The following is a 144,179-nucleotide window of genomic DNA, read 5'->3' on the forward strand; positions in this document are numbered from 1 at the left end:
ACACACTTCGGGGCCCTTTCTGACGTGTCACTACTCATGTTTAGAGTGTGACACATTACTGGGCCCTTTCTGACGAGTCAGTGCTCATGTTCAGTGTCGGACACATTGTAGGCTCTTTCTGACGTGGCTGCATTAGAAATAGAATACATGGTATCTTAAACTTGAGCCTACTGACGGAATCAAGTTATTGAGCCTTATTGAATAGCGTGGATAGCGGTTCAGTATAAATCATGAATTGTGTAAACATCGATTTTACCTACTGAAAAAATCGGTAAATGGGCGGCAGGCTTAATAAATATTCGTAACCGCTATGAAGACTTAACGCGAAGATAAAAACAGAAAAAAATGATCCAAGAAATACGCTTTGCCTTTCAATGAACTCAATATGATATATTTTCGGTAGGGCCCCAAACCTGTTTCTTATTTTATCGATGAAACAAGATTTACACATTTGGATTAAATACTTTAGAACGAAAATATGTCATTCTGAATGTTTAATACAATCTAGCCAGTTTTTGGGGAGAGTTCAACAATGGCGGAGTTGAAATTCTAAAAAGGGCAATTACGAGTGTCCACGTTAACTTCGATCAAGGATTATAATTCTAAACCGAGGCTAGCCAATCACAATTTTGGTGTCAACTCCAAGTCGACCTCGTATTGCCCGTTTATTCTTCGTTTGCTGTAAAGTTCCAGAAGGTCTTAAATCTAACTAGTTAAATCTAGCATTTTACAGTCTTTACCGATAGCAAACATTATTTTAACGACAAGTTATCCCCTTCTACACGCCCCGACTGAGTAGCGCACGTCGTGTGGTGCTTTTGTTTACCTTGACAACGGAATACACGACTGTGTTCTCAACTCGCCTGATCTAAACAGTAACAATGAACAAACAAGTTACATACCTTTTTTTTATATAGAATCTGTAGAAATACAGTCATCTGTTGACAACAAAATCCTGATGGAAATTCACGTACGGATTTTAGGCTGAAGTCTAGTGTCACCGGTCATACTCGAGTCATTTAGGTCACGGGAATTCCCAGGCTATTTATAAAAAATGCTTACATGTGTAAATATGACATACATGACACAAGAAAGCGATAAGAGAGCCCATTCCCACACTACTCGACAATACGCAGCTCGAAGGTTCTGCCTACCGACCAGGACCAAGACAGAAAATAAAATCTCAGATAGTCAGAACCCTTCAGACTTAGACCGTAAGGCTTTCAATAACAAAGAAGGATGTATATGGAGAAAATGACAAGTTATGTGGTAAAACTGACGCATTTCCAACCAATTATTGAAAATTTTGAAATGTCCGGGAAGTAAATCTTATTTTGAAAAGAGCCTTTTGATGAAAAGTTGGCCAACGATAAACTTTGTTCAAAACGGGTCATGGAGTAAATATGCTTCTCATCTTATTTTTTAAGAACGAATTAGATTTCCAAGATGAATATTTAGACCTACACTGAACGAGCCTACCGAGTATTGCTAAGGCAATGCATGTCCTCCACTGGTCCCCAAAGCTATTACACTGTTAGGAATTATAATGATAATGCTGATTGGTGTCGATTTGGAAAAAAAATATACAATTAGTTAATAATATAATGCAATAGCGAAGTATAGTCATGAAATGAATGAAGTAAATGGTGCAAAGGGTGACCTTGACCCAAGAGGCCCTATACACTTGTTCATAACATTTCAGTGCTTTAAAAGTGTGTGAATCTTTATAAAAAAATCTTTAAGGAGTGAAGCCACTAGAGCTCTGACATTTTTTTTCTAAAAAATCTTGACCCAACAAAACCCTGAAACTTCGACTTGATCAAGATTTCACGGTCTCTGGTTTGATGAAAATCTCTTTTAGTAATGAAGCTACAAAAGTGCCGACATCTTTCTGAAACTAATAATGGTGACTTTGTTCCGGCTGCCCAGTACTTCTTGACAAAACATTAGGGTTAAATTTAGGGCTAGAATTACAAAATATTAGGGCAAATTTAGGGCTAAAATTAGGAATTTTGTAACTAGAATAAGAAGTATGAAAAGATTAAACTGACTTACCTTTGCAAATTTGACAAAATAGAAACTAACATGCAATGCCTTAATTGCAGGAAAGGTGTCTTCCAGGGTTTCACTGTCCCGGCTGCTGTTGGCTGTGACCTTAAGAATCACACCTACGTCACTTAGTCACAACGAATAACAATCAGGGTACAAAGATCCACTGGTCAACTGCCTTTCATTGTCTACCCTGAATTAGAACTACAGACTACAATAAAATACACTTTAAGTATGAATTTAATGAAAACATTTTCAGTAAATTGTAAGAAATATAAAAAAAGAGTAGGAACTGAAGTGAAAAATTTTAGCAAAACTGAAAAAAATTAGGATTTTTTAGGAATTTTAGGGACGCTGGACAGCCTGTTTGTTTAAACAACACTGAAACTCAAACTTTTCAAAGATATTTTGGTGCTTCAAAGTTAATGAGTGTGAAATGTTTGATGAGAAGACCTCAAGGAATGCTGGTTTTTGAGCACTGAAAAATCACAGATACAGGGACAAACTAACAGACATAAGACTACAGTTGACATCAGTTATAACCAAATGTAAAATTATCATTCTGCTAAATTTGACCACACTGCTAAAAAGTTCCTTACAATGTGAGGATTAAAGTCTTCACTTGATGGATGGCTTTGATCTACTTCTCTGAAGATATATGTAACTTGGGTGAAATGATTTTTAAGTTGATAACGCCCTTGGGTGCTCGAAAATTGGCATCATTTATGTGTATATAGTAACAAGGCAAAAGAGAGTAGTCTTGTCGGCATCAGATGTGCAATATAGAGATTCAGACAGGAACTGAGCAGACACCTGGGAATCTCGTTACTCTCGAGTTGCGATACCATTCATTGCAGCAAAAGGATTCACATACTGCCAACTATACAAGAGGCCTACTGGGCCTGTATCTCTCACTTTTCTTTGTTTGGCTAAGATTGCTTCATCTAAATAAACAGAAAAGAGGGTTATGAAATTTTATATCTATTGTGCCCCACCACTAGCGGTCAGCCGTCATTTATACTACAGTCGCCAACCATGCTTCAGACCAATTCGGAACAGTAAACCAAGTCCAAAGGGGGTGGGGCCAGATTCTAAGGCCAATTCTTATATGTTGAGTTTGTTTATCTCAGGTGCCCAGCAATGCTACATATGGGTATGGGGTGGGGATCTCAACTGTTTAAAAGATATAATGAATTACATTATATACAATACTGACCCACTTACCACTTGACCCCACTGGCCATAAATTTCATCAATTCAAAAGAGGATTAGTTGATGATTATAATGTGTAAGTGTTAATAAGATTGTTAAAGATAACATTAGTTTTTAACTATTTGGCCCTTGGAAGCACTGCCCCATAAATTTTATAAATTCAGATCCCTGCTTGTATAAGTCTTAGTGATATTCAATCTCCAATTTGATAAAATTGGTGGGGCAGTTTTGAAAAAAATTATTAGGATTTTAGGATTTATTAGGATATTTAATGGACGCAGGCACACAGTGCCTCTATATCCATATCAATAATAATCATACAATTAAATTATATAGTCACTTCCGATTAGTGAATTGCAACGAGCCAGATGGTTAAATTTCAGTTCGAGATTTTTCCAATGATTGTCCAATTTAATTTCAAAGTCTCTGATTGTTGATGATTGGATTACTTTTCTGGTAGACTGTTCCATAGGTCTATAGTTCTTAGTCCAAATGAGTATTTCCGAATGTCAAGATTACATGATTTGTTTTTCAGTTTCTTTGATTGGCCTCTTGTTTTAGAATTTTCGTCTCGATCAAACATGCCTTTGGTGACTTTTTCATCGTGAAATTTATCCATAATTTTGAAAACGTTTATCATATCTCCCCTCAATCTACGGTATGCCAATGTCGGGAGTCCGAGTTTCTTGAGACGGTCGCTATAGGATAGTTCTTTCAGCCCCGGTATAAGCTTAGTTGCCCGTCTCTGCACGTGCTCTATTGATTCAATATCCTTTATTTTGTATGGGTTCCAGACGCTTGCGGCATATTGTAAGTGTGGGCGGACTAATGCCTTGAACAGTTGTTTAAAAGACACTTCATCTAAGTATACAAAGGACCTTCTAATAAGACCAACAGTATTTGTTTACAGCTTGTTGCATATGCATAGAGAAATTTAGATCTTTATCCACCGTTACGCCAATATCTTTTTCTGAAGTTATGTTTTCCAACGCCACGTTGTCCTCTGCTCCTGCCATATGGTATGTCCATGTTTCTTTCCTTTTTTGTTTTATTGTTAATACTTTACATTTTAGTGGATGGAATTTTAGAAGCCATTTGTTAGACCATTCTTGCAGTTTATCCAAGTCTTGTTGCATTGCCTTCCTGTCCTCATCACTTTTTTATTTCTTTATAAATCTTAGTGTCATCAGCAAATAGGTAGGTGTTCGAAGAAGTATAATCTGGCAGATCATTTATATAGATTACAAATAGAATTGGGCCAAGTACGCTGCCCTGGGGGATCCCACTTAATACCGGGTGGTCTTTGGATGCTTTTCCATTAACTAGTACTCTCTGCTTCCTTTCGTGTAGAAAGTTTTCTACCCAGTTGACGACTTGGTCTGCTATTCCGTAGCTTCTTAATTTTTCAATTAACCTGCGATGTGGTACCTTGTCAAAGGCCTTCATAAAGTCCATATATATAACATCAATTTCCCCACCGTGATTAATATCTACAAATACATTTTTACATAACATTTGTGCAATAATGACTCCATCCTAAAAATTTTAACCTTGGGCCATACATTGAATTTAATTAGAGAGCTAGTTGACAATTAACACTATTTACATAAATTTGCCATTATTCTCTGCTACTTGAAGGTTTATAAATATCACCCCATTTTTTACCTCCCCTGCCCCTTGTAGCAGAGCTGCATATATTTCATAAATAGAGACATTGCAGTATATGCCATAATGCTCACTTGGTTCTTTGGCGTGTGAGCTAAAAAACAGAATATTGTAGAGTTTTGAGTTATTCAGTTTGAATTATTTTTTCCTTATAAAATCATTTGCCCTTTTGTGAGCCACATTTTTAAAAGCATATATGAGGGACCAAGGTGAACCAGTATATGACATTTGAAATTTATCAGTCCTTTCCTTCTCAAGATTGCAGTAACCACCTATCAAAATTCAATATGGCAACCTCTTGGACATTTTATTATCCAGATAAGTCCGAAAAATAAACCCAAATAACTAGGGACCACAGGGAATTCTATGAATGACCCATAGAGTACATTATACTTTAAGAGACATAGCAATGGTAGAATTTCACTGTCCAAATCCAAGATGGCCACCTATCTGCCATTTTGTTACTTTTAAAAGGATGTCCTCATCAGTGCACAAATAAAGGGCAATGTGAACTGGGATGGGCTAGAAAGCTTAACTAAGGACCAAGTACAGTCTTCGTAGGAAATTTGAAAGAATAATTGTTAAAGGACAGACAAATGAACCACATGCACTTAAACAAAAGGTGGTTTGAATAGTTCATGACCATCTGATGATAGTGAGCAAAAAAATAGGAAACAAAAGGTAATCTATTTGTTGAATTTAATGTTTTTCTTTCTGTTTTTTCAAGTATAGTGTCAATAAGTACTGAAAATACAGCAGGCTGCCTGCCTGTGGCTGTACACATGTGGCATGCTGGCACATAATACTGTACCAATCATATATATTGCAGTTTATGAATTACAGTAACATATCACAGAAAATAATTAAACTTGAATCTCAACTGTGAGATTTCATTCATTTTCTGTACTGATTTGATTACCAGCATTAAAATATTGTGTCAAAATCACAGCTGGAGAGATGACTATCCATAGCCTGCCTTGCACACAAATTGAATTCACATGTACATGTATGTTCCTCAGTCACACATCAAGCAGTCAATGTTAATCCATATCACAAGCTACACCAACATAGAATGATATCCATCTGTGAAATACTTTGTTTTTTAGTATCACCAGATACACACCAACACATGCTGAACAAACTTTAGCTTCACATCACCAGCTACACAATGACACAATCCATATCCATCCAGTGAAATACTTTGGTTCCACATCACCAGCTACACACTAACAAGTTCCATATCCATTCTGTGAAACAGTGTGGTTCCACATCACCAGCTCCACACTGACAAGTTCCATATCCATCCAGTGAAATACTTTGGTTCCACATCACCAGCTCCAAACTAACAAGATTCATATCCGTCCTGTGAAATAGTGTGGTTCCACATCACCAGCTACACACTAACAAGATTCATATCCATCCTGTGAAATAGTGTGGTTCCACATCACCAGCTTCACATTGGTTGTGGTCTTGTTTATGTTTGTACTGTCAATTCTAAGTTATATAAGAAGAAATCTGATATCTAAAGTACATGTAGGGCAGTAAATTCCAGCAACATTATCAGTATCTCCAGCCCTCTCTCCGCCTCAGTCTTTAGCATCACCAATACCATCTGCATTAATAGCGAACATGGCCTCTGCCTCTGGTAGACAGGGAGAATCATATATCTTACATATTCTGGTTTCCCCTCTTCCTTTCCTTAGATATAACCTACAAGAAGATATTTCAGATTTATATCATATAGTGTATTAACAAAACTGGTGCTGATCCAATACAAACCCCCATCAACAGGTTCTGTGCTGAAATTTACTTACATTTATAATTCAACAACAGATATGTGGTAGAATGGCATCCCAGAGGCCTAATTAGTTTTAGAAAACACCATGAGAAATGTACATATCTTGCTGATTGCTATGTCAATTATCATTTGCTTTCTGCAACATTTTCATTTTAAGAAAGACAGCTATGTTTACTTTCTTTGTAAAATGATAAACAATTGTCATTTTCAGTTTCTGAGTTAATGACATTTCACCTGACAGCGAGAAATTTATCTAGTAGTGGAAATGGTGGCTATTATGTACCCTCCTGGGTGTTTAAAAGTCAGTTGACATCTATGTAAATGGGATTACCTTGTAGTGGATGCATGGGCTATTATATTCCCTCCTATGGGTTTCTTGGGGTCAGCTGAGAACATGGCTGCACCATCCACCTGGGCTACCACTTGATTTGTTATCACAACTGCCACACCAAACTGAAATAAAAGATTTTGTTTAACTCTTTACACTTGAAAAGAATGATTCACTTCCACCAGAATTCAAACTATCTTTTCATATTCGGCAAAATCTTATTTCATATCATGCATATACCAAAATTTTACATGAAAGAATTATCATTTGTGAAAGGATTGAAGAATTTGTACAACTGCTTTACTGAAAAAGAACTTCACAAGAGATCCTAGTGGGGTCTTGGTGCCCATCATTGATGGATCTTTATTTGTTTTTTAAATGCTAAATCTTTTCTCTTCATTTGCTCTTGATTAAGTTAAATTTGAAAATTCCTCAGAAGAAATGATGATAATAAACTGTCTATCCAAATCAGTCAGACATTTTGTTCCAAATTCAAGAGGCACAACTAGGGACCAAGGGGAACCTACATATGAACTTTGAGAAATATCCACTATGGACATCTCAATAAATTGTGATCGTAAATTTTCAAAGACAAATTCCAAGATGGTCAGCTGTCAGCCCTTTCGCTTTTTTATCAATCCTAAATTCAAAAGGCCACCTCTAGTGACCAAGGGGAACATTCATAGGAAATTTGAAAAAAATCCATCTTATACTTCTTCAGAAATAGAGATAAGAAGAATTGTTTAAAGAATTGACCGCAGAAAGACCACAGATGCAAGACAATTTGAACAGCCTTTTTAACGATGGTGGGTTAATAAATATTAGCATGTCCTCCCCTGCTTACTAAGATTGAAATTTTTATCTTTGCCACATTACCTCATCTGCCAGCCGAAGTAACATCCTCAAGAAACGTGCAAGGTGCATCTGTCTCGCAGACAGCTCTCCTCTCCCTGAATAATCAGTTCTGTACAGTGCTGTAGCACTGTCTACTATCAGTAAAGCATATCTGTATGAAAACAAAACTGTGTTTTAGCAATGTATATGCACTGGTCTGGTTTCAATAGCTTTCTGAGTGTGTTTATAGCTTCACAGATTCACACAGTACAGACAAGATAAACAAAATCTGTTTAAAAAGACTTGAGAATTGGTTTCACATAATATCTTTCAGTCTATACTGATAACTTCCGATTAACAGCTATGGTTATTACAGAACATCCTCCCTATGTAAGCATGTTGACTGCACGTGTTTTAAGCCTGTGTTTCTAGGATGCTTCAAAATGTTCATTTGAGTTTCCTAGTCCTTGTGAGAGTGTAGAACTTCAACCAATATCAAAGTGCTGCCACACTGAAGTATATTGCCAATGGTCTGCAAATGAATGTAACTCATTGACCACTCTGGAGATCAAACAGCTCAAGCATAACACATTTGGTTATAAAAAGATTTAGATTGATGAATTCATCACAAAAATGGTCTAATGGTCAAGATGATTCTCAGTCATGAAGTGAACAGTCGGTGCCAAGCCATGTTGGGAGGCCGATAGCCAAGGAAGAAAGTTCCAACAAAACTGGCTTCCTTAATTCACATGGGTTTGCTGTGACGAAGCATCAGAATTCATAATTCATAATAATATTTGTATATCATCACGTCAATCAGACACTTTTGTTTCCTTATCACCTTTTATAATTATCAAAGGTTTGCTTTAATAAAACATCAAGGAACCAAAGAAGGCCAATACTATAGTCACCCTTACCCCCAGTTACCAGTGTGGGACTAACAAACCACACATTCATTTTGACTACAATGTATGTGTGGCCCAAACAAAATTTCCTACAATAAAGTTAAAATGCTTTCTAGTGTGACCTACCTGGACTCTGACATCATAGCTGCAGCCTGTACAAGAAGTTGTGACTGATGATCGCTGTTATAGGCTCGGGCACAGGCCACATTATCCAACACGTCACTACCAGATAGACCATACCTGTAAACATGTTCCTTATATCTATATACTTTTCTCCTAGAATCTGTTGCACCATGCAAAACTATACCACTTTTGATTTCTAAAGCTATCAACTCACATTTGATTCAATAAATGTTTTCTTTGATGTTAAAATATATATTAAACTTGATATAACAGTGTTTATATACCTTTCTGCGACAGCCAGTAAACGCTCGGGTCTAAATGTTCCCTCTGTATCTACATACAGTGCCTTTCCTTCTCCTCCTCCCATGTCAATGGGTAACTGTGGGCAGAAGCAGATACAGTGTAATATAGATACAAATTACCACATTTAATATCAAATATAACCATAGACATCAAAACTGATCTTCACAGATGCGAAACTTTCAATTGCTGCTGTTAAATCACAAACACATAAAACCAAATTAGTATATAACAAGTGAAAGGGTCAGCTGACCAGAAATTACAATTAAAACTGAACTGGTATTAACATTCTAATATTTTCTACATTTTTTAACAACCTGATCTCTCTGCTTGTTAATAATATAATTTGTTAAAAAAGGGCATGCTGGCAAAACCAATAACTGATCCCTATACCTTAACATACATAATATATTTGACAAATGAAATTTCATATGATCTGGTCAGTGTTATTTACCTGACAGGTAACAGCTAAGGTATGACAAATCTGTGTTTTTCCTGTTCTGAACTCTCCAAATATTTCTGTAATAGAGCCAGTCTCGATCCCACCTGCATTGTAAAATTGTGAAAAATTCATCATATATATACCTCTTCCAAACTAAAACTTTATAAAACTGTAGCTTCAGTCACTACGAAAATGCCTATAAATGCCTTTAACATATTGTGTGAAAAAAAAAACACCAAAAAACAAAACAAATAAATTAAATAAAAAAAAAAAAAAGGAAACTGTTCAAACAAAGGCACGTTTTTTTCAATACAGATAAGGTTTAGAGACCTAAAATAGGGTGTTTTTGTTTGATTAAACTGAAAATTGTTGTAACTAGTTTATCTATTTGTTTTCTTACCCTGTAAGAGTTTATCGAGCTCCTTGGATCCTGTGGTAACTTGAATTATTTCAGATCTTTTCTGGTGGAATTCTGTTGCTGTAGTAAATCCCATGGGAACTAGTTTAGCAGCTTCTGCCTGAAAGTATAGAATAAATAACAAACATAATTGTTTCACTGTTTAATCAAGCAATCGATCCAGATTTTCAAATTCTTACAGAAAAGCACTTTGTTTAAACAAATAGGGTGATGAACATGATCCTTTGCTATGGATGTTAAACCTGTTTTTTGAGTCTTGAACCATAAAGAATTTCTTTGACACATTTCTTTTCTCACCAAGATTTTGTCAGCCTTAGCTTCGCTAATTCCTTTGATAGACAGAAGATTTTTCTTTGGGGTATAAGCCACAGATTCTACAGTAAAAAAGCCAGCATCTTCCATTTTCTTTACATCTGTTGCACTGATGCCATTTGCCTGTGAAAAAATAAAATTAGAACAACATATAGGGAAAGCAACACAACATTATCAGATACTGTAGGTCTGTCTGTTTGGTTCTTTCAACGAGAACAAAAAACCTTTACATTAGAGTCAGAAAGTAGATATAACTTTATAATATATGCCCAATTAAAAAAAATTTCTTCTTTTTTAACTTTAGATCATTGAAGTGTGAAGCACTTTTTGAAAATGTTTGCAAGGCATTTAACCTATCCTACATTTTTACAAATAAAAAAACAGAATTATAGATAATATTTTGTTTGGCAAAATGTATTTAACCTCCAGCCTGCTGAGAGGAAGTGGTCCAAAAGTTTCATCCTCTGCTTCCAACACCTCTGCTGCTTGTCTCCGTTCCTGCATTGCCATCTTGTAAATTACTCTATAATACACTTTCTGAAGTTCCTCACTATCAAGGAATATTCAAGAAAAAAAGACATTTTATTCATCATTTATACAACCAAATCATTATATTACAAACCATGTTGGAGAAAACAAAATTGCCAATTTGAAAAACAAAAACTTCATATACATGTACATTTTAAAATTCTCTTCTTGAACCTCTAAATTTGATGTAACTGCTTTATTGTTACATTAATAAATACAATTGTCAAATGAACATTCCTTGTTGATTTTCTCTAATAACAAATAATACACCATCATACTATCAGAATAGAATTTATACTTTCTTTTTTTCAATTTCTTATTTTCAAGCCTTTTATAAGTTCAGAAAATTATTCAGAATAACTACAGAAATGATATCTTGCCCACCAGTCCCATGGCGGTAACCCTGCCATAACCTTCCCAGCCTCCCATACAGAACAAATTCAACCATATATATCTATACTATAGAGTTATGATCACCTTTACAAATGATGTAACTTTTTAATATGTATTGATCACTCAGTGTTGATTTTGATTTAATTTGCTTACATGAATGATTCGCTTCATCAGCACTTTTCTAAGTGTTTAATGTGAACCAAACTTTTCTGAGGACTGCAAAACCGAAAAGGAAATTTCCTGATGTTTTTTCTATGATAATGTTATCAGATTTTACCAGCCACACACAGTTTGGAACAAACATTCACTTATAAATACATTAGTCTGTATAACATTCCTTCTTATATAAAGTCAATGCAAGAATTAGGAATTGACAAAAGCTTCCTTTGGAATGACCTAGTTTTCTTCAGGAAAGATTCTGGAGTTGGGATCACTGTCTTCAGGTTCATAGAACTTCTGAAGGAAGGATTCCAAAATTTGGAGTAAGCTCAAATATGAAATTTTAAAAAGCTGTCTTTTCAGCTTGCAAAGGTAGCGGGAATTTAGATTTCATTTCTGCTTCTATATCAAACTGTAAGGCTCCAACTGTCTACATTTCATTTAATTTTACAAACCTGCTGAAATCTTAACTCTCAGGAGATTGGCGAACATTTCCAAAATGCGCTCGAAACTGTGGTTTTCAGCAAAAATGAGTTGTAGCTTTGACATTTCATCAAGTTAGAAAAATATTTGATCTATCCAATAATATATAAAAAGATATCCATAAGCATTACATGAATGCTAACTCGTGCACATGTCCATAAAATGTTTTATATATAGGGAGCTCATGGATTTCCGATTATCGATTCCAAGTGATGAAAACATACAATCACAGGGAGTCAGAACCTTTCACATTACCATTACAGTGGCACTCTTTTCTTTGATTGCGATAGATACATTACTTATTACTCTTTCATGTCGAAGTATGAATATATGTGTAGATAATTTTTTCATTATTCCTTCCATTAAGCTAAGGCCCGTCATATGCAGATATGAACAGATGTATAAAATCAGTATATCAACTGTGTAGTCATGGGTACAAGTCCTATATTGGAGAGATAGTTACTGCTCTGTATAATAAATTAGTTAAACTCAAACGCATGGTCATTTCGAAACAGACACACGTGAAAAGGTGTCATATTTATAATACCCTCTACTGCGGTATTGTGCCAAACCTGTTAAAAACAGCAAGGTAAAATTCCTTTGGTTGCCGCATCCCAACAGGTTCAGTAGTCAAACAATTTGGGACATGTTTAGGGCAAGAAGTCTCAAGAAAGCAGGCGTGCGATGTGAAGCGATTTGGGTGATATTGAAGTATTAGTAAATTCAGATCACAGCCAATATTTCAGAACTTACGCAATCAGAGATGACAAGACCTAGGGCCTTCCTTTATCGAGGACGCTGTTAATGCATACAGATAATTAACTAATGATGCCAATTTGATGAATTTCGCAAGGTTTTTTTCGAACAGTACACTTTGAGAACTACATTTCGTAGTATGGTTTGTCGAGTTGTTGTTTTTCCGCAGTCAGAAATCCCGCCAACGTCATCTGAGGGAAAAATACTTATCTCCGTTTTGATTGGTCAATAATATAAAATTAATATCTCCTTTATTTATGCTAGGGGTTCGACGTGCAGTAGACCCAGAAATCATTATTTTTCATTTCTTAAATATTTTTTGAACTACAAAAACACGTGTCTGAAATAATTTATTGCTTTAAGAAGTCATTTTCATTCATCAAAATAAAATGTATTACCTTGCGCTGCATTTATAGAAATAACATGAATGTATTGACATATATTAAAAGGATAAAGAAACGCAGGGTGAACTTTAAACCAGAAATTAAGTATGATATCGGGCTTCATTTAAAACGAAATTTTGTATACTTACAGATAAATTAAAGCTTAAAATTTCCAAAGTCTGTATTTTGCATCTGACAATTGGTTTAGAGGTACTAACGATTAGAATGAATGGACCCATAGGATTTTGAAATTGAAATTGAACTGAGTCAGCAATATCTTGTGTGTCCGCCATTTGCTGTGGTCACGGCCCTTATTCTTCTGGTCATAGAGTTCATGAGAGCGTTAATCCGTCTTATGGGGATGTTGTCCCACTCTTCAATCAGAGCTCTGGTCACCTGCTCTCGAGTAGCAGGGGGTGGCTGGCGCTTTCGAACCTGTCTATCCAACTGGTCCCAAAGATGCTCGATCGGGGACAAATCAGGGCTATATGGCGGCCAATCTAGTGGTTGAATGTTGTTGTTGGCCAGAAAGACTTGGCAAATCCTTGCTACGTGTGGCCTAGCATTATCCTGCTGGAGGGTTAGATTAGGCTGCTGTAAGAAAGGGATAACATGGGATCGGAGGATCTCATCTCTATACTTAGCTGCTGTTAAATTGCCATCAATAACAACCAATTGTGATTTTAACCCGTGTGAGATTCCTCCCCACACCATTATTGAACCGCCACCAAACCTATCCCTCTCTACAACTCAAGCGTCCGTAAAATGTCGGTAGACATGTTGACGGGCCGTCAGATTGATAAAGACAGAATCGAGACTCATCCGTGAAGAAAACTTGTCTCCACTGCCTCAGTGGAAACCGTCGTGGAGCATGTGCAGCGACCCAGGCCATACGACGCTGATGTCGAGCAGGGATAAGGTGTGGACCTACGTAGGGGCGACGTGCTCTTACACCAACTTCTCGTAATCGATTCCTTACAGTTTTTGAACTTATAGGACGCCCATGATTTCCACGAACATTAAGTGCACTCTCAACGGCAGCAAGGCGCCGATTACGCACATGAGAGACGACGATATAGCGATCCTGACATCGTGACGTTACGCGCGGACGTCCTGACCTAGGTCGATCGGCCAATCGCCCAGTTTCCCGAAGACGTCTTACAAGACGTTCTATGGTGGAAACATTAACACCAAAGTGCCTAGCAACCTGATTTTGCAGCTGTCCTTGCATCAGCATCCGAATGGCCTGACCCCTCTGAACTTCTGTGAGTCGTGCCATTCTTAAAACGAATCAAATTCTCAATTAGTTTTAGGGAAGGAGTTGGTCTGTATAAAGACTAACGAAGAGTGACTTGACCAACGCTGCATGAGACCAGAACAACACGGTGCACGAGATTCTTGTTTTTTTTCTTCCTCCATTTACCAGAGCTGCGCACTGTACCATGACTAAATTTTTGATACGTGACAAGGTGTAATATGACCTAATTGCTCAATCCACAAAGTTTCACTTTATTTGGAGAACGCGTTTTCAAAATATCGGTATAAATATTACCCTGCGTTTCTTTATCCTTTCAGTATATTTGGAACATTTTCTTCATGTTGGTACTGTCAATGTTACACTTTGTATAACACTTGGTCATAGATACAAGACAGTCAATGACCCCCCCTTCATCCCTGTTTGGTACTGGCCCACTGCAACGTATACAGCAGACCTGGGATTCCGCACCTTTCTGATGTTCATAAGTTGTACCACAAATCTCCTGCCTGTTTCTCCAATATATGCTGCCTTGCAGTTCTTGAATCCGATATTGTATATGCATTATGCAACATTCTCTCTGGCTGCTTTCTCCTTATGATGGACTAGGATATTTAATAGTCTTGTGAGGTTTCATTGCAGTTGCAATGCCATGAACATTGTATATTCTCTGAATGGTTTCTGTCAGGCTTTTAATGTATGGAATGGCTACTTGTTTTTTTGTTTTCTATACCTTGTTATTTAGTCTCTTAGTCTTTTTGCTTTATCAAATTCATTATTGACTTGCAGGATAGCCCAGTCAGGGTATCTACATGTTTCATTGTTTTATGAATGTGATTATCTCCTGCAAAATGCATTTGCATGGGAGATTGATTTGGGCACTGTTCATCCGTCCATCCGAGGGTTTTTCTGAGCTGTAACTTCAAATCTATTCAACTCAACTTCACAGAACTTGCTGTATATATTATGTTAGTGCCCTAGTTGTGCCTTTTGCTATTGACAACGCTTCATTTTATATATTTTTACCATAGAAACATAGCCCAAAAACGCAAAATTAGTACTTTCCTTTCCAGACTACAACTTTAAAATCATTCAACTCCACAAAACTTTCTCTATATATATTATGTTAGTGCCTTCGTTGTGTGCTTTCTTATTGAGGACATTTTATTATTTATCTTTTTCCCTGTTACCATCAGATTTTTCTATTTCTTGTGACTTCTTGTATTACTCCAAATCTTACAGAGTGTTGCATAAATTTGTTCATGGACAATACCAAGCTCTATTCAAATATCCACACTACTGCAACTGGCTGTTTCAAAACATGCAACAGTAAGAGGTACAAGCCTAACATCCACAGTAACAAAGAAACAGACAAATTGATCAGCACAAGAGGGAGTATTTCACTTTGATTTATGGAATTCACAAACTGCCAGGCCGTGGTAGCTCAAAGGTTTGAGAGTTAGCGTCCAGTGGTTAGTGGAAAATTGATACTGTTGCCATGGAAAATACAAGAGTGTTAGAGTAAACAAAAGGTTTCAAATATATCAATTGGATCTGTCTATAGCAGTGTAATAATAAAGAAAACATTTCAAGTCTTGTTTGATTCATGTTTGAAAATTTTAACGAACAACTTGTCATCTCTAACCAGCCTTTGAACAAATTAGGCCAAATGTCAAATTCATGTTGAACAAGAGTTCTGCAAGGTGGTACATGATACACTAGTTACAGGTTGAATAAGCATTTTTCAAGAGGAAAGGGAAGAAAAGTGATGTTTGATGTCTGATCAACACAAGGCCATTTACAGTGCCAGTTGTGTGATGTTGGATGAAACTGGAGCAAGCCACCGAGTGTCTGTGGTGATAACACTCCAAGATGATCCATGAAAAACACTTAAGTTATTGTTCCATCAACTTCACAAAGATCTTTACTCAATAAATTGCAGGTGAATAACTTTGGTCATCCATGATGTTGGAAGTTCATGTGATGACAGGTGCATATTAAAGATGTTGCACACCACTTTGTTTTGACAAAATTATCAAGAGTAAGTGAAAAAAGACAAAAACAAAAAAGTCATCTTGTTTTACATATCATTTTTTAATACATATAAATATTAATTTCATCAAATTCTTTTGTAATCATTGATTAGTAATATCTGAGTAAGTGGTCAGCACTCTATTTAACAATATCACAAAACATTGGCCATAGTCAATCATGTATACACAGCTCGGCAAATTGATTCATTTCACCATACATGCCAGCTTTCAATGGTTTTAATATGACAAACTACACAGAATAGGTGATTTGAGACCTGAGTGATTCAACAACTGCACACACTTATATGAATAATATTTTTTTAAACACTGTTTCTCAAGATTAAAAAGAGAAGTTATTCACAGACTAGACTCCAAATTTGATTCTACAAGTAGAGAGGATTTACACATGAACTTGTTTATGAAAAGATGTGCTTATGATTAATCACAGTTTACTTAAAGGAACAACACTGACGAGAACATGTACCAGGTATCTGAACAGTCCATTGTTTTATAACAAGAAAAGAGTAAAGGTGATACTGTCATCCATCTTTTTCCTCTTCATTGTGTAAACAGTGATCCGTCACTTCCCCTTTATTGTGTAAACAATGACCCATCACTTCCCCTTTATTGTTTAAACAATGATCCATCACTTCCCCTTTATTGTGTAAACAATGATCCATCACACCCCTTTATTGTGTAAACAATGATCCATCACCTCCCCTTTATTGTGTAAACAATGATCCATCACCTCCCCTTTATTGTGTAAACAATGATCCATCACCTCCTCTTTATTGTGTAAACAATGATCCATCACACCCCTTTTGTTGTGTATTTATTAGTTCACCTCATTGCAATTCATCAGTAAAATATAGTATAGTCTAAATTTTGTATATACCAACATAATTTTCCTATATGGTTTATATATAAATTTAATCATCTGAAATTTTCTAGTTTCCACAGACCAATATTTCCACACCTATGATTACAATGATGAAGTTAAAAGCAAATTACATTGCCTAATGATTTAGTGATTTTTTTCCAATTCTGCTTTTAAATCTTTCGGTTTAGTACAGTGTAGAAACTATCGTGGATAACAGAGACAAATTTAATGCAACGATATACTAGATTTATTCAGCACTAAAATGCGAAGTATACCAGGTAGTTATTAAATTTGTCTTTAAATTAAATGAATAAAACACAGTTAAAACAGAATACACATATTTACAATCTTCCTAACAAAACATTATCAGTTAAAAAAAATTGTACCTTTTCTATCTTAAACGGTTTTCCAATTTTTAGAGGTTTCTATCTTAACATATCATCAAATTTTTAAAATAATCCAGAAGTATCGGATATTATTGGGAGTTTTCCAATTTAGTAAGAGTATGAACAGGTGTTTAAGGACAGCACTAGACAGGTTTTCAACAGTTTTGTGACATTCTGTTTTAAGTGACGTGCTAGCAGTAAGAGACCACTACTACTACCAGGTACATATGCATGGCTAACCCTCCACTATAATCAACTCATTCTTTAGGTGAGATGGAGTCTCATGTTTTTGTGCCCTGTTTCACAAGAGATGATTGAGTCCCCTCTCCTTTTTTTCCTTGGTCCTCTAAAGTAGTCTGTGTCCCCCTTTTTATGCCCTGGTCCTAGGGAGTAGATTGAGTCCCCCTTTTTCTATTCTGGTCCTCCACTGTGGATTGAGTCTCCTTTTATTGCCTTGGTCCACCAGCAAAGACTGATCCTCCAGGAACATGACAGTCAAAATTTAGTGACAACGACTCACTCTCACAAAGTTGTCATGCACAGATTCACACACAGTATTAAGTCACTAAGTGATTGGTCCATCATCCAAACATACTGAATAAAGAACTTGCATAGGCCATGGGCTTGACATTTGGATGTGGCTGGAAAACAAACAGAATTATATAACATACTGGTAAATTAGAAAAACTTTATAAAAATTGTTTAAAAAATTCTGATTGTGATTGTTTTGATGGTTTCCAAACTTACCACTGCGTTGAAGGATGTAAATTTGGGCGTCAAGTCATCACCTCTGATGTTAATGAATGCACCTTTATTGCCCATAGTATCACTGAAAATGAAAGGAAGAACTACTGGTGTGTCTCGGACAACATAATGAACACAACAGACAACTGATTGTACACTTGTTTACCAGATGTCAATATTTAAGCCTAGCTCTGGTATATGATATAATTTCCTCATCAGAATAAAATACATGTAAAAACAAATCTTGCAGATTTTACACAAAATAGGAAGGGAGATAAGCCCAAGAAACTCATAAAAGTTGAAAGTTGAGATATAGGTCAGTAACCTCGCTAATATAGGAAACGCATGATTTCCTCAGGAATAGATACAAAAGTCTTCAAGCCACCCCCTTTAGACCTTAACCATCATCCCCAAACACGGATTCCAAAGGAGGATGTAAAAAAAATATAAATATGATAAATAAATTACAATTTCCTCTAGTCATCCAATACAGTTTATTTCTGTGTTACTGTGGACTACTTACCAGTAATTTGGGGCGGAGAACACAGTTATACACTTGCCATCGTGAGCCACCTCATATCCCTCCTGTTTAACTTCATGACTTCTCACAATGTAATCAAGTTTATTGCGTTGTAGGAAGGCCTTAGTAATGTCAGGACCAAACATTGTGCCAACACCTCGTTTACTTTCACTGCGACCGCAGACTGATTGTGGATCTGACCACAAAAGTTCACACATCGCACCTACAACATCACAGTGACATGTAAAACATTTTCTTTAGTTTATGTCAATAGCACAGAAGTTCTTATAAAACAACCAGCAGAAGAAGTGTGATATTTCATTGTCTGCACTGTGACCTTCCACAGATAAATTATCAGTGTGAAGCATACTAGCACTGATGTATATAGCATACAAGATGGTAAAGAATCAAACAACATTTTCAGTTGTACTATAATGCTATGTACACTAAAGAAGAAAATTGTGTGATGCATTGGGACAACAGACCCCTACACATCTATGACCAACATCACACAACTCTTCTACTGGTTGTATCATAAAATTTTCCATTCTAATGCCACCATTTCCATGTATTACACTTACCATAACTATATACCAAGGGATATAAATAATGGTCCGTAACCACTTACATCAGCATTATACAATAACAAAGGGCCATAACTATATACAGAGGCATATAAATGATGGTCCCTAACCATTTATGTCAGTATTATACAAAAAATAAAGGGCCATAACTCTATACAGAGGCATATAAATGATGGTCCATAGCCATTAACATCAGTATTATACAATATAATAAAGGGCTATAACTCTATACAGAGGGATATAAATGATGGTTCCTAACTATTAACATCAGTATTTTACAATAACAAAGGGCCATAACTCTCTACTGAGGGATATAGATGATAGTCTCCAACGATTTAATTTTGTATTCAGCAACGCTGTATTAGACAGTAACATAAGGCCATAACTCTACACAGAAAAATATATTTACAATATATATATATGAGAGTCCCCAACCTCTTAGTTTAGTGCACATTAATAACAAACTTCATACAGTGAGATATTTATAATGATAATACATAGATCCATATGTAAAGATTCTACATCATTATATACAACAATAACATACCGCTTTCTGGTGGTTGTCGATTTCTCTGCAGCTGCCTGATTTCATCTAACGTTATGCTGTCATCTTTGAACAATCCCCCATGCATTACCTATCACAAAGAATGTGTATCTCACAGTATAGTCACGTATACCACATGTATGATAAGAACAAATATTTAAAATTCTAGCTCCCATATTCAGGAGCATTATTATTGTGTGTAAAAACACTGTAAAGAGGAAAAAGTCATTTGTAACACACATGATGATACTCTATCATAATAAAATAATTAAAGTGGTGGAATTAAACTAATATTCAGTAGTTATTACAAGAATTTACTATAATTTGTTGTTGATAGTGACACAGGGACATGTAAACTTACCAGAATTTTGTTGTTGATACAGTGACACAGCGGTAGCCAGTTAAAGACTTCAGTGAACAAGTCTGCCATTTGGGCAGTGTATGTTGAAAGTGTTAAGGAAATGTTCTTACACTAACAGATTTACAATATAATCAGGTCTTGATGACTTTAAAAACAACTTCAACATCCAGTAAATGTCTTCTTTTGATTTTCTTAAGGAATATTTTACTTTTCAACTATTTAAAAAGGTATATCTATTGCTGAACTTGACCCCTGGGCAAGGTGGAAAAATATTTTAACTCAACTGCCATATCAGAGACACATACTTTACAAATGAAGATAAAGTTATGGCATTGCAAAAGTCAAATTTGAAACTAGACAATATGAAAAACTACAGTCCTCCATCAACACACCACCTCACCAATGTGAACTCATATACCTAGTATGAAGTTCAAAAGACTTGTGGTGAAAGGAGATACAGTCTGGACAAATATTTTCTTTGATGTAGGTCAAAGGTCAAAATATAGGTCAGAGTGACCAGAGGTGACCTGCTTTTGACACACAACACACAGCCTTATCAAGGTGAACCAATACACTGAATATCACCATATTAGCCCATTCTGGCATTGTTCTTCATCATCAGTGGTCAGTCTCTCCATTTGTACAATTCTGTATAAAATTGTGAGATTCTGCCACAAAGACAGGAATCACTTACTGACTGACTTAGAGACCTGCTATATACAAAGGATATTTTGATTTTACCTCTCCTTCAAAGCCATACATTTGGTTCATAGTGTAGCTCTCATGGTTGCCTAGGAAACGAGAAACAATTTATATATAATATATAAACACTGTAGAGAAATCCTATGTATGAACGGTAATTTTGATCTTAAATTTCTCAAAATTTCATTGTTAAATCAAATGAATCCATCCAAAATGACAAGATTGAGTCATGAAAACAATACATAGCAATTGGTATTGGAAAGTTACAAAACATTACACAACAGACACTCATGAGGATAGAGCTTTTCAATATAAATTTAAGATTTACATTTAAAACTCGAGAATGGTTTAGACAGGCTCCAGAGTTATATAATCTTGAATTGACCACCGACAAAAGCTGAAGCCATATTTACACTCATCGATAGTCTCCCTCTGTTGGAAGTACACTGATTCATTGCTTACATACAAACAAGATAAAACAAGGTTTTTTTACTATGTTTGTTCCATTCTTATCATTCCTACTTACCTCTGGCCATGAAGAAGTGGTTTGGGTAAAGCAGTTTAAAACTAAACAACAGAAGAATACATTCTACTGAAAAGGAACCTCGATCCACAAAATCGCCATTGAAAAGCTGGAAACAATATTAAGGAATATTTATGAAGAATCAAGGATTTGTAAATAATGACTTCCTTACTTGGGTAGATAATCTATCAACAAAATCTGATAAACAGCTATAAGATCTACGATCTATATCAATGTCTATATATATCCACTACGTCATCCTACTGTATTGTAGTTTTTGCATTTTTTTTTTAATTGAATCGGGGATTCTAGTATCAAAGCAGGACCATAAACTAACCCTTTCAAACAACACTTATCTAAAAGACAAAAGAAATTGCTTTGTAGAATTTCAATCTGACTTGACACAAACATCTGATGTCTATCATGGCTTCAGCCAAAGGATACATATGGATTTTTCTCAGAAGGAAGTCCATTCAATTCAAATATGTTAAGTAGATCATAATACTGTCCATGTATATCACCACATATTGTGAACTTCTCCCCCTGAAAAACAGAGAAACTATTTTATTCTCATAATCATCAAAGTTAAGAGTGGACTTACATTTTAATATCAATTGCTCTCACTACATTTTTTAACACTTTAATATGTGTAATGATATATTAAAATACATGCATGAATCCAGGACATACTGTGATACAAAAAAGGCTGAAAATCAATTAAAACTTTCAGGGAAGAATTTGATAATCAAGACAGTTTTTACCTGAAACCATCACTTCAGTCTATCTATTATAATAAAAACGTGTTTTATTCCACAGCTGAGGCTCTGCCTTGTATGTTCTGGACATTGGTTTACTTAATACATGTACTTACTGCTGGTACTGTGATGTCAACTAATGCAGGCTGGTTCATAAACAATTTCTTACACTCCAGGATAATCTGAAAATATGACAAAGTGATGACTGATGTAAAGTAAAACTAAAAGTCTTGTTGCTTCCTAGACTTATTTATGTACACACAGGTATATAATGTGTCATGGTAATCAGGACAAAACGATTTTTTAATGGTAACAAGAACCCAAAACCCTTACATCAGGGACATTACAGGCAGTGAAGAGGTACACCAGAAAAAGATCCATGCCAACAATTTTGAACTACACAGTACATGTCTCTTCTTACAACTTACCCCCTATACTTTAATACTGTTATTGAGATTTTTTTTTTCAATTTTCACAATCATTTAACATTATCAAAGTGAAAACAAAATGTTGTTTCATTCTTTAATGGGCATGGCTTATCAAATGATCTATTATCAGCAAATCAGCCATACAATCAAACTGTGGTATACCTGGTATGCATGTTTTCTATGTAAACTTTTCTGATCTTTGAATGTTGCCATGAGTTCTTTGACAAATTGCTCTGTAACTGTTCCATTCTGAAAGTTTGGTCCAGTATAGTCATCATCAATACCTGATAGAAAACAAATCAGATTGGTAAGTCTTTGTTTAAACAGTGCAATAAATATATAGGTATACCCGTGAACAATGGTCACTGTTGTATCACTTTAATGTATTTTCTGGATTATCAGCTGCACCTTTTTTCCTTGAGGGTCGGGCATGCGGTTTATGATATGAATGGTTTTGTGTGACTTACAAGAAATAATATGGGACTACAGGAATTTGGTCAGTATGCAATAGCCTCCGTTAATATTTAACAATACAGATACAGATGGAGAGATTGTTAAGTAAACTGTGGGTAACATAAGGCCTTATATTTATGCATAAACAATCTATGAAGGCGCCCATGCCAAATGAGTTTGATATTTGCTATTTCACTTTTTTGAAATAAATCAATAAAATAAAGGATTATCTGTGTATAATTCATTTGCAAACTTAATTAAAAATTTCACTGGCCATCTTGATAAATTGCTCTCCATGGTCATCAAACATATCAACAAACTTTGGTTAATGTAATGTTACCACTTCTTAAGAAAGAGTGTGGCTTATATTCCAGTGCGACTGATATGTGGACCAAATACCCAAAAATGGTAAAAATTGACTCTGTGGCTTATATACATGTGCAGCTTAAAACCCAGAAAATATGATACTATGATTAGTTTGTATGGTGAATACAAACCGTACATATTATATCTTTTTTACAATTACCTCTTGTAAATTCCAACACTAGAATCACAAATGTGATTCACACAGTGTGCAGACGTATTAAAGATGGTTAAGTCTAAGCAAGGACATTTAAGATGTGATAATGGCCTGAGAAAAATACTATTTTTAATGAACAGACATCTTCCAAGTACCTTTAATAAATACACTGAAATCTTTCCTTCAATTTTACTAAGGTTAATAAACCAATTCGTCCTTTTGTTTGATTAGAGTCTGTTTGAAATAACACCAGGCTTGTTTAAAATTTTCACATAAAAAACAAAACTCAGATGCAATGCTTTGTTACTTATCCTCTTGTCTGTGAATGGTTTTCAAGGGTGCATTTTAGCAAAGAGAATGAACAAGTTAAAAATTGTGTATCTTTTCCTTATTGCATCATCAACACACACACAACAAACAAAACAGTAATAAAAGAAATGGTTATCTAGTATTTATCCATCTTACTCATTGCAGCCAGGTCAATCTGCTCTGCCACAGATTTGCTATCCTCAACTGATATGGCCTTCTGAAAAGCCATCATGCGTACTATCTTCTGACATTCGTTGAACTTTGCCCTTGCATCTTTGTTGTTTGGACGAACCTTTACTACCTATCAAAACAAGGAAATCCTCTTTCATACAGATCTATTCAGGATTGTCATATTATTATAAATCACTGTCCATATAGTGTTGACAACTACCGGTAATCAAAATTATCAAATAATATAGACAGGTTCAGGCAGTTCAGAAAAAGTAAACTACACATATACCTGTGTAAAGCAATTAAAAAAAAAATGGGGACAACAGATCATGGTTTTCTGTAGCTGGTAGCGAAAAGCAAGAACACCCACAGATCAACAAAGGCTTTGTTGGGTTTCTAACTATTTACTCTGTGCTGAACAAGCCCATGTCCTGAGGATACAAATGTAAGAATATCGCTGTGTGATTTTTACATTTCTGGATTTTGATATTTTCTGGAAAATATAAAAGTGTCATCAGACTGACAGACAGACATCATGATACTATAAGGCAAAGGTACATGCACCACAAAGCTCTGACAAAAACTTACGGTCTCTAGATCTCTGAGTGCTAGCTTGTATTTTCCCAGGGACATGTTGGCAGATGCTCGTCGGTAATAGGCCTACAACATGAACAATACAATAAGTGACTGAGAAATGATATAAACAAAATAAGAAACTTCGTTTATTCTCTATATTTACAAAGTTTACATGTAAAAGACAATGACAAAATGTAATGTCACTATATCAATTGCATACCTTAATATAGGACCTGTCAAGCTGCAGGGCACGGCCAGCATCATTTAAAGCATAACCAAAGCACTCTGTTCGTAGGTAGGCAAAGCTCCTATTGCAGAAGTATGTAGCTACCTCTGGGTTCAGTTCTATTGCTTGTGTGTAGAATGTAATTGCTTGATTATAATCTTCATCTGAATAACAAAAAAAAAAAACAACATCAAATTAGACATCAGTAAGACAGAACAGAAAAATACTCATTAATTAGAGCAACATGCCCTCCATCTTTATCGGGAAGGATCACTTTACAGATTAACTTTAACATTTATGTGAATCTAAAATGTTGGACTTAATGTTACACTGGGCACTGAATGATAAAAGGTTAAAGTTCTGCAAAATAAATTCACCAGTCATTAATCACTATGATTCTTCTGTAATACCCAGAAATCACTCCAAACAGAGTGAACAAAGAAAGAATGAGAGCTAAATCCTTAATGGGTAAATTATCTGTCAAAATACATGGGAAAAGTGTACTATAAACTTTTGATAACAACTCTTTATATTAAAACCATTTCAGGGAGGCTTCAGTCCAGGTTTTAGATTTATTTACTTTGGAACATTTTTATAGACATCTGATAGTATGTTAGTGATGAACCTAAATTAGAGAACTTTTAGACAGTATCATTTTTATTGCTTATTTGATAATCAGTAATGATGCTCAATTTAGCTACAGTGTAATATTTTATAGATATTTAGTACCCATAGTAAATGATGAGAATCAATTTAGCTACAGTGTAATATCTTTATAGATATATAATACCCTAGCTAGTGATAAGCCTCAATTTACTACAGTGATATTTTTAGATATTCAATACCCTAGTAAGTGATAAGCCTAAATTTAGCTACATTGCTTCGTTTTTATAGATATCTAATGTTAGTTGGTGATAAGCTCAGATTAAGCTACTTTATAAGTAATGTTAGGGATGATCTGTCTATTATTACAAGTCAATTTATTATTGAAAAACCATATAAAATTAAACATGGGATCCAAGCATGACCTTGGTGCCTGCATTGTTTTGTCTTTATTTGTTCTTAAAAAGTTGGATCTTTCTCCTTTTTCTCTCTTCTCTTTCCTCTTTTAAAGCTCTAAATCATTTAAATTCTAAATTGCTGACAATAATAGTGATGATAATCTATAACTGTCCCATCAAATATGATCTCCTGTTAGCCATTTTTTTTTATCAATCACACAAATTAAAAGAGCATAATTGCATATCAAGTTTTCGTTCTTTTCTTTTTAGCAGAACATAAGTGCAACACATAATGCCTGCATGTATATGACATTAATACCACTGTTTAATTTTTTTCAATACAGGTGATCTGGCTTGATTCTTACATATTATTGACAACTTGTAAACCATAGGTTTGCAATAATAGGCAAATTTTGCAGTTATTTGTTTTGGTGAATTCCAAGCTATCACAGTTCTAGTTGTTTCCAAATGTACATGGTTTTTGTAAACCAGACACAGGCAATTTTATCCGAGTATGAACAAATGTGACAAATAGCATTGTCACCTTTATATTTAGGGCACGCATAGTAGAACTCGGTTCACTTCAACTTCAAATACAACTAAGACACCTGGATACATCGTATTCTGTATGTTTAGAATTATCATAAGTACATGTAGATAAAGTACAAACAGATAAATAAGTTCATGGGAAAGGACAAAGCCAATAAAAACAGAGTGTCATAAACACATCTGCACTCTTGAGAGTCAAAGCTCTGTCTGCTTACACAAAGGAACACTACTCACGAAGTCAACTTTCATACTAGTGGCCTCTTGACTTACACACTCTAAAACCCATTACAAAACACAATACAAGTCCACTCGTCAGACATTCGACCCACAAACTACGACTCGTCACACAGGTATACGGACCAGTTGTACAGGTTACATGGTTAAAAAATGGATCACCAACCTGGACAACTGCACAATACGAACACTACAATAAATATCAGCATTTACTCACGCATGCATTCATCATTCAGACAACATAATCATAAGTTCGTGACAGTATTATTAATTAAAGCTAGCGTTTTGACTGTTTCGCATAATTACTATATCTTGTTATTCACTATCAATGAGTGGTCAGAAGTCTTCGTTTATTTTCCTCACTTGACCGGAGTTTTGACTTCCATTGTTTCGATCGACGTGTGAGTCGATATAACACCAAGATAATTCGTCAATCGGACAGGCGAGTTATTAGTGTATTATCGTATACGTATACAGATTTTGGGTTCGATATTAATTGCAAAAAGTAATAACTATGACAGAAATAATTAGAGTATTTCCGGTCAAGTGGTTATGAAATGAAAGTATCGTTATCGTTACTTGATCCGGATGTTACTCAACGATATTTCGATAAGCACATGACCAGAGTCAGAAATTAAAATGAAGATTATGTCATCAAGTGTACTTTTAAAAAACTCGTTAGCCTTTTCCTTAAGTTTTTCTGCCTCTTTCACTTTATCTTCTGCATCTTCAGTAACTGTAACAATAAGCTCAGGTGAAGACTCCTCTTTGATGATCTTCCCGTCACCATCTGCGTTCGGCATGTCTGAGTCCGCCATTGCTACATAGTTACCCAAGAGAGTTGCAATCAAGGGAGATAATCAATGAATGCGCTAATTCATGAATTGGCGGGAATGTATATTACATTTGATTATATTACTTAATTAAATCTTATATTTACCTAAAGTTTCATTGATATACTGGGCGATGAATAATATAACAGCTCAAAAGTTCACGTTGATTGATTAATTAAACGGCCTGTAAAAGGTTTCAGCAAGAATACAAAGCAACCAGTCTTGATAGACGCTTTATGTCCACTCGGTACGTATATGTTGTCATAAACGTCTCGTGGGTCTTCATTGGTGCGATGTTGTTCGTCTTCCCTTGAACCCTCCAAGTGCTCAGTTTACAAGTATTACAGCTAATTAAAGGAGATCCCAATGTGTTGTTGTCCTTGGTGAAATAGTAATATGTGTCCTTTGCCGCAATTACTAATTACTAATGATGAGTGCAAGTGATGTGCTAGGAAATATCCTTCATGTAAAAATGGGACAGCTTATTTTATCTCGTTAAAAAATACATGTTTGTTCATCTGTTGATGTGACTTAAACACAAAAAAGTGACGAGAATAACTGCAATATTTAATGTGTTAGCTTAGAAAGCTTTTTATTGCGTGGAGTCATCTAATAGCATGGTGTTTAGTTGGTTGTATGTTTGTGTGCTGTTTTGATTCAACGGTGTGAGATTCTAAATTTCAGGTATTGGTGTTGTGTTTGCTTTTTTAAATCCTATATCCAGTGTTGAATAAATAGTTCTGTATAAAAATGACCAAGAACTGTTTATCTCCATTGCCCAACCTAATAGGGTTCCGTATGCTACAAGCCAGGGTAGAACCAAACTGCAAACCAGTCCTTGACCGTTGTACCCCGAGGTTCCCTTTATGTCTTATCTATACTGGACGTTGAGCCTTAAATGTGGATTTTGTTTGTGTAATTTTCTTCCTTTTTAGTCGTTTGTTGAACAAATAATAAAAACTGTGTGTTGTTTTATTTATGTGTACAGTTTTGACAGCGAACATTCTGCTCGGAAAACCCCGGGGGACACAACTGCCTTCGCTGTACGTGTAGACAATTTTACAAATGTGAGTGCGGTGGTGGGGCACAGAGGAGGACACAACATACCTCATGTTGTGTCAGTATGCACCAATGAATGAGAGGATCAGTAGTAATCCTCTCTGATGCATTCTCCATGGGTATCCTGGTAATCGTACCTATTGAGCGTAGTAATGTGTAGGTTTCGGTTGTTTGGGAATTGTCTCCCTTCGATCTTTCTCAGAAATTCGACGGACAGTCTATGTACTGGTCTTTCGTTTTAATATGATGTTAAAACCTGGCTGATGAATGTATATTGGATCTTAATTCTTTTGACTTCGAAACTGAGATCTTTTCTTTCCCAGTCGAATCTTTTGCAATATAGGAAAATGTGATCTATTGTCTCTTCTGTTTTACAATGAGTACAATCCGGTGAGATATCGTTAATAAATACACCGATGTTACTTTTTGATTTCGTGTTTCCTAATCTTAGACTTGTAATGACAATGTATCTTATTTATTTTGTCCTTATGGTTTTGATTTAGTAATAGGTTGATCTATAATTTGCCCCAAATTTTTCCATGTTTCTGACCATTTATTACTGATTTGTTGACTGATAATAGAACATACTTTTGTCTTAGATAATTTCACCTTGCATGCTATTGTGTTTTTCTCAAGAGCTTTTTTCGTCTAGGTCATCAGCTTTTTCATTTTCAGGCGTATTGACTTATGATATTAAAAACTTAAATTTACCTCAATTCCCTGTAGTTTTAATTTTTTAACTAAATTTAATATACAACTGATTACGTTTGGCCTTGCACTATTTCTCGTTTGCATTGATTGTAATGACGAAATGCCATCTGTAAGAATTACCACTCTATGGACGTTTTGATGTTAATAAGTCTAAGTGCTAATTCTATAGCAATGATTTCACGAATCTGAGTGATAAAGCGATGTTGTTTTTTCCGGAGTAAATACATAACCCTGCTTTGTTCATTTGTCAATTTATTGGTCCGTCAGTATAATATTTGGTATGATAATTATATTTCTCGTCAATTGTGGATAATGAAATTGTCTTGCTTCAATCGGATTTTCCTGTTTGTCAAGTTTGTCTAAAATTTCTGTGCTAATTCCCGGAGTGTGTAATTTCCAGGGCGGGGTTGGATTTGGAATATAATTTCTTCAATTTTAACTTGGTCTAAATTGTGTCCGACGAGAAGTTGGTTTGTTACATGGTGGTTTAGTGTGTTGTTTTAATTTGTCTCTATATTAAATGTTCTTAGCTTGTTCTAATATAACATTAGGTGGAAATTCAGGTCCTAGAGTTTGAGTTCTACCCCAGCATTTTCATATCAATTTAAGTTCTCTCCTAAGTTTTAATGGTAACTCACCAGTTCCCGCATGCAGACATAAGGTGTTTCTTTTTCGTTGCGCCTGTTGCTATTCTGAGTGCTTTATGATGTATTATATCTAGAGTTTTTAGGTGTTATCTGAGACCGGGTTATAAATTTGACATCCATTATCTATTTTTGACCTAATTGATGCACCGTATATCTTTAAAAGGTTTATTTTTTGTGTCTAGTCTGTTTCATGAAACGTAAATCATTGTGCTTAAAGCTCGTTTACAATTTTCTTTGATGCTATCTATACGGGATTTCCAGGTTAATGTTTGGTCAAATACCATTTCCAAATGCTGTTTTTGAAACAAATTTGATTATTTGGTCGCCCAAGTAGAGCTCTGGTGTTTTAGTTTTTCTTGTAAACGACATAGCTACTGTTTTGTCTTTTGAAACTTTAAAATCTAGTTATCAGCCCATTCCTTTACGGTATCATACATTCTCTATATGATTGTATCATTGTGTGACATAACTTCACGTGCGCCGAATGCTGGTGTCATAGTCAAACTGTCCTATCTTCCATAGATTGTGTTGTTTATCTAATTTGTTTATATATATCTATATTAGAATAACTTAATACGACACCTCGAATTAAGCATTATCGCGAATTGTCAAATGTTCGAGGAAATATTTGTTTTTTGCCTCGAAAATTTGACAATATTCTTTGAATAAGGTGGGAGATATCACACTACCCTGTGGGCTCCATTCTCTAAGATTATTTCATCAGGATCTTCACTGTTTGTTCTAACCTGTATTTTCCTATATTTTTGAAAGTTGGTTATGAATTTAAACATATCCCCTGGCAAAAGACCCTCATGCCAAACCAGGTCATAAACTTTTTCTAAATCTAAGAATTCTGCCAAAGTATTATGATTTGAACTTATGGTGCTTTTAATATCAGAAGGTAGCCTAACTGATGAATGAAGGGTGGGTCTATGATTCCGGAAACCGCTTTTACTTGTCATGTTATTGGTAATTAGGTAGTGCTCTGTTATTTATCATTGTTTCTGCGGTTTTACACAAGTGGGATGTTAAGGATATTTGTCTATATGATACCGGATCTTCTTTATCCTAACCTGGTTTTCGTATCAGAATAACAGTAGCACCATTCCATGAGTCTGGGTCATTTCCTTTTTCCTAAATAGTGTTAATTAAATCCCAAATAATGTGATATATGTTGTTGGGGTGTTCTTTTAGTATGGTATATGATGGTTTGTCTATACCGGGTGATGTACTTGTTTGCTTTTTAGTGTTCTAAAATATTCCTCAAGGCTAAATGGGATGTTTAGATCTGTATCATTTGGTCCTGTGTTTATTATTATTTTATTTCTGTGACGTTTTTTATTTTTGTTTTTCAAAATTTTTTCTGTGCAGTTGTTTTTGCAACTGGCGTTTTGGAATTGTTTTGACCAAAATGTTTGCTTTTTATGTTTGTTTTTCCTTCCGTGTTTTGACTAGAATGGGAATATCTGTTGGAGGAATGCCTTGTATGACTTTGATTTTATTCCAAACTGTACTAGTACTGGTTTTATCATTAAGGAAACCACATAATTCTAACCAGGGACGGCCCTGTTCTAACCATTGCTTCTCTTCGTGCTTATCACAAGTTTTGTTATATTTACTTTTAGGAATTTTCTAGGTTTTTTTTTTTAACATTTTGTTCCGAATTGTCATTTTTGAACATGTCTTCCCATCTATGTTTTATTATTTTTAACGAATCTACCAATTACAGTACCTTATATAGTTCGGTTAATGGGCGTGGCAGAAGCGGAATTTTGCTGTGTTCTTTTCGCGAATTAGATATTACCCAAGATGGCTGGCGTTGCGGTAAGTACATTAAGTGTGCCAAATGTAAACTTTTTATTTCACATATAATTAGTGTGGTTCAGAAGTATTTATGTTGATCTATGTTTTAAGATGTTCTGAGAATCTTTCAGTGTGGTTGTAAATTAAACAAAACATTACAATTAACACGAGAGAGTAACTTATAGCAGTGTACTTTCACTTTCAAAAGTTCTAAAAGTTTTCACACAGTAACCATGTTGAGTTGTCGGACACCAAGTGTCAGACCAGATCGTGTTAATTTATCTATCTTGGAAGTAGTGCATCATAAATTTAGGGGAACGTATGATATCTGTGTACTCTTTATTGCCACAACACTGTACAAAATCAGAATAACATTATTTAAGTCTTGTCAGCTCAAACTTAGAATATGGAGCAGTTATCCGGTACCCCGACACAACCAAAGAGATAACAAAATATAGAAGCATACAAAGATGAGATGCAAAATTCATAACAATAAACTTCAACCCTAGAGAGGAAGGAAGCATGACCAAAATGTTACAAGACATTCCTAAGAAGACCACACCATGGTCACATATTCCTCTATAAAGGAAAACTGTGAAACATCCAACATTGTTACATCATCAGTAGGAAACGACAGTAAATCAGTGGTCATTCAGCATGGCAAAACTTAACAGTACAGAAATTCTCATGTGCACTCTGTTATTGACTGGAACCATCCAGAAGACAGTCTTGAGCACTGAGGTAGAGTCTTTCAAGCTTGCCCTTGTGAGGCACTGCTATTAGAGCACAGCTCTAGAGAGATCTCACTTCATCATGTCATAGCCCAGCTGGGAGTCTATGAGGTACCAATAAAGATACATGCAGGTCAAAATTCATACAAGAATTTCAGTAATGATATGTATCAATACCTGATGTATGAAATATCTATGGATTGATAGAAAATTCCCTACACCCAAAACTGGCAGAGTGACCTGAACTCTCGTCTTTCAGACAACTGTAAGCCTTCAAAGAGGAATCTTAGAACCACTTTCTCCCATAGAAATGAAAGTTCACTTCCATGCTTTCTGGTAAGGGGGCGTCAGAAAAACTAGGATAGCCTGCTGTCCTCAGGACATCACAGTCTTTTTCACTGTTATTTAGCTGTTAAGATGTGTGCTGTCCTATTTTGGGGCTGGCTGAGAAAACAAAGTTGCCATCTTTGATTTTGTTAGTTATACTTTGTTATCACTATTTCTTAAAGAGATGGATGATTTTCAAATTTCATTCAATATGTAGGTTCTGCTTGGTGGTCAACAGACCTCCATTTGGATTTTGGCAATAATTCTGGTTTTCTCTATTTCTTGAAAAGTAGAAGATAGATCATATTCAGACTTATTTTTTGGGTTCCTCATAGTCCCTAGTTATGCTTTGAATGATTTTGGAAGTGATCTGGAAAATGATACGGCAAACAGGCAGCCATCTAAACTATTGACAGTAATAGTTTGTTATCAGTATTTCTGGAAAAGTTTTTGATGGATCATTCTCAAATGTCATAAGTAGGTCCACCTTGATCTCTTTTGTCCATAGTGTAAAATTTTGAGATTGACTGGAAAGTCAAGATGGCAGACATCAGAAAACCAGAATTTCTGACAGGTGGCCTTCTTGGATTTTGATTAGGAAAAATTGTCAGTACTAGTATTGAAAGGTACTGGATGGATCTTTTTTTAAATTTCATTTGAAGGTTCCCCTTTGTCCTTAGTTATGTACTGTTGATTTTGGGACTGATCAGGAAAACAAAATGGCCAACAGGTAGCAGATTGGGATTTGACAGCAAAAGATTATTATCACTATTTTGTATGAGGACTTTTTCAAATTTCATACAATAAAGAACCAAGAGAAGAGAAAAGAAGGGAAAAGATCCAACATCTTAAGACCAAATAAAGACACAAAAAAAGTTGGACACCAATATTCTTTCTAGATGTCTTACTTCCGTTGTAACTACTTTTTTTCTCAATATATAACACAAAAATCATCGTGATACACAGGAATAACATATGTTTTACTTTGTGTGTGGTGTGCATTATTGTTCTACTAGATGATTATAATTATAAAACACAAAGCCTGAAAGTAAAATGTGAACATCTGTTTTAGTACAATACAGAAATAGAGGAGAGTGAGAAAGAACCTATTTACCCAAGAGACCATGATCATGGTGACCTGGAGGGGGAGGACAGTAAGTGTTGAATAATAAACCACACATTACACAAACAAGGTGACCTGGAGGGAACAGACTGGAAGTATCACCCAACAAATGGCATAATACACAAATAAGGTGACCTGGAGGGGGCTGACAGGAAGTATCACATAATAAACCACACATTACACAAATAAGGAGACCTGGAAGGGGAGGACAGTAAGTTTCGCATAATAAACCACACAATACATAAACATGGTGACCTGGAGGGGGAGGACAGTAAGTGTCACATAACAAACCACACAATACACAAACATGGTGACCTGGAGGGGGAGGACAGTAAGTGTCACAAGGGGACAGACAGGAAGTATCACCCAACAAACCGCACAATACACAAATAAGGTGACCTGGAGGGGACAGACAGGAAGTATCACATAATAAACCACACATTACACAAATAAGGTGACCTGGAGGGGACAGACAGGAAGTATCACCCAGCAAACCACACAATACACAAATAAGGTGACCTGGAGGGGACAGACAGGAAGTATCACATAATAAACCACACATTACACAAATAAGGTGACCTGGAGGGGACAGACAGGAAGTATCACCCAACAAACCACACAATACACAAACATGGTGACCTAGAGGGGGCGGACAGTAAGTGTCACATTAATAAACCACATAATACACAAACATTGTGACCTGGAGGGGGAGGACAGGAAGTATCGCATAACAAACCACGCAATAAATAATCATGGCGACCTTGAAGGGGCTGACAGTAAGTGTCACATAACAAACCCACATACTACACAAAAATGATGACCTGGAGGGGGCAGACAGGAGATTGTAGACAGTAAGTATCACCCAACAAACCACACAATACACAAACAACCTGCAGCACATAGCATAACACATAGTAACAAATCTGCAAATTAGCAACCAGAATGTGAAATAATATGCACACAAAATACACAAATAACATCACATTACAACAGAGAGAACAATTGAAAAGTGAAATAAAAGATTGACAAGAAATGTTAACAATTGAAAAGTCAAATAAAAGATTGACAAGAAATGTTAAAGTAATAATGAAGAAAATCTAGACAACATTACGTAGACAGTATATAGCTGATAGGGAGAGGTTAAAACAAGTTATTCCTTTATTATAAAAAGTTTACTATTGTACCGTATATATCTGGCAAGCCATGCCTACTGTTGTTCAGTCAAGCTCCTGATGAATATTTGTTTTTGTTGAGCATTTGGAAGCCTCTGGGCTGTATGTAATCCTCTTGAAAGAAACAAAGAATTCAATAATTGTTGTAAAATCAGGTGATTCTCTGTTGGCAGTAAAATCTATGTATGGTTTTCTGGGTTTAATACACAGTAATGTAAAAGGTAATTTAAAACATAAACATATTGTTGCTGTGAATCCATGAACGCTGTTCATCTGTTACAGCTGTGGAGATGGTGATATGGTTGCGGGACAGGACAGGCCTTCACTTGGAACTACAAGGCAATGGTCACCAGGCAAAAGTCTCAGAACTTTTTCAGAAGATACAGGAGTCGCGCAACCTGCCAGAAAACGCTCATACAATTTTTTCATTGTGGATGGTGTCACCCTTATTAGGTACAAGTGATTATGTATGATATTCTCCAACTTTGTATGATCAAAATGTAGTATTGTATCTTTCTTGAGAATGAACTAAGACATAGGATATTGTTTTAGTACCCATTCTTCATGTCATTGTTCTTTTGTAATAGAAAGGAGTAAAGAAAAACATACCTTGCCCCCATTTGGGTTCGAACCAGCAATATTTTGATTTTTAGCTAGACACTCTTCTGCCTGAGGGAAATGAAATTTCTACTAGCCAAGGTTAGGAAAGTGACTTGAACTCATTGGTTCTACTTTATTCTCTCAATTCATCTTTAAGATGCCCACAACCTATGTTTGATAAAGAAGCATCTCAGTCTCCTGTGGCTTCTACCCTTTGAGAGGTCAATGGAACCAAAGATGTAATTATGAGGATTAACAAATATCAGGCCACTATAGCCTTCACTTCAAAGTTAAAGGTCAGAAAAGTGAAATTTCATCCATCATTGAAATTGTGACTTTCTCTTCAAGGTGAAATGGTTAAAAAATGCATAACAATCAATATATTCTTTTCTATGTCATAACTTTCACACTATCAGCAACATCTTGAAACTTAAAGCTTAACTGTATATATATAACCCACAGGTTGTGTGCAGTGCACTAGAAATAGTCACTGTGACCTTCACCACAAAGTGTGCATTATATTCTGGTCTGGAACTGAACTCTGAAACATTCAAAGACGGTATGATACATCAGAGATGACTGGAATTAAGTGAACAGTCACATCATATTACTGTAATTCAAGATAATGACATCAGAGTCTAGTTGTTCTGCACATCAAATATATTTGTGGTAAAGAAGGGAAAAATATAGAAATTTCTTTTTAAAGGTCTTTGAAATACATTTTTTAAGTATTTTTAACTTCCTTGCCTGAAGGACAAGTTAGTTATACCAAGGAACCTCATTCATTTTTGAGAGTCCAAGGTTACCTTTTCCCTTTAAATGACTTTTTCACTACTACCTAAATGTGCAGGGTCATTATAATGGCCTGAAAGTATGCTTAGATGAAGGGCAATGGATTTTGTTTAAGTTTGTTCAGATGAATGACATTGACCCTTTTTCAAGATCAGAGAGGTCAAATGTGTCGGGTTATTACACAATTTCTCCATTTCCATGAGACCCTGTGTTTTGCTACTCATTACGAAGGAGTATGTTTGGGATGTAATTAACCAGAATAGCTGTCTTAGCTACATAGCAAAGCAGGCACTGTAGGTCTCTAAAATCATAAATAGCACTGGTACTGGTAAACATAATTATTTTAACAGTAGTTTGATTTTAGCACTTTTTGCACTGCACGAATTCATGTACAGCATTAATTTTAAAATCAAAATAGGCCATGTATGTATCCTGTTATACCACCCTACCATTGTACAACAGCCCAACAAACATTAGTAACTTAGAACAAAGTCTTTGGGAATTATTTCACATTTATTACCCAACACCATCAACTGCATTAATTCATGTCCAAGATAACAAATTAAACTGAATGGTTTTCTGTGTGCTAAATTTTAACTGCACTGAAATAAGTTCTTTTACACTAGTCATAAATTGGACCCATTTAACAACAAATGCACTCTATCCAAAGTCATCGCTGAGCGATAATTTTTTTTCATCTCTATTGTTTTATTTCTAGAATTTCGACTGAAAGATGACCATCAGCCATTTGAAATTGCTCAACTCTGGGACAGGTTTTGTTTGGAGTATGCAGATAGCTCAATGGATGATATTGCCAGAGGTAAGTTTTGTATGGAGTTTGTGGGTAATCTGAGGGATGAGGCTGTCAGAGGTAAGTTTTGTATGGAGTTTGTGGGTAATCTGAGGGATGAGGCTGTCAGAGGTAAGTTTTGTATGGAGTTTGTGGGTAATCTGAGGGATGAGGCTGTCAGAGGTAAATTTTGTATGGAGTTTGTGGGTAATCTGAGGGATGAGGCTGTCAGAGGTAAGTTTTGTATGGAGTTTGTGGGTAATCTGAGGGATGAGGCTGTCAGAGGTAAGTTTTGTATGGAGTTTGTGGGTAATCTGAGGGATGAGGCTGTCAGAGGTAAGTTTTGTATGGAGTTTGTGGGTAATCTGAGGGATGAGGCTGTCAGAGGTAAGTTTTGTATGGAGTTTGTGGGTAATCTGAGGGATGAGATTGTCAGAGGTAAGTTTTGTATGGAGTTTGTGGGTAATCTGAGGGATGAGGCTGTCAGAGGTAAATTTTGTATGGAGTTTGTGGGTAATCTGAGGGATGAGGCTGTCAGAGGTAAGTTTTGTATGGAGTTTGTGGGTAATCTGAGGGATGAGGCTGTCAGAGGTAAGTTTTGTATGGAGTTTGTGGGTAATCTGAGGGATGAGGCTGTCAGAGGTAAGTTTTGTATGGAGTTTGTGGGTAATCTGAGGGATGAGGCTGTCAGAGGTAAGTTTTGTATGGAGTTTGTGGGTAATCTGAGGGATGAGGCTGTCAGAGGTAAGTTTTGTATGGAGTTTGTAGGTAATCTGAGGGATGAGGCTGTCAGAGGTAAGTTTTGTATGGTGTTTAGAGGTTATCTGAGGGATGAGGTTGTCAGAGGTAAGTTTTGTATGGAGTTTGTGGGTAATCTGAGGGATGAGGCTGTCAGAGGTAAGTTTTGTATGGAGTTTGTAGGTAATCTGAGGGATGAGGTTGTCAGAGGTAAGTTTTGTATGGAGTTTGTAGGTAATCTGAGGGATGAGAGTATCAGAGGTAAGTTTTGTATGGAGTTTGTGGGTAATCTGAGGGATGAGGCTGTCAGAGGTAAGTTTTGTATGGAGTTTGTAGGTAATCTGAGGGATGAGGCTGTCAGAGGTAAGTTTTGTATGGAGTTTGTAGGTAATCTGAGGGATGAGGCTGTCAGAGGTAAGTTTTGTATGGAGTTTGTAGGTAATCTGAGGGATGAGGCTGTCAGAGGTAAGTTTTGTATGGAGTTTGTGGGTAATCTGAGGGATGAGGCTGTCAGAGGTAAGTTTTGTATGGAGTTTGTAGGTAATCTGAGGGATGAGGTTGTCAGAGGTAAGTTTTGTATGGAGTTTGTGGGTAATCTGAGGGATGAGGCTGTCAGAGGTAAGTTTTGTATGGAGTTTGTGGGTAATCTGAGGGATGAGGCTGTCTGAGAGATGAGTCTGTCAGAGGTAAGTTTTGTATGGAGTTTGTTGGTAATCTGAGGGATGAGGTTGTCAGTTTTGGTAAGTTTTGTATGTATGGAGTTTGTGGGTAATCTGAGGGATGAGGCTGAGTATTTGTGTCAGAGGTAATCTGAGGGATGAGGCTGTCAGAGGTAAGTTTTGTATGGAGTTTGTAGGTAATCTGAGGGATGAGGTTGTCAGAGGTAAGTTTTGTATGGAGTTTGTGGGTAATCTGAGGGATGAGGCTGTCAGAGGTAAGTTTTGTATGGAGTTTGTGGGTAATCTGAGGGATGAGGCTGTCAGAGGTAAGTTTTGTATGGAGTTTGTGGGTAATCTGAGGGATGAGGCTGTCAGAGGTAAGTTTTGTATGGAGTTTGTGGGTAATCTGAGGGATGAGGTTGTCAGAGGTAAGTTTTGTATGGAGTTTGTGGGTAATCTGAGGGATGAGGCTGTCAGAGGTAAGTTTTGTATGGAGTTTGTGGGTAATCTGAGGGATGAGGTTGTCAGAGGTAAGTTTTGTATGGAGTTTGTGGGTAATCTGAGGGATGAGGCTGTCAGAGGTAAGTTTTGTATGGAGTTTGTGGGTAATCTGAGGGATGAGGCTGTCAGAGGTAAGTTTTGTATGGAGTTTGTGGGTAATCTGAGGGATGAGGTTGTCAGAGGTAAGTTTTGTATGGAGTTTGTGGGTAATCTGAGGGATGAGGCTGTCAGAGGTAAGTTTTGTATGGAGTTTGTGGGTAATCTGAGGGATGAGGCTGTCAGAGGTAAGTTTTGTATGGAGTTTGTGGGTAATCTGAGGGATGAGGCTGTCAGAGGTAAGTTTTGTATGGAGTTTGTGGGTAATCTGAGGGATGAGGCTGTCAGAGGTAAGTTTTGTATGGAGTTTGTGGGTAATCTGAGGGATGAGGCTGTCAGAGGTAAGTTTTGTATGGAGTTTGTGGGTAATCTGAGGGATGAGGCTGTCAGAGGTAAGTTTTGTATAGAGTTTGTGGGTAATCTGAGAGATGAGGCTGTCAGAGGTAAGTTTTGTATGGAGTTTGTCAGAGGTAAGTTTTGTATGGAGTTTGTGGGTAATCTGAGGGATGAGGCTGTCAGAGGTAAGTTTTGTATGGAGTTTGTAGGTAATCTGAGGGATGAGGCTGTCAGAGGTAAGTTTTGTATGGAGTTTGTGGGTAATCTGAGGGATGAGGCTGTCAGAGGTAAGTTTTGTATGGAGTTTGTAGGTAATCTGAGGGATGAGGCTGTCAGAGGTAAGTTTTGTATGGAGTTTGTGGGTAATCTGAGGGATGAGGCTGTCAGAGGTAAGTTTTGTATGGAGTTTGTGGGTAATCTGAGGGATGAGGCTGTCAGAGGTAAGTTTTGTATGGAGTTTGTGGGTAATCTGAGGGATGAGGCTGTCAGAGGTAAGTTTTGTATGGAGTTTGTGGGTAATCTGAGGGATGAGGTTGTCAGAGGTAAGTTTTGTATGGAGTTTGTGGGTAATCTGAGGGATGAGGCTGTCAGAGGTAAGTTTTGTATGGAGTTTGTGGGTAATCTGAGGGATGAGGTTGTCAGAGGTGTATGGAGTTTTGTGGGTAATCAGAGGTAAGTTTTGTATGGGGTAATGAGGGATGAGGCTGTCAGAGGTAAGTTTTGTATGGAGTTTGTGGGTAATCTGAGGGATGAGGCTGTCAGAGGTAAGTTTTGTATGGAGTTTGTGGGTAATCTGAGGGATGAGGCTGTCAGAGGTAAGTTTTGTATGGAGTTTGTGGGTAATCTGAGGGATGAGGCTGTCAGAGGTAAGTTTTGTATGGAGTTTGTGGAGTTTGTGGGTAATCTGAGGGATGAGGTTGTCAGAGGTAAGTTTTGTATGGAGTTTGTGGGTAATCTGAGGGATGAGGTTTGTGTCAGAGGTAAGTTTTGTATGGAGTTTGTGGGTAATCTGAGGGATGAGGCTGTCAGAGGTAAGTTTTGTATGGAGTTTGTGGGTAATCTGAGGGATGAGGCTGTCAGAGGTAAGTTTTGGATGGAGTTTGTAGGTAATCTGAGGGATGAGGCTGTCAGAGGTAAGTTTTGTATGGAGTTTGTAGGTAATCTGAGGGATGAGGCTGTCAGTGGTAAGTTTTGTATGGAGTTTGTAGGTAATCTGAGGGATGAGGTTGTCAGAGGTAAGTTTTGTATGGAGTTTGTAGGTAATCTGAGGGATGAGGCTGTCAGAGGTAAGTTTTGTATGGAGTTTGTGAGGGGTAATCTGGAGTTTGGGATGAGGGCTGTCAGAGGTAAGTTTTGTATGGAGTTTGTAGGTAATCTGAGGGATGAGGTTGTGGAGTTTGTAGGTAAAGTTTTGTATGGAGTTTGTAGGTAATCTGAGGGATGAGGCTGTCAGAGGTAAGTTTTGTATGGAGTTTGTGGGTAATCTGAGGGATGAGGCTGTCAGAGGTAAGTTTTGTATGGAGTTTGTAGGTAATCTGAGGGATGAGGTTGTATGGAGTTTGTTGGTAATCTGAGGGATGAGGCTGTCAGAGGTAAGTTTTGTATGGAGTTTGTAGGTAATCTGAGGGATGAGGTTGTCAGAGGTAAGTTTTGTATGGAGTTTGTAGGTAATCTGAGTTTTGTATGGATGTAAGAGGGATGAGGCTGTCAGAGGTAAGTTTTGTATGGAGTTTGTAGGTAATCTGAGGGATGAGGCTGTCAGAGGTAAGTTTTGTATGGAGTTTGTAGGTAATCTGAGGGATGAGGCTGTCAGAGGTAAGTTTTGTATGGAGTTTGTAGGTAATCTGAGGGATGAGGCTGTCAGAGGTAAGTTTTGTATGGAGTTTGTAGGTAATCTGAGGGATGAGGTTGTCAGAGGTAAGTTTTGTATGGAGTTTGTAGGTAATCTGAGGGATGAGGTTGTATGGAGTTTGTGGGTAATCTGAGGGATGAGGTTGTCAGTGGTAAGTTTTGTATGGAGTTTGTAGGTAATCTGAGGGATGAGGCTGTCAGAGGTAAGTTTTGTATGGAGTTTGTAGGTAATCTGAGGGATGAGGTTGTCATGGTAAGTTTGTATGGTAGTTTGTAGGTAATCTGAGGGATGAGGTAATGTCAGAGGTAAGTTTTGTATGGAGTTTGTAGGTAATCTGAGGGATGAGGCTGTCAGAGGTAAGTTTTGTATGGAGTTTGTAGGTAATCTGAGGGATGAGGCTGTCAGAGGTAAGTTTTGTATGGAGTTTGTAGGTAATCTGAGGGATGAGGTTGTATGGAGTTTGTAGGTAATCTGAGGGATGAGGTTGTATGGAGTTTGTTGGTAATCTGAGGGATGAGGTTGTATGGAGTTTGTGGGTAATCTGAGGGATGAGGTTGTCAGAGGTAAGTTTTGTATGGAGTTTGTAGGTAATCTGAGGGATGAGGTTGTATGGAGTTTGTGGGTAATCTGAGGGATGAGGCTGTCAGAGGTAAGTTTTGTATGGAGTTTGTAGGTAATCTGAGGGATGAGGTTGTATGGAGTTTGTTGGTAATCTGAGGGATGAGGTTGTATGGAGTTTGTAGGTAATCTGAGGGATGAGGTTGTATGGAGTTTGTAGGTAATCTGAGGGATGAGGTTGTCAGTGGTAAGTTTTGTATGGAGTTTGTAGGTAATCTGAGGGATGAGGCTGTCAGAGGTAAGTTTTGTATGGAGTTTGTAGGTAATCTGAGGGATGAGGTTGTATGGATTTTGTGGGTAATCTGAGGGATGAGGCTGTCAGTGGTAAGTTTTGTATGGAGTTTGTGGGTAATCTGAGGGATGAGGCTGTCAGAGGTATGTTTTGTATGGAGGTTTTAGGTAATCTGACAGATAAGGTTGTCAATAGTAAGTTTTGTATGGAGTTTGTAGATAATCTGATCATGGTAAGATTTTTTGGAGAAGGATCATTGATGACACCTGAAGTAAAAAGATTTGATGATTTAGCTTTTTTGATTTAAGATGAACCTGTTGTGATGGTCCAGAGGAATGTTTTTCTGTCACGGAAGGATGAGAAACTTGTAAGTTATCATGAATAATATGTAGAACATAAGCTTTAATGATGTCAGTTTTTCAATGTAAATCAGTCTTACATTCCGTAGTTACCCTGTAGTTTCGCAGTCTTACAGTCACCATGTGAACAAAGCTGTGAAATGAATGTAACTTAGGGAAATGTTAGTCGTAATATACGAGCAAGGGAGATCTTCTCTTTAATTCAATCAATTGAGCATAACGATAAATCAGATGTCCCAGGTTTAAATTCTGTCAGTGGTATTGAGATAGATAATAACCTCTGGTACATTTATGTTCGTGAGAGAACTAGGGAATATTACTTGTCATAAGCATTGATAAAGACTCAGCTGGAGATGATAAACACTCAGCTAGAGAGAATCCATCTTAATCTTGATCGGTAGAGTGTAAGACTAAAGCCAGAGGTTCCAAGTCCAAATCCTAATGAAAGCATTGAAATAAATGATAATTTCTGTTACATGAAAATTTTTGACCTTATTTCAGCTCTGGGACACAGCACCAGAGGAAGTGATGTCACTCCTGTACCATGAGGCTAAATACAATATCATCAGAGGACGTTATCTCTTATCGGACAGTGATTATGACAATTTGGCAGGGATCCAGGCTCTTTTGGAAAAAGGACCTTTCACTAGAGATTTAGAATCTTACAAGTAAGTTGCAATTTCTACAGCATTTCAATAACACACCATGACATATCACTTGTACTGTTATTTAGAGGTCTGATTTTCTCCTTACACAACAGAAATAAATATATGTATCTTATATTAGTGCAGGTCTTTCTTTACCCAAGTCGAAATAATCACAGATTAAATTTAGTCTGATGATTCTGTTTTACAAGATTGATTGATAATATCAAAATCAGTCTGACTTAAAACAACATTATCATTGTCAATGAAATAACAGTGAAGGAATATATGATTAAGTGTTGTCAGTATAATTTTGTGACTGATGTTGTGACAGGGATGACCTCAAGAACTACTACCCTCATCATCTGTGTAAGAACAAGAAGTTACGAGGACGGAAAGCAGTCACAGCTGAGCGCCTTAAAGAAGCTCATCAGTTGGCATTTAGCAATACTGGGGACATGACGAAACAACAGCTTTGCGGCCAGTATCTAACCATCTGTGCAAAATATCCTTTCTATGGGTAGGTATTAGCATACACCTAGTGGTATTATCAACTTACATACACCTAGTGGTAGGTATCTACAAAGATACACCTAGTGGTATTGTCAACTTAGATACACCTAGTGGTAGGTATTTACAAAGATACACCTAGTGGTATTATCAACTTAAATACACCTAGTGGTAGGTATCAACATAGATACACCTAGTGGTAGGTATCAACATAGATACACCTAGTGGTAGGTATCAACATAGATACACCTAGTGGTAGGTATCAACATAGCTACACCTAGTGGTAGGTATCAACATAGATACACCTAGTGGTAGGTATCAACTTAGATACACCTAGTGATAGGTATCACCATAGATACACCTAGAGTTAGGTATCAATTTAGATACACCTAGTGGTAGGTATCAACATAGATACACCTAGTGGTAGGTATCCACAAAGATACACCTAGTGGTAGGTATCCACACAGATACACCTAGTAGTAAAGGTATGTGAGAGTTAAGTAGAATCTAGATATATGTTCTGTGAAAGTGGTACCCTTCAGCAAAGGTGAATTTTTTTATACAGAGGTGCATTCTTTGATGCTGTCCTTCAGAAGCCAACAGGAAACATCAGTAGCATGGTCAATCGATCTCTTGCACGAGGGTTCCCTGAAAGGGACGTCACTGTGACGATCAATACAGAGGGCATCTGTGTGATTGATGATCAGGAAAAGGTACTGTAGACACCCAAAATACAGGAGATGTATTAACCAAGACCAATATCTCTACAGGAGATGTATTAACCAAGACCAATATCTCTACAGGAGATGTATTAACCAAGACCAATATCTCTACAGGAGATGTATTAACCAAGACCAATATCTCTACAGGAGATGTATTAACCAAGGCCAATATCTCTACAGGAGATGTATTATCCAAGACCACTATCTCTACAGGAGATGTATTAACCAAGACCAATATCTCTACAGGAGATGTATTAACCATGACCACTATCTCTACAGGAGATGTATTAACCATGACCACTATCTCTACAGGAGATGTATTTACCATGACCAATATCTCTACAGGAGATGTATTTACCATAACCAATATCTCTACAGGAGATGTATTAACTATGACCAATATCTCTACAGGAGATATATTAACCATGACCAATATCTCTACAGCTGAAGTATTAACCATGACCGCTATCTCTACAGGAGATGTATTAACCGTGACCAATATCTCTACAGGAGATGTATTAACCGTGACCAATATCTCTACAGGAGATGTATTAACCGTGACCAATATCTCTACAGGAGATGTATTAACCATGACCACTATCTTTACAGGAGATTTCTGATCATAAACAGTGTCTTTTCAGGAGGTTTTGCTGACTGTGCCTTATGAACAATTGTCCTGGGATTATGTGAATAGACGGGAAGGTAGCAAAATGCCAACTCTGTATATTCAGTTTCTTACGAAGGCAGACGAATCCACTCGTGTCCTGCAGATTTATTCTAAACAGGTTTGTGTTGATCAAATTATCTTCTATGTAGTTAATTATCATATTTGTGGTTATGTTGAACAGTGTATCATTCAATGTATAATATTGTTACACTATTTACACAGTACAGAATGTAGATACTTTGTAATAACTATTGTGATAAACAAAGGGACAAAATTGACCTTTTCTATGTGGAATGTTGGTTACAATGTATATAAAAATATAAAAGAGATCGAGACATCATAATATAAAAGAAATTGAGACATCATCAAAATGCTCGTAATATTTTTTTTAGATGCTTATCTTTCTGCTCCTTGTAATGCGATTCTCTGATAAAATTTTTATTGAATGAAAAAAAAAAAGTAAAAGTTCTTTCTTTTTGTATCCAAATGGTCACTCAAGTTAATTTGACAATACTGTTGCATATTTAGCTCACCTGGTCCCATGGACCATTGAACTTATGCCATGGGGTGACATCTGTCAGTTCTTTATTGAAAATTGCCACCAGACATGAACCACAGCACAGACCAAATTTCATCAGAAGCATTGTTTAGGAAGGGGAACCAAGTTTATATAAAGTGTGGTTCCCAGGAGCCTGAGGGCAAGGTCCAAAAAGTGGAATTCAACAGGTTCTTTAAAAATCCTTATATAGGAATGATTGGAATTTGTCCAAATTTGACCAGAAGCATCCCTTGGTGAAGGAGAATCATTTTTGTATAAAGGGAGGGTCACAGCCACAAGGGCAGGACTGTTGTAGAAATAGGGCAAATTCTTTAAATCCTTCTATAAGAATTCTTGGAATTGAGTGGGAGAGGGGGAGAATAAGGTGAAAGTAGAGCAAATTCTTTAAAAGACTCTTTTTTTCTGCTGGAATGTCAAGATTCTTTAGCAATTTGGTTTGAAACATCCTTGATTATATATATATACTGGACAAAATAAGTTAAGGATCATAAATTGTGACCATAATATCTTTAAAAATTCAAATCATGTATTGCCGGTAATTGCACTCGTAGTTTCTCCAATATGTACCTAAAGTCATGTCAAAGGTGAAAGCACGTGCATCTGAAGGTCTTGCCGTTCCGCTCTAGTTAACTATGGTGGTGTGAAAAACTGACTGGTCTATTACTACAGAGGAATCTTGCAGGTTTTATTCTGTTATATAAAAAAAGTTGAATTTGGAAACATTTAATCAATTTGTAACGAAAACTTGAAAAACTAATCATGCGAAGACATTTATGATATGGAAGTCGCGCGAGCTATAGGGCTCCTTCAAGCTGGTCAAACTCAACGAAATATGTTTCTCAGAGCGTGATTAGTAGGCTATGGAATCGCTATCAACAGACAAATAACGTCCGTCAACGCCCCAGATACGACCACGCTGTACGACAGCCCGACAGGACAGATTCATTTGCATCACGGCACGACGTCAGCGGTTTTTGAGTGCTCCTGTCTTGAATCTTCAGTTTCAGCGTGCTACAAATCTAAGGATTTCATCCCAGACAATCAGAAACAGACTCCATGCCTCTAATTTACGAGCTAGAAGACCAGCAGTCCGACCAATTTTATCCAGAGGTCATCGACAATCCAGACATCAATGGGCCACTCATCATTTGAATTGGCAATTACGTCATTGGAGAAATGTTATGTTCACAGATGAGTCTAGGTTTTGTGTTGACTTCCATGACAGTAGGAGGAGGGTATGGAGAACCCAAGGAGAGCGCTATGCAGACTGCTATGTTGTCCAGCATGATCGCTTTGGTGGTGGGTCAGTGATGGTTTGGGCAGGGATCAGTGTTGACTTCCATACAGACCTCTACATCATAGACAATGGATCTTTAACAGCTGTTCGATACAGGGACGAATATATATAAGGCCCATTGCAGGAGTTGTTGGCCATGATTTTATTCTGATGGATGATAATGCTCGTCCTCACCGTGCTCGTGTGGTCAACGACTATCTTCAACGTGAAGCAATCGTTCGCATACTGGCCAAGTCGTTCTCCTGATCTGAACCCTATCGAGCATGCTTGGGACACCTTGCAGTTTCAGCTCGCCACAGAACCGCCAACAGCTTATGATTGCTCTGCAAGAGGAATATATCAGCCACCGACGACTAATAAGGAGCATGTGCAGACGTTGCAGGGCAGTTATTGATGTCAACGGAGGTCATACTGCCTATTAAACTGCCAATTGCAGTTTGATATATTAACTTGCTCTACTTCCTCTTACACTTTGATTTCAAGGGTGCTGTTACTCAGGGTTATCTGCTCTTGGTAGCAATTACCACAAATGAATTTGTTTTGTGTAATTAAAGACTAAAATGAATGTTCTGTCATTAAAATTTAAAATATAATCATATTATTATTTGTATGTAAAACTGCACTGTTTCAAGTTTATGATCCTTAACTTATTTTGTTCAGTATATATATATAAAACAGTGTATGATATATATTGTACACTGTATATACACTGCTGTACAAAATATAATATACACTGTTATACAATATGTTGTACACTATTATACAATATATTGTACACTATATACACTGTTATACATTATATTGTACACTATATACACTGTTATACATTACATTGTACACTGTATATACACTTATACAATACACTGCACACTATATACACTGCTGTACAATATATATCATTCAATGCTGAACAATACATTGTACACTGTATATACACGGTTATACAATACACGGTACACTGTATATACACTGTTATACAATACATTGTATACTTTATATACACTGTTATACAATACACTGTACATACACTGTTATACAATACATTGTACACTGTATATACACTGTTATACAATACATTGTATACTGTATATACACTATTATACAATATCTATTATACACTGTTATACAATACATTGTATACTGTATATACACTATTATACAATACCTTGTACACTATATACACTGTTATACAATATCTATTATACACTGTTATACAATACATTGTACACTATATACACACTGCTGGTATCTTAACAGGCTCCCTTTATGGATGCACTGGTGGACACCTGTGTAAGGAAGAAACAAGATGAACAATCCTATGACAAATCAGAAGATAAAAATGGTATTCAATGCTTTGATATTTTCGATGTATTGCCTTTTTTTCTTGGTGGTGGCACCTTTGTTTTGTTTAATTCTAAATTGATGCAATATTTTAATTTCTACGCTAAAATGAATATAAGGATATATTGATCGAATTTAGTTCAAGTATCAAATGAGTGGATAACAAATTTTGAGATTTTGTCCATTTTTCCAAAATGGCCACCATCTAGATATATTTATTTTCCTACCAAATACCCTGGTGTCATTCACACAAATTGAGTTGTTATTTCTCTTTTTAAGCTTGTATCTTGTATTTAAGAATGGCTGTTAGAGTTAATGTTAAGGAATTTTTGAATTTTAAAAACAAGATGGACCAGAATCACTCATCTGTACTGCAGCTTATAAAAAAGTCTTTGTCAGATTGATAAATCAATTCCTGCAATCTTAAAAGTCCATTCCTTAAGCATGTTAAAACACCAATACCATGAACATTGATTGTTGAGGAAAATGAAGTCTGTATTTTTTAACACATTTGATTATTGTGATCTTGAAAAGAAAAAAATGCCTGGGCTTTGTCACAAATTGGCATCAAGTATCATTAGGTGCAGGAAAATCTATTTTCTCTTGGGGCACCAAGATCATCATTAGGAATGACTGGTTTATGTTCCAGTTTGGTCTAAAGCACCCTTGGGCGAAGGGAAATTACTTTTGTATAAACCACAGGTTTTCACCCCCTTGAAAGGGCCAAATAGGGGAAATGGAGCAAATTCTTCAGAATCATACTCTTCCTGTAGAAATGAGTGGAATTTGCTCAGATTTGATCTGAAGCATCCTAAGTTGAAGGGCAATGAACAATGGGTCTTTGCTGGTTGGAGGGACAGTGCCAAGTAAGGGAACAAAAGCAAATTCTTTAAAGTCCTCCTTCTGTTGGAATATGTTTATTATGTCTCAATTTGGTCTGTAGTATCCTTAATGAAGGGGAATCTAGTTTTAACGAATTATGGGTCACAGCCTTCAGGAGTGGGAGGGGCAAGGCCCAGTAGAGGAAGTAGGGCAAAATCTATAAAATCCTCCTCCTGTAAGAATGACAAGATTCTATCCAAATTTATTTTAAAGCATTCTTTGGTAAAGGAGATTTTTGTATAAATAGTTTCTCTGATCCACTGATGGTAGAGGGGTTAGGGCCAATGTGAAAATTGATAAAAAATCTTAAAATTCCTTTTCCTTTAGTTTGGATTAAGCAATTTTAGCCAATTTGTGACAAATTGAGGATCTGTCAGAGGGACAGGTGCCAAAGTAGAAAACAGAGTTACGATTGTAATCATTTTTTTTTTTTCTTCTTAGATGAAGGTCTATTTGCCAAAATTAAATTTGTGGCTCTGAAATTTATCTTTTAGGGAAAATGCAACAATATCAAAATGAATAAAATGCTTTGAAGTGAAAGCTGAATATCTAGGTAAGCATTACAGGCCCAATTGGCCTCTTGTCAATCTATAAGGATTCTGTTTTACAATAATACTTGATAACAGCTAATATTTTTGTCTTATTGTCTTTACAGAGACTTTCTGTTATGGTATATGCAACAAACTTGACCGTTTGTGTCTGAAGAAGTACTCTCTGACTGGTCAGAGTATGGATAACTGAACAGACTGGTCATTAACCATCAAGGAGGAAGTGCCAGAGCAAAGTTTTTTAAAGGATGGATTGAATTTGGGAAAAGAATTAATTAACTTATAAAACACATCTCAGAAACATGACATTAAATGGCAAAGTAGTCTATTTTGTTGTGAATATAGACTTACCAGGGACTCAGAATTTACCATTGATAAGCTTATTGTGTCCTGTACCTCAGTAGGAGGAATTGGGAAGACAATGCCTTTAGCAGAAATGATTGCTAGTGTTTCTGCATGAACCTGGAGCTAGGTTTAGTAGGAAGCATGTTGTCATGTTTTATGGAACAGGTTCTTTTTTTCCCTGTCAACAACGAGTTACTGATGTTATCATAATGATGTGTTATTGCAACATCCCACTGCTATCACTGATGTTATCATAATGATGTGTTATTGTAACACCCCACTGCTATCACTGATGTTATCATAATGATGTGTTATTGTAACACCCCACTGCTATCACTGATGTTATCATAATGATGTGTTATTGCAACATCCCACTGCTATCACTGATGTTCAGTAATAAATCCTACACTACAGTGTTGTGACAAGGAGACAGTTATAAGTTTGATGTTCAGTAATAAATCCTACACTACAGTGTTGTGACAAGGAGACAGTTATAAGTTTGATGTTCAGTAATAAATCATACACTTCAGTGTTGTGACAAGGAGACAGTTATAAGTTTGATGTTCAGTAATAAATCCTACATTTCAGTGTTGTGACAAGGAGACAGTTATAAGTTTGATGTTCAGTAATAAATCATACACTTCAGTGTTGTGACAAGGAGACAGTTATAAGTTTGATGTTCAGTAATAAATCCTACATTTCAGTGTTGTGACAAGGAGACAGTTATAAGTTTGATGGTTAAATTAAATGTCATACATAAACCTTTAAACACTTGGTAATGAATCCAACAGTTCTTATTAAATAAAATCTGCAGTAACACCATCTAGGATTGCATTTGATGCTTGAATGGCAATATGTTGCATACCATTATAAGTGTTAAAGAGGCTGCATTTCATTGCTTATATTTCTTGACCTTCAAAACAGCCAACTTTAAGGAATTTCCATGGTGGAGATTATGTTTGTTCAAAGGGTCTTAAGAACAAAACTGATTTTATCTTAAATTAAGATATTTCAGTTTTTCTTTCTGGTTAATGAATTGGATTTTGTAATACAATGTAGTTTATGTCTTCGGCCAAAAAGCCTCGAGCTCACTCCTAAACAGGTGTGGTTTGCGAGTATGTTTTAACAAATACAGTAGGTTTTTGCTGCTCATGAGATGTTTCAGAACACTGAACACTTTTGGTTGTAAAACAATTGTTTGTAATTGTGCTTGTTATTGGTTTGTAGTGATTTGTTGCCAGGTTTAATGATGATATTGGACAGAGATAAGAATACTAACCATTGTTTGTCATTTTTATGATACAGGTTGTACTGCTGTAGGTATATTTACTGTTTGTAATGATTGTAGTTTTATTGCCAGCTTGTGTTTTGTCTTATGATATCAACATAGTTTTAGCTTCCATATATGTGCCATTTTACAGTCCATTTATAAATATATTGGTATTTTACATAATATTTATAGAGAATATTATTATACAAATCTTATAATTATAACATTTATCCTTTTACTACATTGGCTCTATCCTATGATTTAAATGATCCTTGTAGATTTCTTCACATTTGTGCCTTGAAAGTATTCTTTGTCACAGTACTGTATTAAATTGAGAAACATTTTTGTATATAAGGCAAGGTTAGTAAACTTTGGTGTATATGAGACCAGGTTAGTAAACTTTGGTGTATACAAGACAAGGTTAGTAAACTTTGGTGTATACGAAACCAGGTTAGTAAACTATGGTGTATATGATACCAGGTTAATAAATTTTGGTGTATACGAAACCAGGTTAATAAACATTTTTGTATATAAGGCAAGGTTAGTAAACTTTGGTGTATATGAGACCTGCTTAGTAAACTTTGGTGTATACGAGACCAGGTTAGTAAACTTTGGTGTTTACGAGACCAGGTTAGTAAACTTATCTTACTAAACATACACATTGTACAGTATTTACTTATAAATGTAGTATCAGAGGTAGTATTTTATGTTTTTATTGTTGTGTAACATTTCTCGTAAGATCACAACTCAATGTTTTAATACCGGTATTTCACATTGTGTATTTGATTCATTTATTCTGAAATGAAGTCATTTCCACATTGTTTTTCCAGTTCTTAACCATTATTGCTATTGCTATGCCAACATTCCAATCTGTTTGCCAAATTGATTTCTATTTTAACATTGTTTCCAGGAATGTTGACTGTATCAGATATACATTGTTTACAACAAGTGCTTTTACAACATGATATGATACATCAACTCATTTATAGGGGTGACTTTTGATGACATCATCAGCACATTTAAAGTGACAACATTAAATGACACCATAAGCTCATTTATAGGGGTGACTTTTGATGACATCATCAGCACATTTAAAGTGACAACATTAAATGACACCATAAGCTCATTTATAGGGGTGACTTTTGATGACATCATCAGCACATTTAAAGTGACAACATTAAATGACACCATAAGCTCATTTATAGGGGTGACTTTTGATGACATCATCAGCACATTTAAAGTGACAACATTAAATGACACCATAAGCTCATTTATAGGGGTGACTTTTGATGACATCATCAGCACATTTAAAGTGACAACATTAAATGACACCATAAGCTCATTTATAGGGGTGACTTTTGATGACATCATCAGCACATTTAAAGTGACAACATTAAATGACACCATAAGCTCATTTATAGGGGTGACTTTTGATGACATCATCAGCACATTTAAAGTGACAACATTAAATGACACCATAAGCTCATTTATAGGGGTGACTTTTGATGACACCATCAGCACATTTAAAGTGACAACATTGAATGACACCATCAGCTCATTTATAGAGACGACATAAATGTTACCATCAGCTCTTTATAGGGAGAACATGAATTTTAGTACCAGTTTCACATTCCAATTAATATTACAGAAGGGTTTAGGTGTATAGTTTCACATTTCCATTAATATTACAGAAGGGTTTAGGTGTATTGTCTTGTGTAACCATTAATATTACAGAAGGGTTTAGGTGTATAGTTTCACATTCCCATTAATATTACAGAAGGGTTTAGGTGTATAGTTTCACATTTCCATTAATATTACAGAAGGGTTTAGGTATATAGTTTCACATTCCCATTAATATTACAGAAGGGTTTAGGTGTATTGTCTTGTGTAACCATTAATATTACAGAAGGGTTTAGGTGTATAGTTTCACATTCCCATTAATATTACAGAAGGGTTTAGGTATATAGTTTCACATTCCCATTAATATTACAGAAGGGTTTAGGTGTATAGTTTCACATTCCCATTAATATTACAAAAGGGTTTAGGTATATTGTTTCACTTTCCCATTAATATTACAGAAGGGTTTAGGTGTATTGTCTTGTGTAACCATTAATATTACAGAAGGGTTTAGGTATATTGTTTCACTTTCCCATTAATATTACAGAAGGGTTTAGGTAAATTGTCTTGTGTAACCATTAATATTACAGAAGTGTTTAGGTGTATAGTTTCACATTCCCATTAATATTACAGAAGGGTTTAGGTATATTGTTTCACTTTCCCATTAATATTACAGAAGGGTTTAGGTATATTGTTTCACATTCCCATTAATATTACAGAAGGGTTTAGGTGTATAGTTTCACATTCCCATTGATATTACAGAAGGGTTTAGGTATATAGTTTCACATTCCCATTAGTATTACAGAAGCGTTTAGGTGTATAGTTTCACTTTCCCATTAATATTACAGAAGTGTTTAGGTGTATAGTTTCACATTCCCATTAATATTACAGAAGGGTTTAGGTGTATTGTCTTGTGTAACCATTAATATTACAGAAGGGTTTAGGTGTATAGTTTCACATTCCCATTAATATTACAGAAGTGTTTAGGTGTATTGTCTTGTGTAACCATTAATATTACAGAAGTGTTTAGGTGTATAGTTTCACATTCCCATTAATATTACAGAAGTGTTTAGGTGTATAGTTTTATGTTTCCTTTTATTTAACACAATAGTCAAGGTGTACGATTTTACTCGTGATCGTATAAAGGACATTTTTATATAACCGGTTCATTTTAGGAGAGCTTTTAAGTGTGTTATTTTACACCCCTTGTCAAACTTACACAATAGTTGCCATGCATTGTTTTATGTCCCTTGTCTAGAGTTTTGGTGTATTTTTCCACAATGTATTGATATATAAAAGAAACAATATTCCTGCATATCAGAATGTGCAATCTACATATCATTAGAGTTATATACATTGTATCATAACTATGTAACAGAGATATGATTCTGGACATGATAGTGTTTAGTATTGAGTTATATTATTCCATGTTTGTAAAGAATTTAGAACACCTGTTAACTCCTGTTTAGATGCCACAGATTGAGATACCAAGTTAATAAGGTATCAAGTGTTACAAACAATGGCTCATTATTTTGCTCAATTCTACAAAATCGCTTGTAGCCTTTTATGACAAGCAATATTAATGTTTTTCATTGTTGTACTTCGATTAACAATAATCAGGCATGTTACAAAGAGAGATAAAGAACTTTATTTACATATCTTTTAACCTCTTTTATTTTGTATGTTCATCTACTGAAGCTATTAATCTTATAATTTTGTAATAAAATGAAGTCATTATATCAGTGTTGTTGTACAATGTTTTTTGTTGATGTAGATATAAGTAACACCAGTGGTATATATCACCCATTCCCATCTTCTTCTGGCAATTTATTGTCAAAGTATTTCTCACTGTAACAGAGACGAGAGAAGGGGACCTTAATTATAGCTTTATACAGTTTGACTTTGTTGGAACAAGCATCCTGAAAGTTCTTTATGGAAAGGGTCAAAACTGTCAAAGTGACAATACTTAAAGACTTGTGTCCAACTTTAGATGTCAAAGAGACACAATTAGGCTTCTCACAGGACATTGTTGGAAGTCAAAGTGACAATATTAAAGACTTGTGTCCAACTTTAGATGTCAAAGAGACACAATTAGACTTCTCACAAGAACATTGTTAGAGGTCAAAGTTAAAATATTAAAGACTTGTGTCCAAATTTAGATGTCAAAGAGATACAATTAGGCTTCTCACAAGAACATTGTTAGAGGTCAAAGTTACAATATTAAAGACTTGTGTCCAACTTAAGATGTCAAAGAGACACAATTAGGCTTCTCACAGGACATTGTTAGAGGTCAAAGTTACAATATTAAAGACTTGTGTCCAAATTTAGATGTCAAAGAGATACAATTAGGCTCGTCGACGGAGCATTGTTGGAGGGTCAAAATATCAAAGTTATAAGATGCCTGTGTGACAAGTTTATATATCAGGTACAACCCTCCACTGAGTCACGGAGACTTACATCATTATCATCATAATCATCATCATCATCATCATCATCATCATCAACATCATCATCTTCACTGAAGGATTGGTTGGAGGTCAAAGGCTACAAGATGATCTTGTGTTAGTTTCAGAAACACATTGTTGTCTGGGAAGCATTGTTGGAGATATACTCTTTATTGAAGCATTGAAGTTTATCAGTGAAATGTTGAAGACTTGATCAGCTACCCATTACAGGTCATTGAGTTCATCACAGAAACACTGTTTTAGAACCAATCAGCTGTCTCATAACAACAGAGGTGAAGAGACGGTACTGACATATTAAAGTATCTTAATAGAAGCTCTGAATTAATGCAACAAGGGAAAAATATGAACGAAGGAAAGGGATACAGTAGAACGCTTTTTAAAATGTACCAGTAGTATATGGTGTTTCCAAAGGGAAAGCAATACACACTTTATAGACAACATTCACCATATAAATCTTGTTCAATCCAAATAAGTAGTGTCATTCTTAGATGAAACCCAATTCAATTGAAGAACTTGACAACATCTTCCTTACTCAATTGATACATGATGTTAACTCCCCAATTAATTCAGCAATGTACAACAAAAAAAACCAAGGCATTTGTGAGAGTGGCAAAGTTAGTTTCCTTGGGTTGTCCAATAAACTGTTGATAATCTTACTACCAAACTCTACAAAGGTCAATCAAAACTTCATAAGTCAAATTTGATATGACCCTTAATTCTGTCTAGATTGAAAGTCATTGTAATGAAGATGTACTTTATTTTCTCTGCTGACTGACAACTTTTATCTCTGTGATGGATGATCAACCTTATCTGTCTCCATCCCTTGGAGAACTGACAACCTTCTCCTCTCCATCCCTTGGAGAACTGACAACCTTCTCCTGTTGGTATCCCTTCTCTGTCTCCATCCCTTGGAGAACTGACAACCTTCTCCTGTTGGTATCCCTTCTCTGTCTCCATCCCTTGGAGCACTGACAACCTTCTCCTGCTGGTATCCCTTCTCTGTCTCCATCCCTTGGAGCACTGACAACCTTCTCCTGTTGGTATCCCTTCTCTGTCTCCATCCCTTGGAGAACTGACAACCTTCTCCTGTTGGTATCCTTTCTCTGTCTCCGTCCCTTGGAGAACTGACAACATTCTCCTGCTGGTATCCCTTCTCTGTCTCCATCCCTTGGAGCACTGACAACCTTCTCCTGTTGGTATCCCTTCTCTGTCTACATCCCTTGGAGAACTGACATCCTTCTCCTGTTGGTATCCCTTCTCTGTCTCCATCCCTTGGAGAACTGACAACCTTCTCCTGCTGGTATCCCTTCTCTGTCTACATCCCTCGGAGCACTGACATCCTTCTCTGTGGCCAGCCCTTGGAGAACTGACAACCTTCTACTGTTGATATCCTTTCTCTGTCTCCATCCCTTGGAGAACTGACAACCTTCTCCTGCTGGTATCCCTTCTCTGTCTCCATCCCTTGGAGCACTGACAACCTTCTCTGTCTCCATCCCTTGGAGCACTGACAACCTTCTCTGTCTCCATCTCTGTCTCCATCCCTTGGAGCACTGACAACCTGTTGGTACCTTCTCTGTCTCCATCCCTTGGAGAACTGACAACCTTCTCCTGTTGGTACCCCTTCTCTGTCTCCATCCCTTGGAGACACTGACTTGGAGCACTGACATCCTTCTCCTGTTGGTATCCCTTCTCTGTCTCCGTCCCTTGGAGAACTGACAACCTTCTCCTGCTAGTATCCCTTCTCTGTCTCCATCCCTTGGAGAACTGACAACCTTCTCCTGTTGGTATCCCTTCTCTGTCTCCGTCCCTTGGAGAACTGACAACCTTCTCCTGTTGGTATCCCTTCTCTGTCTCCATCCCTTGGAGAACTGACAACCTTCTCCTGTTGGTATCCCTTCTCTGTCTCCATCCCTTGGAGCACTGACAACCTTCTCTGTCTCCATCCCTTGGAGAACTGACAACCTTCTCCTGTTGGTATCCCTTCTCTGTCTCCATCCCTTGGAGAACTGACATCCTTCTCCTGTTGGTATCCCTTCTCTGTCTCCATCCCTTGGAGAACTGACAACCTTCTCCTGTTGGTATCCCTTCTCTGTCTCCATCCCTTGGAGCACTGACAACCTTCTCCTGTTGGTATCCCTTCTCTGTCTCCATCCCTTGGAGAACTGACAACCTTCTCCTGTTGGTATCCCTTCTCTGTCTCCGTCCCTTGGAGAACTGACAACCTTCTCCTGCTAGTATCCCTTCTCTGTCTCCGTCCCTTGGAGCACTGACATCCTTCTCCTGTTGGTATCCCTTCTCTGTCTCCATCCCTTGGAGCACTGACAACCTTCTCTGTCTCCATCCCTTGGAGCACTGACAACCTTCTCTGTCTCCATCCCTTGGAGAACTGACAACCTTCTCTGTCTCCATCCCTTGGAGAACTGACAACCTTCTCCTGTTGGTATCCCTTCTCTGTCTCCATCCCTTGGAGAACTGACAACCTTCTCCTGTTGGTATCCCTTCTCTGTCTCCATCCCTTGGAGCACTGACAACCTTCTCTGTCTCCATCTCTTGGAGAACTGACAACCTTCTCTGTCTCCATCCCTTGGAGAACTGACAACCTTCTCCTGTTGGTATCCCTTCTCTGTCTCCATCCCTTGGAGAACTGACAACCTTCTCCTGTTGGTATCCCTTCTCTGTCTCCATCCCTTGGAGAACTGACAACCTTCTCCTGTTGGTATCCCTTCTCTGTCTCCATCCCTTGGAGCACTGACAACCTTCTCTGTCTCCATCCCTTGGAGAACTGACAACCTTCTCCTGCTGGTATCCCTTCTCTGTCTCCATCCCTTGGAGAACTGACAACCTTCTCCTGTTGGTATCCCTTCTCTGTCTCCATCCCCATCCCTTGGAGAACTGACAACCTTCTCCTGTTGGTATCCCTTCTCTGTCTCCATCCCTTGGAGAACTGACACCCTTCTCTGTCTCCATCCCTTGGAGAACTGACAACCTTCTCCTGTTGGTATCCCTTCTCTGTCTCCATCCCTTGGAGCACTGACAACCTTCTCCTGTTGGTATCCCTTCTCTGTCTCCATCCCTTGGAGAACTGACAACCTTCTCCTGTTGGTATCCCTTCTCTGTCTCCATCCCTTGGAGCACTGACAACCTTCTCCTGTTGGTATCCCTTCTCTCCATCCCTTGGAGAGAACTGACTGACAACCTTCTCCTGAACTGGTATCCCTTCTCTGTCGACAACCTTCTCCTGTTGGTATCCCTTCTCTGTCTCCATCCCTTGGAGAACTGACAACCTTCTCCTGTTCGTATCCCTTCTAAGTCTCCGTCCCTTGGAGAACTGACAACCTTCTCCTGTTGGTATCCCTTCTCTGTCTCCATCCCTTGGAGCTGGTATCCTTTCTCTGTCTCCATCCCTTGGAGAACTGACAACCTTCTCCTGTTGGTATCCCTTCTCTGTCTCCATCCCTTGGAGAACTGACAACCTTCTCCTGTTGGTATCCCTTCTCTGTCTACATCCCTTGGAGAACTGACATCCTTCTCCTGTTGGTATCCCTTCTCTGTCTCCATCCCTTGGAGAACTGACAACCTTCTCCTGTTGGTATCCCTTCTCTGTCTCCGTCCCTTGGAGAACTGACAACCTTCTCCTGTTGGTGACAACCTTCTCCTGTTGGTATCCCTTCTCTGTCTCCATCCCTTGGAGAACTGACAACCTTCTCTGTCTCCATCCCTTGGAGAACTGACAACCTTCTCCAGTTGGTATCCCTTCTCTGTCTCCATCCCTTGGAGAACTGACAACCTTCTCCTGTTCGTATCCTTTCTCTGTCTCCATCCCTTGGAGAACTGACAACCTTCTCCTGTTGGTATCCTTTCTCTGTCTCCGTCCCTTGGAGCACTGACAACCTTCTCTGTCTCCATCCCTTGGAGAACTGACAACGTTCTCTGTCTCCATCCCTTGGAGAACTGATAACCTTCTCCTGTTGGTATCCCTTCTCTATCTCCATCCCTTGGAGAACTGACAACCTTCTCTTACTGGTATCCTTTCTCTGTCTTCATCCCTTGGAACACTGACAACCTTCTCCTGCTGGTATCCCTTCTCTGTCTCCATCCCTTGGAGCACTGACAACCTGTTGGTATCTCCTGTTGGTATCCCTTCTCTGTCTCCATCCCTTGGAGAACTGACAACCTTCTCCTGCTGGTATCCCTTCTCTGTCTCCATCCCTTGGAGAACTGACAACCTTCTCCTGTTGGTATCCCTTCTCTGTCTCCATCCCTTGGAGAACTGACAACCTTCTCAGTCTCCGTCTCTTGGAGAACTGACAACCTTCTCTGTCTCCATCCCTTGGAGCACTGACATCCTTCTCTGTCTCCATCCCTTGGAGAACTGACAACCTTCTCCTGTTGGTATCCCTTCTCTGTCTCCGTCCCTTGGAGAACTGACAACCTTCTCCTGAACGGATCACAACTAGGTCTCCCTCCCTTGGAGAACTGACAACCTTCTCCTGTTGGTATCCCTTCTCTGTCTCCATCCCTTGGAGAACTGACAACCTTCTCCTGTTGGTATCCCTTCTCTGTCTCCGTCCCTTGGAGAACTGACACCTTCAGATGGTACTCCCTTCCACGGTCTCCATCCCTTGGAGTAGCCACTGCAAATTGTCCTCTGTTTGTGGTCCATCATCCGTCCCACTGTCATTTGTCTGTCATCCATCGTCCTTCTTGAAACTATTCTTGTTATCGCTATTTATTGATAAGCACTGGGTGAATCTTTCTCAAATTCCCGATCTAGATCCTCTTGGTTCTTATTTATGCACTTACCTGACCTGCCCAAGAACTATCACAATTTTAATGCAGTATTTTTCAGTTGTTTTTTTATTTTATTTTTTTTTTTAATTTTACAATTTTACTAGAAAGTAACATCACATAGGAGACATAAATATGTTGTTAATAATTCGGTCCCTTATCAAACTCCAACAATTTACATCACAAATTTTAAACAGTGAAGAATAAAGACGTCGTATTTTTCCGGAATTCGAAACCAGACACTGCTCTGTATTAGATTCCCAGGGATTCAAAATGGCGTACAAACAGGTAGTTGTTACCAACTGGAGTATTTTTAAAAAGCATTTTTCAAATTCTTAAGCGAACATGACAGCGGAGTTTACTAAATATTTAAATGAAATGCCCACACTAGTCCATTTAGCTCGGTCGTTACGATCTGATTATCAGAGAATAATGCTGTTTGTGTGCATAGTAACGTTTTACTTGACATCGGTTTGTTTACATTTTGATTTCCACTGACCCGCTTAATATATATACATCAAATGAGTGGACCTGTTTACAACGGGTTATATACCACGTTATGTTTCATAAAAAAATACCTTCACCTCTACATTCTAACTATTGTTTCAAAGTACCTATGACACCCTAAACTGCTACAGGCATCAATGGGTGTTCACTCATGCGTGGCCATGTAAGATGAAGGGCTTGATCTGTCGTTATAATGTCAGGTGATGAGCTGTCTAGTAATCGCCTTAGGGTACTGGTTTGTTTTAGTCTTACTTTATTACAACATGGCGACAGGTAAAAGTGAAGACATACATTCTGAGCAGGAAGGACCCTCCTTAAGACATGGAGGTGTTGACAATAGAACATTTAAGTCTGAACACCTAAAATCTGTAAGTCCGAAAAAATGATGACATATTAAACATTATTAAGATTTTTAAATTGATGTAGAACCATGTTATTGTGAAGTGTGACATTGTGATCGGGACACATGTGAATGTTACCTTAACTGGCTACTTCGGTATTGATATTGTGAAGCATCATAATAACGAAAATCATATTGATATTTACAAAATCTGTTTTTGTAAACAGGGCATTTAGAGGCATGACCTATGTTTGAAATGAAAATTAATGTTAAATGTATGTTGTTTACAAGTTCAACAATTAACAAAGTTTTGTTATGATGCTGCTAACACAAAACTGTTTTGGATGTTGGAGGAAAACCCACATGAAAAATCAGCATACCATCAGTGGGGAAACAGCTACCTCATAGACATGATACCCCTACTGCCTGAGTGTGACTTTATTTACTTTTTTTAACAGGGTTTACATCCACTATTTCGCGTATCGGTCTTTCAGCATGACTAAAACCCATGCTCATTGCGAAAATGGTCTGAAGCTCATGCTTGATTGCACAAGTCATTAAAGTCAGATGGTTGGCGCATTAGCAGTCACAGCTACTGGGGCAATGACCTCATAAAAATATCTTATGTCTTGTTTTAGAATATACCTGTAATGTAGATATGTGGACTGCCCTTGTTATATGAGTATGGTCAGTAACTATAAAGTGCATTGTATATATATATAGTATTAACATCGGTTGTTTTATCACTGAACTGACTGAAAATCAAACCAATACAGTGAAAAATGATGCAAACAAAATGTTGATTTGATTGACATTTTCCACACAGGGTCACCCTGACTTTGAGCATGACCATCTAATGGGAGGAGAGCTGGACCCTGGGATGCTCGAATCTAACAGTAAGTTTTAGTCATTAATGTTACCTAATGTGCAAAACAATCTATTAATTTTTTCAATAAGTCATCAAGGCTGCTTTTACTTCTATAACAATTTTCTTATAAAAATTATGAAGTCTTGTGGTTTTTAAGTAAATTAATCTAGGGATGAAAATCTGCTTGAAAGTGCTGCTTCAGAGATGTGATATTATGCCAGGATGAGACATTTTTTAATGTACCAGTTCTCTTTCAGGAAATCTAATAATGTTTAAAAATTATTTTCAGATGTAGAAGTTGTCATTTGGCAGAGAGATCGTAAGGGAATTCATGTTAATTTGGAGGGTAATGGACAGGAGGCTGAGGCATCTGATTTATTTGAAATTGTTAAAGAGCACCGAAAACTGCCTGACTTTGTGGATAACATCTTCTCCATCTGGATGGTCTCCCCTTTGCTAGGTCAGTGTGGCATTGGTTTATCAGTCTCAAATCGAACTGGTATTTTCTAGATTTTTGAAAATTTTTTGTTAAAACTAAACTCAGATACTATAAGTTTGTGACACCATTTTCTGGCCATATGATGTTAATTTTTGTTTCTTTCAGAGTTGCGACTGAAGCTTTCTCACAAAGCATTTGAATTTGCACAGCTATGGGATGAGTTCTGCAGCATGTACACAGATGCAAAAACAGATGAAGTGTCTCGTGGTAAGCTTAGTAACAGCTCTTAATGAGTTAATAGATTACTTTTATGAAAGCTAAAAGCAGTCAGATCTGTAAAGCAAAGTGAGTTATCTTTGTAGTGATATTGTATAAATGACAGAGTTTCAAAGATTGTGATGGCTTAAGTCTACAAATGAAAACAAAATAGAATGATAACAATTAGAATTTTTTGTCCAGATGAACCAGTGGTGATGTTCCAGAGGAATGTGTTCCTGTCCTTGAAGGAAGAAAAGAAGGTAATTCCTTCCTTCTGCTATCCATGTTCACCAAGTTCTATCACCTGTAGTTACACATATTTTAGAACAACCTCTCAACTAGAGAGGAATTTAGTGGAAATAGTGTTCTTTTGATGAAATTATATGGAAACCATTTTTATCAAAGAGAAATTTTTGGCATACTCTTTTGTTTCCAATCAATAATTTTATATCATTATTCTTTCCATCACAGGGAAATCTCAGAATATTTCTCACCAATGAAAGGCAGGACATTTTCAGTTTATTAGTGTTTGTACACAGCAGTACAAAGACCAGTAGTCTTATTATATATATTGAGTATTTGTAAATAGAAGATGGCTTTATTTGGTCATAATGACCTTGTTCTTATCATCTTATCACTGACCTGAAACTTGACAGAGTATCGATTGTTCCCTTTCAGTACTGGCAGCTGGCCACAGAGGATGTCTTGCTGCTCCTATACCATGAGGCTAAATTCAATGTAATAGACGGCCGCTACATTGTGTCCGAGCAAGACTATGACATCTTGGCAGGAATACAGGCTCTTATAGAGAAAGGACTGTATAACAGTACTAAACACACACCAGAATCCTACAAGTAAGTCCTGATGCTGAAACAGTTACAAACATACTTCAGAATCCTACAAGTAAGTCCTTAGACTGAAACAGTTACAAACACACACCAGAATCCTACAAGTAAGTCCTGATGCTGAAACAGTTACAAACATACTTCAGAATCCAATATCCTAAATGTAAAGTCCTGTAAACTGGGGTCAGTAACACTCACATCAGAATCCTACCTGTTCAGTCCTGTAGACGGGGACAGTAACAAACACACACTAGAATCCTACATGTAAGTCCTGAGACTGAAACAGTTACAAACATACACCAGAATCCTTAATGTAAAGTCCTGTAGACTGGGACAGTAACAAACACACACCAGAATCCTACATGTTAAGTCCGGAAGACTGGGACAGTTACACACACACACACCAGAATTCTACCTGTTCAGTCCTGTAGACTGGGACAGTAACAAACACACAACAGAATCCTACATGTTAAGTCCGGTAGACTGGGACAGTTACACACACACCAGAATCCTACCTGTTATGTCCTGTAGACTGGGACGGTAACAAACACACACCAGAATCCTTCATGTAAAGTTCTAAAGACTGGAACAGAAATGCATTACTCAATAATCCTATATGTAAGTTCTAAAGACTTTAAACAGTTAAAAAATAACCCACCAGAATCCTATATTCAGTATGTAGTGTTTTATTATAGGGTTGTAATCCAAGGCAGATAAGTGTGTAAGTAGTAACTATAAATTATTATATACCATTCCAGATCATCATTAATTCCTGTTATAATAATATTGTGTCATTTGTGATATGTTTCCCTATTAAAGAGAAGTCTCATGTTAAGTTTGATTCTATAGGAAATAAGCCTATACCTTTAGTTCACCTCTGTAGATTACAGAGTATCAGTACTTGTTATGACAAGAGTTTGTTATTGTTGTAATATCTTTCAGAGGTAATACCAACAAATACTACCCAGTTCATATCTACAAACCCAAGAAATCCTTGATTGAATCTTTACGAAAGACACAAAGGAAGTACAATGAGCTCCACCTAGAGGGGGTTCATCAGCATGCTTCCAACAACATCGGGGATGAGGATCGCACTCAGCTGTATCTTCGTTATCTTGATATCTGCTCCAGTTACCCCTTCTATGGGTAAGTGTCTTTGTACCATCACCTTCCTCAGTACATAAATTTCTACCTGTACATTTGCTCCAGTTACCCCTTTCAATGGTGTCTGACTCATCACCTCCTTAAGTAGGTAGATATGATTTTCTATTTGTAATTTAAATATATTGTTTTAGCACAAACAGATAAAAAGCTGTATTTTCACAAGCTTTCAAATTTTCTCTTTCCTTTATTAAGAAAAGAGTGCAAATGACTAAGTTTTGAGAGCTTTTAACTATTCAGGGAGTGAGCGAAAGTGAGTGAAGTCAGTGGTCAAATTGTCGGGACAGATTTTCATCTTGATAGCAAATTAATACTGCAGGTAGTCTGAGGTCGGTTTGGTGTTTCATTTATTCTACCCCAATATCTCTTTCATCATGACTAATATTGTGACAGATTCACTTTATGAGGACTTTGTGGACTTTGTGAGACGCCAATAAGTTGAAATGAAAAGAAATGTTACGTTTACTTGTACATGTAATAGACGCCCTCAATATTAGCAGTTTCGGTGTTGATCTTTGGACCAGACAGATACTTCAGCATTAATGTGTCGTCAGCCTGCTATAAAGAAATGTGTTATGTTCTAGTGCTGTCAGTAATCTGTGTTCACCTGGGATGTAACTTGATGATTGCAGGAGTGCTTTCTTTGAGGCAGTACTACAGAAACCATCTGGCAAATTCAGCACCATGATGACCAATATATTCTCATTAGGTTTTCCTGAGATGGATGTACTGGTGGCAATCAACACAGAAGGAATTTGTGTCATACACCAGGAACTCAAGGTATCAGGGTCACATCTATACAAGGGGGGATTTGTGGTATACATAAAGAACACTAGGTAACAGGGTCACATCTATACAGAGGGAATTTGTGTCCTACACCAGGAACACTAGGTAACAAGGTCACATCTATACAGAGGGAATTTGTGGTTTACACCAGGAACACAAGGTAACAGGGTCACATCTATACAGAGGGAATTTGTGGTAAACATTAGGAACACTAGGTGTCAGGGTCACATCTATACAGAGGGAATTTGTGGTATACACCAGGAACACTAGGTAACAGGGTCACATCTATACAGTGGGAATTTGTGGTATACACCTAGAACACTAGGTAACAGGGTCACATCTATACAGAGGGAAGTTGTGGTTTACACCAGGAACACGAGGTAACAGGGTCACATCTATACAGAGGGAATTTGTGGTATACACCAGGAACACTAGGTAACAGGGTCAAATCTATACAGAGGGAATTCGTGGTAAACACCAGGAACTCTAGGTGTCAGGGTTACATCTATACTGAGGGAATTTGTGGTATACACCAGGAACACAAGGTAACAGGGTCATATCTATACAGAGGGAATTTGTGGTATACACCAGGAACACTAGGTAACAGGGTCAAATCTATACAGAGGGAATTCGTGGTATACACCAGGAACTCTAGGTGTCAGGGTTACATCTATACAGAGGTAATTTGTGGTATACACCAGGAACACAAGGTAACAGGGTCATATCTATACAGAGGGAAGTTGTGGTATACACCAGGAACACTAGGTAACAGGGTCACATCTATACAGAGGGAATTTGTGGTATACACCAGGAACACTAGGTAACAGGGTCAAATCTATACAGAGGGAAGTTGTGGTATACACCAGGAACACTAGGTAACAGGGTCAAATCTATACAGAGGGAATTTGTGGTATACACCAGGAACACTAGGTAACAGGGTCAAATCTATACAGAGGGAATTCGTGGTAAACACCAGGAACTGTAGGTGTCAGGGTTACATCTATACTGAGGGAATTTGTGGTATACACCAGGAACACAAGGTAACAGGGTCATATCTATACAGAGGGAATTTGTGGTATACACCAGGAACACTAGGTAACAGGGTCATATCTATACAGAGGGAATTTGTGGTAAACACCAGGAACTCTAGGTGTCAGGGTTACATCTATACTGAGGGAATTTGTGGTATACACCAGGAACACAAGGTAACAGGGTCATATCTATACAGAGGGAATTTGTGGTATACACCAGGAACAGAGGGAATTTGTGGTATACACCAGGAACAGAGGGAATTTGTGGTATACACCAGGAACACTAGGTAACAGGGTCACATCTATACAGAGGGAATCTGTGTCATACACCAGTAATGTCATTGTCCTTATATGGGAGAAACTTTTTGTAACTTTACCTTTTTGCTTTTTGTTTATATTACTTGATGTATTGATCCATTACTAAAATAACGAGAATGCCAAGGAAAAAAAAGATGAAAAAAAGAGCATTTTGGAGGGAAAAATCCAGAATTAGACAGGAAAACTCAGGATAATGCTCACTACAGTAGAAAGTTCTATGAAGATCAAGTGTAGATATAAAATGGCGCCTAATGGATTCAGGTACATACGCCCTTAGACATGGTGTTTTCACCTAACCATATAAGGTGATTATCTGAACTGCCATTCTTATGGACAAAGAAATGTACATTTACTGTAATTATACTTTCAGACTGTTATTCTGGCCATACCATATGAACAGCTGTCTTGGGACCTGGATCTCAATGAAGATGAACCTGACAAACTACCAGCCTTACTGGTACAATTTATAGTGAAAGAAGAGGATGAAACCATCACCAAAGTCCTGCAAATCTACTCACGACAGGTAGAGATTTTATACAGTTAAATGAGTTCCTCTCAGTCTTATAGTATAATGTAGAATACATAATAATGACACTGATACACTATATTTTGATACAATGTATTTCAAGGTTCAGTAATATTTCAAATTAAAAAGTACCTTAAATATTTTTGTGTTCAATCATGCCTGGCCCTCTGGACCTCTTAATTCCTTCTTATGATAGGAAGGTAAAATTACCGGATAAACTGTTCAAGGATTGCATCAGTACTGATTTCTGATGAGAATTTTAATTGTTTATTTCAGGCCAAGTTAATGGATGCCTTGGTTGAGACGTGTGTCAAGAGAAAACACCATGAAGGATATGACTCATCCAAACATGGTTTGTGTAATTTCATAGTGAATGACTCCAGGGTCAATCTCGAACACTTGTCAGATGTCTGGCTCAAGAGTCAGTCTGAAAAACTTGTTAGATGTCTTGCTCAAGAGTCAGTCTGAAGACTTGTCAGATGTCCGACTCAAGAGTCAGTCTGAAAAACTTGTCAGATGACTTGCTCAAGAGTCAGTCTGAAGACTTGTCAGATGTCTGACTCAAGAGTCAGTCTGAAAAACTTGTCAGATGACTTGCTCAAGAGTCAGTCTGAAGACTTGTCAGATGTCCGACTCAAGAGTCAGTCTGAAAAACTTGTCAGATGACTTGCTCAAGAGTCAGTCTGAAGACTTGTCAGATGTCTGACTCAAGAGTCAGTCTGAAAAACTTGTCAGATGACTTGCTCAAGAGTCAGTCTGAAGACTTGTCAGATGTCCAACTCAAGAGTCAGTCTGAAAAACTTGTCAGATGACTTGCTCAAGAGTCAGTCTGAAGACTTGTCAGATGTCTGACTCAAGAGTCAGTCTGAAGACTTGTCAGATGTCCGACTCAAGAGTCAGTCTGAAAAACTTGTCAGATGACTTGCTCAAGAGTCAGTCTGAAGACTTGTCAGATGTCTGACTCAAGAGTCAGTCTGAAAAACTTGTCAGATGACTTGCTCAAGAGTCAGTCTGAAGACTTGTCAGATGTCCGACTCAAGAGTCAGTCTGAAAAACTTGTCAGATGACTTGCTCAAGAGTCAGTCTGAAGACTTGTCAGATGTCTGACTCAAGAGTCAGTCTGAAAAACTTGTCAGATGACTTGCTCAAGAGTCAGTCTGAAGACTTGTCAGATGTCTGACTCAAGAGTCAGTCTGAAAAACTTGTCAGATGACTTGCTCAAGAGTCAGTCTGAAAATCTTGTTAGATAAGGCCTGGCTCCAGAATCAGTTTGAAAATCTGGTTCTAATGCCAGTCTGAAAAAATTGTAAGGGTAACAATTGTGGCGATGAATAATGTAATGATTTGATGAAAAACATATAAATGAATTATTATTATTGACATTGTTTATTTTGTATCCTGTTCAAAACTGTGATGTAGAAACCCTAATATATATTGATGGAAGTACAGAAAACAGATTGAGACTGCCTCTATGGATCAGTGCCTGTTCCTTTTTTATTTTCTTTCTTGATGTTTCGATATATCTCATTCCTGCATTTATTCACCTCACCTGATGACACTGATATCAAAACTCAAGAGAAATCAGAAAAGCACAGTTATGTAGTGTTGTCAAAATTGCACGTAAACACAGCGGTTTTTCAACAATGCTAAAGCTAATGTTCCATTATGAATTAACATACGTTATGTGTACATGGTCAGGTATTTGGGTCTACCTCTATGATTAGCAGGTGGATGTTCAATGTTACAGTATGCGATAGAAAAGAATTACTGGAAAGATTGATCATTTTGATTTTCACAATTTTCTGATTAAAACTGACAAGTTCATTGTGGTCTGTCGTAGGCAAATACTATACTAGATAAATATAAACTTTATTTATTTTACAACAATTGCAAAACACGTTATGTCAGCTTGTACTAATCACTCTTGTTGGCCCGGATGTAAGCAAGCAAGGGGCCTTATTGTGGGAGGAAACCGGAGTACCCGGGGAAAACCCACGTGGTTGAGCAGGTGATCCCCATACCTTTTGATGTCTGTTCCGGGAATCAAACCCTGGTTGGCTAGGTGAAAGGCGAGTGCGTTACCACTGCGCCACCCGACCACACAATACTATACTACAGTGTATATGGAATTGTAACTATTCCAGTCTAGAAGTATGTGAAATGTTCAATATTGAAGTGTTTGGTAACTTGCTTATATGTGGAATAGGTACAATACTGATAAACCATTTCTGTTTACAGAGAACTTCTCTAGAGGAATTACCAACCAGATGGGGAAAATGTGCTTAAGTACGTACACTCTTGAAGGACAGGCTTGTGACTGAAAGCTTTTCTGTTTCACATCATTCAAAGAAGAAGGAAAAACCAGTATTCAATGCTTTAACTTCTGTTTACTGAAAGAAAAGACCTCTCCCACTATCAGTGATTGTATCTGGTGTCAGTGTAGATCATGTTGGGAAATCTAACTTCATTAAACATGGTTTTGAACAAACTTTTTCATTATATTACCATATTTCATTTACTCTTTAAGTAATAATACCTCAGTTTTCTTCATTTATTGCTTAGTCAGTAGAATCATGTCAGCATTAAATTCAGTTTGTTAATCCAGCTAACAGATTTTCATTTTGTACCTGCAAAGTTTCCTCAAAATGGAGTGTATGTTTTATAATTCTTTTTTGTAATTCTTATTGTTTATGTTTATAACTGGAATAATTGTATGAGTGAATAACTGACCTTGTTTCTCAGATTAAAACTGACAACATTATGACATAAACTGGAAGTGTGGTCAAGGCAGTATAAGGGATCTATATAAATCTATCCTTTCATTAGAATGGGCGGGGTAAACTAGGGAGAGCAATCTATCTTTACATACTTACAGATGGGGTTTATATTCATCCTTTCTTCAGGATGTCAGGGTGTTAAAGGGATAATAATGTATCCTTTTACCAATACAGGTGGGGTTGCATTCCCAGAACACCTGTCTGACCACCAAACTTTCTGTGTTTTTCTTCCTTCATTAATAGTCCTGACACACTTCTACCAATGCCAAAAAATATTGGTAGATATACCTGAACACAGGCTGTTTCATAATTGTTAGAAGCATCCTAGACAAGATGTGTCTTGTTTCCTGTTTCATATAAAAGGCAATATATCCTAACGTTAGGGTTTTCATTGAAAGCTGCCACCTATAATTTACTTTTGTGTGCATTAACTTAGGGTATATGTAACATTGTTTTTATTTATGTTCATATTGTGTGCATCGGAATTGGTTTTTTTCAAGTCTTGTGTTAGGTTTTAATGTAGTTTCAGATAACTTAGGGACATACACAAGGTGGAGGTTTGGTATGAAATGTACATACATTATACATTAAGAACACAGCTCCCTTAATCTTACTCTAGTAAAACAGTTTATTAAAATTGATGGTATATATATATATATATATAACATGCCTTTATGAATCTTTAAAAACTGTGTTGACTTGTACAAATTGACGATAAATCAAGACAGTTGTTGATATATTTGTGATACAGAAGAAACACCATGAAGAACACCACCTACCTATACTACGCATTGATTATATATCCACAGTATGTAGACATTATAGATTTTTTTTGTTTTGTTTTTCCTTATATGGTATCTTGATAAAGTGATTTGTATTATGCACATCCATAATGGAAGCAGATGGTTAACATGTTGTGGAAGCAGTTTACCATTTTTATACAGTTTACTTTCTACATGGAAAATGCTAATCCTCTTCTATGTTTTATTTCCGAGGTAAAAATGAAGCTGTGATAATTGTAATTTAGTGTTTTTAATCATTTTATAGTTGTAGATCCCATGTTTTGTGCCTTTGTAGTGATATATGTAAAGTGCTTTAGATTTTTTTTATTTTTTAATTATGTTAATGTAAACAGAGAGGGGCTTGAACTGTTAAATCGAACTACAGGGTATTAGATGTAGACGGATGATAGTATTGAACAGGGTATTATCTGTAGACATATGATAGTACAGGTACTACAGGGTATTATCTGTAGACATATGATAGTACTTAAAAGGGTGTTATTGTAGACATATGATAGTACAGGTACTACAGGGTATTATCTGTAGACATATGATAGTACTTAACAGGGTGTTATTGTAGACATATGATAGTACAGGTACTAGTGTGTTGTCTATAGACAGATGATAGTACATGTACTACAGGGTATTATCTGTAGACAGCTTATAGTACTTGACAGTGTATTATCTGTAGACATATGATAGTACATGTACTACAGTGTATTACCTATAGACAGCTTATAGTACTTGACAGTGTATTATCTGTAGACATATGATAGTACATGTACTACAGTGTATTATCTGTAGACAGCTTATAGTACTTAACAGGGTATTATCTGTAGATAGATGATAGTACAGGTACTACAGTGTATTATCTGTAGACAGCTTATAGTACTTAACAGGGTATTATCTGTAGATAGATGATAGTACTTAACAGTGTATTATCTATAGACAGATGATAGAACATGTACTACAGTGTATTATCTATAGACAGTTTATAGTACTTAACAGTGTATTATCTGTAAATGGATGATAGTACTTAACAGGGTATTATCTGTAGATAGGCGATAGTACTTAAGAGGGTATTATCTGTAAACAGATGATAGTACATGTACTACAGGGTATTATCTGTAGACGGATGATAGTACTTAACAGGGTATTATCTGTAGATAGGCGATAGTACTTAAGAGGGTATTATCTGTAGACAGATGATAGTACATGTACTACAGGGTATTATCTGTAGACAGATGATAATACTGAACAGGGTATTATCTGTAGATAGATGATACATTATTTTACTAAGATGCATTGTCTGTGGAAAGATGGCAGTACTGCTGTATATTATTTGTGGACAAGTAATAGTTAAACTCAAATATCGAGGCTACTGTAATGTTAATAATGATTATTTTGTAGACAAAGTTTTGTTTTCTTTTGTGTTTCATTATATAATGTGAAGATCCGACAGTTTGGATGGTATTTTAGTGTGAACTAGTCGTTTATGCCATATATGGACATGGAAAGGGGTAGATTTTCTTTTGTAACTATGGACCTATTAGGAGGTGGATATGTTACAGTAACTATGGACCTGTTAGGAGGTGGATATGTTACAGTAACTATGGACCTGTTAGGAGGTTGATATGTTACAGTAACTATGGACCTGTTAGGAGTTGGATATGTTACAGTAACTATGGACCTGTTAGGAGTGGATATGTTACAGTAACTATGGACCTATTAGGAGTGGATATGTTACAGTAACTATGGACCTGTTAGGAGGTGGATATGTTACAGTAACTATGGACCTGTTAGGAGGTGGATATGTTATGGTAACTATGGACCTGTTAGGAGTGGATATGTTACAGTAACTATGGACCTGTTAGGAGGTGGATATGTTACGGTAACTATGGACCTGTTAGGAGTGGATATGTTACAGTAACTATGGACCTGTTAGGAGGTGGATATGTTACAGTAACTATGGACCTGTTAGGAGTGGATATGTTACAGTAACGATGGACCTGTTATGAGGTGGATATGTTACAGTAACTATGGACCTGTTAGGAGGTGGATATGTTACAGTAACTATGGACCTGTTAGGAGGTGGATATGTTACAGTAACTATGGACCTGTTAGGAGGTGGATATGTTACAGTAACTATGGACCTATTAGGAGGTGGATATGTTACAGTAACTATGGACCTGTTAGGAGGTGGATATGTTATGGTAACTATGGACCTGTTAGGAGGTGGATATGTTACAGTAACTATGGACCTATTAGGAGGTGGATATGTTACAGTAACTATGGACCTGTTAGGAGGTGGATATGTTACAGTAACTATGGACCTGTTAGGAGGTGGATATGTTACAGTAACTATGGACCTGTTAGGAGTTGGATATGTTACAGTAACTATGGACCTGTTAGGAGGTGGATACGTTACAGTAACTATGGACCTGTTAGGAGGTGGATATGTTACAGTAACTATGGACCTGTTAAGGGATGGATATGTTACAGTAACTATGGACCTGTTAGGAGTGGATATGTTACAGTAACTATGGACCTGTTAGGAGGTGGATATGTTACGGTAACTATGGACCTGTTAGGAGTGGATATGTTACAGTAACTATGGACCTGTTAGGAGGTGGATATGTTACAGTAACTATGGACCTGTTAGGAGGTGGATATGTTACAGTAACTATGGACCTATTAGGAGGTGGATATGTTACAGTAACTATGGACCTGTTAGGAAGTGGATATGTTACAGTAACTATGGACCTGTTAGGAGGTGGATATGTTATGGTAACTATGGACCTGTTAGGAGGTGGATATGTTACGGTAACTATGGACCTGTTAGGAGGTGGATATGTTACGGTAACTATGGACCTGTTAGGAGGTGGATATGTTACGGTAACTATGGACCTGTTAGGAGGTGGATATGTTACAGTAACTATGGACCTGTTAGGAGGTGGATATGTTACAGTAACTATGGACCTGTTAGGAGGTGGATACGTTACAGTAACTATGGACCTGTTAGGAGGTGGATACGTTACAGTAACTATGGACCTGTTAAGGGATGGATATGTTACAGTAACTATGGACCTGTTAAGGGATGGATATGTTACAGTAACTATGGACCTGTTAAGGGATGGATATGTTACAGTAACTATGGACCTGTTAAGGGATGGATATGTTACAGTAACTTTGGACCTGTTAGGAGGTGGATATGTTACAGTAACTATTGCTTATTGAAGTTGGTACACACATCTTGGTTTCTGTCAATATTTCTGTTTGCAATAAACCACACTATTACAGGAAGCGATTTGATTTTAAAAAATGACCAGTATTTCTTCAGACACGACATCAATATCTGATGATATTTCTGTAGTTGTAGGCTTTTGTTATATATTCTACCTGTTATGTCCTTAATGTGAATTTCATTTATATATTGATTAATCTTACATTTTATTATTCAAACATTAGCTGTTTAATTTACAGCACTGGACCGTGTTTGTATCTGTTCATCTTATTGCTTTGTCATAATAATTTTGTCCTTAACTCTTGTGATCTAATCTATTAATCAAAATATTTTTACAAACATGATAACCACTTCTGCTTTTGTAAGTAATTTATTGTCAATTTTTTGTGGACATTTTTGTAAGTAAATCTTTTGAAAGGATGTTTGTATGCTGTTTTAAGTTAAGTTACATCTGTAACCACAGGGACTATAGTAAGAAACCAAAAAAATAACACATCTGTCACCACAGGGACTTTAGAAAGAACCCTGAATGATAACACATCTTTCACATGGACTTTAGAAGCCCTAAAGATCACACTTCTTCTTTCAATGACATAGAAACATTTAACTTATGGAGGAAGTACTTATGACCTTTACTATCTCCAACATGTCCCAAAACCATCAGACTTGTGAATGCGGTACACAGTTTACCTCTGACATGCAGCCTTCTGAATGGTATCCTCACAGGAAGATTTCTTGACTACTTTGACAGTCCCTGAAGTTCTCAGACTACTAGATCACAGGTCATTACATGATGTCAGAGATCCAACAGGAGGAAAATGTTTTGAGCAGAAATCAATTTATGTTGACTCAATGCTCAGGAAGAACCAAGATTCTGTATGCTGTCTCCAGCCGTCTGCTTCTGAAGTCTATTACATTAAGCAAAGACACATATAACCCAGTCATTAGAGATGTGATTTTAACTGTTGACAGTAAATGTTATCAAAGTTTGTTACATCAATCCTTTCCTGATTCATGAGCATATCTCTAAACCTTAATGTCACTTCTGGTATGCTGAAGGAGTCTTCATCAAAACAGCCGGCTATGTCGTGAAAGAGCATAATGGCATCAGTTTTTCCAGAAGCTTTGCGACAGACCTTGAATGAAAGTAGATACTTACACTATTGTCTGTACTGCCAAGACTCTTGGAAGAGTCTTTACTCTTGTATTCGAGTCTATACTGATCTCTGATACATTGTATGCTCCTTTCTTGGTTTCATTTTCTGGGAGTTTATTTAAAGCATGACTCTAGAAATTAAAGCTGTGACTGTCTCTGGAAGGAGACCCTTGGTATGTAACCATTAGGCTTGAGAACTGAACAGAAGCTGTGACTGTCTCTGGAAGGAGACCCTTGGTATGTAACCATTAGGCTTGAGAACTGTACAGAAGCTGTGACTGTCTCTGAAAGGAAGTCCTTGGTATGTAACCATTAGGCTTGAGAACTGAACAGAAGCTGTGACTGTCTCTGGAAGGAGGCCCTTGATATGTAACTATAAGGCTGGAGCACTGAACAGAAGCTTGGGCTGTCTCCGAAAGGAAGTCCTTGGTATGTAACGATTGGACTGGAGAACTGAACAGCAGCTGTGACTGTCTCTGGAAGGAGACCCTTGATATGTAACCATTTGGCTTGAGAACTGAACAGAAGCTGTGACTGTCTCTGAAAGGAAGTCCTTGGTATGTAACCATTAGGCTTGAGAACTGAACAGAAGCTGTGACTGTCTCTGGAAGGAGACCCTTGGTATGTAACCATTAGGCTTGAGAACTGTACAGAAGCTGTGACTGTCTCCGAAAGGAAGTCCTTGGTATGTAACGATTGGACTGGAGAACTGAACAGCAGCTGTGACTGTCTCTGGAAGGAGACCCTTGGTATGTAACCATTAGGCTTGAGAACTGTACAGAAGCTGTGACTGTCTCTGGAAGGAGACCCTTGGTATGTAACCATTAGGCTTGAGAACTGAACAGAAGCTGTGACTGTCTCTGGAAGGAGACCCTTGGTATGTAACCATTAGGCTTGAGAACTGTACAGAAGCTGTGACTGTCTCCGAAAGGAAGTCCTTGGTATGTAACGATTGGACTGGAGAACTGAACAGCAGCTGTGACTGTCTCTGGAAGGAGACCCTTGGTATGTAACCATTAGGCTTGAGAACTGTACAGAAGCTGTGACTGTCTCTGGAAGGAGACCCTTGGTATGTAACCATTAGGCTTGAGAACTGAACAGAAGCTGTGACTGTCTCTGGAAGGAGACCCTTGGTATGTAACCATTAGGCTTGAGAACTGAACAGAAGCTGTGACTGTCTCTGGAAGGAGACCCTTGGTATGTAACCATTAGGCTTGAGAACTGAACAGAAGCTGTGACTGTCTCTGGAAGGAGACCCTTGATATGTAACCATTAAGCTAGAGAACTGAAAAGAAGCTGTGACTGTCTCCAGAAGGAAAACCAGAATACATAACCCTTAGACTTGAGGACACAATAAACTGTAAATAATTTTATAATTTTATACAGATATCTGGATGTCGAACAACGAGTTATCAGTCTGTAGTGGAGAACCATAACTTAAATACAAAATCAGCTGTGATATAAATACAAAAGTTAGGAGATCAGGAATGCTGTGAAAATGAATTCCTGTTCATTAAATTAGAATCAAGGAGATGAAATAAGCGGTCGATCCTCGTGAGATTTGGATGTCCTTGTGGTCACTTTACGTATCGTTGGTTAGAAACGCCATATTGATCTGGAAGACATGCATACGGTATGATAATACGATCGCTAACTAATCTGATTATAACACTGTTAAATTATACTTAGATTAAGGACAACAAAATGTGTAACATTTCATGGAATTAGAAATAACTTGAAAAATTTGTCTAATATGTGCGTGTACATCACCTGGAGAAGGGGAGTTATTCACCCTGGCTCCTCTTATACTCTTATCCAATGGCAGACGTAAAACCCGTTAAATAAATTAATTAAGTTAATCTATCAGTTAAGTTTTCTCTTTGGCTCGATCCTACACGTCGCTAGAAAACTCACGTTCGTCAGTGAAACGATACCGGACACGGGTGGAGTCACGGAGACGAAACACCTGTCAATCAATCAAGTTGGTTCGATTGGCAGAATGTGTACAATGCAAGTCAATGGTTCCCGGGTCGACCCTAAATGAGTGCATTGAGAATAATATTTATTATAATAATTCATATTTGTTATATTGGCGCCGTAAACTGTTACAATCATACTTCGTAACAACAAATACCGATATGTGAACACAAACCAAACTCATTCGAAAGTACAAGGAGAATAAGACCAGGTGCGCCGAACAGTTATGATAGTTATGGGGAAGTGTCTCTGAGCTTAAAAACAAAAAGAACGTCAATTTGACAAACAACTTCCGGCAAGCCATGCAAGTTGTCATTTATTCAAGGAGCGGTGATAATCCTGTATTTCATGAAATCATCCAGGATACCTTTAAAACAGAAAGTATTTTATTAAGATATCAGATATCATAAAAACAAATATCAAGATAACTATACTTTGATATATTTATCCTTCGTTACATATTAGATCGACATTGTCTATGAATAACGTTAATAACAATTTGACTACTTACAGAAAAATACAAACCTAAATGTGAGTCACACAATTTCGCCAAGCGGCAAAAGCATTTGTTTTCCATTACAAACGACATTGACACGTTATCAGGGTCACGGTAGACATCACCGTGCGGTCGCTTTCATAGCTTAAACAGTTTCTTAGATTCTTTAGTGCCAGGAGAACAAAGGAAATGCTATTTGGGCAATTAATGTCTGGGATGGGATGTTTGAAAGCTACTTCAAATGTCCGCTCCAGCGAAATTTAGTTCGGTTAAGTAAACCAGTATTAAGATCTTTTCTGATAAATCTTAACTCACGCCAATTTGTATTCTTATGGTTTATTTTGCTCTGTGACTGTCGCCCATTGAGACAAACGCTGTTCTAATTGAAAAACAAGCTTGGATTGTTATTTCTTTTATTTGATTGGTCTCTTTTTAATGTGCGTTTAATCATTAGCTCACCATCAACAGGTGATTTTGGGTCCGATCAAAAAAAAAAAAAAAAATGGCCGACAAGTGCTCATCTTGGATTTTGAATTTGCAAGTTTGTTATCGATATTTCTTGAGAAGTACGGGATAAATCTTCCTTAAATTTCGTTAGTTTGTTTCCCTTGTTCCCAAGTTGTGCCTTTCTGATTCTGTGACTCTTCGAAAAAAAATAAAATTGCCGACAAGCAGCCATCTTAGATTTCGCCTAGTAAATATTGTTATCCCTATTTCTTGATAACTACTAAATGCATCTCCCAAATTTCATACGTATGTTCCCTTTGGTCTCCACCTGTGCCCGTTTGATTTTGGGACTGATCAGATAAAAATGGCTTTCAGGCGACCACCTTGGATTTGGCAGATAAAGAGAAATGAAGGGAAAAGATCCAATTTTCAAAGAGCAAATATAGATCAGACAATAGTGGGCGCCAAGACACCCCTGGGTTTTGAAAACATTAAAGAAAATACAGACATGTTAAAAGAACATTGAATTAAACACGAATTTGATCAAACTATTGTAAAATGAGAACAAAAGAAAGATTTGCACGAAGACTCCTGAAAACATCGAATAAGACCAGATGTTTAGTAAGGGTAAGCGTCTTTTGTTTTATCAACAGCATGCGCCATGTAAATCTTGATCAATCCGACTGAGTAGCATTTCCTTCCAAAATGAGAACAAGGTGAACGGCATCACCATGCTTCCGAGCATCAAACATGTCCACCTTCATGTCGCACAAAGAAAAAGATTATTTCTAAATGAGATCTCTGTGACGACCGTGAGATTTCCACATAATCTGCATCTCGCAGAAACGTGTTAAATTGTCAGCTGCCGACATCTTGTACGAAATCGTAATTTTAGAATAGGCCTTAGAATCATCTGTGACATGTTAACATCATGAGTCTTGGATGTTTGAATGTTGCTACAAATTTCTGGTGTAAAATATAGCACTATAGATACATCTATTATAAGTGTATATCCGCATATATCCTTTAGGCGTGCAATAAGTTTACATCTGTTAAATAAAATATTTTGGAGAGAACAGGAAAAGAAAGTTGTGTAATAGTAGAGAAATGTTTCTTCGTTTTGTTTGTTTGTTCTAATTTTCATCACAAGACCACGGTTTTTGTCACGAAACATTTTGTCATCAGGCCACCGTGTAACTGTTCGAACCTACAGGCCCTCAATATAGGCATGTGACGCACCATCATATGAATGTAAATTTGTAAATGATTCAACACGCCTTTCATTATCTAAAATAATGTATTGTCACTATGAAATTATCAAAATGTAATCTGAACATTGTCTTCCGATGCCCCACTTTGTAACATGCATTTAACCAGGACACAGACGTGATCTCGAATATTCTGCATTGTGGCTCATTGCTTACTTGTTCCAGCTTGCTCTGGGCTTAATTTTGATTTCCTGTTCTCTGGTTTCATTTCAAGTTTTATTTAAATGTATATTAGAAAACTAAATCCGATCATTTGAATGAGAACTATAGTCAATGTTCTATTTTCGTGAGGGCATAATTTGCAACGCAATGAAATTCAGCTCCATCCATAGAAAAATATAGAACATGACGTCATTTAGGTCATTTATTGGGTGATAGAGACGCTTGAAGCGGACTCGCGCAGAGCGCAATTGGTAAGCGCTAATGCGATCTAGATCATTATTTATCATCCGGTTTGCTCGGAGCATGCTCATTAATGGCAGAAGCCATATTGACCTTTGGTTGTCAGTGGTCCCGAGAGGAAAATCTGTTGCCTGTCGTTTTTAACGTGCATAGTTTCAGCCTTTTGATTGATTTTATATGTTTTGATAATATCTTGCCTGTTTATTGTCGAAAAAGTGCTGGAAGCAACACCAACAGACGTTTTACAACTGATGTAAACCACCTCATGTCGATGGCGTCTCGCTGTTTGACGCAAACGAAATTGCACAGTGAAGACTGTATTGGTAACGATGGTATCTAGGTTTGGGTGCTGAAAGATTGAGCAGAAATTTTAACCGTATAGAGGTATCTTCTGGATGTTCTATATTAGGTGAGAATGAGATTGCCACGCGTTGTTTTAACAAAACTTAACGTCACTTGTAATGCTATGCGAGATTGTATTCCCATCCGGTGTGCGATAGACGAGGAAATCTTTTCAGTATGTACAAATAACAAAAATGGAGATGTCATTGTTTTTGTCTCAGAAAAGGATACAAATGTTCTCGTTGAAATTTTCACTAAATATAGATAAATGTGTCGAGAAAATGTTGGGCCGGATGACAAGTGGTAGCCTGCAGGTAGTTAAATGTGGTTAGTTTGGAGCACCGGTATAAGGGACTCGTTTGTCAATACATGTAAAACATTTATGATTATATTACAAGTATACTGACAGAGAAGGCTAGTACCCATAGTTATTGCATTTCTCTGTAGTTTGAGAGATTGTGTGAGTTCATTTATAAACATCTTTTCACTGAATAATACTTGTAAGCAAACAATTCTAAGCATCCTGTTATGATATATAGAATAAAGAACAATCAAGATTACTCAGTATGTGAAATTGCAAATTTACAGACATTTCATAGGTTCAAGATAAGCAAGTGGTTAAAGTTGTTGCCCCACAGAGTAGTGGATTTCCTTACCAACATCCAAATCATAAAAAAACCTATATGAGTTAAGTTTTGAAATTTTATTTTTCATTCTAAAATCAGAAGTGGGTACTTTTTCACCATCATTTTAGGTGTACCTTGTATGTTTTAACAAGTAATATAAAGAACAGAATTTTAGAAACAATTAGCTGTATGATGAAAGTTTTTTTTCCTTTTGAATAAGCTTTAATGATTGCATATACAGTGAAGATAGTCTTTATAAATGTAGCTCTAGTAGTGCTTATGAAAATATAATGCAGCTTATTGTACAATCTAACTAAAACTTCTTAATGTGTTTTTTTGTTTTTGGTGTTTCCAATGTTTTATTATAATTATTATTACTGATTTCAGGTGACATAAAAGATGGGTGCATTTTTGGATAAACCAAAGACTGAGAAACACAATGAGGGAGGCATGGGCAACTCCCTTCGCTTTGGTCTTAGCAGCATGCAAGGCTGGAGAGTGGAGATGGAAGATGCTCACACAGCTGTTATTGGCCTTCCATGTGGACTGAAGGACTGGTCCTTCTTTGCTGTATTTGATGGTCATGCGGGAGCCAAAGTCTCAGCATATTGTGCAGAGCAGCTATTGGATCAAATCATAGCCAACGAAGACTTCCGGGGTAAATTAGATGTCAAGGAGGGAACTGAGGTACAACCTTCGCTAGAGGATGTAAATCGCGGAATTAAGACCGGTTTCCTTAACCTTGATGAACGGATGAGAGATATCCCAGAGATGAAGAGTGGGGAAGATAAAAGTGGTTCAACTGCTGTTTGTGCTATTGTATCACCAAGTCATATATTCTTTGCTAATTGTGGAGATTCCAGGGCTGTTTTTTCCCGAGGTGGAAAATGTCAATTTTCTACCCAGGACCATAAACCAATCAATCCTACAGAAAAGGAGCGAATTCAAAAAGCGGGAGGGAGTGTTATGATTCAGAGAGTAAATGGTTCATTGGCAGTTTCACGTGCTCTTGGAGACTTTGAATATAAAAATGTCAAGGGAATGGGACCTTGTGAGCAACTAGTTTCTCCGGAGCCAGAGATATTTTTGGAGAAACGTTGCAGTGATGAGGAATTCCTAGTGCTGGCTTGTGATGGTATCTGGGATGTCATGACCAATGATGATGTCTGTGACTTTGTCAGGGATCGCATGAAATTAACAAGTAGTTTAGAGAGCATATGTAACCAGGTTATCGATACTTGCTTGAACAAGGTAATTTGGTTTTGTAATCATTGTTGAATTTAAACTGTTTTTTTATTGTATGGGAAAATGGCTTATGCTATGAGTGAATTGATATCCCACTCTCATAATTTGTCCATTCAAATATTTTATTTATGTAATATTGTATGACTAGATCTTATCAGAATATGAGAAAAATTTGCTAAAAATTTTGAAACTGAAATTTGAATTATGTTTTTCTATTTTATTTTTTTATTGTAGTTAAATGAATAAAGTTAGATATGATTGATTATGTTAATATTATACATAAAACAGATTTAACATTTGCATAAAATTTGAAAAAAGAAAACTGAAATATTGAAATGTCATTTCGAACACAGTATAATTGAAGTTATTTGTTTTGCAGGGGAGTAGAGACAATATGAGCATTGTTATTGTGGCCTTTAAGAGTGCACCATCCGTGTCAGAAGAGGCGATTAAAAAGGAAGAAGAACTTGATGCTCGCTTACGAGACAAAATTAAGGGTAAAACAGAACAAAACTCTCTCTTGTATTATCAAACATAAAAATTGTTGCATAGACAATATTAAGTTGGCCATCCTGAAATACTGTAAAACCCCATGTAACATACATGTTTTTTCAGAGAAGATAACTGTCCATAGTAGGAGTGTACGCACAGTACATAATAATAGGAATTTGATTTTTTTTTTCATGGCAAAGTAGAAGATTCTGTGAGAGCACCGTCAGTGATTGTCAGAATGATCCGGGATACAAAACTGACTCAAAAAGGATCTAACAATTTCTTTATGAACAAAAACGAAATGTTTAAATATGTGATGGCAACTAGCTAGACAGAAAACTAACAAGGAAACTTATGATCAGTAAAGACAGTGCTGTTTTGGGGCATTGAAAAATATATCAATTATAATATGATTATCTTTTGCAACACTTGCATGTTCAACTGTTAAGAAATTGATAGGTTTCATTTTATACTCGAGCACATGTCAATTTTCATGTGTATTGGCGGAAGTTAGCATTGACATATTAGTATGCAGAATGTGGGTTGAGACTTATCATCGAACTGCATATTTAATTCATTATTTATAAAAATTGGTCTTGTTGATGTTTACGAAGAATATCTATACATCTAATAAGAACGAGGGAAGACCCTTGGCATGATTAACTTAGCAAAATATGTAATGAAACGCTGTTCATCTTTGGGCAATATGCATGCCTACAGTACACTCCATGCAATACCATTCATTGCATTGGATACCAATTGCTTGCATGCAGTGTTGGGGCCTCAATTTAGGTGAGCTAGCAGGGGAATGATGTGATATCGATACATGAAAGAAAACTTCACTCGCAATCAGTATTACCTGGTTTGGTCATTAATAGGTAGAAAATGATTTGTAACTGTTTCAACACTGAGCACTGTCAGTTAGGCCTAGTTTGAAGACAAATGTTTGTGTATGTAAAAAAAGTAAATTTGGATTAATTGCATAGGTCAGTGAATGATAAAGCAAAATCTGTCTTATGTCAAAGAAAACAAACAAGAAGTGCACAAACATTAGGCAGTTTTTGACTTCATTTGTACTGTACCTATAATGAAACAGAAGGTAATTAGTAAATGAGATGAAAACAAATTTTGAAGAGAATACTTTTGGACTTTATATCGTTGGTCAGATTTGTGAGTTGAATGTTCCTTGATTGATGTCTTGGCTCCCTGAAACTGATTTTGACTGAATTTTTGGGTGTGCATATTATGCAAGTAGAAGCATTTTTTTTTTTCACTATTTTCAGCCCCAGAGAGTATGTACGCACATTACGTAGGTCTGGTTAATCATGCATAGTTCAGGAAAGTCTGTTTAGTTCATGGTCATATATTTATTGCCTCTCTAAATACATGGATATTCCTTCATATATACACATCATGTTTCCCCCTGTAATATAAATAGAAATATATCCTCAGGAGTCAAAATTTGGTGGATGTGACATTTTTGTCTTTTCACAAAATGTTAACAGATACCTAAAATATCTGTTAAGATAATATTCTATTACTTTTTCTTCCCACATAAATTCGTTGAAATATGGCCAGATTATTTCACACTGATGTTTTTACTAATTTATGGCCAAGATTAATGTGCTCAAAGATCATGATTCTATTTACAAGTTTTCAGCTCAGACAAAGGCAATTTATTCTACTGAAAAATGAAATTCACTTTTGAAATATCACTGATAATTTCACAGCTTAATATCCATTAAACTTTTCTGCATACATTATATAAAAGCAGATAAGGATTTGGAAAGTAGGTGTATGAAAAGAAGTAGATAGAAGGAACTTTTGTTTTTAATGTTAATATCATGTTATATTTACTGAAAGATATTTTCCATTGAGGTGTCTATTTATAGCTGACAGCAGATGACATCTTATTTTGAACAAAGTGTTAGTGCCACAAAATTTGGAATCCAGCCCATGCCAACTTGGGGCTCTTGAAGATATTTGTAATCTAAGCACGATATTGGTGATATTACAAAAATAAAAAGACCTGGGTTTTCCATAAAAGCCGGTCGCCGGCCAATTTGACAGGCTACTTTGATCATTTGGCCGCCTTCACCAATCCAGTTCCGTAATAATGTTCCGTACACGACAGGCCAGCCGCCTACTTTCACTACACCGCCTACTACTAACAAAATTATGGAAAACCCTGAAAGACTCATTAAAATCATCAATATTTTTCATGAAAATGATAATGGCAAAATCAGTGGAACTCATTCATGTTTTTGCATATTTTTTTTTCAGAAATTTTAGAGAATCCTGATTTTAGTGAGGCAGACCTACCGACCTTCATGCATATTTTAGGTGAAGGCACACCAGGATTGCCACCTGGTGGAGGTATAAGTGCAAAGTAAGTACAGACTGAGTATAGTAAATCACACAAAGGTAAATTTATATGCCAATAAAATATTTATGAATCATTGAGTTGCTTAAACAGTGTTTTTTTTTCGTCAATTTCTGAGATGTATATGAAAGTTGCATTTATTTATCCCCTGATGAGTAAATAAGAATTGGAAATTATTAATTTCATTAATTTCCACATAGTTGATTAAGGAAGTATAAGATGAGCTTGAAGATAATTTTCACTTATCTTCACATTGTTATGAGATTTCAAGTTATGAGATGACTTGAAAAATTCTTTTCATTGTTATTATTTTTTTCAAATTTATTGAGTAGAATGAAATGAACTTGAAAATTGTTTTCATTCATCTCCATAAGTCAATGAAGTTAGTATGAGATGAACTGGAAAATTTGATTAGCAAGTATGAAAAAACATAAACCAAGATTGCCAAGATTACCCAATATTTTGTTAAGCCCTTGACAATTGCTAAATGCTACTAGATGTCCAATGTCTTGAATTTCAATATTTTTGATATAAAGTCAAGCTTAAATGTTTGATTATATACAGATGTTTGATATCTGAATTTGTCTATTACAGAAAAAGCACGGTGGAAAGCATACTGAATGAGCTGCGGCCAAAGAAACAAGATGTAAGTTTTGTTATAGATGACAATGGGGTGTCATTTGTCTTGATGTCTGTAGATGAAATAAAGCTGTGTTATAAAACATGATAAAAGACTGTTTATGTCACAGTAAGCGTTTGGACATTCCAGTACATTATTGAACATTTCACCTTGCTTGGTCTCTAATGCTTCTGACAAAAATCATGATGAAGGAGTAGGTTATGGATTTAATCAGTTTTATAGTTAAATCTTTTTGGGATGTTAATTATGTTTAATTGAATATTATATTGGATTATTGAGGTGTTAGGAAATATGAAAAAGTGTGAGGATCTCCGTCCAAAATTGATTTAAACAGCCAAGAATATGAGTAGAGATTTACGAATTTGATCCTAAAAGTTTTCCACAGTATAGAATGTTAATTCAACTGTAACCATTCTAAACTTCAAAAAAACATAAACATTTCTTAATAATTTTTACTGATCTGTCATTGTTGGAATACACTTACCACATAACTGTTTTAAACAGCTTTATTTACGAAAATTTATATAGTGTTCTTTTATATCTTTTGAAGTCTGGAACTATATTTCAGTGCAGAGTAATTATTTTGACATGCGTCATCAGGCACAATTCATTGTAATGTCTCAGGACTGTCTTGTCTCTCTTCACCCTTGCCAAAATACATCCTAGATGTTAAGACACTGACTAAGTATCTCTGCATAAGTAGAGATACGTTAGTAATTAATGTTTAGATATGGCACCAACTTACGCATTGAAAAGGTAGTTTGTTATTGACTTTAAACAATGAGATAGAGTGATACTTTGATCAGACATTAGTTCAGTCATGTTTCCTAAAACAAATTCAATTTCTTAATACCATGTTATTGATAAGCATTGTTTGTGTACAAAGCAGTGATGCACTTTGTCACATTAAACTTGTGGAATGGCTCATTGTTTAAATGCTTGGGTAATTTTCTGCAAGTTAGACAGGTCATTTCAATATATCCTTGTGTCTATAGTTCATTAGATGATCTCAATTAGCAATCTACAGACATTTTCTGATATGACTTACATATTGGCATGAAAAATAGTGCTGCACACAATGATATGGAAATGGAAGCACAACACACTCTCAAAATGTCTTTTTATTAATTTTCATTCTTTCGGTTTTAGTAATTTGGAAAATTGGGTGGAAATGACCAAGCAATATTACATACAGATTCTTCATATCTGACTTTGCATTCTAGCATTGCTAAAACCTAGCTAAAAAGTCATTGCCACCAAACAGTACTATAAGTATATACTGACAGTGACACTTGCTGTTCATGTTCTACTTTTTGTGTGTATCTGGCTCTGAAGCTCACGTGAGTGATAAAATACAGTTTTTGGTTTCCTCTGAACTGTTGGTTTAAAGACCTTGGATGAAATGGACATACTTCTGTTTTTGTTTGTGTGTGTTTGAAAGCATTAGAGCTAGGTGATAGTGATATATGTTGGTGTCATTGGTATCATATTGATGAGATGTGTAGATATTTCAGGATATTGGATTCAACAGCTGTTTTTAACATGTTCTGCATGCTGTCACTGTGGCTTTAGTAAAAACTGATATGATCCAAGTTTAAGGTCATTTCATTGTAAGGCCAGCAGACTGATCTGTCTGTACCAGTGTAGAGTCTTGTTTCTTTTAGCTTTTGATTTATTGTTGACTGGCTTATATTTCTGCATCTTGGGATGGTTTTGAATAATTTATAGATGAATTTGAAACCAACATTTAAAGATATTAAGTCAACTTAGGAATAAAGCTTTAAATCAAGGTAAACTTCCATAGAAGTATTGAATTTCTTTGTATTGAGTTTTCATTGAAATAAAATGCCTAAAATAATAAGAGAGTGTGGTGTAGATCCTATACTTAAACAATTTCCTCTTTTTTCACCTGTTTAACATCCAAGCACAACCTTATAATCAGTGAATGTCTTCATAACAATTTGACATCAGTTTGTATTGGAATTTTTGCAGTATGATTCTGGATATTCTCCTTTCCCTCGGAAATATTGATGGGATTTTCCGAGAAGTGTGATTGGTAGGTTGTTAAAAGTGTGACTAAACATCTGATATTATAATGGCTATATTAAAACAGCTAACTCATTAATGGCTAACATGATCATGAGGTATTCTAATGTGAAATTGACCCTGCACTTTGTATAGGAGTATTGGCAATATTGAAGGACCGAGACCCCTGTAAAGGTGTTTTAGTTATCTACTGTTAAATTGCCCTTGTCCCATGAGTAGGAAAGTTTTATCTCATGTTAAATTGACCCTGCACTCTGTGTAGGAGTATAAGTAATCTAAAAGTTAAATTGACCCTGCACTCTGTGTAGGAGTATAAGTAATCTAAAAGTTAAACTGACCCTGTACTCTGTGTAGGAGTATAAGTAATCTAAAAGTTAAATTGACCCTGCACTCTGTGTAGGAGTATAAGTAATCTAAAAGTTAAATTGACCCTGCACTCTGTGTAGGAGTATAAGTAATCTAAAAGTTAAACTGACCCTGTACTCTGTGTAGGAGTATAAGTAATCTAAAAGTTAAATTGACCCTGCACTCTGTGTAGGAGTATAAGTAATCTAAAAGATAAATTGACCCTGTACTCTGTGTAGGAGTATAAGTAATCTAAAAGTTAAATTGACCCTGAACTCTGTGTAGGAGTATAAGTAATCTTAAAAGTTAAATTGACCCTGCACTCTGTGTAGAAGTATAATCTAAAAGTTAAATTGACCCTGCACTCTGTGTAGAAGTATAATCTAAAAGTTAAATTGACCCTGCACTCTGTGTAGAAGTATAAGTAATCTAAAAGTTAAATTGACCCTGCACTCTGTGTAGGAGTATAATCTAAAAGTTAAATTGACCCTGCACTCTGTGTAGAAGTATAAGTAATCTAAAAGTTAAATTGACCCTGCACTCTGTGTAGAAGTATAAGTAATCTAAAAGTTAAATTGACCCTGCACTCTGTGTAGGAGTATAAGTAATCTAAAAGTTAAATTGACCCTGCACTCTGTGTAGAAGTATAAGTAATCTAAAAGTTAAATTGACCCTGCACTCTGTGTAGAAGTATAAGTAATCTAAAAGTTAAATTGACCCTGCACTCTGTGTAGGAGTATAAGTAATCTAAAAGTTAAATTGACCCTGCACTCTGTGTAGGAGTATAAGTAATCTAAAAGTTAAATTGACCCTGCACTCTGTGTAGGAGTATAATCTAAAAGTTAAATTGACCCTGCACTCTGTATAGGAATGTCAGTTTTATCTAATGTTAAATAAACCGTGCAGTTTGTGTTGGAGTCCCATATGAGTAATACTAAAATTAAATTACCCATGCCCCCAGTGTAGGAGTATTAGTATTCAAAACAATTTCTGAAGTTTCCTTGTGTTTGTCAGCAGTGAGCTGGTCATATTTGTTATGGTAAAAGATGGATTTAAATAAATATCAAGTCCAAATTTTTAGGTCATCTGACCCAAAGGGTCAAGATGAACTATAGCCATTGTTCTTCGTCCATTGTCGTGTGCTATGCATAAACTTTTTCTTTAAGACCCTACTCCTCTTTCATACCTGGATGAATTTCAACCAAATTTGGTCTGATGTATCATTTGGTGAGGGTTATCCTTTCTTAAATCCAGAATTTGGATTTGACCCGTAGGGATCGTGGGACAGGGCTCCAAATGGGGAGGTACTGAAATTAGATTTAAAGCCCTACGCCTTTCTGCATGGGTGGAACTTGATCAACTTTGGCCTGATTCATCAGTTAGTATAGGCAATTATTATGCTTCCTGAAGGGAGAGCATGTAGTTGCTGCTTTGTCAATCTGTCCGTCTGTCTTAATTTTGTCCAGAACATAACACAAAAACTACAAGTGGTATCAACCTAAAACTTCATAGGTAGATGAACTTCTCAATAACTAAAAGGCCTAGGGTGTTAAAATTGGACCAACTTTCAAGTTCACCGAGGGCAAATGTGTTGAAATGCTTAAGCAACTTCTTAATAGCCGAATGTCCAAGGATCTTGTAGCTTGCTTTTTCAACAAGCAATATGCCTGGAGTAATTGCAGTTGTGTAGTGCATTCATAAAGAATATGATTTCAAGTTTTGAGAAACTCTCTTGATGACACCAACAGTGTCTTCTACGTAAGCTTTAAAGTAGTTGAGCTATTTATTCTTGGCCTATTTACCTCATTCATATATAGGTCTTCATAGTCAGATGACCACTTAGGCCTATGGACCTTTTGATGATAGCATTGTCAATTAGCCAGAAGAACATTATCAGAGAAACCTTTTGGGGATCTGGTGGATTCAGAGTTTGTTAACTCTGTTTGATTTTAGCATTATTTGTTATGTTGTGGGTATTTAAACTTCTGATGTTTTTTTTTTATTCAAACTAAAAGTTGTTAATAAAATTACATGGAGTTTAATGCAGTAAGCATAACTAATACTTAATAGAACTATGATACCTAATTTTGAGTGTTTGAAGTAAATGCAATATATTAACTGTGGCTTTGTTGAAAACAAACATTTTTATTGTACTATCTGTGTGAGATGTAGTGCTTGTTACTTACCTTTGCTCAGGAGTTGGTTAGTTGTTTTCCATCTCCTTGACTTGTCCTATCTGTCTCACCTCACTACAAATGTCAGTTGCTAAGGAGTGATGTTCAGTTTTCTCTGAAGTGTAACTTAGGATGTGTTTCTCTGTTGCTTTAGCAGAGTGACTGAGAGCACATGATCTTCTTCAGCAGTGTGACTGAGAGCACATGATCTTCAGCAGTGTGACTGAGAGCACATGATCTTCTTCAGCAGTGTGACTGAGAGCACATGATCTTCTCAGCAGTGTGACTGAGAGTACATGATCTTCTCAGCAGTGTGACTGAGAGCACATGATCTTCTCAGCAGTGTGACTGAGAGCACATGATCTTCTCAGCAGTGTGACTGAGAGCACATGATCTTCTTCAGCAGTGTGACTGAGAGCACATGATCTTCTCAGCAGTGTGACTGAGAGTACATGATCTTCTCAGCAGTGTGACTGAGAGCACATGATCTTCTCAGCAGTGTGACTGAGAGCACATGATCTTCTCAGCAGTGTGACTGAGAGCACATGATCTTCTCAGCAGTGTGACTGAGAGCACATGATCTTCTCAGCAGTGTGACTGAGAGCACATGAGCTGAGAGCACATGATCTTCTTCAGCAGTGTGACTGAGAGCACATGATCTTCTTCAGCAGTGTGACTGAGAGCACATGATCTTCTTCAGCAGTGTGACTGAGAGCACATGATCTTCTTCAGCAGTGTGACTGAGAGCACATGATCTTCTCAGCAGTGTGACTGAGAGCACATGATCTTCTCAGCAGTGTGACTGAGAGCACATGATCTTCTCAGCAGTGTGACTGAGAGCACATGATCTTCTCAGCAGTGTGACTGAGAGCACATGATCTTCTCAGCAGTGTGACTGAGAGCACATGATCTTCTCAGCAGTGTGACTGAGAGCACATGATCTTCTCAGCAGTGTGACTGAGAGCACATGATCTTCTTCAGCAGTGTGACTGAGAGCACATGATCTTCTTCAGCAGTGTGACTGAGAGCACATGATCTTCTTCAGCAGTGTGACTGAGAGCGCTTTTTAAGCTCATTATCTGTGATAGCAGTAAGCTTCTATTTGGCAGATGTGTTAAGTAAAGCACAAGATTATTAGGTTGTCTGACATGAAGGGTCAGGATAACTAAGAGCTATCATGTTTCATCAATTGCTTTGCGTTGTCTGCCATACATACACTTTTCACATGTTAAACTTCTCAAGTTTCACTAGTGGGACATCAGATGGTCCTGATCAAGTGGGGTTTTTTTTGGTGGGGGGTGGGGGGTCAGTCTGAAATCCATTATGGTCGCCATCTTGAAAAACATGTTTTAAACTAATGCCCCAGTTCCACTTGTGCAATTTTGCTGAAATTTGGTGAGAATGTTGACAAACAGAAATGAGGAGTGTCTTTTGCCTTTACTGCTAAAATATTGTTAATTAAATCATTTCATGACTGTTCAACTACTACTTCTACTGTTATATAAATGTCTCTAAAGTCAAATGGTTGTCAAGGCGCATGGATCTCTTTTATCATAAAGAAAACACTTCTGAAAAGAACTTTTTGTTGTCATTGAAAATCTTAATTTCTTAACTGACTTTTAAAAAAAGGCATTTTCTCCTTCTATTACCTGATTCTTTTAACTGATTGCCTTGATGTCCTTGTGTTATCCCTTTCTTGTGTTATCCTTTCCTTGTCTTGTCCTGGCATCATTATAGGGTATACTGTGTTATAATTACCTTGTGTTGTCCTGTCATTATAAGGTATACTGATGATAAGTCACTAGATAGTTGTGTTATAATTACCTTGTGTTGTTCTGTCATTATAAGGTATACTGATGATAAGTCACTAGATAGTTGTGTTATAATTACCTTGTGTTGTCCTGGCATCATTACAGGGTATACAGATGAAAAGTCACCAGGTAGTTGTGTTATAATTACCTTGTGTTGTCTTGTCATTATAAGGTATACTGATGAAAAGTCACTAGGTAGTTGTGTTATAATTACCTCGTGTTGTCCTGTCATCATTTATAGGGTATATTGATAAGTCACTAAGTGTGTTATAATTACCTTGTGATCCAATGTAGAAATGTTAAATACTTATAAACAGGTGAGATTATTTGTGATAATTGTGAATAGGGATGAATGTTTGTTCAAATTCATTGGAGAATGTAAAATATTGATTGTTTGCCTTAATGTAATCACTGTTAATTACTCAACATTATGTGTATTGGACTAAATACATGGATGATGATCACTAATAGACAAGTTAGTTGTGGTTTGAATTTAATGCAGTATATTGTATACAGACCTGTATGTAATTTGTATCTGTGTAACTCTGTTGAGTGTTTGATATTGAATGTATTGTTTTAAATGTAATACATGTACTAGCAAGTGCATCTTGAGGACTGCATAAAAGATTGGTGTATTTGCTTCAATGTAATCTGGGTTGTCAAACACAGATTAATGGAGTGTTATGCCGTTAAATTCAATACTAACAAATTGATTTGTGTTATCAGTAAATGGAAAGTAGAGTTGAATGGTGAAGACCAAAACACTACATGTGGACATGGTTTGAAGATATTTGAGTAGTATGAAGTATAATTGAATACTGTTGTACAATGAAATACAATGTTTATCGTGTGTGTTGTACTGACAGAAGATTCAGGTCACCAGTCAAATTACATTTTATTGTGTTTATCAATTCTGGCTGCTTGTATGTATTTATATAACCTGTTTTTGGCTTGTGTTTACTTGATTTCCCTTTTTTGTACGCAGTAAGCTCATTCTGACATGGAAATAGAAATCATGAACAGGTTTGTTAATTTTCTAAGCCTTCTGTGGTGTTTGAGCTCTTGTATTATTTATACACACTGATTTTTTAACAGGGCCACTTTCCACTATCACAGTGAACACTGAACAATCATCTCTCAGACATTTTGGATATTAACACCATACCTTGCTATCACTCTTGTTTGGTATGATTATGGAAATATGTCCAACTAAATGGAGAACTGCTGTGATGATTTCATTAATTTTTCAATAATCTACAGTGTGTTACTAGCCCTCCCAACACCCCTCCTCTGTAAATATAGATGTACACATGTACATCATTGAGAAATCAAATGCCCTTGCTCCCTTCTTAAACAGTATATTTTGGGAGGTGGGAGTGACATAAATTCATTAATAGAAACATAGTTTGGCCCTATTGAATCTTCATATATGGATGTTTTATAACCACAACTGGTGTCTCTTACTTTACTTTAACAAAAACACTTTGGGACTAAGGGAAATAATAATTGTATGGATTAAAATGGCTGCAATTGCACAAAACTTGCTCTGTCCCAAACCAGCATTTTTTGGAGAAGTTTTATGAACAGTATATGAAGATAGACTTTGATATTTAATTTTTCATTAGTTATTTATTGCTTTGCAAAATGTACAGTAGAATTTTGAAATATTGAATGTTGGGTGTGTTTTTCTGTGTTTTTGTTTGCTTCTTACCAGAGTGTGATGTGACTATCCTCTTGCATGTGTTTTGTCTGTTGTGTGGTTTTCCTCTCGCCAGGTATAACAAATCTGTTTGAATGGCTTCACTCTAGCATTAGCTAGTACTGTCATAAAACAACTTGACAACCATTTGTCAGGATAACACTTAGCACACTTCAATGTTATTCTCGCTTTTACATTTAAATGCTATACTTGCTTTCACATAAATCAGATTATTGTATTGATAGATTATTGATTAAGTATTCGTGTCATCAAACACGTTTTACCACATACCCACTTATTGGTGCATTGATTCATGAACTGCAAATATCCATTGCATATTGTCTTTAGTTTCATAGAAACCAATATAAGCATTGAACTGTAGTCATGGTCTGCACATTTTGATACTACACTAGACAGTATCTTTCCTTCTTTTGTTTTAGTTGTATGAATGACTGCCAGGCTATTTCAAGAAAATTGTTATGTTTATTTTTTGTTTATGTCTTGTGTCTCATGGGCTTAAGTGAGTGAAAGGATTGCAGTAACTGGATTGAGAGAAGAGAAAAAATACAGTTGGTTTGCTCTTAATCCATCATCTTCAACTTGAAATTATATTGTCATTTGATTTAAAGAAATAAATGTTAAAAGTTGATAACTTCAAAAGCAGCACAGCTTTTACTTCCCTCAATGATATTGTCATCTCTAAGTCAAAGGGATGTAACTCAATATTCCAGGAGGGGATACATTTACTAATTCAATAAATCAACATTTTTTGGAGAAAAGTTTGCACCCAGAATTAATAATTGATGAGACAACTTCCCAGTATTTGTCAGAGAACATGAAATAGTTATTGGAATATTATAAAAGTATTTTATTGGTTGCTGTATAGAACAACAGGTAATATCATAAAACAATATCACAACAATTCTGCTCTGTACAGACTTTGTGTATTTGTTGCTCTGATTTGTACCTAGAACAATGTGTTGATACTGTAAGGAGTGAGACTAAGGGGTTACAGAAATTTCTGTCAGTGTCAGTATCAAAGTTATGTAAAAATCTATAATAATCTAAAATATTATTTTATTATGTCTAAATAAATCCACAGTTAAAGGCAAATTTTGTATAGGTAATGAGTTTTTCTAATAATTTGCATTGTGTTTGCAGGAGGATGAGGATGAGGAGGAGGAGAATTCTGTTCCTGAACAATTGTAAATGAAGACGGAGTTGGCTACAGCAAAATCTACTTGACTGAATGATGGGGCACTGCTGATCTCAGAGTGTCAACATACAGGAAACTCACTTACGCCATTTCTTACTTCCCCTATCCACCCACGGCCAGCAAGGGCTCGTCGTGTGTTGAGTGCCCTATATTTAATGTATGTTACACCTGCGTAGGAGGATGTTTGTATGTGCTGGTATTACTGTGGAAAGCTTCACTCTGTAATGTCTATACACTGTGTTGAAACTTGTTTGTGTACAGTCATTCCCCTTGCTAGATACTGGAATTTTTCTTTGTTTATAGTAGATTTTCTACTACAGGGGTTGAAATGTGTGTAAACAGAGAAATGACTAGAAGTTTTTTTTTCTATTCTCTTCAAATATCATTTGTGAGAGACATAGACTGTTTTCTTAGTTAAAAATATATAATGAGAAGAAATAAGGGGATAGATATTGTGTAAAGTTTTGATTTTTGTTGTCTGTCTATTTTACTGCTAACATCTAGGACATTAAGATGATGAGAAAGGGGACACTACTGACAGGTGGTATTAATTAGAATAGATAGACACAGTAAATTTATGTAGTATAGAATTGAACCCATTAAAGCAATCAAATGAAATTTAAAACAGAGTGAATAAAGAGCTAATATGAATGAAGTTATTGGAACCATCAATAAAGGTCTTGTCTGAACGAAGACATTCCAGTCATATTCCTGGGAGAATTTTTTAGTTCAGTTACTCATGTTTTTAGTTATATATAAATCTATATCAGTATTTTTGCAGATTGTAAATGTAGTGTTTCTGCATTAATAGAATATACAAGAAATTAGTTTTTTAGTTAAATTTTCTGATTTTGACATATGTACTTGAGAAGATGGTCTCATTTAGACCATGTTTTATGGGAAGAATAAATGCCTCATTGCAATAGCCTATCATTAGTGCATATGTGTATGTTTGACAGTCATGTGTATATATCTTGTAGAGTTTCCTTAGTGGGAAGGAAAGGTTAACCTAGCTATTGATAATTTTGTAATGGTAGATGGACATCTATCTGCAATTTTCTGCCTAGTTTTGCCTTTCTCTGTTAGTTTCATATTCACAGCTACTGCTTATAGTTTTGGAAAATATTAGCAGATTTTCAAATGATGGCTGGGACAGATTTTCCTTGTGAAACACAAGATTTAGTAGCAATATCATATTGACTTTGTATTGATACAGAAACCTGTAGAAAATCATATGTTGGATCTCGCTACTGATGACTTCTTTAAGAAAATTTTACTTGATGATGTAATGACAGCTGCCTTGGCTATGAAGTCTATGATGCCATTCATAAGGGGTTATTGAAATATAAAATGTGTGGTCATAGTGAAGCAGTTGTTGAGGACACTCAGGTTTTCACACTGTAACTGCCCCCTGTAGCTTTACCTAGTTTTCTGGACTGTTCTGGCTTGACTGGCCACAAGAGCTTTTACCATGGTGCAACATAGTCTGTTTGTCAACTCTTACACACTGATCGTTCAGAATAAAATGTTGTTGATTGTGCCTAAAATTGGTGTGGAGAATTAATCTTACAAAGGGTTTCTGAACTGTTCTAAACAGTAGTTATTGGTCGACTACAGTCAAGAAATCCCAACTCTCCTGAACAGTTGGAGAGAGTATCGCTGTTTGGTTTTGAGATAGCCTAAAAACCATCCTTTTTAGAAAGAAGTTTGTATAAATCTAGGACTGGAATGGCGCAACTCCACTGGAGAAATCTTGGGTGTACAACTGTTTAGGTTGATTCTGAGCTTAACAAGGATATTCCAAAGACTATGACTGAAAGCTGGTCCTTTGCTGAACATTGAAAAACAAGTACAACAATGCTTCTTGTATTGGCCTCAAGGTCAAGCTCAAAAGGGAGGATAATGTTTAAAAGCGTAGTCATCTTAATGTGTTGATAGTTTCGAATAAAGTAAGGAAATAATTGCCCTAGGAGCAGGAAATAAAATGACGTATGCTAGTAAAGGAAAGGTGTTTACACTTGTTGTTGATAGCCAGAGTCCAAAACAGTTATTGTTTGTAATGGAAATGATCATTAGATAATGCCATGTTTGCTTAAATATCCAGGTGAGCAGTAGAGGTTCAGGGGGCCCTCTTTTTCCAACCTGCAGTTTCCTGTTCTCTGTACATGTCCAGATTGATAACAGTGCTATTGTAAATAATTGTCTTAGTATGAATGTGGAAAATTAGTTGATGTTGTTTAAAAGTCATATTTTAGAAATGTTGATAACAAATATTTTGATTATTCTTGTATGTTTTAAATAATTCATGAAAAATGATGTCTTGCTTGATTTACTTATCATTTCCTGACAGGAAAGTATACAATTTTCTCCATCAATTCTGTCCATGAAAGGCATTGTTCTCCATCATAATCAATTGCATAGTATGTTTGATAATGTTAGTGTCTATTTCTGATGATGTAAGTTACAAGTAATGCTGGGACACCACAGTGTAAAACTGCAGCTGTATTTAAACACATTACTGTAAAATAGAATTTTTTGTGAAGGGTTTCCATGATTTGATTTTGTCTCGTTTGGTCTAAACAGAGATGCTTGTACATGGAGGTGTTAAATGATTCTTAGCACACACTGAAAATAATACATTTTATTTTTTATGATGGTACATCTAATAGTATAGATGACAGTGAAGGTATGAAGGCAGAGTTTATGTTCTAATGCTAAAACAAGAGCTTTTGAATGAAAATGATGTGATGCTGGCCATGAAGTGGTCATGATACTTGATGATTAGGATTCAGAAATGTGAGGAAATAACATGTCATTGTGAATTAGTAGACCAGGATTAACGTCCATAATAATAGGTACAGATAAACATCCCACAACTTCCTGTGTTAGTGTAGTTGGATTTTGTTGCTTACATTTCCAGATGTAATTATGATATCACACAACTCGGATGACATGGCACTTGGTTGAATAAACCTGGTTTTAACCCAGATATTCTGATTATCCTTCTAGTATTGTACTTATGCCTGGTTGACAGTATATACTCCATATACAGGACATTAGCTGTTCTGGAGAGCCCTGTAGCTACTATACAAAATAGTCATGTGAAAAGTCATGGCATATAGACTAAAAAGGCACATTGAGACCAATATGGGTCATTGTTTCTCACAAAACGTTGCTTCCAGTTTTGCTGGGTGGTTCTCATTAGTGCTGTATCGGCATTCACTCCCCTTTCATTGGAATTTATCGGTACCACCTTCCTTTCAACATGGCTGTATTGGTATCAACTCCCCCACAATAGTGTTGTATTGCTATCAACTCTGCCATGTTGTATTGTTGAAGTTTCACCAGGGGACGTAACTCCAGCTCCATCACGACAGAAAATCTTACGTTTCATGATCTTGCTATCCATTATAACATGACAAATATCAAAGTTGTCCTGAGAATTCTGATATAGATTGGTAAGACAATTAGTTTTTTATTAGACCCAGAAAGACTGTATGGACGCTGACTTCATAGACCACAACAAAATCTAGCAGGAAGCATTTCTATTTTTCCAGTTCTAGATCATGATTGTAGATAGATTTACAGATTTCAAATGTTTGATCACATGATTTGACAGGCTGACATCACACATGTTTTTGGGCGTATTTATTTCCCAAATGTTGTAAAATTACTTATTAAATGTCATTTTTATTTTGCTTTGAAAGATATTGATATGGTCTTGGACTGGCTGTGTGTTTATGGCATCATGTTTTCAGCATTGTTAGGTCTTTGCAATGAGTTGGGGTAAAGGAGAAGTGTGCCGGCATTGTAATTGTCTCAAAGCATGACATCACATCATGATGTCTGTCATTCTCATTCCTGTGTAACAGCCCTGTTCTATTGTTCAGTCCTGAAGGATGATAAATACCTGAGTATATAGCTACCTCCTAATGAAATTCAGGCAAGATAATTTCTATCAAAAGTGGCATCACAATATTGTTCAGGGAATCCTATCAAAAGTTATGGATATGATTCTCTAAGTTTCTTTCCTCGTAATAAGGTTATAATTCATTATCATCTGGAGAACTCTTCAGTGTTCACTCGCAGTTATCCAGGTCTGTTTTGTTTGCAATGTTGCAAATATGTATGCACACTCGATACACATATTCTGAATGGATTAATTCAAATAACCTATGTAAAAAGAAAAACACTCAGGAATATTGCCATATGATTCATCAATGAAGTATTTTAACTGCTACATCCTGTATTCACTAACCAACTTCTACTATGGTTTGAAGCATTACAGTCAGGTTTAGTTGAGGGAAGTGTCACACTGCAGTTAAATTAATAGTACAATTTGTACGTGTTATCTGAAGTGATATTTTTCAGATATGGGATTAAGCAATTTAACAATTTGGAATTTAGTTTGTACTAACTTCAGAAAAGTGTTTGTGTTACGAACCAAATGGCATACTCTTTGCATCATTTGTAACATTTTAGCTAATTTCAATCTTGTTTACACAAACTCCAGGAAATGAATAGTAAGTGTTATTTGCACATGGATTTTCCTCAAAAGATCAGTCCTTGTAAGAATAGAACTAAAAATTTAAAGCTCAGCAGTGTAATGTGAATGGATTAAACAAGTCACTGGTCCATATTCAGTCTATATTGAAACTATTCTTGCTATCACACTGAGGTGCATTGACTTTCCCTAAACCAAAATAGTCGAAAAATCTGCATTTTAATATTTGAAGATTATTGTTACTATTCCTAAAAAATTGATTGTATGTTACTTTTCTAGTCAGTAGATCAAGAGATAATCTTTCTTTTTAAAATCATGATTTCAAGCACATCTGTATTAAGTCTCAAATATATTGACACATTATTAATACCTGTTGCATTGACAGTACTCTCAACAACATAAACTAACATAGAACCACTGAAAGTCATATTGGTGGTGGACTTGCGGAGTTCTTGTTCCCTGTTAGGAAGTAGAGCTGATGAAAAATGATACCAGTCTTTCAAGATAAAGGGATTGCAACAGCTCAAATCTGAATCCTTCTCCTGGAATGCTCTTTATTTGTATTGCATTGGGAATGTGGGTGTTTGGTACGAAACTGTGTACATTTGTGTGTAGTAGATATGAGGATAGTTTGTGCATTGTACCATATTAATGTGGAGAGTGGCTATGTTGCTAGTATATACAACTTAATTTGCTACAACATTGGATACTGGTTACAAATCATGGAGCTCATCTGTAGATATGGAAACAAATTTGTGTCAAATTAATTACAGTATGTTATACAGTTAGATTTTTCTTTCATCAAGTAAGGTTTGGATTTTATGTATAGTCATTTGCATAACTGATTGATTAGTATATTGTGAAGTGTCCCCATAGTTAAACTTCAGACTAGTAGTCAACCACTTGGAGCAGTTCTGATATATCACACATCTCGTCTTACATATTAGATGATGGTTGTTTTTTGCTTGTTTCTAGATTAATTCTGCAATTCCCACTTATCATTTTCCTGCTTGTACCACCATGTGGTACAAGGTTTATTCTGGAGTGTGTGCTGTCATGCTTTTTTTATTTGATATGTTTGTATACCTTATTTGATGCTGTTTAGGAACATACATCTTACCTGCAATATTAATTTAACATCTCATGTGAACAAAGAAGTCATGTTCTCCCAACACAAAGGAATGCAAAGCTTTGTTTAAAAAAGAACCTTGAAATACATCAGTTAATGTTATGTTTGTGTAATATCACACCAGAACAGAAATGAGTACCTTATATTTGATTGAAGTTTTTTATCAAAATGGTCCACCAATCAAGACTCATGTAACACAATGATATGATTTGAAAAAAAATCGAGGAAAATTATGTGGATTGTTTGAATTTTTGATCAAATTGTCCAACTTACTACTCGGTCATTATTCTTTAGACAGAGGCAGTCATATATATAGATAGAAACTAGGGCCCCTGTCTCCCTCACTTCATGTGGAAAGTAAGAGCTTGGAAACTAATGTATTCATATGTTGTAATCAGTGTGTAAATTTCCCCTGTTTGGATTGAATGATGAAGTTTTCAAAAATCTATATATTGGGTTTGTAAAACCCAAGCGATACAAGGGAGCTTGAGTATTGGGGATATTAGGATCAGTTACAGAATTTTCCCCTTCATTGAAATGTAACTCATGTCACTGCCCTCAAAACTGCTAGCTGGTTTTGACAAATAGATCTAGTCATGTGTTAATGGTTACAAAACTTGGTTTTTGTTCGTCATGGGTCTGGTCACCTGTTATGGTAGTAGGTCAAATGGCAGCTGACTGTGGTGGTAAGGGGACTGGTCACACTGGAGCTGGCAGTGGCAGTGAGGGGACTGGTCACACTGGAGCTGGCTGTGGCGGTGAGGGGACTGGTCACACTGGAGCTGGCTGTGGCGGTGAGGGGACTGGTCACATGGGAGCTGTCAGTGGCGGTGAGTGGGCTGGTCACATGGGAGCTGACTGTCATGGGAATAAACTGGTCACATGGGAGCTGGTTATGATGTTGAAGGGACTGCATTGTCACATGGTACAATAGTTGGCTGTGACCAACCTTGTGGACTGGCTTGTAGAATCTGGTTATGGTGTTAATGACCCTGTAAACTGGTCACATGTGAGCTGGTTATGACCTTGAAGATTGGTCACAAGGGTTTGTAACCATTTAGCCTTGACTCGTGTTAGCTGGAAGGGGATGGACACAATTAAGTGAATTGGGCATAGGTACCGGTCAATTGGTAACTGCTTAACACCCTTGAGATTGGTTAGATGGTAGGTAATATGACCCTATTTAGGGACTGATTGGTTAGGGTCTTTGGATGTGGTCACATGATACCTACATATAATCTTGGGAATAGGTAATATTGTTTCCAATTATGACTTAAACTAGTTGTGAACCGTTGGTGGATATGTTTTCCAAAACTACAATAAATTTTCAAGGGATGTATGATCACTATCATATAGTTGGGGTATACAAAAGGATTACTTTTGTGTGTTGTTAAACACTGGCATCTTTCTAGGCATTCAGATATTTCCTGTTGCACCAGTAAATATAGATGTTATAAATGGGAAGGTCATTGTTACCCTGTGTAGAAAGATGAGGGCCAGAGTTTGTGGGCAGTGGCATTACTAATTACTGGGAAAGTTTATACTTCCAGACAGGAACCAAGCCTCTGTAGATATAAAGATGTATACAGGCATGGTATCTCCTGGTCAGTGTTGAACTTCAGGGCAGAAAATATCAAATGTTAAATATTGAAAATGTTTTTTAGAAAAATTTGTGTATACTCTTGACAAATAAAGATCATTATTCATTCCTCATTTATTGTCTTGTTTTTCTGTTATTCACCTGGGAACATTAACTGATATTAAAATTTGTCTTCAAGGGGCAGGAAAGCACTTCATTATATTTTGTCGTAATTGCATGATAGTCATCTTTAGATAGAAGGCTAAAATTTGAAGAATGGGCAGGCAGCCATGTTGAATTTTTACTTACACTGACTTGAATAATAAGATGGCAGACAGACAGTTATTTGGTTTTTTTTTGACAGTCTTAGTTTATCATCACAATATGTAGAGAAGCCATATATTACCAAAATAAGAGAAGTTTCACTAGTACTTTTTAGTTCTGAAGATATAATGTTCCAAAAATGGATGTGATTTAATGAAGATGTCTAGAGTATTCAGCTGGCAGTCATCTTGGGTAAGATAATGCTAATCATGTTGCCTGTACTACTAGCACATAAAATGATATAAATCAGACGAGAATATAATGATGACATCAAAGTTCTGTGGTTGTAAAGGAGTAGCTGTCACCAAAACAATGGAAATCTAAGGTGGATGCTTAAAATGAAGCAAACCCAACTAGATACAATACTATACTTGTTCCTAAGTTGATCCCGACAGTAGATCAGAGAAATTCTTTACAGGATTAACCAATTCATCACTTAGTGACTTTTTAATTTTAACTTGTAGATAAAAGGACATTTGCCATATTAGAAAGGTTTTCAAACTGTACACAAAGGAAAAAAGATGGAATGCCTTATTTATCAGAAAGACTGGGTTTTCAAAACAATATTTTGTGTAACAAAGTTTATAGACGATATGAGGATAGCATCAGCCTTTCCTGACTTTGGTTTGTTAGCTCACTTATGTGTAACTGAGCATCCAATCCTCAAATTTGTATTTTTTGGGAAGGTTCTTAAATCCATACATTAATTGAATATTCCACAACCCCTCCTATTTGTTATATACCATCATTTGAGGTGAATTACAAAAAAATTATTTTGGCATTGTTAAGATTTTAGTGTAGGCATTTTGCAATGGCTGCCACTAGCGAGTTTCCCTATCATTCATTGCATTTGCTTTAAATCTGCCGTCAGTTTGCTTATCATCAACTTATCTTTATATGCAATTCCAATTTTGATTATGGAAGAACATGGTATATGGTGTTGCTCATGCTGTAAGCTTTGTCTGGAGATTTCCTCAGTCAGTTTTCACACCTTAAATCTTTGGTATTTTTAAAGCACTCTGACATTGTTCAAATATCTTCTTAATGGAGACTTTTCTCAATTTACAGATTATTTTGTAGTAATGAAAAAAGGTTAAGGTCATTTATTTGAGTAAACATTGTAGCATCCATTCCCAGGAACCTGCTGGCCAAATATGAAAACTGGCCATTTGGAATATTAAAAGCTTTTAAAAACATAAGATTTCTAAGCAGAATTTGAGCTGTCTAACATTCAAAGTTGCCCTCTGATAGATAATGCTAGTATCATCGATAAAAATTTTAAGAATCTGCAGACTTGATCTCTCTAGCAGAGAAAAAAGGCCATGGTCATTTATGTGCAGAAGCCTCAGAACACTCCATATAGAACCTGCTGCATCATAAAATGGGATCTGTTTGACTTTAAAGGATTCTAAATCTCTAACATATTTGACCCCTGGAACTTTGAAGAAGGATAAGTTTATTTACTTTGGGAAACTACATGTATATAACTTCATCCCAAGAAATTGCAGGAAAAATACACAGACTCTAAATTGATCACTTGTTAACTTGTGAAAAAGAATGGAGTGTTCTCATACAAAGCTGAATGCTGACAAAAATTGGCTGTTATTCAGCAACTCAGACCTAGACAATATGAAAATGGGTCAAGGTCATTTACACATGCAGAAATTTTACAGCACTACTTCCCAGGTATTACTGGCCAAATACTGGGACCTTAGGTCTTCTGGAACCAAGAAAACAAACTTGATCACTGTGAATTTGAAAGGTTAATGTCAAATTTATGTGATGAAGTGCTCTTTCCCAGGTACTTGATGGCCAAATATGTTAGGACTCTGAATCTTCTGGTACTTGGAAGTTGTCAGACAACAGATGCTTTACTGTTTCATAGTAAGTGAGGTCTTGTATCACTTTGCCAGTGTAATGCTTGTTCTTTTATATCCATCACAAATAAAGAAGATGAAATTCTGTAATTATTATTTTATTATATTAAATAATAAAATACAGTGGTATTTTACTATATAATTTTTTTACAATTTTCAAATTTGATGCACAGAGACTTAATACAGTGCAAAAAATCTTTGCAGAACATTTTCTCAATTTGCAAGCTTTCTTCAGGTAGTCTACCAGTACAAGTAATATTAACAGACAACAGCCCAATGTTTTTTTCTCGGGCTGAAATACAAATAGTCGCAAAGTACAAAACGGTGTTAATATATTCACACATATTCTCCATTAGCCAGCTGCCTATAAGGGTGAAAGTGTCAGGTGATGCATTACTCAAGTGAACAAAAGTGGGGAGAAGAAACCAAGCCATGTAATGATCAGATGACAGAAAGGACTGTAGATGAAAAATCATGATGATGTATTACAACATTTAAGTTTAAGGATTGAAATGGCGCAAATTAATATATAGAGGACTGATAGAGAGAAATATAAAATGTTTCCATCGGTTTGGTTTCCCCTCCGAGTCATCACACCAAGAAAGAGTTCGGACATTGTTTTATTTTAGGCCACATTATGAAAACTTAGGTATACTACTATCACCTTATGTTAACTTACATCAAGTATAAATAGGCAATCTACATATTGGCTGATTCACTCCTATTTCTGTGTGTGTAAAAAGAGGAAGGAAAGAGACAGCAGCCAAGTACTTAATACCATCATCACTATTTCAATTATCATTTGAATTGAAAATATTACTTATCCTACAAATACTTAAGAGAAAGTTTCCAATTACATCCCTACATTTAATAAAAAAAATAGATGAAAAATAAGTTGCATGAACAGTAAGAATATCAACTTGTGACTTTATATATAAAATAATGCAACAACTCAATGTTTAACAAATACAAAGCATACTTCTGAATTACTCTGAAACAAACCACCTAATCTTAGCTCTCACACCCTAACACATCCAAATATGGTCATAAAAGCGTTTCCCAAAAGAGGAAAAAAAAAAAAAAAAAACACCAGTGGATTTGGCACACAGACGGTGTACATAACATTTGCCCTGTACTTTCAACAATGCATGCACTCGCCTAAGACATAAATGCTAGTGTTCTTAAAACTTCAAAAACAGGCAAGTTGTTTACAAATCAGAAGAATTTTCAACCTTTTCTATCCTAGGTGAATAAAATTCATAGCATTCTCTGCCTCTTCAAACTTTATGCACCCCTAGACTTTTCCACCACAAGAGGCTCCAACACCAAGCATTAGTGAGCTAAATCAACAAAAGATGCTCCCAACACCTAGCATTAGTGAGCTAGACCAACACGAGAGGCTCCAAACACCAAGCATTATTGAGTTTCTTTCAACACGATGCTCCAACACCTAGCGTTCTTGAGTCCCTTCCAACACAAGATGCTCCAAGATCTAGCTTTATTGAGCCCCTTCCAACATAAGAGACTCCAAACACCGAGCATTCTTGAGCCCCTCCCAAAACAAGACCCAACATTAAGCAAGATTAAGCCCCTTCCAATAAAAGGGACTCCAACATCTAGGATTTCCAGCCCCTTCACACAAAAGAGGCTCCATACATCCCTCTGGACATAAGAGACTCCTACACCTAGCATTCCAGCCTCTCCACACACAACAGACTCCAACATCTACCCCTTCCCAACACCAAAGATTCCAACAGCTAGCATTTTCACCCCCCCTCCCACACAAGAGGCTCCATCATCTAGCATGGCCCATCCAACACAATAGGCTCCAACTTCTGGCATTCTAAGCCCCTCCCAACACATATAAACAGCATTCTAAGCCTTTCTGAAAAAAAAGATACTAAAAACGCATTCAGAGCCAAACCCAATCCACAAAAACATGTACTTTGGGAAGAATGCTTAAGTACAATATTTCATCATCTTGGTAATGTTTTACATGAGGGACTTCTTCACCCATATGATTAGGTCCTCACTAAAGCACACAGACATAGAAATCAATACTAACTTAGGTAACAGGACTAAGCCATTTATGTCATGATTGTCAACAAGTGTAGTACTACAGGTTCTCTACCTAAAAAAAAAAAAAAAAAAAAATCCCCAAAATACAAAAAACAAAAAAGCAAAAACAATATTTGTGTCCAAGAAAAATGGGTTAAGGAATGTCTTCCCAAAGTCCATAACAAGTAGATCTGAAAACTGTGACACTACATTGGAGATGTCTCGTACCTCCCCATATTTCTTGAAATCAAAAGTAAGTTCCTCTTTGATCAAGAAGGACTACCCCACTGTTTTCTCCATTAACATGTAAACCTTTCCCACACAAAAGGTAATATGCAGAAGTACATAATGAGTTGTTTTGAGATAAACATTCCCATGCAATTAACATATACATATACCAAAAGTATTTTAGACTAATAAAAAGCTAAAAGTAGGGTACTGAGATGTGTTCCTTGATATGGCTGCATGGAGATATCTTTTATCCAATGAAGTGTCACAGAATTCACCCATCCCAATTTTTTAGTTAACCTGAGAATGAGGCTGAATACTTCTGCAAATACAAATTAATTAAATTGAGTTTGATTCCCACAATGAAGCCAGGCTACAGGCACACATTTCAGGTTTACACAACACAAATCACTAGGACAATTCCACCATATACAAAAACAATAGCAACTATAAGGCTAAACAATGGCAACACGAAGGTCATAGTATTGGTGTATGACCACTTTCAACACCAACTTCTTTGTGACACGATTCACGAGAAACAACCATCTGTATATCACCTAGTATATGTATAACATAATATCATTTCTATCTTAGTTCCTGTATATCAGACTGCCCCTAATGACATGCCTTGAATGACTTGCCACCAGTGATAGCTCTCCAAAAACCTTGCGACACAACACTGAAGATTTACCTGGAGCAGGTCAAGTGATAGTATGATTGGCTGAAATGTTTGTGGTACAGACTAGCACTAGTCTGAACATATGTATCATCACAGTTCAAAACCCACATAAATCTGCATAACACAACATCATAGTTTCATATGAGGCATTGATGATCCATTGTTCAAGTGGATAGAGAAGTCACTGATCAAACAGTGAAGGGTCCAAGCAAAGGGACACAGGGCTTAAGCATTGTAACAGTAAGCTACAACATCGCACAAGGCTACACTCTACTATCTACTGGTACAAAACTATAATTATGTACTGTGCCTGGACATGAATGCTTGTTCATTACAAAAAATTTTTAAGAATTTAATGAAAACAATATTACAATTTCCAATTTGTCTATCAACATGATACTTATGAAAAAATATTGCACTTAATCAGCATGTCTAATATGACAAACAGAACATCCCTTAGGTAAAGCACTAAAACCAACACTATCTTTGGCAAAATTTACAAAATAAATGTCACAAAAAGTTTAATTATATTGAAAGCTTTGAATCATTATCTAAATTACCGACTACAGGGTTTACACTACTTCATTAATCAACAAAAGGTTTCTCTGATAAAAAGGAATATGTAATATTTTGAAAATGTATTTTTCAAAGGACTAGTAGACATGAAAATGTTAAAAATTCAGCTGAATGTTCAAAAGGAGGCAGAATCAGCAAGACAGAAGCTTTAAAACAAACTTCACTTCATCTGAACTTTGATTTCAAGCAGTATATGGAAGTTACTGTACTTGTTAAGAAATAATTCTAAGAGTTGAACATGACAATGCTTACTATGACTCACAACCTTTTCTTATTTATTACTATTTTACAACCATCTTAATTTTATAGTAGATAAACAAGAGCTTGAATATCATTCATTTGATGTGCATTTTAGTATGTCTTCAGGGCAGAGTGAAAAATTGGAATTGTGGGTAGTTATATTAAAATAAATAACTTTTAGGAGAAAGTTTTGTTACATGTATTGTTCTCTGAATTAATACTATTTTCTTACTGAAATAAATAAAACATACAGACACAAAATATAAAGCAATACAATTTTTAATTTTGATAATAGATGAATGTGATGGTGTGATGAAATGTGATGTTATATGGAATATTCATTATGCATGATCTTGATATGAAAATCACTGACGAACACAACTGTGTAGACATAATGGCTATAGAACCATTATTCTGAGGTATCAAAAAAAAGGGGGAGGGGGGAGTTAAAAAAAACTCTGAGAATATCTGTGGTAGCATCATATATGCACAACATACAAGAAAATGTCCATTCCAAAATCATTCATTTTAAAGGAAATGTAATGCAGATGTTTCTTTGAGGGGAAATTAAATAATGTACAAAGACAATTAATTAATTTTGAATGTATTTTATACCTTGTAATATATTAACAATTTCATATATCACCATGTGGTAATATGTTAAAACAAATACTATGTTTCGTGGGAAGGACAAGGTCTATAACTTTAAATAAATGATATTAAATTTTCAAAAAAGATCTCAAGGTAATTACATAATCAAGCTGTCTACATTACACTGTCTTCAGGTTTAGACATCAGGACAATAAGCCTTTATAAGTTAACTGTCATCAGTGACATCTCTTGATCACTGTCTATATCATACAGTCATCAGTGATGTCCCTCCGTCGCTGTCTGTCATAGTCATTAGTGACGTCCCTCTGTCGCTGTCTGTCAAAGTCATCAGTAATGTCTATTGGTCACTGTATAATAGTCATCAGTGATGTCCCTCCATCGCTGTCTGTCATAGTCATCAGTGACGTCCCTAGTCACTGTATAATACAGTCATCAGTGATGTCCCTCCGTCGCTGTCTGTCATAGTCATCAGTGATGTCTATTGGTCACTGTATAAAAGTCATCAGTGACGTCCCTTATTCACTGTATAATACAGTCATCAGTTATGTCCCTCCATCGCTGTCTGTCATAGTCATCAATGAAGTCCCTCCGTCGCTGTCTGTCATAGTCATCAGTGACGTCCCTTGGTCACTGTCTGTATAATACAGTTATCAGTGATGTCCCTACGTCGCTGTCTGTCATAGTCATCAGTGACGTCCCTTGGTCACTGTCTGTATAATACAGTCATCAGTGATGTCCCTCCGTCGCTGTCTGTCATAGTCATCAGTGATGCCCCTTAGTCACTGTCTTTGTCAGTAAGTCATCAGTGATGTCCCTTATTCACTGTCTATGTCAGTCAGTCATCAGTGACGTTCCCTAGTCACTGTCTATGTCAGCCAGACATCAGTGACGCCCCTTAGTCACTGTCTATGTCAGTCTGTCTTCAGTGACATCCCTTAGTCACTGTCTATGTCAGTCAGTCATCAGTGACGTCCCTTAGTCACTGTCTATGTCAGTCAGTCATCAGTGACGTCCCTTGGTCACTGTCTATGTCAGTCAGTCATCAGTGACGTCCCTTGGTCACTGTTTATATCAAACAACCATTATGGATGTCCCTTAGTCTCGGTCTCTATCATACAGTCATCAGCAATGTCCCTTAATTGGCTGTATCATATGCAATCACCACCAGACATGTAATATCAACTATGGCAAGATAATTTTCATAACAGCAGGTTAGGTAATTAATAATTTATTAAGGGTTCCGAATGCATTTCCTTGCAGTTTGAGTAAGACCTGCAGCAGTTTAAATCTTAGAGCCCCCCTTCCCAAGTAAAATACACATAATTATTGCAAAATTACATCATGTCGCACAATGGTGAAACATCTTTTTAAAAAAGTAAATAAAATTCAAGATTTTGGAAAAGTCTTTGAAGTTAAGCTATTCCTGGAAAATCATAAAAAAAAAAAAAAAAAAAAAAACAAAATAAAAATAACACCCTTTAAAAGAATTAAGTTGCAACTTAATTTAGAACTTCCTATCTAAACATACACAGCACCGCTTTCATGTCCAGCAAAAACAAAGTTTTAAAAAATCAACAAAAACAATACAGAAAACAAAACACATGGCCATTTAATTAAAAAATACTTCAATTTTGTTAGGTTCCTCATTTTTTCTGCATTAGACAACATCTTTGCCTTTAAAACACATATTTGTAAGATAATAAAAGGCGAGCATAGGACTCTATCCTGGTGCATAATGGGAGACAACTTGCACTCAATACTCACTACCTATACACCTACCCTTCATTCTAGACCAATACACATCTATCCTTCACACTCTCGTAACATACACTTCACACTCCATCTCTAAATATACACGTCACAATCAACCTCTAAACATACACACCTACACTTCAAACTCTACTACCAAACATACACACCTACCCTTCACACTCTACTACCAAACATACACACCTACACTTCAAACTCTACTACCAAACATACACACCTACCCTTCACACTCTACTACCAAACATACACACCTACCCTTCACACTCTACTACCAAACATACACACCTACCCTTCACACTCTACTTCCAAACATACACACCTACACTTCAAACTCTACTTCCAAACATACACACCTACACTTCACACTCTACTTCCAAACATACACACCTACCCTTCAAACTCTACTACCAAACATACACACCTACACTTCAAACTCTACTTCCAAACATACACACCTACACTTCAAACTCTACTTCCAAACATACACACCTACACTTCAAACTCTACTTCCAAACATACACACCTACACTTCAAACTCTACTACCAAACATACACACCTACACTTCAAACTCTACTTCCAAACATACACACCTACACTTCAAACTCTACTACCAAACATACACACCTACACTTCAAACTCTACTTCCAAACATACACACCTACACTTCAAACTCTACTTCCAAACATACACACCTACACTTCAAACTCTACTACCAAACATACACACCTACACTTCAAACTCTACTACCAAACATACACACCTACACTTCAAACTCTACTACCAAACATACACACCTACACTTCAAACTCTACTTCCAAACATACACACCTACACTTCAAACTCTACTACCAAACATACACACACTTCACACCCTATCTCTAAGCATACACACATACACTTCACACTCTATCTCTAAGCATACACACATACACTTCACACTCTATCTCTAAACATACACACACATACTTCACACTCTATCTCTAAACATACACACCTACCTTTAACATTCTCTAACTACCATACAAACCTACTCATCACACTCTACCTCTAAGCATACACATATACACTTCACACTCTACCTTTTAACATACAAACCTACTTTTTACATTCTACCTCTAAACATACACACATACACTTCACACTCTACCTCTAAACATACACACATACACTTCACACTGTACCTCTAAACATACACACATACACTTCACACTCTATCTCTAAACATACACTTCACTACCTCTAATTATACACACCTGCCTTTAACATTCTCTATCTACCATACACACCTACCCATCAAACTCTATCTCTAAACATACACACTACTCTTCAAATTCCATATCTGAACATACACACCTTCTCTTCACATTACTAACTGCAATTCACATTCTCTAAACATACACACCTACAATTCACACTCTATCTCTAAACATACACACTACTCTTCAAATTCCATATCTGAACATACACACCTTCTCTTCACATTACTAACTGCAATTCACATTCTCTAAACATACACACCTACAATTCACATTCTCTGACCATACACACCTACAATTCACACTCTATCTCTAAACATACACACCTACAATTCACACTCTATCTCTAAACATACACACACCTACAATTCACATTCTATCTCTAAACATACACACACCTACAATTCACATTCTATCACTAAACACACACACCCAACATTGAAACTTTATCTCTAAACATACACCCATACTCTTCAAACTCTATCCCTAAACATACACACCCTACCCTTTACACAATTCCATTGATTATGTACACATGTTTAGCTAGAATATGGTAAACAATTTAATTTGAACACATAAAACCTTTATAAGACATGAACTTGCGGAATGACAATATACCATAACTATAGTTTGGGTTGCTGAGTTATCTCGTATTACAGGATCTACAACCTAAATCTGTCAAAGAGTATTACCCTCAGTTTTATACGTATGCTTTTCAGGATCCGAGTTTCTAGGGTAATAGGAACAATACAACTACACCTTCTATGATAGATGTTATTCAGTCAGATACAGGAGCAAATACACCTACCAGGACAGAAGTTCACTTTCAATAGCAGGAGAGCAATTACACATGCAAGTACAGGGTTCCTCAAGTGATTACAGTAAGATTAGGACCTTAAATTGCAGGTGTAATTACATTGGCAAGGATAGTATTTACATCTTCAGCTAATGGAGCAACTTCACCTGCAAAGATAGGAGTTGCACCTTCAGCAATCGGAGCAAATACATCTATGATTGCAGTTGCACTTTCAATAACTTGAAGAAACAATGCATGCACCATCTTTGAGAAGTTACACCTTCTGTTATAGGAGTAAATACACCTAATCTAACAGGAGTTACACTTTCAGTAATAGGAGCTAATATCCTTTCTATTATAGGATATATCAAATTATAGTGATAAGAAAAAACGTGCCTTCAAGGAAGATTGCACTGTTTGCCATTCAATTATCCTACAAATAAGTCTATTACCTTTCTAACACTCTTCATTTTTTGTGAGTGTAATCACATACCAACTTTCCTTTTTTATGAGTAGCAATGTGATAGCATTCTTTTAATTAAATCAAGATAAACAATGGTTTTTTTAATGAAGGTACTCTCTCGGACAAATAGTATATATTATGCTGTGGCCTGTAATACGAAATCCCACTGTCTTTGGAAATAAAAAAATGCAAATTAAAAAATCAGACATGATGCTGACTATCCTAAGTTCTGAAGCACATGGTGTGTAAATAGACAGAAAAAGCACTGAGTTGTAGGCACTTAGATTGCTCAAAATAAAAGGAGGGGGACAGAAGATATCTACCACATATAAACATAATGCTTGTGTTTCTACCACCAAAGTTAGATCCCTCCACACCAAACCATTCGTCCAGCCAAAGCGTTTGATCCATTCATATCTATACAAACTGTATAATACATAACAATTCTTGTAATTCATTAACACATGGATGACTAACCTCCAAAACTATCATCTTATCACACTTCATATGTTGTCATATGTTATTTTCTTAATTTGTAGATTTAAACTCTTAAACAACATACAATGAGAATATCTGTATTTTACATATATATGGTACATCAGAACAGAAAAAGGGGAAATAAATATAATTCTTTATGAAAATGAAAGAAAAGTACAAAATATTTGTGTAGTAGGCAAGATAAGAAAAAAAAACCATTTAGAGCTTGAGGTAGCTTAACTTTAAATCGAGAATTTCACAAGCAACCCTTTTTTAATATCAAAATAAAATTCTAATCTAGTATCTAAACAGGTACTGCCAAACGTTGACAAAATGCAAATGAATTTAATTGCTGTCAAAAGCTGTAATTCTTAAAATAAAAACAATTTGACCAAAGTCAGTGTTGACCTACTGTTTTCTTTTAGTGGAGACAATATTACCTCTGTCTGATACCATATAACATCCAAACATTGCAAATTATCTCACAGTTAAACTCAGAGTCACAAACAGACTCACCTTCAATCTATGAGAATTTAAAGGGATAGTATACAAATGTAGTTCAAAAAAGGAAATAACAGATCAGAAATAAAGACCAAATATCACAGCTTGATAACGCACTCCACGAAAACAATTATGGTATGTAAGTTGGCGGCTCCTCAACACATGCTACGCAGCCTTGTGTCGGCCCCCACAGCAGCCACAGGCTACTCCACACTTGTGGCAGGCCATTAGTGGCCAATAGCACCATAAACACGGAACAAACAGGGAAAGAATTGTCAAAGCAGTCCACTTTTTACAGTTGGAGTCATCAGTGGTATCACACATACAGGGGTGTCCATAGTCTCCCTCTGGATCAGACATGCAATGGTAGATAATACACTTAGGGCACCATACACAAGTGACACATTCTATACACTTCTCCACCCCGTCCGGTGCATCCTCACAACTGCCTCTCCCATTCTCCTCATGAGAGAACAGATCATGGCAGTGTTTACACCGTGACTTCTGTTGTGGTATCAACCGCTGTGTTGTTTTTCTATGCTTGTCTTTCTGCTTTCTAGGTAAAGGTGGGAGTTGCTGGATCAAAGGCTGTCTCTTGATATTACTTGTGGATTCCCGTTTCGACGGTGGTTTCTGTACTGACTCTAAGGTTGGATAGCTATATTCATGTTGTTGTTTACTTTTGGCAAATATTACATATTGGTAATCCTTCATTTCTAGATTATCTGCACAGTCAAGGAGAACTTGCTCGGATTTACTGCTCAAAGATGTTGGATCATCCGGTTTGATCCATATATCATCTCGACTGAAACTACTAGTATCAATTGTGTCCGACTTACTACTACTAGATTTGTCACTAGGGGGTGATGAGGGCTTATTGACACTACCACTTGTCACATTTCTGTGAGGGGATGTGGTAGGAATATAGTGCACACGGTGTAGATGGCCATGATTGGCATGTGGGCTGAATTGGAAGGACTCTGGTAAGCCCGATATTGTAGATTCTGGAGACTGGGGGGTGGGGCTACTTGTGGTCGTAGATGTTGTGGAGGCAGACTGTGATGACTGTCCAGACATCGGAAGGTCAAGCAGCTGTAACACATCAGAATATATGTTTAAAGTGTTTCAATTTCATATCTATCCATTGTTAGGTTTGAAGCAACTATACATACATACCCTTACAAATTCTTGGCATATGTAAAATGCATACCAAATTTGATCAGCATCGATTAAAACATTCTATGGAGAGTTATTGATGACAATTTTTAATTGTGTTCTTAAAACAAGTAATCAAGCAGCTGTAGCAATGTCAGAAAAAGTAGACACTCTGAATAAGCTGTAGTTAAGTCAAAACAGTAGACACTTACCACAAAGACCTCTTCATCACCATCTGGATTGCACACCCCTGCAGAAAACAAAACATTTTATAAAATGACACATAGTCATACATGATCATTAATCAGAAATAATGAACAACAATGGAGAATTTTAGTTGAAAGTATGAGACAGGTTTTCAAAGAAAAAGAGGCTTGCCTCCTATTGTACATACAACAATGGTGGATTCCTCATAGACCTACATGCCAAATATCGCCATCTTCCCAAAACTTTATCTAATGTAATGTACATACAACAATTCTGGATTCCTCATAGACCTACATGTAAAGAAATACCATCTTCTCAAAACTATGTTTAATGTAATAGTGAAGTTCAAAACTTTTTTAAGTGCAACAAAATTTTACTATAGAAAAATGGTTTTATTTTGATATTTTGAATTTCAGATTAAAAAAATTTTTTTTAAAGGATATGGGCCTAAATGGTCACCTGAGAGATTCACTGACATGTGTTGCTTTTGATTGTCTATGTACACTTGTGAGGTGACTAAAGAAAAAGTAACATGCAAAGCAAAAAGTTCATGAAATGGTGATAAAGTAAACCCCAGGTACATGAACTTGTGGAATGTGATAAAGTAAACCCCAGGTACATGAACTTGTGGAATGTGATAAAGTAAAGCCTAGTTACATGAACTTGTGGAATGTGATAAAGTAAAGCCTAGTTACATGAACTTGTGGAATGTGATAAAGTAAAGCCTAGTTACATGAACTTGTGGCTTGTGATAAAGTAAAGCCTAGTTACATGAACTTGTGGAATGTGATCAAGTAAAGCCTAGTTACATGAACTTGTGGAATGTAAGTTAGTTGTTGCAGGAATACATCACAGTACAAATGTTAAAAGACAAGGTTTTCTTGAATCAGAAGCTTGTCTAAAAGTTAGATACCTCTCACATTGTAAAGTTTCAATTGGTTTAAGACTGAAAAACAGCTACACTATGCATGGTTTAACCAAGATTCACCTAATCAAAGATCTAAGATAATGAGCATTCATGAAACGTGTGTCTGCCTAAAACTATTCCATTTTCTGGTTGGCTTACCAGTAATATTTTATTAAATATTGTAAACAGTTGAAATCCCTTTTATTCAAGCTCACATTTCACACTTATTCCATAATTCTTCTCTTCTCTTTCCTCAAACACAGAAAACCTTGAACCTTAATTTGTCCTAACAATTCATGTCCTAAGCAATGAGCATAATAAATACCTCAGAGTATATATCACATCTAATGGGTTTTTTTGGGAGGGTGGGAAGTCAAATGTTTATAGACAGATGATAGCTGACAAAAACAAAAGGAGGAAGAGAAAAAAAAAGTGAAAGATTATCAGGCTGGGGAAAGTGCATCCTTTAAACTTCATGATCTGCCTTGTCTGATATTTCAAATAGTGATTGCATAGAATATACCCAAAATACACAGGTTTGTTCTAGAACTTCTCACACCAAACAAAGCGGCACAATCTTTCAGTCTCAGACAAAACTTCCAGCTAGGAAATGGTCCTACATCACCTAAACACTTATAATGGGCAAAATACATAATGAAACTTACCATTTACAAATCCAAAACATAAAGCAGCATAAAAAGCAAATAAGAGAAATGGTTTAATAATGTGCAGTTGAGGTCTAATTTCAATTCTTAACTTCAATGTACAGCTACAACACAAATTACAGAATGTGCAGTGTACAGAAATGTCAATATAGCAGCTTTACATGACTGGCAGTGGTGATAATCCTATGTTCAGAAATAAGCCCATCTCCTTCATAGTAAATATTACAGAAGTTTAACAACAATACATGTACATGTCCAAGGGGAATACAATTTTTATTTTCACTATCAACATTTTCACTAAACATGTTAGGAATCAACACAAGATATTATTAATTCATTTGTGGCAATCTGGATGTCCGAGATGTGGAGATACAGCCATTTCTAATCAAATAAACCACGGGTCTTGAAAACATCCACCTTTTTTCACCTTCAGTAGGTGCAGAACTATAATATGTATACAAACTTAAATCATCTAACTGTTTAAACTCAAGGATTACTTTATCATATTCAAATTCTTCAAAAGGATATTTTAACTATTTATTTCTTTATGAAGAAATTTTGTAATGGTTACACAAAATGTGTTTTCTTTGCAGTTTACACAAAAAAAGGCTGATTACAGTTGTTAAGTGTATAGCATTTAGGATAGGGCCATAATTGTTTATACAATAAGTTAACAGTGATCATTCTCTTTAACAGTGACTGTATTAAAGTATCAACAGGCACTGAACACTGTAAAAAAGGGACTTGTTATTGATATTATATGATTCATTCATTTAAATGGCAAAATTGTAAACCTGTAATCTGAAATAATACATTTATACTATTGTTGGAAAATAACATTTCAAGTCAAAGGGACAAAAAGTGTATATCAATTACATAGATTTGACCATTATAATTTCTCTACCAAAATTCAAAATCACACAATATTAATACTTTTTTATTGATGTATCTCTAACGTCAGAATTCTTATTCTGACTAATGTTTTCCCAAAAGGCTCTTCAAAAGAAAAGACTGGTTTAAAACTCCAGCTATCTATGATTTCACAAATGCCATCTATTGTGCTAGCAAACTACAGGGGAACACTGGTACAAAATTAACATACCAAACAAATTAAAAAAGATCATAGATGACACACAAATTAAACTGAAAAAACATCCTAGAACATAAGCACATGATGATGACGATGACGACAATGATGATGACAACAACAAAGACAGCAACGATTAAATGTAAGTTCACATGATGATGACAATGTTCTACAAATTATTCATGACTGTTAAGGATATTCCAAGTTCTTCACATGTAATCATCATGTTGTTTTGCCTGGCTCTGATCAATAGACTAGGAATTACACTGCAGTCTAACAAAATAGAAACACACCATCACCATAGATTTAATGGTAAAATATACTAATTGACCTGGACAACAGAGCATTAGGTATAGGCCTGGCACGGTTATATAATTGTCTTGTATTATATACTGTAGTGGTGGTTGTGTATCCAGCATTCATTCATACCTGTGTAATCCAGGCCATCATACACCTTCACCGGATGTCAAACCTCCCCTACCCTTTACTTACACAGTGGACTCAACCACATTGCTGTACCAGCTATACAAACAGTGATACACACAGCCTGATAGGGAGAGTGGGAATAATGTATGGGGCCTTAATCTTTTGATGGCTACATTATATTGGATAGGATGAGTAGGTCATTCATAAATTTATAAGCAAGGCTATTAGCATGTGAATGGATGATTGGTTAGGACTGGTCACCTGGTTTAGCCACATCTGCCTGACCCACTCAAGTCTGGCTCAGCCAGATGAATGGCCTGTGGTTTTTAATTCATGAATAGACCCCTGACCACAACCACAATAACAGTGACCACTAAAGAGCTGAGTCAATAACCATGGCCTACACCTACTTGATGGTCTTGTCTACAATGCTATGTAGCCCCAAGGCCACAAACCAGTCAACAACAAAAAATACTGTAGCTGGTTTTAAAATTAATTTTCAGGTCACTTGTCAAGCAACTCTCAGTACAGTGTCAACCCCTTCTTGACATGCATGAACAATTACTTCCAGTGATACTGTCACCTGTACATTTACATATGTAGTATATTACTTTATACATATGACACTTGTATCATCTGGACATAAAAACATATACATCACATCATGGCAAAACTCATTAACCACCAGACTAAAGTAATGTAAGCCTTATTCATAATTTACACAGCCTGAGTTAACTTCCATTCATTAAAAGCCCTCCAGAGCATCCATTCATAATAATGTCTTGCCATATATCAGGTACTCTTATCTCTGGTTTTCATTCATAATTTTCTGTTAATTAGCCTGCTAGTATTTCTTCTGTAGGTTACACTAGTAACCCTCCACAAACTGCTGGTAATTTGCTGCCAATATCAACAGCAGTGTAAGGAAGGGGTGTGTAGTGATCCCAACAAGGCTTTTCTGCCGCTGGAGAGGACCAAAAAACATCCTCCACATGTGAGGTTTTACCAGGGACTTCCTCTTATTAATTTGCTGGTGAGAAGCTATACTTAACAGATATACTCTTCCAATGAAGCTACTATTAGCCTTTTTAGAGCTACCTCTAACATTTCTACTTGTCCAATGTTCAGACCCAAACAAGGTCTGCCTCTTCATCTACCATCTACTGGTGCAGCCATAGCAAAGCTAGAATTATTCAAACAACAACCACAGAGTATCAACATACTAACCTCAATAATTCTAACTTGATATTGAAAAAGCAAAGAGAAACCAAAAATAAGACAGAATAAGACCAGGATACTAGTAAGGTGTTCCAGAAAAGTTAGCATATTATGATTTAGCAAGGACATCTTCCAATCAAATAAAGTCTATTTCAAGTCCTGTCATGTTCATTTCGTGGAGACAGACTTCTAAAACCAGTACCAATTCCTGAATACAGCCTACAAAGTTGATTCCTGTTAATATGAAGTAGACCCTAAAGGAGAAACTTAACTGTTTTGCTTTTTTTTGTTTTGGCTTATTTTGTCAAAACACCTATCAAAGGGACTTGTCAACCAATAATTTGTAGTGAAAGTCCTTTATATACCGCAACATATCCCTAACCTGCAAAAATCTGCTCCTACACTGCTGATCATATTACGTTATGGGTCTACACAAGCTGTTGTCTGCTTACTGTATTTGACTGTCAGCCTGTTACATGCATTTACCTGGCCCCTAAATAAGAATTAAAGGACAATCTTAAGACCCGAAGGTGCAAGTCAAGCTAGAAACAATCCAATTACTTTTAAGTAATTAGTATGAAATGATTATTATCAAGATGGTGAAAGTAGTTCTTTTTATAACTTGACAGTAAATAATGAAAAATCATATTTATATGCGAGTGTTCCAAGGTGTACTGATCTATATCAATTAACTATTGATAAGAATTTAAACTTAAAACTGTATCTATTTACATCTCTAAATTTCTATCGGATATCTTCGTTTGTATTCAGGAATAATATAACAACCTTTTTATTATATAATTAACCCAGACAGCTGATTCATGACACTCCAAATCTGACCCAAGAAGATGTTGAAACTTATCTGGACTCCACTGCTGTTGTATATGGTCATACAAAAAACCCCTAAGTATATGGAAATTATTCCAACATTACATAAGAAGGTGATGGTATGTCGCATACAAATATTTATTTAAAAGAGGTTACAACTACCCTTTCTTCATCTTGACCATAAATGCTAAACAACAGCATAATACAGATTTCCGAAGTATTTTACATTAAGATAAATCTGGATTCTCCATCATCAAGAAAGTCAACATAAATTCCAAACAAATTCATTTTGGCACTGTTAATATTACTTCTGTAGAATTTTTATATGTGTAAACAAAAAGTAAGATGTAAAGGTTTATAAACTGATCAACTGCTGCCAAACTCAAGATGCCAATGAGGTGTTGTGATACATACATTTCATGGAAGCAGAGGATAGGAAGATTACAGTTTCAGAAGCAGATAAACCAGTACTGATGGTCACTCCTATAAACCAGTACTGATGGTCACTCCTATAAACCAGTACTGATGGTCACTCCTATAAACCAGTACTGATGGTCACTCCTATAAACCAGTACTGATGGTCACTCCTATGGATGGTCACTCCTATAAACCAGTACTGATGGTCACTCCTATAAACCAGTACTGATGGTCACTCCTATAAACCAGTACTGATGGTCACTCCTATAAACCAGTACTGATGGTCACTCCTATAAACCAGTACTGATGGTCACTCCTATAAACCAGTACTGATGGTCACTCCTATAAACCAGTACTGATGGTCACTCCTATAAACCAGTACTGATGGTCACTCCTATAAACCAGTACTGATGGTCACTCCTATAAACCAGTACTGATGGTCACTCCTATAAACCAGTACTGATGGTCACTCCTATAAACCAGTACTGATGGTCACTCCTATAAACCCAGTACTATGTCACTCCTATAAACCAGTACTGATGGTCACTCCTATAAACCAGTACTGATGGTCACTCCTATAAACCAGTACTGATGGTCACTCCTATAAACCAGTACTGATGGTCACTCCTATAAACCAGTACTGATGGTCACTCCTATAAACCAGTACTGATGGTCACTCCTATAAACCAGTACTGATGGTCACTCCTATAAACCAGTACTGATGGTCACTCCTATAAACCAGTACTGATGGTCACTCCTATAAACCAGTACTGATGGTCACTCCTATAAACCAGTACTGATGGTCACTCCTATAAACCAGTACTGATGGTCACTCCTATATAAACCAGTACCTGATGGTCACTCCTATAAACCAGTACTGATGGTCACTCCTATAAACCAGTACTGATGGTCACTCCTATAAACCAGTACTGATGGTCACTCCTATAAACCAGTACTGATGGTCACTCCTATAAACCAGTACTGATGGTCACTCCTATAAACCAGTACTGATGGTCACTCCTATAAACCAGTACTGATGGTCACTCCTATAAACCAGTACTGATGGTCACTCCTATAAACCAGTACTGATGGTCACTCCTATAAACCAGTACTGATGGTCACTCCTATAAACCAGTACTGATGGTCAAGATTATCACTCCTATAAACCAGTACTGATGGTCACTCCTATAAACCAGTACTGATGGTCACTCCTATAAACCAGTACTGATGGTCACTCCTATAAACCAGTACTGATGGTCACTCCTATAAACCAGTACTGATGGTCACTCCTATAAACCAGTACTGATGGTCACTCCTATAAACCAGTACTGATGGTCACTCCTATAAACCAGTACTGATGGTCACTCCTATAAACCAGTACTGATGGTCACTCCTATAAACCAGTACTGATGGTCACTCCTATAAACCAGTACTGATGGTCACTCCTATAAACCAGTACTGATGGTCACTCCTATAAACCAGTACTGATGGTCACTCCTATAAACCAGTACTGATGGTCACTCCTATAAACCAGTACTGATGGTCAAGATTATCACTCCTATAAACCAGTACTGATGGTCAAGATTATCACTCCTATAAACCAGTACTGATGGTCACTCCTATAAACCAGTACTGATGGTCACTCCTATAAACCAGTACTGATGGTCACTCCTATAAACCAGTACTGATGGTCACTCCTATAAACCAGTACTGATGGTCACTCCTATAAACCAGTACTGATGGTCAAGATTATCACTCCTATAAACCAGTACTGATGGTCAAGATTATCACTCCTATAAACCAGTACTGATGGTCAAGATTATCACTCCTATAAAACAGTACATCAGAGTACAGTATTATTACTTCTATAGAACATTACATCAGAGTGCAGTATTATTACTTCTATAAAACAGTACATCAGAGTACAGAGCAGAGTACAGTATTATCACTCCTATAAAACAGTACATCAGAGTACAGTATTATCACTTCTATAAAACAGTACATCAGAGTACAGTATTATCACTTCTATAAAACAGTACATCAGAGTACAGTATTATTACTTCTATAAAACAGTACATCAGAGTACAGTATTATTACTTCTATAAAACAGTACATCAGAGTACAGTATTATTACTTCTATAGAACAGTACATCAGAGTGCAGTATTATTACTTCTATAAAACAGTACATCAGAGTACAGTATTATTACTTCTATAAAACATTACATCAGAGTGCAGTATTATTACTTCTATAAAACAGTACATCAGAGTACAGTATTATCACTCCTATAAAACAGTACATCAGAGTACAGTATTATCACTACTTCTATAAAACAGTACATCAGAGTACAGTATTATCACTTCTATAAAACAGTACATCAGAGTACAGTATTATTACTTCTATAGAACATTACATCAGAGTGCAGTATTATTACTTCTATAAAACAGTACATCAGAGTACAGTATTATTACTTATATAAAACAGTACATCAGAGTACAGTATTATTACTTCTATAAAACATTACATCAGAGTACAGTATTATTACTTCTATAAAACAGTACATCAGAGTACAGTATTATACTCCTATAAAACAGTACATCAGAGTACAGTATTATTACTTCTATAAAACATTACATCAGAGTACAGTATTATTACTTCTATAAAACATTACATCAGAGTACAGTATTATTACTTCTATAAAACAGTACATCAGAGTACAGTATTATTACTTCTATAAAACAGTACATCAGAGTACAGTATTATTACTTTTATAAAACATTACATCAGATAGTATTAACTATAAAACAGTACATCAGAGTACAGTATTATTACTTCTATAAAACAGTACATCAGAGTACAGTATTATTACTTCTATAAAACAGTACATCAGAGTACAGTATTATTACTTCTATAAAACAGTACATCAGAGTACAGTATTATCACTCCTATAAAACAGTACAGAGTACAGTATTATTACTCCTATAAAACAGTACATCAGAGTACAGTATTATTACTCCTATAAAACAGTACATCAGAGTACAGTATTATTACTTCTATAAAACAGTACATCAGAGTACAGTATTATTACTTCTATAAAACAGTACATCAGAGTACAGTATTATCACTCCTATAAAACAGTACATCAGAGTACAGTATTATTACTCCTATAAAACAGTACATCAGAGTACAGTATTATTACTCCTATAAAACAGTACATCAGAGTACAGTACATCAGAGTACAGTATTATCACTCCTATAAAACAGTACAACAGAGTACAGTATTATTACTTCTATAGAACAGTACATCACAGTACAGTATTATCACTCCTATAAAACAGTACAACAGAGTACAGTATTATTACTTCTATAGAACAGTACATCAGAGTACAGTATTATTACTCCTATAAAACAGTACATCAGAGTACAGTATTATCACTTCTATAAAACAGTACATCAGAGTACAGTATTATTACTTCTATAAAACAGTACATCAGAGCACAGTATTATCACTTCTATAAAACAGTACATCAGAGTACAGTATTATTACTTCTATAAAACAGTACATCAGAGTACAGTATTATCACTCCTATAAAACAGTACAACAGAGTACAGTATTATTACTTCTATAAAACAGTACATCAGAGTACAGTATTATTACTTCTATAGAACAGTACATCAGAGTACAGTATTATTACTTCTATAGAACAGTACATCAGAGTACAGTATTATTACTTCTATAGTATTATTACTTCTATAAAACAGTACATCAGAGTACAGTATTATTACTTTTATAAAGTAGAATGTCAGAGTACAATATCATAACTCTGACAAAAGAGAGCTACAAGGTACTTGGCCTCTTGTTCCATTAGTTTGTATTGTTGGAAAAAGAACACTGATCCACTATACATAGCTGATGGTAAGGGTTGGGACATTATTTACTAGGACAACCAGTGTGTATGTTGTATTACACCCCACCTACACATCATTCCACTGATGACTTGGATGTGTGAAGGTGACCTGCCTAAGATTAAACTTCCGGCTACTGGCAATTCATTGATAAAATAGAAAGCTGCAGAGTATGCCTTAGTCCTGATCCACACTCTACATTTAACACACTTCAACTTACTTCCTATGGTTATGTGACAACACAATACTTTATTTGAAGAATGTAGTTGTCAAAAACTCTACACCATCTTCTCACTACCTTATTTCTACCTACCAGGTACCCAATATCTACCTCTTTGCGACACCTCTGTTTTTAATATTCAATATCTACCTCCTTGAGACACTACCATCTCGGTGGCTATCTGATATTAGCAATATACAACATACTAACATATAAACTATGCAGTGAAATGTAACTAGTAAAACAGCCACTCTACGTTAACAAGTAGTAACACATCAGTCTGTCTACAGTAACAAGTAGTAACACATGAGTCTGTCTACAGTAGCTAGTAATAACACGCCATATCAACCTACAGCAGCAAGTAGTAATACATCCACTCTACAGTAACAAGTAGTAACACATCAGTAAACCTACAGTGGCTAGCAGTAACACATCAGTAAACCTACAGTGGCTAGCAGTAACACATCAGTCTGTCTACAGTAGTTAGCAGTAACACATCAGTAAGCCTACAGTAGCTAGTAGTAACACATCAGTAAACCTACAGTAGCTAGTAGTAATACATCAGTAAGCCTACAGTAACAAGTAGTAACACATCAGTAAACCTACAGTGGCTAGCGGTAACACATCAGTAAACCTACAGTAGCTAGTAGTAATACATCAGCCAGTCTACAGTAGCAAGCAGTAACACATCAGTCAGTCTACAATAACAAGTAGTAACACATCAGTAGGCCTACAGTAGCTAGTAGTAACACATCAGTAAGCCCACAGTAGCTAGTAGTAACACATCAGTAAACCTACAGTAGCTAGAAGTAACACATCAGCCAGCCTACAGTAGCTAGTAGTAACACATCGGTCAGTCTACAGTAGCTAGTAGTAACACATCAGTCAGTCTACAGTAGCTAGTAGTAACACATCAGTCAGTCCACAGTGGCTAGTAGTATCACATTAACTGGTCTACTGTAGCTTGTAACACATTAGCTGGCCAGCAGTGACCAGAAGTAACAAATCAACCTACAGTAGCATTACTTATGAACAACAGCATGTGATCTATTCTAACCAAGGAAAAACAAAAACATTTTAATGGTATGAGGTATCCACTACTAAGAGAGACATTCTGTCAAAGACAAGCCGGGTTTACACAGACAAGTTTCTGTACAGAACCACTACAAAAAGTAATGAGTGGGTTAATATAGTTATTTCAGGATTTCTCTCCTATATCTCACATTATGTCATTACATGTATGCCTTGCAAAATGCTTAGTCTATCCTTTTTGGGAACCCAGACACTCCCTGTTGTAGACCTTATTAATCCCAATTGATCATCCAGACACATCCTGTTGCAGGCCAAGTCACTCCGTATTGTACACCCAATTTCTCCCTGTTGAATTCCCAGTCAATGCCTCTTATATACACAGGAAACCCCCATTGTAGATTCCAACACTACTTATTGTAGACCCTTTCACTTACTATTGTACACCCAGACATTCCTGTTGGTAGACCCAGTCACTCTACCTTCTAGAACTAGTCATCCCCAGTTATAGACCCCAACATTCCCTACTGTACAACTAGTCACTCCCTATTGAAGACTCAGTCACTTCCCGTTGTAGATCCATGCAGACACTCCAAATTTTAGACCTAGTCAGTCTCATGTAGACCAAGTCAGTCCCTTTTGTAGACCTATGCAGACACTTTTAGACCAAGTCACTGCCATTTGTAGACCCAAACTCCATGTTTTAAACTGTATCACTCCCACTAGTAGAAGCAGTCAGTCCTGTTGTACAGTCAATAATACCTTGTTGTATATCTGGTCACCTATCATTATGTATATCTAGTTACCACATATCTAGACATTCCAATCTATACATTTATGTTGTCACAACTAAAAGTATTTTGTAACCCTTTCTACTCTACATACAGCTAGTAACCACATGATCGCTCAATGTTGTCTCAACTCTTTTTGATGCACATGGAGTTATGTATAATTACAAAAATATTTGCAGTAAAATCCGGCTAATTAGTCCAACTCCTTTGGACCATGTCAATAGATTGAGGGATGCCGAGTATTCTTATGTAAACTTATTACTCCAATGTCTTGAATTTTACTGAGGAGAAATGTGTAAAATTTGTAATTCCCAGCATCGTTCATTTACAAAAAAATGTAGTTTTATATGTTGCTGAGAATGATTGTAGAATGATGAATACTTTTGCATAGTCTTCAACAACTTTAAATGATAATAACATGTTGATTTCATGTAGCTTATTTGTTTATACAGCCATAAAAGGTCATTAGGGCCATCAACCAGTGAACAACACAGGGATCCAAAAGGAACTATCACCATATCAACTATAACAAGACAAATGTTAAACATTTCTGATAGTTATATCTTACCAAAGATCACAATGGTAAATTATATCCTATAATACAGACCAATATCTTTCCGATACCCTAGAATTTTACCAATTTGAACAGTTTCAAACAGAGTCTTGAGACTTTAAACATTACGACGTTCTTGAGTAGACAGAAGGTCAGTGCAGTCCAATGAAAAATGTTAAACTGTAAATGGCTCATCACATGCTATGCACCGAGGATTATCTTTGCCTTCAGCATATATGTATGTGCAAGGTAAATATGGCCCATCTGAAGACAGGCAAAGAAAACTTTGCCTTGGTGGTTGTCTCTATAGTACGGAGACCATTCACCAATGATATGTTTTACGGAATGCAACTTGTTATATGTATATTGATTCCATTTCTCCTGCCACCAAGCTGTTAAAAATTGTTTAATTGTTTGACAAATGGTTTAAACTCACTAAAATGAAGTTTAAAGTCAACAGGTGATAGTGATAAAGCTGCTTTTGTGACACTATCTGTTCTTCATTGTCTGGTATTACCATGTACCCAGGGACCCAGCAAAAAACTACGAAAATTTGTTGTCATGTTGTTATTGTACATTGTGCCATCAATTAACGTTGATAAAGGCATATGGAGAATTATCTTGGCTATTTTATCTGTACCCTCCCATTTTGCTTTAATACTAAAAACAAACTTTAGCAGCAGTTGACTTTTCTGTGACAACCTAAAATACAAATTTCATATAAAATGTCCTGATATGTAATGCCTGTGATAAAACATGCAGGAGTGATCAGAAGAGTACAGAGTATTTGAAGATTAAAATTTGTGAAGAGATCTGAAGCTAAATATCATGGAATTTATGATAAAATAAATAATAATATGAGTTTGAGGAATATGGAACATTCAAAGAATAACAGTTTGAGGGATCCAAGGTTGAAGAAGAAGGAATATAACTACATGGCTGGGATCAACTGTCAAGTTCAATGTATAGGAGGTTCTAGGAAGTGAGGTTTTACTGAATGTAGAAAGGAAACTAGATAACAACCAATGACAAAGACATACAAGATTTAGAGATTTTTCTATGCTTACTGTGAATATTTTCTTGAAATTGGTCCAAATTAGAGAAAAAGTAGCAAAACTATGGAAACTGGTAAGTTTCAAATGGTGTCACATAGATAGAATGCATTACTTCTATTATCTGTAGCAGTAGAGAATAAGTTATGCATGCATGGATCTGAAGTTAAGCCATAGGAATGCATTACACCAGCATCAACTCAAAGTATCATTAAATATTAAACACGCATGGTACTGGTACCCAACCCAATACTAAAACAACATTTTGCAACAACCTTCACAAAGCATAAAAACAAGTACTTGTCTGAATAAATTATGGCACTTACATGTTGCTGATATGGCCAAACAAACTATTTCCAAATTCTCTACCAATGTGTACCTTAGATTTGATGCATAATGAAGACATTTCACTAACTGTTAACTATTATTGAAGTCTGAGATGCAGTTTCTGTTATAAGTTTGAAAAAATACACCACAAAACACCTATGAGACATCAATTCCACCACTCCCGTCTAAATCAATATTACTATGTGACAAAGTTCTACATGAAATAATTGTGACCTGGCCTTTGAAACCCTTACACATAAATATATCTATCCTTTTTCTCTAAGTTAAATTAGGTAGGCATCAACTTCTCAAGAAAAACTCTAGAAAAATGAAGTTGATAATCTCATTTGCTTTAAAATTAGACGGAAGAGAGAGAACTGACACCTATAGACAATAACCTGATGTATGCCTGGCCCCCTTATACTATATATTCCTGCCATGCAAAACATCAAAATTTTTCATTCATTTTTGTGAGACAAAAGTACAACACAAATACAAAAAATTAAGCTGGGTGGCATTAAAAAGTACATCTCCCTTCCCTCATATTCCCCAGGTACCACTTCATATATTAGCATAAAATGCTAAAACTTTGCTTGTAAAATCATCACAATAAACAATTGCAAATACAATTTAGGGAGAAGAATTTTTCAAACACTGTAAAGGTAGGAACAAAGAGGTTACATATGCAGTCAGATTGTGAAAATGTGAACCAAGCTAGGGGGAAGGGAAGGACAGTGTTAAAATGAGAATAACATAACAGAGAATTGATTTCATAAGAAAATAACCACTGAAATTTGTAGTTCAATTACCTTTTGTAGAGATTAACAGGTTCAACAAATCAAGAAGATAAATAAAGAAAACAATATTTTGAGAATGTTACAAATGAAAAGTGAAAGCACACAACAGCAGGACGTAAGAGTATCTTTAGGGGGACATCCATTAATAGCTTACCGTCCACTAGATCAGCAACTGCACGCCGAATTCCACGGTCAAATGCCTTGGCATCATCAGACCTTTCAAATGTCAAACCAAACCTCTTGTCATCAGTCTGCCAGTGGTGAAATTTAGGGTTGGCCTTTGTATAACGAATATCTCTTTTTAGTATACAGTCCAGCACCACCTAAAACAAAGGTAAATTGTATGATAACTTTTTCATTATGAACAAGTACTCTGGAAATAATGATGCATATTGTAAGTCCAGATCACGTTTGTTTGCTCTGTTCAATGAAATCTCTAATTTTACAGTGATAATTTGCAACACATGAAAATGTGATAGTGTAAAGATAGTAAGAAACTTTCCGAAAGGTAACCAAGGCAGGAGAACAGAGTTGACAGTTAAAAATGTACATCCAAACATTCAAAGTAATAAGCATTAGTAAATTTTATTGATAACTTCAAATGCTGGTATTGGTATAATCACTAGACATTGTAAAAGAGAGACTGGTTGATAACAAACAGGTGGTAAAGGTATATATTAGTACCTTCTTTCAGTCAGACATATAAGGAAAATAATGCTATGTTCAGTATTCTAGCTTCAGGATCATATACTCTAAATTAAGTACAGTTCCATCACCCATGATTATGACCACATGAAAACAATATCAGCTCATGATCACAAGCATTTCAGACAAGTGACAAAATTTGAAGTCTATGACAAGCACTGATTGAGTGGTTAGGTTGTGCAGTGGTAACACATTCCCCTTCCACCTCGGTGTCCAGGGTATCATCCCCCAGTCGATCCTTAGCTCACTTCCATACAGGCCAACAAGATGAGTCATGAGTTAAAATAATTCATTGTAACATATATAAAGTTTAAAAAAGACAATAATGGAACAACATATACATATGATGCATTCTAGTCACATGTAAACTACTGTAGATTGTAAAAGGGAATGGTCTGTCCATTCTGTGGCCAGATGTTGCCAGTGTTTATGTACATATTGCATTGTGGGTCTCATTGTATAAGTCAGATGAACAAAAACTGTATTCATTTACTCTTCAGCATTTCTTTTATTCACCAGCGACAAAAGTAGGAAAATAAGGACTTGACGTGGATAAGTTTATTGTACATATATAGTTCATAGTGAGATTTACACACGATCTTCATTCATACTATGTTACAATACATTCATAGTGCTTGCAGGTGTTACCAGAACATATGGAATATAAAACTATCAAAATATGACAGGATATAAGAAACTTGTAAAACCTCAGTCAAGTCAGTCAAGTTAATGAGAGCAGAGTATGCTTTTCACTATCACTCAAGTTATATGATGACCATTTCCCAACTACATATACAACTTTACCAATACAGAACTTTTTATGTTCATATCTGACTCAACAACAAAAGCTCTTGGTCACAGCAGTCAGGGTCAAGCTAACAATACTTGCAAAAGAATCAAGTGATTTACTGTTTAAAAACTGATATGTTAGAATTTTTTTTATATTGTTATAAAAGGTATCAATGTGTTGATAATTCAATTACACTAAATTACAAATAGTCAAAAAACAGAATGGCTGAGAAAAAAACTAAAATGAATGCTCATACTTTCGCAACATAACTCTTATTTCCTGCACATTACAATAATGAATGTCATATACAGCAGTTTCATCAAACAAGAGGCCCAAGGACCTGAACAGTCACCTGCTGACAATGCTTCTTGTAATATGTCATAAAAATAATTTTGTTATGTATTACTTTTAACTACTGGTACACTGTACACATAATGTAAATGTAAACAGTGCATAACATTAACTGTTATCTCATGCTAAGGCTTCTTTCAAAGTTTGAATTAAAATAAATTAAACTTAAAAATGCATATAAAACCTTCTATCCATGAACAGTACTTGATTCTACCATACCTTGGATTTGAAAAGAAGCTTTTGAAGGTTTCAATCAATTTTACCTTTTTTTGGCCCAACCCCTCAGGCCCTTGGGGGTTGGGGACCATATAATTTAGAATTTTGGTGTGCTTATAGTCATGGATGTTTTTTTGTAAAATTTCATTAAAATTGACTCAGGTGTTTTTGAGAAGAAGTTGACAATGTTAATAGTTTACTACATACAATGTATGACACTGGACAAAAGGCGATTGCAATAGGTCACCTTGCTTGTTATCTCAGGTACAAATGTCTTGTTACTTTGAGGTAATGAATGTCCGAATTTAGAGAGGCAGTGTAGCACAATTGGTTACAAGTACCCAACTGATCAAATTTCATTTCAGCATATAGGTGCATTAAGTAACTGTATGGTGAAGATTAATGAATCTGATGCACTGACTACATCAAAACTAGATTATTTCTTAGAATTGAATGTAAATTGTTGTCTTCAGTCTTTTGATGACAAAACAAGCAGGCCTTCAGGTAGACCTCTGTCAAGATAAACCTTAATTCTTGTTTTACTACTTGCTCCTCAGATGTTTTTGATGTGTTTCCTATTCTAACTGAACAAATGTGTTTGTGAAATTTGATGTGAAACTTCTAACATTTTTTTCACCATTCATAAAATTAAGCAAAATAATATTAATTATTGAGATAACTGGTATCTAGACCAGCATATGTATGAGTGCATAGGCTTAATTGATGATACTTCCATCCAAATATCTTTCAAATACATTGAATGAATATTTCAGCTGTAGTTGAGACAGAAGATAACAGATGATGAGTTGTATACAAAATGAAGATGATATCATATTGACACGAACTTCTCCGTTACTGTCATCATTGTAACTGCTCTCTAAGGTACTTTGTTTCTTTGCCTAAGCGTTATGATTTGTTGTGATTTGTTAACTGTTTTTAAACCCTAAAATTACTGTACCAATGTGTACAAGATACATAAATGTAAATTTGTTGTTTTATTTCAGTGTTAGGATATATATTTATGCTACTTCAAACTAATATAAGTCTACTAATAACAAGGACAACTTCATATATTACCAAACCTGAGTCACCAAAATATACATGGACGAAATAATGTGGCATTGTATTCAGGTCTTTTGCTTGTACAACAAACCATTTAAGGGCAATAATCAGTGATGAAAACCAATTCAAGTACCCTTATTAATAATTGATTTTGTGTAAATTATGTGTAAATCATGTGTAAATATATGTATGCACCAAAGTACCTCCAAATTAACATATATATATTTGCCATGATGTATACATGGGTAGAGTGAATTTGACTGAAAATAGACTATTTTAGACTTAGTGATATTATTTAATGGACATAAATATTATCTGAATATTATCATTATAATCTATACATTATATATTTTATAAAATAGAACAGATGAACAAGATCAAACAATCCTGTTTTTTCTGGAAAACAAGGGATGAATATTTAAGCATTAAAATTTGCTCTCATATCAGCGGTAACATATATATAGTTTCACAAATTGTATGGTACTTGCAATTTGTAAGCATTTAATATTCTATTGAAATGATTCTTGGGTTTTATCTGTAGTAATGAAATATTCATGGACTATTGAATGTATTTATAATTGATGCAGTTTTGTCTTGTGTTGTGTGGAGTTGGTGAGTGGGAGGCAATGTGATCTGCTCATATCCAACATTTCATACTATACAATTTCACCCTTATCTGTATATCTAATTTCCACACATTGTAGCTCCTTGCAAACCAGAAATTAAAATTCACTCTTCACCAATGTACTAAACTTTGTAACAGAAATGGAACAGAATTAACTGAATGATCTCACAATGTAATTTGGTGGTTTATCTTAAATATAAGATAAAGTCTATTTTCTAAGCTTGTCTTCACAATAATAAGTCTACATCTAGAAGTATAAATAATGATTTTGACAGTGCTATCTATCAAAGTGAAATGTCTTAACTTGTGGAGGGCATGGTGACATTACATCTAGTCACATTAATAAGACAACTGGGAAAAATTAAAGCTCTAATTCCAAAAACCCTATTAAAGTAGACAGCTTAAATTGTGAATCTATAAAGCACAAACTGTAAGTATTAAAAGACATTTGGTGCACATAAGTAAGATTTATTTCTTACTGGCATATCCTTACCAAGCATTTCAATTTTACTAAAATATCCTACGTAAAGAGATGTCAAGTTTCCTGATTAAGAACACAATAATAAATGAACAAGTTGATTATTGTATGGGTATTTAAACATTTTTTGAATGTTCAATAAAACACCATATTGCTTTTTGTTCATTTGATTTTCATAATATCTTTTTTTCAATGAAATCCTTTTGTAACTACCTTTTATGTACAATAACAGATTTATACATTTCTAGATATTCTGCTTCTTTTTAACTGATGACTCTCATGTCATCCTTTTAACTTAAAGAGTAAGTCTGTGTAAACTGCCTTTTTTCATGTGTTCACGACTGACATGAAGCCATGCTGTGATTTTCTTATTTGGCAGAATTATCTGAAAAAGTCATAATAGAAAAATTGATTGAAACTAGATAAAACAGAATTTTTTCTGTTCAGCTTGTATGGAAAAACAGTCAAAAATGTATCGAATACTCACAGATTTGTCTGCTATTCTTTCTCCTTGTATCAAATATTCATTTCTTGTATGATCTTCACCATTTGTCTTCACAAGTCTCCGTAAACCGACATTGCTAAGCCCACCCCCTCCCATTGGTACCCAACCCCCACTTGAATCATCCCTGGTCATAACTTGTGCCTGTACACGCACAAGAAACTCCTCACTGAAAAACACAAAAACAAACAACAATATTAGCTTTCTAATAGTAACTATGTACAAATGCCTGCATACTGAAATGCTTTATATATTAAAGATAATTTGAACAAATAAAAAGTGTGCTTTCATAAAGTGAAATACCTTGATATGTCAATAGAAAGAAACAAGTTGGATGAATATTATTCAAGAAATTCAGGATATCTATAACAAATAAATAACTTTCAAATATTTCAATCACAACACAATTAATGGTCAACATTACAAAGATGGTCAATAACCTAAATGCAAAGATAATTGACACAAAATGAAATATGAAATTGTTTTCAACAATCACACCATCTGATAGTTTGTCAAATTGTGTTTCAGCTGTAACTGGTGTTTGTATTGATGACTTCAATGTGCCAGCTGTATCATCTACACATCTTAACATACAATGGGCCATGCAATCTACACATAAATCCACATTTCTAATTTCAATGATTACTACTGAGAAGTTTACTACTGAGAAGTCACCGTAATTCAATGATAATATCAAATCAGTATTATCATAATTTATACACAGTCCAAAAATGTTGTGTTCATCTTAATTCATAACAGATATCCTCTCATATTAGGATGAAAGAAACGAACCTCACACAAATGCTGAAACATATATCTATCCACTTATTAGGTACTAAAAAACAAAATGATTAGATATCAAATAAATACACTTAGGTACAATGAGCAGTGATACATGTACATAAAAATACTTTTAAGAACCTGATGTTGTGATTGCATCATAGTGGAATAAGTCTAGGGTTATCCCACATGCTGAGTTAGACTTTCATTTTAATGAATTGAGCATCGCTGTACATGTCTGTTGTTGAAAGTCAGTAGACAAAACTTTTTCTTTCGTGGAGTAACCCATGTCACATAATTTCAAGAGGTAAATGCAAGTCCTGATAAAGGAACACATTTCAAGAATTCCACTTACAAATTTTCAGATTGTTACAAGTATTGGTGGATCATGATCAAGGTTAACAACACAAGTTAATCCATAGCCAATCTGGAGCAAATAGTACACCAACAAATCAAAGTTCAGTTCAATATTTCACCCAGCATTGAGAAAGTAAACATAAATGTATAGTTTCTTAAACTTTTGTAAGTTCAAGGGTCATAAATCTACAGATATAATGAAAGAAAAGAAAATGACTAAAATCCAAACAAGAACTGGACAAACTTCTACTCATAATACAATTGTATGTATGTAAAAATTCAGTACAATATCCTCTTTCAGCCCTGAGAAGATGATTGACAACTAATTATATCCTACAGTAAAATTTTTCAGACTTCATCATAGGAACTTACCAGCCAAATATCATGCCTCCAGGCCTTTAAGTTCACGAAAAGATGTCATTTGGAGGTTTTAAGAAATCTGACCCATGTGACCTTGAATATACGTCAAGGTCGCTTCTTTTCGCAAACTTTGTTGGGTTTCATCCTAGGAAGATACCAGCCAAATATCAAAACATTTGGTCAGTTGGTTTTTGAGAAGTTGTTTAAAGAAAAAAATTGATGGCGGACGTCAGACACTGGATGGTGCACCATGGCATAAGCTCACTTGGCCCTTTGGGTCAAAGGAAACACAGTGAATGCTCCCATAGAGAAAGCATAAATCCTGGACTCAAACATGTAGCTTTATCCCATAGGATAGTCATAGTATAGCTATATCAAGTAAATTATCATTTATGTCTAAAATTGGGTAAATGCCAATCATTTCTGTGAAATATTTCATCCATGGTATTGTTACTACATGTGATTATGAGATAGTCATGCTAATTTGAAGCAGGCTGTATTTTACACCATTATGATATAATTTATATTTGTAGCATTGTTTATGGGATTGCCAAGTAATTGTACACACTTGTGTTTGATTTACCCTTGTGTTGAACCTCATATTGGTTGTCCTAATTGCTGCTGTGTAGACCTTTGTCCTTTGTAATAAAAGAAACTCAGGTCCCTGAAGGAGCCAGTACACCCCCTATTACAATCACTTCCTTTTCAACTTGAGCAGAAGCATGGATGTCCTGCTTCTAAGTGACAGAAAATATACAGTACTACATCTATAGTACCTTCTTATCTACATTATTTCAATGTTCGTTTGCATGAATATAAATCTGGATATTATTGAGCCATCATAAATCTAAATAATTGAATACTAGAACAAAGTAAATAATAACAGTGCAAAATGTATTCATAAACTGCCCTTCTGATGCTAAAAGTTTTTTATCTTGAAATCGAACATTTATGCAAACAATCAAAATTTGCAATACCAAATGCTGCAACGTGATATTGGTATATATATATAAAACCCTATTAAACAGAATCCTTCATTATGTATTTAAAGGGACAAATTAGTAAACTTAGAAATTCTATATTAGTCAGAAACTGAAAATATTTCACTCCATATGAAAATTTACATAACTGTGGCATATTTTAATCTTGTGGAAAGCTGTGGTAAATCTAACTTATGCCCAGAAAAAACAAATCCTAGCCCAAATGCATTTATTTCACTTGCGAAACCTTTATTGCAAGCATGATCCATGTGTATAATAATTAAAATTTCACAGAAGAAATGGTTTTTAATTCAATTAAATGTAAACAGGCTTTTAAATATATATATATATTAGATTGGTATATGTAAAATGGATTGGTGAAGTCCACAGCTTGAGATGTAAAGGTAAAAAAGTAAAGAGGATTTGAATATGTTGCAAACCCAAAATCTATAATAATAATAATAATATACTGGACGCAGGCTTACCAAGCCTATATATCCAGATCAGAGTTAAAAAGAAAACCGTAAACCAGTATGTAAAATTGAACTTATGTTTGACAGGAAGCTACTATTTATGGAGTATATGCGTGCTAAATATAAAAGATGACCAGGATCAATGCATGATTCGTTAACCAAGGTACATAATTAAACAAACCATAAATCGCACAATGAACAAGACACAGTTTCCTTGTTCTTAAGTGTTAATTGCAGAGAAATCTGGCATGTTAACAAAAATTCCAAAACTTCTCTAAATTGTCCCTTTAAAGCAGAATTTAGAATTCAGCTCTGTAAAGTCTAATGTATGAATCCTTGTATAAAATTTGTAAATTATCATTTCCAAAGATGCAACTTATAAACAAGATTTAGACACTAACAACAGCGTTGTCCTGTTGCCAGCCAATAGTCAATGTAACACAACCTGTCAGTGTCTATTTTTCAACAAAACTCTCCAAAAAATGTTTTCATCAAGCCAGAAAAAAGCTAGGTGTAAGCTGCAGGGTCTTGACAAATGTAAGCCAAGGGAGGAACTAGTAGGTGACACCAGACATAAGTGGCAAAGACCAACGGAAGTCCTTTGTGCCTGTGATTGAAATCTGCCAGCTAGTATAAGCAGTGTGTAACATACAGAAGGGATCTCTGGCCGCCAATGACAACTCAAGTGTCAGACTCAGGACTCCCTGATCAATGTGATAAGGTGTCATATAATGGAAACGACAAGTTTTCTGTAGTTGGTGGGAACAAATGTGTCAACCCAAACCTAGCTAACATAGGTGTTATGTTCCTCAATATATGTTATTCAGACCTAGGTTGTACCTAGGATGTATCACCTGATACCACATACATGTACAGCTTAGACCAGATTCCATGGACAGCTTTGTAAGTTTGCCACAATAAAGGCAAAAACTAACTTGATGTCACCATATATATATTTTCATTTTACAATATGATACAAGAAAAGATTTTCCTGTCAGAAATATTCTGTGAACCAAAATATAGTATCATTTAATTACGGTTTTTATGCATTTAAATGTATACAAAGATACAAACATAATGACAAATGACAACAGTTGTCAGTTTGATTACAGAATTAGACATATCCCGTCATTAAATTTCCATGATTCATAAGAAAACCTTCATTTGCAGGATATAAACAGCTTTATAGATGGACTTCCGGTGTCAGTAGCTCCCCTCAAGTTCATTTTCTGTGAGCTGGTGGGAAGTGGCCTCTTGCACTGAGAGAAAATATGGGTAGCTACACTTTTGATACATGACGCACAAGGGTATACATAGGACACTTTGCACATTTGCAGTACAAATGAGATTAAAAAAATATATCACATTGCTAGAAATTAATGTAAGCAGTTATGTATGTACACATGTAAATAGTTACATATGTATACATGTAAAGGCATGTACACAAAAGTTTATTGATTGAACAAGGAGTAAACATAATCTTATATCGATGTCATAATAGGCTATGATGTCTGGGTTAAATTTAAAAGAGAAGATATTTACAGAGGCATATGATAATTTAAGAAAAAAACCCTCAGGTCTTCCTTGTGACAATTCATATGAAAGTCCTTTCAGTTGACATTTATCACCAAGAAGTTTCAAATTTCTACTGGATGTATGGTCACCATTAGAGTAGGAATAGGAACAAAAATCATATAAATTTTGCAAATAATTGACTGACATCTAATCATAGTCATAAATGCATCATTGTTCAAATACTCATTTTATTTACCAATTTTCAGTCCATAATTTGCTGACTTTACAATTTTACAATGAAGCTTATATCTACTTTGTTTTTTTTTTTACTAGTATATTGAATATATCTAGAAACTCTAAATAAAATGACCTCATTTGCTATCCATATTGAATGTGTCCCACCAAAAACCTATGCCTGATAATGTCATACAGCTAATGGCACTATATATGTTATTCAATAAAAGACAGCATTTATCGGTTACATTTTCCTGATATCAATGTTATAATTTTAACCGATAAAGTATTTATGGTAATTATGCTAGTTATTTACAGAGATGTCCATTAGGTGGATTGGATTTTCAGCCATCCAAAGAACTTTGAGGTGTTTGTTTGAAGTCCATTAGAAGACAGGTTTTTGTTACTAACTTTTTTAGCTCAAGTTCAGCTTCAAATGCATCTGATACTGCTGTACATTTGCAATTATGACAAAAGACATAGTGTAAAAATCTAGGCCAGTCCTTCTTATTACTTATTTATTTGTCTTTTCAGTTGCCAACTCTGGAAAAAATATCGGACTTTTTTATATTGTTTCCTTTAGAAGAAGAATTGTAACACTTTGTGTTTGCAAACATGTATCAGGAAAAATGTATCCTAAATTAAAAAGTGCTGAATTGCTTTTTGTATCACAACTTCAAATTTTGATCTATTTGTAATTTTAAAATACTGTCAGAGAAATTTCTTCCTCCTGATCATTTAAGATCATGTAGTGGCTTAATACAAATTAAAATAAGTCATTTCATAAAATAGCTACATGTATGAGCAAGTCTTTGGTGTCATGAATTATTTGATACGTCCTGGACCATTTTTGAAAATTTAAAACAAGGTGAAACCCCATGATGTATTAGATTTCACATCATAAAATGATGTTGCATCCCCACCAATAAAGAAGATAGTTCTGCTTTGAATGATGGAGAAAATACAGCTGTTTATGTAGAGTTCCTGGATGTAACAGGACACCAAAGGCTGTTCATTTGGGAATATATTTCCTTCTCAAGTACATTTTATTGTCAAATTCATGAAAAATTACTTTTTATTTAAATAACGTATAGCCATGAATATGTTATTTTAATTTTAGGCAATCAAATAAGTTTTATTCACAAAAATAATTAGCAGATATAACAGGCCACAATTTTGCAATCAATAAGTTTCTTTGGGTACTAATAGATGAAGATGCAGTTTTTGCCATGTTGTGACTCAATAAGTAATATCTATAAAGGTTTTCAAAATAATGTTGAAATAATTTTATCTTTTGAAAATAATTTTATTCACCAGTTGCGATTATGGTGCCCTACATTACATCCAGACATATTAAAAAAAATAGATACACCTGTCATTCATCAGAAACTTTTTTTATGTTAAAGTAATGTCATGTTAAGTTGCTTTACATGGTGTAATGTTTGTGTACATTTCATCATTAAAGTGGTAAATCTATTGCAGAATGGAGAGAAGTAACAAAGTCACTAAATTGTGTTTGGTGCACTGTGCGTCCATGGAATAACTAGCTCTATAATACACCACATGCTTCTTATCCACCATTTGTTACATGTAAAAAGGTCTTTCTTGTATATTTTGGGGTTTCTTATGAGGCTAAGAACCAAACACATTGGTCACATTAGAGGATAATTCATCAGAATGCAACAATGGGCATTAAACCACATCAAAAAATACAACAAACCTGCCCTAAAAATTGGTAAAACAATAGTGCGGTGTCCATGACAAATGAAAATTAAAAAAGAAATTGTGATGTAGATATTTCATCATATTACAAAATGTTTTAGTAGTTATATCCTTGTTTGAGGAACTTTCAGTTGATAAAATTGATATTTCATTCAGCAAACAAGATTTGAGATATATTCAAAAGGAGTGACCATAACAAATATCTTATGACATTAAAGACTTCCTGATATACAAAAAAAAGAGGAGAAAGTCTAAGATTGCTGGAGACACACTCGTGTAGGTGAAAAAAGGAATTACCAATTTACAGGATACACTATAACCTAGTTTTTTCACATCATGGCTATATATATAACAATGTTTAATCTACAGGATTACTGAACTCGCAAGTCATCAATAAAACCAGGATCTTGTGTCTGCCCTATTCTACTATAATTAACAGTGCACTGTCTTGCTTTACAATACTAAAAAACAGTGCCCTGTCCTGCTCTTACATAATAAGCAGTGCAATGTCATTCTCTACAATACAATGCACTGTTTTTTTTCTACTACAATATTCAGTGCACTCTCCAACTCCAGTTACTATAATAAACAGTGCACTGCCCTGTTCTACCACAACAAAGAGTGCACTGCCCTTTCCTACCATACCTAACAGTGCACTGCCCTGCTCTACTGTACTAGTACATTTCCCTTCTCTGCTGTTCTATAATAAACAGTGCCCTGTCCTTCTCTACTGTACTTTAATAAACAGTACACTGTCCTTCTCTACTGTTCTATAATAAACAGTACACTGTCCTTCTCTACTGTACTATAATAAACAGTACACTGTCCTTCTCTACTGTACTATAATAAACAGTGCCCTGTCCTTCTCTACTGTACTTTAATAAACAGTACACTGTCCTTCTCTACTGTACTATAATAAACAGTGCCCTGTCCTTCTCTACTGTACTTTAATAAACAGTACATTGTCCTTCTCTACTGTACTTTAATAAACAGTACACCGTCTTTCTCTACTGTACTATAATAAACAGTACACTGTCCCTCTCTACTGTACTATAATAAACAGTACACTGTCCTTCTCTGCTGTACTTTAATAAACAGTACACCGTCTTTCTCTACTGTACTATAATAAACAGTACACTGTCCCTCTCTACTGTACTATAATAAACAGTGCCCTGTCCTTCTCTACTGTACTTTAATAAACAGTACACTGTCTTTTTCTACTGTACTATAATAAACAGTACACTGTCCCTCTCTACTGTACTATAATAAACAGTACACTGTCTTTTTCTACTGTACTATAATAAACAGTACACTGTCTTTTTCTACTGTACTATAATAAACAGTACACCGTCTTTCTCTACTGTACTATAATAAACAGTACACTGTCCCTCTCTACTGTACTATAATAGAGTGGAATGTCCTGCTCTTCTTTACTATAATAAACTGTATACTTTCCTTCTCTACTGTACTATAGCTGATCATGACTTCAATAAAAGCTGAACATTTTTCGTTAATGTATATTACATTTGATTACTGTATGTATACATATATAAAGTAATGTCAATGCAGGCTCAGTTTCATTCTTGACACAATTGTGAAATGTCACTGATCACTCCTGTTCCAGAAGTAACATAAAGTGTGATTTTCAGTAAAACTAACAGAAGAAGCATCACAGTTTTGAAAATTTATGCAATACTAACCATAAAAAAAAAAAACCAATTTGCACATGCACATATAAATAGAATTTTAAAAAACCAACACACTCACAAAAATTCCACTTCACAGTTTTCAAGTTGTTTATTACATACAGTTAAATTTCTCTGAAGACTTTCAAATCTTGTGAGCACATCTGATAAATGTTCACACATTTAATACCAAACTGTATTGCTTACGATATCTCATTTTCAGCTTGAACTCGGGTAAAATCTATCCATGTTTAACTGTTTTAGCTCAGTGATATTTTTAACTCCAAAAATCAACCTTGAATGTAACTTTTTCAGTGATAAGGACATTGGTGAGATGATAAAATCAAATAACATGATGCAACTTTTTAAATGTACCCGAGCTTGGCATACCAAGATTAACATATAAAATTTGTATCCACAGGTGAGAAGTTACATAATGTGATGATATATAGTGTACTATTACACTGAATCACCCAGACTCTTCACTTTTTGATGCTCTAACAAATTCATGTGCATCACATATGCTAAATTGGATGCTAGCATCAAGTACATGTATTGCAGCTCCCTTCATCCTAACCTGTATTATCACATCCCTGCATTACATCTCTCCTGTACATCCCAGCTCCACATATTTGATCAGCTCCCTTTAAATCACACAGTTCCCTATAACATAATACCATATTCTTGTATCATATCACCAGGTAATGTATCAGTTCCCTGTATCATACCACCAGGTAATATATCAGTTCTCTGTATCACACCACCAGGTAATGTATCAGTTCCCTCACCAGGTAATGTATCAGTTCCCTGTATCATACCACCAGGTAATGTATCAGTTCCCTATATCATACCACCAGGTAATGTATCAGTTCCCTATATCATACCACCAGGTAATGTATCAGTTCCCTATATCATACCACCAGGTAATGTATCAGTTCCCTGTATCATACCACCAGGTAGTGTATCAGTTCCCTGTATCATACCACCAGGTAGTGTATCAGTTCCCTGTATCACACCACCAGGTAATGTATCAGTTCCCTCACCAGGTAATGTATCAGTTCCCTATATCATACCACCAGGTAATGTATCAGTTCCCTATATCATACCACCAGGTAATGTATCAGTTCCCTATATCATACCACCAGGTAATGTATCAGTTCCCTATATCATACCACCAGGTAATGTATCAGTTCCCTGTATCATACCACCAGGTAGTGTATCAGTTCCCTGTATCATACCACCAGGTAGTGTATCAGTTCCCTGTATCATAACACCAGGTAATGTATCAGTTCCCTGTATCATACCACCAGGTAATGTATCAGTTTCCTGTATTATAATACTATATATTGTGTCTCTGACATACATTTTATCAATGTCTTGTATCATATCACCATGTATTACCAGTTTCCTATATTATATTACCATTTTTTGTATCAGCATGATTCAATGGGTGATAATCATAAAACTACAGTACAACTGATTTAGCCATTTCTCTTTCACATAACATTCTGAAGGACAGTATTGGTATCTATATCTTATAATGAAAAGTACAATGTATGCATGTACA

The 144,179-nt window shown here is 36.0% G+C and overlaps 6 protein-coding genes across 7 annotated transcripts; 3 read left to right on the forward strand and 3 right to left on the reverse strand.

The window, feature by feature from the left end:
* Nucleotides 1–6,062: 6,062 nt before the first annotated feature.
* LOC132543389 (DNA repair protein RAD51 homolog 1) lies at nt 6,063–12,824 on the reverse strand. Its single transcript, XM_060206882.1, has 10 exons — nt 12,703–12,824; nt 10,810–10,936; nt 10,372–10,509; nt 10,057–10,174; nt 9,669–9,760; nt 9,199–9,293; nt 8,918–9,031; nt 7,929–8,058; nt 7,056–7,177; nt 6,063–6,636 (listed from the first exon to the last, which is right to left on the reverse strand). Exons 2-10 carry the CDS (start codon nt 10,894–10,896, stop codon nt 6,513–6,515), a joined length of 1,020 nt encoding a protein of 339 aa, XP_060062865.1. The 5' UTR covers nt 10,897–10,936; nt 12,703–12,824; the 3' UTR covers nt 6,063–6,512.
* Nucleotides 12,825–16,470: 3,646 nt separating this feature from the next.
* On the reverse strand, nt 16,471–27,660 carry LOC132543387 (serine/threonine-protein phosphatase 5-like). Its single transcript, XM_060206879.1, has 14 exons — nt 27,507–27,660; nt 25,053–25,222; nt 24,845–24,916; nt 24,242–24,386; nt 22,966–23,087; nt 22,492–22,557; nt 22,065–22,163; nt 21,624–21,729; nt 21,126–21,186; nt 20,396–20,477; nt 20,038–20,125; nt 18,910–19,129; nt 18,390–18,471; nt 16,471–18,283 (listed from the first exon to the last, which is right to left on the reverse strand). Exons 1-14 carry the CDS (start codon nt 27,658–27,660, stop codon nt 18,224–18,226), a joined length of 1,527 nt encoding a protein of 508 aa, XP_060062862.1. The 3' UTR covers nt 16,471–18,223.
* Nucleotides 27,661–31,901: 4,241 nt separating this feature from the next.
* Nucleotides 31,902–52,736, forward strand: LOC132543361 (putative FERM domain-containing protein FRMD8P1). The gene is made up of 12 exons (XM_060206853.1): nt 31,902–31,916; nt 32,834–32,962; nt 34,026–34,107; nt 35,531–35,701; nt 37,359–37,460; nt 42,771–42,829; nt 43,323–43,489; nt 43,800–43,985; nt 44,541–44,688; nt 45,339–45,482; nt 48,478–48,562; nt 50,099–52,736. The coding sequence occupies exons 1-12, from the start codon at nt 31,902–31,904 to the stop codon at nt 50,182–50,184; spliced, it is 1,374 nt and encodes a 457-aa protein (XP_060062836.1). The 3' UTR covers nt 50,185–52,736.
* Nucleotides 52,737–62,160: 9,424 nt separating this feature from the next.
* Nucleotides 62,161–98,112, forward strand: LOC132543363 (uncharacterized). The gene is made up of 17 exons (XM_060206854.1): nt 62,161–62,219; nt 62,481–62,651; nt 62,796–62,897; nt 63,090–63,148; nt 63,567–63,742; nt 64,676–64,879; nt 65,527–65,674; nt 67,400–67,552; nt 67,832–67,907; nt 69,794–69,874; nt 73,149–73,565; nt 73,723–74,333; nt 81,472–82,323; nt 82,697–82,814; nt 85,093–85,198; nt 85,787–85,838; nt 95,069–98,112. The coding sequence occupies exons 1-17, from the start codon at nt 62,180–62,182 to the stop codon at nt 95,114–95,116; spliced, it is 3,414 nt and encodes a 1,137-aa protein (XP_060062837.1). The 5' UTR covers nt 62,161–62,179; the 3' UTR covers nt 95,117–98,112.
* On the forward strand, nt 69,880–74,703 carry LOC132543349 (uncharacterized). 2 transcript variants are annotated; one of them, XM_060206842.1, is made up of 3 exons: nt 69,880–73,062; nt 73,134–73,627; nt 73,663–74,703. In XM_060206842.1, the coding sequence occupies exons 1-3, from the start codon at nt 73,047–73,049 to the stop codon at nt 73,723–73,725; spliced, it is 573 nt and encodes a 190-aa protein (XP_060062825.1). In that variant the 5' UTR covers nt 69,880–73,046; the 3' UTR covers nt 73,726–74,703. The 2 variants fall into 2 exon arrangements, with proteins under 2 accessions (XP_060062825.1, XP_060062824.1); XM_060206841.1 differs by having other exon boundaries at nt 73,033–73,062.
* A 16,246-nt stretch (nt 98,113–114,358) lies between the features above and the next one.
* On the reverse strand, nt 114,359–136,029 carry LOC132543364 (sprouty-related, EVH1 domain-containing protein 2-like). Its single transcript, XM_060206855.1, has 5 exons — nt 136,016–136,029; nt 134,492–134,675; nt 129,932–130,100; nt 115,561–115,598; nt 114,359–115,285 (listed from the first exon to the last, which is right to left on the reverse strand). The coding sequence occupies exons 1-5, from the start codon at nt 136,027–136,029 to the stop codon at nt 114,359–114,361; spliced, it is 1,332 nt and encodes a 443-aa protein (XP_060062838.1).
* Nucleotides 136,030–144,179: the final 8,150 nt, after the last annotated feature.

This window comes from Ylistrum balloti, unplaced genomic scaffold (assembly GCF_031769215.1).
Source record: "Ylistrum balloti isolate Yb309-2 unplaced genomic scaffold, AGI_CSIRO_Ybal_v1 Utg369754, whole genome shotgun sequence".
Classification (NCBI taxonomy): Eukaryota; Metazoa; Mollusca; class Bivalvia; order Pectinida; family Pectinidae; genus Ylistrum; species Ylistrum balloti.

What these genes read in the sequence shown, in the direction of transcription:
- LOC132543361 (XM_060206853.1), top strand. An exon ending in GTTCACTTCCATGCTTTCTG is followed by an intron (nt 32,963 to 34,025) that starts GTAAGGGGGCGT and finishes CATCTGTTTTAG; the next exon opens with TACAATACAGAAATAGAGGA. An exon ending in CAAATCAGAAGATAAAAATG is followed by an intron (nt 48,563 to 50,098) that starts GTATTCAATGCT and finishes TTGTCTTTACAG; the next exon opens with AGACTTTCTGTTATGGTATA.
- LOC132543364 (XM_060206855.1), bottom strand. An exon ending in AAAGAATAGCAGACAAATCT is followed by an intron (nt 130,101 to 134,491) that starts GTGAGTATTCGA and finishes CCTTTGTTTTAG; the next exon opens with GTGGTGCTGGACTGTATACT. An exon ending in AGTTGCTGATCTAGTGGACG is followed by an intron (nt 115,599 to 129,931) that starts GTAAGCTATTAA and finishes TGTTTTCTGCAG; the next exon opens with GGGTGTGCAATCCAGATGGT.
- LOC132543387 (XM_060206879.1), bottom strand. Translation starts at nt 27,660, where the DNA reads ATGGCGGACTCAGACATGCCGAACGCAGATGGTGACGGGAAGATCATC. An exon ending in TTCTCCGCCCCAAATTACTG is followed by an intron (nt 18,472 to 18,909) that starts GTAAGTAGTCCA and finishes TTTCATTTTCAG; the next exon opens with TGATACTATGGGCAATAAAG. An exon ending in TTACATCCTTCAACGCAGTG is followed by an intron (nt 18,284 to 18,389) that starts GTAAGTTTGGAA and finishes TTTGTTTTCCAG; the next exon opens with CCACATCCAAATGTCAAGCC.
- LOC132543389 (XM_060206882.1), bottom strand. Translation starts at nt 10,896, where the DNA reads ATGGCAATGCAGGAACGGAGACAAGCAGCAGAGGTGTTGGAAGCAGAG. An exon ending in TTCCTCTCAGCAGGCTGGAG is followed by an intron (nt 10,510 to 10,809) that starts GTTAAATACATT and finishes ATTTTTTCACAG; the next exon opens with GCAAATGGCATCAGTGCAAC. An exon ending in CTAAGGCTGACAAAATCTTG is followed by an intron (nt 10,175 to 10,371) that starts GTGAGAAAAGAA and finishes CTATACTTTCAG; the next exon opens with GCAGAAGCTGCTAAACTAGT.
- LOC132543363 (XM_060206854.1), top strand. Translation starts at nt 62,180, where the DNA reads ATGGGAGGAGAGCTGGACCCTGGGATGCTCGAATCTAACA. An exon ending in TCATACACCAGGAACTCAAG is followed by an intron (nt 65,675 to 67,399) that starts GTATCAGGGTCA and finishes TTATACTTTCAG; the next exon opens with ACTGTTATTCTGGCCATACC. An exon ending in TAGGAGGTGGATATGTTACA is followed by an intron (nt 74,334 to 81,471) that starts GTAACTATTGCT and finishes GTGACATAAAAG; the next exon opens with ATGGGTGCATTTTTGGATAA.
- LOC132543349 (XM_060206841.1), top strand. Translation starts at nt 73,728, where the DNA reads ATGGACCTGTTAGGAGGTGGATATGTTACAGTAACTATGGACCTGTTA.